The sequence below is a fragment of the Andrographis paniculata genome, unplaced genomic scaffold (assembly GCF_009805555.1).
Source record: "Andrographis paniculata isolate CXL003 unplaced genomic scaffold, ASM980555v1 Contig54END, whole genome shotgun sequence".
In the NCBI taxonomy this organism is placed as follows: Eukaryota; Viridiplantae; Streptophyta; class Magnoliopsida; order Lamiales; family Acanthaceae; genus Andrographis; species Andrographis paniculata.
In genome coordinates this window covers 984,079-1,128,257 of record NW_026137589.1, presented here as the reverse complement: position 1 = coordinate 1,128,257, position 144,179 = coordinate 984,079, and the positions used below count along the sequence as shown (strand labels likewise).

At 32.6% G+C, this 144,179-nt stretch overlaps 6 protein-coding genes and 1 long non-coding RNA gene across 13 annotated transcripts in view; 3 read left to right on the top strand and 4 right to left on the bottom strand.

The window, feature by feature from the left end:
- The first annotated feature begins 5,582 nt into the window (after positions 1 to 5,582).
- On the top strand, positions 5,583 to 12,514 carry LOC127255957 (histone deacetylase 19-like). Its single transcript, XM_051281763.1, has 7 exons — positions 5,583 to 6,482; positions 8,265 to 8,705; positions 9,232 to 9,462; positions 11,187 to 11,251; positions 11,442 to 11,499; positions 12,009 to 12,094; positions 12,180 to 12,514. The coding sequence occupies exons 1-6, from the start codon at positions 5,955 to 5,957 to the stop codon at positions 12,072 to 12,074; spliced, it is 1,389 nt and encodes a 462-aa protein (XP_051137720.1). The 5' UTR covers positions 5,583 to 5,954; the 3' UTR covers positions 12,075 to 12,094; positions 12,180 to 12,514.
- LOC127255955 (histone-lysine N-methyltransferase ATXR7) lies at positions 11,974 to 29,520 on the bottom strand. 7 transcript variants are annotated; one of them, XM_051281757.1, is made up of 18 exons: positions 29,019 to 29,520; positions 28,814 to 28,930; positions 27,402 to 27,668; positions 27,226 to 27,279; positions 26,801 to 27,100; positions 26,415 to 26,723; positions 25,682 to 26,278; positions 25,220 to 25,595; positions 24,483 to 24,913; positions 24,289 to 24,411; positions 23,745 to 23,825; positions 23,424 to 23,477; positions 23,177 to 23,328; positions 22,522 to 22,563; positions 22,396 to 22,452; positions 19,462 to 20,272; positions 18,309 to 18,377; positions 11,974 to 12,120 (listed from the first exon to the last, which is right to left on the bottom strand). In XM_051281757.1, the coding sequence occupies exons 1-14, from the start codon at positions 29,439 to 29,441 to the stop codon at positions 22,542 to 22,544; spliced, it is 3,306 nt and encodes a 1,101-aa protein (XP_051137714.1). In that variant the 5' UTR covers positions 29,442 to 29,520; the 3' UTR covers positions 11,974 to 12,120; positions 18,309 to 18,377; positions 19,462 to 20,272; positions 22,396 to 22,452; positions 22,522 to 22,541. The 7 variants fall into 7 exon arrangements, with proteins under 7 accessions (XP_051137714.1, XP_051137717.1, XP_051137715.1 ...); XM_051281760.1 differs by having other exon boundaries at positions 18,309 to 18,363; XM_051281758.1 differs by lacking the exon at positions 11,974 to 12,120 and adding an exon at positions 17,984 to 18,169.
- Positions 29,521 to 50,907: 21,387 nt separating this feature from the next.
- Positions 50,908 to 76,448, top strand: LOC127256004 (chaperone protein dnaJ 10-like). The gene is made up of 9 exons (XM_051281831.1): positions 50,908 to 50,973; positions 51,102 to 51,261; positions 74,011 to 74,140; positions 74,747 to 74,905; positions 75,274 to 75,452; positions 75,541 to 75,621; positions 75,713 to 75,874; positions 75,976 to 76,078; positions 76,176 to 76,448. The coding sequence occupies exons 2-8, from the start codon at positions 51,136 to 51,138 to the stop codon at positions 76,006 to 76,008; spliced, it is 870 nt and encodes a 289-aa protein (XP_051137788.1). The 5' UTR covers positions 50,908 to 50,973; positions 51,102 to 51,135; the 3' UTR covers positions 76,009 to 76,078; positions 76,176 to 76,448.
- Positions 70,110 to 72,472, bottom strand: LOC127256005 (uncharacterized). The gene is made up of 2 exons (XM_051281833.1): positions 71,421 to 72,472; positions 70,110 to 71,269 (listed from the first exon to the last, which is right to left on the bottom strand). Exons 1-2 carry the CDS (start codon positions 71,449 to 71,451, stop codon positions 70,959 to 70,961), a joined length of 342 nt encoding a protein of 113 aa, XP_051137790.1. The 5' UTR covers positions 71,452 to 72,472; the 3' UTR covers positions 70,110 to 70,958.
- Positions 76,449 to 103,322: 26,874 nt separating the features above from the next.
- On the top strand, positions 103,323 to 105,523 carry LOC127255849 (uncharacterized). Its single transcript, XM_051281601.1, has 4 exons — positions 103,323 to 104,190; positions 104,293 to 104,548; positions 104,600 to 104,833; positions 105,139 to 105,523. The coding sequence occupies exons 1-4, from the start codon at positions 103,323 to 103,325 to the stop codon at positions 105,521 to 105,523; spliced, it is 1,743 nt and encodes a 580-aa protein (XP_051137558.1).
- A 999-nt stretch (positions 105,524 to 106,522) lies between these two features.
- Positions 106,523 to 110,063, bottom strand: LOC127255825 (heavy metal-associated isoprenylated plant protein 30-like). Its single transcript, XM_051281575.1, has 3 exons — positions 109,805 to 110,063; positions 107,131 to 107,206; positions 106,523 to 106,976 (listed from the first exon to the last, which is right to left on the bottom strand). Exons 1-3 carry the CDS (start codon positions 109,970 to 109,972, stop codon positions 106,654 to 106,656), a joined length of 567 nt encoding a protein of 188 aa, XP_051137532.1. The 5' UTR covers positions 109,973 to 110,063; the 3' UTR covers positions 106,523 to 106,653.
- A 30,681-nt stretch (positions 110,064 to 140,744) lies between these two features.
- Positions 140,745 to 144,179, bottom strand: part of LOC127255960 (uncharacterized) — a 4,661-nt gene continuing 1,226 nt past the window's right edge. Inside the window, exons 2-4 of the long non-coding RNA XR_007839748.1 lie at positions 143,980 to 144,037; positions 141,963 to 142,143; positions 140,745 to 141,237 (exon numbers count right to left, since the gene is read on the bottom strand). This is a non-coding gene — a long non-coding RNA (uncharacterized LOC127255960). The remainder of the gene's footprint in view (positions 141,238 to 141,962; positions 142,144 to 143,979; positions 144,038 to 144,179) is intronic.

Genomic DNA, 144,179 nt, shown 5'->3' with positions numbered 1-144,179 from the left:
TTTCTAATGATAATAACTACTTTTTCGGTCCCTCCACAAACTATCAATTTTTTCATTTTGATCCGTCTTATAATAAAGTATGCATTTTATTTTTTTAATAACTATAATATCAACGTAATATTACAAATACCTTTACAATATATTACACAAATGTCATTACTTTTATATTATACAATACTAATAAGGTTATTTTAGTCATTTTTACTTTATTTCTACTAAATATCAATATAATACAAATATACCTTATGCAAAAAGCAAACAAATAGTTACTTAAAGGATGGATGGAGTATTTAATAATTATGTTAATTATTCTTCAAAATATATATTAGCGTATATAATGTAAAATACAAACAAAAATAACTATATAATTTTTTTATTTTTTTAGAAACAACAATAATATTTACAATGTATTCATTTTAATGATACTTTTAGATGAATGTATTTTTATGTTATATATAGATAATCGTGTTAGTAATATAAAAATAATACTTTGTATTACATTATTTACTTTTTTTTCGAGCCGAATAAAATTTATATATTATATATTGTCTTAATATATATATGTATTTTATAATACTTATGAATATGACACTAAAAAATAAATTAGATGAAAAAAAGCCTTAATAACTATATATACTTAATAGGATATATAATATTGTGTAAAATAAATATATAAAAATAAATTTATTATTGCACCTTTACAAATAGTAATGTACATATAAAATATCACAAAAAATAATTTATCATCCATCCGTTCATAGTACGGCTATACACTAGTAAAAAAATAAATAGAAAGGGGCGATGTAACTGAACAAAATCTAGGGTAAATATATATATGGTAGATAGTAGATAACTCGAATGGATGAAGTAATTATTTTGATAGATCGACAAATAATATAAAAAATAAAAAAGTAAATAAAGAAAACAACTTAGAGCATCCACATCGGTAGATTTCTCCTACGAGAGAAACCTATACGTCAAATTAAAAAAAAAAAAAATCAAAAAATCAAAACTCAAACTTTTCCATGTCAGAGTAGAGCGTCGCTACTTCTGCAGTGCTTGTGTAAAACCCTGACATTGGTACTATTTTTGTCATGTTCCAATTAAATTGGAACATATAGCAAAAAAAAATATTTATTTTTAATTATCTTTTATACACTTTATTTTTATTATATATATTTATTAATAATTTTTATATTATTATATTATAAAATTTTATTCTTTACAAAAAGAATACCAATATTGATATATTTTTGTTTAATAAAATTTTGATTAAATATAATAAATTAATAATAATAACAATTTAATTTTGTAATTATCTAATAATTTATTCATTAAATTACACAAATAATTAAAAAATATATAATTACTGAATATGTAATTGAAATTTTTTTTAAAAAATAAATATAATATAAATTACAACATTGGATTTAAAACACATCATAATAATATTAAAATCGACAAATATAACATACATAGTGGCTTAGAAAAGTAAAATATTAAAACCAATAAACATAACATACAAAATAACCAAGAAAATAGAATATTAAAAGTAATCAATATAACAACATAGATAATTAAACAATTCGTTGAATAATTTGGTCTTCAATTTTTTCTCATCTGCATCCAAATTTTCACCTCTTGCCAATAATATATTAAATATTTGAAACTTTTTGATTGGATAGGATCAATCTTCTTCTTTATTTTTTATTCTCTCATATCAGCAATACCACCCAAATGTTATATAGCTTTCATCTCTTCAAAATCCTCATAAAAAATATGTTTTGATCTTGTTTTTGTATTCATTTTTCCTTATTTTTGCAAGTTTTGACACCAGGGGACAAATAAGATGTGATTCATCAAAAGTGTCATTTTATGGTGTTGGAGGATTTAAACCTAATGAATATCCACCAACTTCATTAATTTTGGTTCTCTTCGAACCACCGCTACTATCATGAGAAGTTCCACTAACAATATTAGTAGCACAATAATTTGTATGTCATTTTGGTTCATGTTTCAACACACGTCATGCATGTTCATATGTGAAAGACTTACGACAATCAGCACAATATATTTTGTATGTCTTGTTTAAGAAATCATTATTAGATTGCACATTCTTTTTTGTTTTGTCAGCTTGCTTATAACAACTAACAAAATTTGAAACAGATTTACTAATTTTTTGCCAACGATTTTTACACTGATTTGAACTTTTTTTGTGTATCTGTATCCAACTTGTTTTCCATGTAGTATTCAAATATTCTCTTCAAAAATTCAAAACCTTTTTTTTATCAGTGTTTGTAATGGCATCTTTGTTTATGTTAAGTCATGCACTGAGAAGAAGTAAATCTTCCTCCTGATTCCATTTTTTTTTCATCTATCTAGTTGGAGTAATGATTTGCACATCATTAGTTGTGCGCAAAATTCAAGAATGTCTTCTGTATGTGCATTTCACATTAAACCAAGTGGTGAATGATAGGATCAAACTTCAAATACTTGAAATTTTGGCGGGTAAAAATTTGGTGGAATAGAAGAGTATTGTGAACTATAGAAATTTGGGAGTGTTTTAACATTGAAAGTGGAATTTTGGTTTGACGACGTTTGTGAAGATTCTTGATTTTCAAGCATATTCATAAAACTCGAAAACATAAAAGGATGTTGAAGATTTGAGGAGTTTTGAGAATTTTGATCCATAATTGAAATAAATGTACGAAGAAATAAAAAAGATAGAAAGTTGATATGTTACTATATTAATAGAACACTCCTAGTACAAATAATTATGCCATCAATTGAATTTTCACATCACACCAACTTTTGTCATTGAATTTTTACAATTCAATAATATTTAATTTTTTATTTAATGACACATAAATACAAATTGTACCACAAAATTGAATTTTTACATCACATTAATTTTATTAAATTAATTATTGTACTAGTTTCTTACACAATTCTTATTTTTATCATTGTATTATCAAATCAATACTATTTAATCTTTTATTTAAAGACACAAATACAAAAAATTATACCATAAATTGAATTTTCACATCACATTTATTTTATTGAATTGATTATTATACTAGTTTCTTACACAATTTTTATTTTTATGTATCAAATCAATAATATTTAATTTTTTATATAGACACATAAGTACAGAAAAATTGTACCATAAAATTGAATTTTCACATCATATTAATTTAATTGAATTGATTATTGTACTAGTTCCTTACATATTTTGGACTCTTTTTATTTGTAACATCAAATCACACTTATTACTATAACATGTACTACATTGTTGGAAATTAACTATAAATAATCCATTTTTTATTATTTTTACAACATCATTCATTCTAAAAACCACTTATGAAAAGCTATATTCTATCTCTTTCAAAAAATCATCATTGTTAGAAAAATGTCTAATCCATCTCAATCAAATACTAGTATTGATTTGGATGATGAGGTCGAAACTATTTCTCATTGGTGGACAATACACCAAAATATTCAAATAGTTGTGGGAGATTTTTCACCAATGAGGCGGGAAGTTCTTCTCAAAATTAGAGAAGAATTTACATTGAGAGAAATCGTGAAGAAGGTCACAATCATTTATTTAACGATTACTTTCGAAAAATCCTGTATATACAGATGATCAATTCCGTCGTAGATTTGAGTGAGAAAGCATATGTTTCTTCGTATTATCAATTATCTTACAAATGAAGTGAAATATTTTCAACAACGTCCGGATGCTACGGGAAGGCTTGGTCTATCACCAATACAAAAATGTACATCGCTTTACGGATGTTGGCTTACGGAGTTGCTGCTGACAATGTAGATGATTATGTTCGTATTGGAGAAAACACTACGAGAAAGTGTGTAATTAAGTTTGTTGAATAAGTTATTTAATTGTTTGGTAAATAATATTTAAGAAAGCCAAACACTACCAATTTACAACGACTTCTCTTTGTTGCAGAAGAATGTGGTTTCCCATGGATGATCGGTAGTATTGATTGCATGCAGTGAGAATGGAAAAATTGTCCGACTGCTTGAAAATGTCAATTTTCACGTAGAGATCATGACAAACCAACAATTGTATTAGAGGCGATGACATCGTATGATCTCTGGATTTGACATTCATTTTTTGGTACACTTGGTACACCAGGTACATGCAATGATATTAATTTGCTTGATCGATCCCCAATATTTAATGATGTTTTGAATGGCAGGGATCCGAAAATAAATTTTTGTTGTCAATGTTTTGAATGACAGAATATTTAGAAAATCGAATCAAACTTCGAGATTGTGAAACACATCAAATTTGGTTCTCCAAATAATTAAGTTGTTTGATATTATTTTAATTTAAATAATTGTATTACTATATTTGCAATTATTTTTTTCTTCTTTTATATATAGATTATTATATTAAATATGTTTTTTATATTGAATTTTTATTAAATATAAACAATTATAATTAAATAATAATATAATCATAATTATAAATATTTGTTATTATTTATAAATTAAATTATTAAATAAATAAATATGTATATTAGATAAAAAAAAATTTTTATTATTTAAATTATTTTTAAAATAAATAATTTAATAATACGAAGGAAAAAGAAATTAAAACTTGCATAAATGAGTTTTTTTTATGGAGGTATACAATGAAATGAGTTTTTCCGATAAAGTGGTTGAGAGAGAATATGATGTAAAAGAAAGAAGAAAGAGGAAAGAAACCACGTTGAATTTCATTGATGCTGATGACCTTAAGCATTCTAGAAGTGAAACATTCTAGTTCTTTTTAACTATTCATATGGTGACAAAATATTTATAACTAGCAGTGAAATAATATTTATTTTTTATTTGACAATTTATTATTTTAAAAATATAATTAAATATTGTAGACTTGTTTTTCCTTTAAATTTTTTATTATTTATATATATATATTTCTTTTTAAAAAATATAAAAATTCAAAATTTTTTTACTAAATAATTTAAACTCAAATTTTTTAATTCACAAACAAAACACACTTATCCCTTATAGTATCAAATAATTTTATTATTAATAATATTTAATTTATCACTATTTACTTTAAGCAAAATGACAAACAATAATGAAAGGAGTATGCCGCAAGTTCTAATAAATTTTGATTTAATTCAATAACTAATAAATTAGTTTGACAGTCAGCAATTATGTAGTATAAATTAATTATAATATTTTATAAATAAAAATAATACTATCTCCGTTTTATTTTAAAATTTTATTTATTTATTTTTTATATTTAAATATTAATTATTATATTCGGTATAAATTAAAAAAATTATAAAAATAATTTTATTAATATTTTATAATATTAATAGAATATTAATAAAAATTATACAAAAATGATATCAAACAAAATATAAATATAATTCTTATAAATGAACGAAAAAATACCGTATTTTTATTAAAAACATACAAAATTAATTTGGTTTAAAATCTAAATACAACAAATCATGTATATACTTAAAATAGATTTTGTAATTATATGAGGGACTAATTTGAAAGTTTGCACCCTATGTTTTTTAGATTTATGTCCCAAATTGGCGTATAATTCAAAGTACTAACCCTCCCTAGTCTCCACAGTTTCAAACCTAAGCAGCAGCAGCAGCAGCAGCAGCAGCGCTTCATTCACCACCGCGAACCGCCGTCTCCCGCCTCCTCCACCGCCTCAGCGTCCGCCACTTTCCGTGATCTCCTTCTTCCTTTCTTCGTCTCCGCTCGAGAAGCTCTCCAGCACTTGGACCTAAAGCCTCCATCAACCACTTGCTCAGCTTCCGAGTTTCTCTGTGAAGTTCTACAAAAATTGGGGTTAAATCGCGTTGCTCAAATTTCCTTCCAGCTACGCGGAGGAATCGCAGATCTGCTCCCGATCCATTTGTCGTGGACCGTGGTAATTGACAAATTTTGAACTCCGTTCGAAGATGGATATTGGGGGAAACTCTCTGCCGTCGGGACCGGATGGAGTGAAGCGGAAAGTGAGCTATTTCTATGACCCGGAGGTCGGTAATTACTATTATGGGCAAGGGCACCCGATGAAGCCGCACAGAATTCGGATGACTCATGCTCTGCTCGCGCACTATGGTTTGCTGCAACATATGCATGTTCTCAAGCCAAATCCTGCCAGGGAGAAAGACCTCTGCAGATTTCACGCCGATGATTATGTTACTTTTTTGAGGAGCATCACCCCAGAAACACAGCAGGAGCAACTCAGGCAGCTGAAGAGATTTAATGTAGGAGAAGACTGTCCTGTGTTTGATGGTCTATATTCGTTTTGTCAAACTTACGCCGGCGGTTCTGTCGGTGGGGCGGTTAAGCTAAATCATGGGCATTGTGATATAGCGGTGAATTGGGCTGGTGGCTTACATCACGCCAAGAAATGCGAGGCTTCTGGTTTTTGCTATGTGAATGATATAGTATTGGCCATCTTGGAGCTTCTGAAAGTACATGAGGTTGATTTTAGTTCTGCATCTTCACCTTCCCTTTCTCCTCATTATTATTATTCTTTTTTTAGGGTTTGTTTTATTTTATATAGCTGATCTATGGATTACCAATACCTTGAGTGGCATACTAAGAATTAGTTGTGTTTGTGGTTTCTATGCTCATGCCTTTTGAAGATGGGGACTGCTATGGATTAAGTATCACAACTTTAGGTCTATCGATATGAACATATTTTTTAGGAAAATCCATTGTGTATCTTTGACAGAACCAACGCAATCTCTTTCACATCCACCATCCTAATGGTTTGAATCCTAGAACAGTACAAGACAACAGTCTTAAGTCCAGTGCCATTAAATTTAGGAATAAGTAGAGCCAGGTTAGTTGTTTAGTCCTACTTTTGTGTCTATCTTGACTCTTGAGGTTAAAGAACATCTATCATCTCTTCTTAAGTAGCAGTAACCATATTTTAGCCCCAAGGCCTGCGTATAATCGTTGCTCCTAATTAACTGGTTTATTAGTGTTGTATTATGGGTGAATTTCTATGGTATCACTTGCATTGCTGTGGGTTGTTTGTGGAAGCGGACAATGTTGTGGAACCCCTGGTGTTGCTATAGGTTATTTGTGGAAGTTGTGATTATGAATCCTGGGATGGTTGCTCATTAAAGGTTTTGAAGTCATAGATTGTGTTAAGTGCAACCATTGCTTTTGGAATAAAGCTGTGATTCTGGTGCCTGGTGCGGTTTAACTGAAAATGTTTTGGAAGAGTGCTCAATTATTCCCTGTAGTTGAGGATGCTCTTAGTAGCTCTGGTGGCTGTTTCGGTGCAGTGAAATTGTGGATTTTGATGCTCAAGTTGAATAAATCTTTGGAAATGTTGATCATAATAGTGACAACTGTCCGCCTCCATCATTAAGTTGTGGATTGTTCATTCAAATTGCTCTAACAAATTAGTTCAGTTTGAGAGGGATGCCAGATATATAGCTTAGTATTCATAAAAATATTTTACTTGTTGCCTAGTGTATGGAACAGGTTTTTATTATTATGTGGAACTGTGTATAGTTAATAAGGACTATATCTTATTTTCATATTAATCGATCTAATTGTGATACCAAAGTTTTGAAGTTGTATGTGATGTTTTCTTTGCCATCAGTTGACATTGAATATCTACAGCATTATAAGTAATGCTATCACAAGATCGTATGGCTGGCTGGAATATTTTTTTTATGCAAAATAGTATGTATTTGTTATAACAGATGGTGACAATTTGAATTATATGTATAGTTTGTATTGTGTTTGTAAATTGATTTTTCTAGAAAATAAAAATAAAGATATTCATTAGGTGATTTCTTAAAGAAGTAATGGTTGGGTTTAAGTGTTTACAGTTTAGTTGAATGTTATTATGATTTTAAATATGAACTTGAATTTACATAGGAAGTAGTTATAGTTAAATATTTGATTTTGAAATTTATGCTGTGAAAATGAGATAAATTAGTTTGATGTAACTGTATAGTGTATACTTTACTGCGGTGGTAACAAATTTGTGGAAAGAAATAATCAATAATAGTTTCTGCCACAGAGAAGCCTAGGGCACTTTAATTGCAAACTTTTGGTAGAAACATCACACGTTCCAGCAAGCTCTCTGCTAAATATCTACATTCTTCCATTGAATGCATTATTGGAAGGATACCTATCTTCAACTTATTTGTGTTCTCATAGTTTCTGAATTGGTCAGGTATTTGTAGTTCAATCTTTATTTTAGATTCTAATCTTGTTTCTTCCCCTCATTTTGGCAGCGTGTTTTGTATGTAGACATTGACATACATCACGGCGATGGTGTTGAGGAAGCATTTTACACAACAGACAGGGTCATGACTGTTTCGTTTCATAAATTTGGGGATTATTTTCCTGGTACAGGTGATGTGCGTGACATTGGATATGGAAAAGGGAAATATTACTCTCTTAATGTTCCCTTGGATGATGGAATTGATGATGAAAGCTACCAATCCCTGTTTAAGCCAATAATGGGGAAAGTGATGGAAGTTTTCAGACCTGGTGCTGTTGTATTGCAATGTGGTGCGGACTCTCTTTCTGGAGATCGATTGGGCTGCTTTAATCTATCAATTAAAGGTCATGCAGAATGTGTTAAATTTATGAGATCTTTCAATGTGCCACTATTGTTGTTGGGAGGTGGTGGTTATACAATACGTAATGTTGCTCGTTGCTGGTGCTATGAGGTCAGATAATATTCTTTCCCTAACATCAATTTAAATTCTGTCAGTCACTATTATGATGACTTGCTGAAACATTGGTCTACCAAAAGTAAATCTACTCTCAATAATGCAAATTGCTTGATGCATCTAGTTTGTAGAATTGTGTTACGGTCCTTAAATTCACACAGTGTAAAGTGTGTATCTCCATATGGCCTTCATGAAACTTTGATAGTGTAACACACACCATGACCGATGTTTTGTTTTGCTCAGGTGAATCAGATAATGGAAATGAAATTTTAAGCGAATTGATTTTTAATCATAACATTGCCTATACTGCTTCAGTTTCTGTATATTGTGGGATGGACAAGGCCAAAAGTTTATAAATTAATTTTCTAAGAAGCCTTATGATGATCAGTGTCGTAGTTTGGGCTCATGCGTTAGCATTCTTAGCTGTTTTGGTAATTGAAGTCTGACTTTGAAATTATTATTGCAAGAAAAATATTTCTGGCAAATCATGTGTATTGTTATATGATATGAATGCTATTAACAGACTGGCGTAGCACTTGGGATTGAACTTGATGACAAGATGCCGCAGCATGAATACTATGAATACTTTGGCCCAGATTATACACTACATGTGGCTCCGAGTAACATGGAAAATAAAAATTCCCGTCATCTATTAGAAGAAATCAGATCAAAGCTTCTTGAGAATCTTTCCAAGCTTCAACATGCACCAAGCGTCCAGTTCCAGGAGCGTCCACCTGATACAGAAGTCCCTGAGGTGTGTTTTGCATCTTTTCTATCTATAGTCTATTTCTCTGAGAGTTAAAAATCTATCTTGGATGTGGGTTTGACCAAGGTTAATTAATCACTTGTCATTGTTATACGTAACCTTAAAATGACAGGTTTTATGTTGCTCAGTAACATGGGGTTACATTCTTACTTGGAATAGCAATGGCTGATGATCCTGCATGGCTTTTTAATTTTACCATTATTCAATGTTTTCTATTAACTTGATAGCACCTTCTCTTTTTTAGATCAGATCCATACACACAATACACCGTTTTGTTATTAGTACACTATGTTTTCATTATGAGTTCCTGGAATTCTTTCTCTTGTAATCAGATAATTTACTGCGGTTTTTTTTCTCACTGAGCTTGAAACAAGCAAAATATTTTTTAGTAAGAATTGGTGTTCTTTTTATTGTTTGATTTTAGTCCAGATACTTAAATCACCCTGTAGTTCGAGATGTTTTCACTTAAAATTTATATAGATGGTTCACAATATGGATATTTCTTTTGAACGGCGAGCTTTCTTCCACAAAATGTATTTGTGAGATCATGATCACATCTCCTTTAGTTCAGTGGGAATGCATTTCTTACATCCATACTGTTTTAGAGTTCTATTTGATGTAGGAGTTAGAGATTGACTTGCTCAGATAGCTTGACATAATAGTGTCAAATTAACTTATGCTCAGTAAGTACTCCGTGAACTGCTGTCATCTTTGGCATTCTCGTCTTCAGTGCAGACCTTAAGTCATCCTGCTCTACTACACATGATGACGATGACCAACAGTGAATAATTCATCATTATTAACATGTCAGTGTACCTGTGTCAGTTAAATCAGATTTATTTTGAAATCTCACATGGTGCTGCTGCTGGCTTTTTGAATCATTAATCATCTTGTAATTGACCAACTACTTTGGATGAAAACACAGATAGCTTGAAGTGACTTATCCAAACTTTGTACTTTGACCCATCTAATTACCTGACAGTTCATCTGAATTGAAATTTTAAATCTATGGAATGGATCTGTGACAGTTTGTTTATATTTATATTGTGAAAAGGGCAAGTAATTTTGAGTATTATACTGCATGTGTACATTCATACAAACTGCACACATATTTTCCTTCTATGCATCCTACACATAAACTCATCTGTAAGTTTGTGAGCGCCAAGTAACGTGTGTAAAGCACTGGAATGTGCAGTTTTTAGATCCAAATATTGAGTTGCTTTGAGGCTTGTTAGCAGTTCCAAATTATTCTGTATTGTGGGGGAGATCTGGGTCGGACTCACTTCCAGTCTGGTCATAGTAATTCTATCATGTTTAACTACTTTGCATTTGAATGTTTGATTTTTATGATTTATCCTATATACTACTTATGTTTTGACTTCCAATGATATTTTCATGTTATCCTTGTAATTGCCCTATGAATGGGTGCTCGGTTTGACTTGATCATATAGATATATGTTAGCTTTTGATATGGTATTGGAGCTTATGTTGTCCCAGTTTTTTTCCCCATATCATACCACTGTCTGTTATTCAAATTGAATCGACTGCCAGCACTATTGTCATTATTATTGTGGTTTGAACTTCGAACATGTTTTTAGTACCTTTGATGTTATCTTCTGCAAAATTATGGACGTTTTACTGTTTAATTTACCAAGTCTTAATTGAACATTATTAATTCAAACGCCTCTTACTATTACTTTTTTTATATGCAGATGGAAGATCGTGATGGTGCGGATGAAAGATATAATCCTGACTCTGACATGGATATTGATGGAAGGTATTCCTGTCATTTTTTTTCTTTTTAACCCCACACGTGCCCACCCAAGATCAAAACCGGGTTGTAGCCCCCAAGAGGGGATGCTTCGCCACTTGATCTACAAGAGTTTGGCTGGTATTCCTATCATCTTCATACATCCTAGTCAATTTATAATCTATGAGAGCCATCTGATTTTTCTACACTCATGCAGAAAGCCTTTGCCTGGAAGAGTGAAGACTGAGATTGTTGAACCTGAAGCTAAAAATACAGTAATTGCCTTTCCACTTAACTTCATCTTATGCAATTTGAAGTTGCTTAAATTTTCTAGTGTTTTCTTTGACATTTCTCATTGCTTTTGTTAATGAATTGACATTTTCGATCAAAAGTAATAAATAATAGAGTGGCCTATTTACAAGTCATTTTAACAATGGTAAATTAGGTAACAAAATGAAAAGAAAAATTTATAAACATGTAAATCTATGATCTACAGCAAGTAACAAATTAATTCATTGTCTAATCTCAAAATAGCACTACAGTTTTGGTGCATCTGATCTTAGCACCCGGGTGTAATCTTAATGTGGTTATCTGCATGAATTCATAAAAAATCATCTCAAAGGATATTCAATTGTTTGCTTGAGCTTGTTTACTTTATAGAAAACATGATTATTAAATTACCTAAATCAAAGCATCCCCAAGAGGAATAAGAAGTTATACATGGTTGATGCATGCAAGAAGTCTTGGCAGTCGCTTGATACCATTGTTTCTCTTGTTTATACAGGATGATATCAAGGAAGATGAACGAAATATGGACGTGGACTTGAAGTGCTCTGAAAACGTTCCCTGATGCTTCTTTGCGATCCATAAGTAAGTCAATACCACAACATAAGCATCTACAATTGAAGAAATTATATAATAATAGCAGGCCAAATTTATAGTTTTATTATTGCAGGAAAAATGAATAGCGACGGGAACATGAATGGCCTCTGGAATTGGATGTTAATTGGAATCTTCAACATGTGTATACTTTTGGAGATGCATTCTGTTTATCACTTGTTTCTTCTCATTATTATAATATTTGACTACACACTCATGCTCTCGCCATAACATCCGAACCATTGCTCTATAGTTACTCTGCAAGCATTAATCTTCTGGTAGATATAAACTTTAGGAGGAGCTTAAAATGTCTCCCTCTCCCAAATATTGCTGCTAATTGACTGTTGAAAAACTAGTTGGAGAAATCACTTTTGGTGAAGCATTTGTGAAGATGTCTATCTATACATTTCATGCTTTCCCTTGTTTTTGTTTATATGATGTTTTGTTTCATAGAGACAATGGTGAAGAAATTGTTGGTGCTGAGAATCAAGTTCTGCAGCGAATAGTCAACACCCGACTCCTAAAGGTGCGTGATTATACTTGTTCCGTATCCGTGTCTATAAGGAGAAGGGAGTAGGGTAGGGTAGGGTAGGGTAGGATATTTCCTGATATCTTGTAGTGTATAAAATAGTTGGCAAGTATATTTACTTAGGCAGGCGTATTACAATGAAAATGTGTTGGTAGATGCTATTTTATTTTATAGATTTGCAGATTTTGGAAGAACAGCTAAACACATAGAGGATTTTGGAGTTTAAGTTTTGAAAATAGAAAAATATTGAGTATAATATCGTGTGATGTTAATAGCTTCTAAATGCCAACATGACTTCTAATTTTTTTAGGCCCAAAAAGTAAGTAAAAATAGATGTAAGCAGATAGTTCATTGGCCATGGTGGTGCTGTGCTAGTCATGTTTCATTCTCAAGGTGTTTTTATTTGTCATTTACAGTTTGATTTTTATTATTTTTAAACGAAATAGTTGTTAATATAAACTTTTTATGATTTTTTTTGTTTTCAAACTGAGAATGATGAATTTATGATTGAAAAGAAAAAATAATCCAATACAACATTACTTTTTCTATCCATTAAAATTATGTCAGCAATTACATTTTTTTTTTCTGTTAAATTTATGCACATTCTATTGTAAAATACTTTATATCTATTTATAATTTTATTTTTCTTGTTTTTTGTCAAATAATAATAATTGTCATTATTTTTTTAGTTACCGGACTATTTTTTTATTAACTTATTAATACATTTTATATAATATATTTATTTTATTTTTTACCTACTTTATATTAATATTATTATTTTTGAATCTCCGTAGTTAATTAAAACTATATTTTGGTGTAAGGTATATATATATTTTTGGCACAATGTTTAAAAAATAGTAGTATTTTATTATATCTAATGTAAAAATTATTGTCTTTTACTTTTTAATATAAAAATACTTAATGGTAAAATATGAGTTTCTTAAAAAAAAAATAAATAAATAAATAAGTGATATTCATAGTTATTATTATTCCAAAAGAATCTTTATCTAAAAAAAAAATAAAATAAAACTATTAGTTTTAATTTTCTATTACAATACCCTTAGAATTTCATCATTAACTATTAGCCCAAAATAAAGATTATTTATTTGTTAACTCATCATCGCGTACTCATTATGTATTATAGATCCAAAAGATAATAATCAAACTATAAAAAGACAAGATATGAAATTTTTTATCCAATGAATAAAAACATCTACATACCCTGTCTAAAGAGAAAAAAAGAAAAAAAAAATTCTTTCTGAAAGTTGGTGTTTTAATAAAATAATATTAATAATAATAATAATAATAATTATTATTATTATTATTATCATTGATGTAATATTTATGAGATGAAATAAATATTTTAATATAATAATATGCCAAAAGTAATTTTGAGATGTATACTAACAAAGGCTTGCATCTTCGTATTTGATTCTCATGCAAGTAAGTCATGAGTAAAATCAATAGTTTACACTTGCAAATGAACAAAGCCAAGGCCTTGTAGATGCTCCCTCCCTTTTTTGATCTGTTTACTTTTCTTTGTTACTCTTTATAAATATATTTATAAACTCGCTCACTTTCTTTGATTGTCTTTAGCAAAAAAAATAAAACAATTTACTTTTTTGGCAAAAAAATTATAGTACAAACTTTTACTCTTTTTTTTTATTATTCTTTTTTTTTTACAATGAAATGCAGATTATACACATCAAAATTTTATCTAAATCCGTTAAATTTGTTTTTACATTACGAGGAGAATTTTTTTTTTTTAACCCCACATTCACATGCACACGCATCCACCCAAATAGCATAATTTTAATAAAAAAATTTTGACTTTTTTGCCTTTATTTTTTTATTAAATATGTTTTTATAAATTAGATTCAAGACAATAAAAGACAAAAATGTAAATAATAATAAAAAAAAAGTTTGCAAATATTATAGAACATTCCAAATTAAAATTAATAACAACTAAAATTGAAATAAATCAAAAAATTTAAGTTTAAAAAGATAGTTACTATTTTTTATTAGGGGATCAATCAACAGGATATTTAACTTGAACAACTATCAACTATATCCATCACTTATCATCCAAATCCATATTAGTCTTCCTTTTATTTTCTTTTTGAACATATTTTAGGTTAAACTAATACTATGTTAAACTATATGTTGCACGGTGTTTGAAACGGAGGAAATATTTTATATGGAAACAATGTGTCGATGCAATATTTAGAAAAAACAATAAACTAAATAGTAAAAAAATTATGAAAAGAAGAAGATGATGAGGGGAAGTGAAAAACACACACGCACATACATGTATAAGTAATTTGTTATAAATAAATATTAGAGTATAAATTTAATATGAACTTGTATTATTATTATTATTAATTATTATTATTATTTGGTCTTTCAATTTTCAAACATTTATGTGTATTTTAAATAATATAACTTGATATATAAAACATGTTTTATTCTTAACAAAAGTCTTTTAATAAATTAGAAAGTTCAAGTGTGTATGTGCTTGTGGAATTGGTAAGTCACTATTGAACATCTTTTGTATATATTTGTAACATATGATTTGATCAAATTAGTACACTAATTTGAAACAATTAATATTTATTATATTGTGTTATATAAAAATGTATTGTATAAATTATACATCGTGCTATACTGTATAGTCTACTTATTATACTAAAATCACAAGATATTGTATTATATAAAATTATACAAAGTATTATATTATATAGTACATTAACATTTGCTAAATTGCTATATGAATTATATATTATATTGTGCTACATAATCTACTTATTGTACTGAAATTAAAATATATTGAGCTACATATGATTATACAATATACTATCAAAATTTATATTATATATTATATTAAAATATGTTATCGAATTCGTACTACTTTCTTTATAAACGTATATTAATTGTGTTAATTTGATCCAATCGAAGTAAAACCCTTACCACATTTTAAGCACAAAAATTTAGGTATACCAAATATTGTATAGCATGTTAATGAACCAAACACACCCCGCCATCTCTATAAAACATTGAGCAAATAAATGAATTCTTTACGCAGCTCACAAGAAAATTTCACCAAAAACACTTAATAGTTATTATAGAAAATCATGTTTAGGTTCACTCTTTTTTTTTTTCAATTCAATCTATTTTTCCTAAATTACTATCAGGTCCAACTCTTAATTTACAAATCAAATTAAACAGTTGTTTTCATCTAAAAAAATATGAAAGCAAATAAACATCAACAGCCATGTTTCCTCTCCATAAAATTCAAATTGTCATTCTGGTTTTGAAACAAATTTGACAATTATTCATGCTTCTCAAAATTTCAAATTTCTCAAGATACCAAGCAAAACAAAAATAATATTCATTCCGTCCCAATTCAGTCCCAATTGAGAGTACCATTTTTATCATTTTCGTCTATCTCACTTTGAAGTATCTCTTCATTTCCTATTTTATGAAAAAAAATCATACACTGATACCAAAATATCTTTAATGTTTACTTAAATTACAAACATACATTTTATGTTTTATACATAAAAATCAAATGACAAAAATGTCAAAAATTCTTACACACTTCCACTAACTAATAAGAAGAGTATAATTGTAAATAATTAAGAATATATTAGTAAAATAATTATCGTATAATAATAATAATAAAATATTAAATTGAGATTGAGATAACTAATTAGTGTAATTAAAATTTAAAAAATTATAAATAAAAAAAATTAAAATGAGATTAAAGTGTAAAATCCTTTTCCAAAAAAAGGAAAATAACAGAATAAGTGCAATATACGAAAATAGAAAAGTGGACACAGTAAGTGTAACGGAAAGAGTATTATTTTTTAATATTCTACAAAACCCCCAAAGGACCACTTTGATTTGGGATGAAGAAAATACTATTTGTCTGTACCACTAAAAAATACCACTTTCTATTTTTAATAAAAATAATTATATATTAATACAAAAATACTCTTTAACTTTTATTTAAATTATAAATATATTAAACATACAATAACTTTATACATAAAATCAAAGGACAAAAATATCAAAACCTCTTATACACTTTCACTAACCAATAAAATATTATTATTTCTTAAATTACTACAAAACTCCAAAGGACATCTTTAAAAAGAAACGGAGGGAGTATTAGTTTGTCGATGGGTCTATTCTTCCAATAAATTTTTCTGAAATATTTATCAATTAATATTATAAAAAAATATAATACATACATCCTCAAACAATATATTTTTTTCTGAGCAATCCCAAAGTTAATATATTATTCTTTATTTATTCCAAAAAAAAAAAAAAAACATTAACAATATATACATATTTTATTGAGATGCTTCTCAATATCTCACATACAAAAAAAAAAAAGACACACAGTTAAAAATCATACATCTATTATACAAAGGATCTTGTATTGGATAAATATAAACGATGTGAAAATCTTAAAATAACCTTCTATTACTAGAAAAATAAAATAGATGATGCATAAAAAGCTTATTTTATGCAAACCACACCCACCCCTAGCACGCAAATTACCTTGAATTGCATAGAAATAAATATGATAAAATTTTAAATATAATAAAATGAAATTAATGATGTCAGCAACTTGTCTCTCTAATAGTATTATCTAAAACATTAGCATGTACTATATTTTCTTCCAAGGTCATCTACATACATGTAATTTTTAATCATCTTAATTTTTTTACTATAATCGACTCGATGCTACTACTGTGTAGATAGGAAACTCATCACTCCTTAACCCTTTTCCCACTCAATCATTACTAACCACCTATTAATGCCATGTTTAATTAAGACCTAATAGTGTTTACTTTTAATTGATTATAAAATTATTAATTCTACCTAGATACCTTCAATTATATGAGAAATATTAATAATTCTTTGTTATAGTATTACTATACCAAACCTTACATTATAATAATATATAATTAAATTAGATAAAATAATATTATGCACCATAATCATTTAAAATAAATATACCCTTATCATATTAATAATATAGTTTTTAAGGGCAAAATAATAAATAAATAAAAAGTATATCAATATTATGTCACTAATTGTTACAAAACTAAAAGTAGCACAAGTAATAAGACAGCAAGAGTATATTATTATCATTATTATTATTATTATCCTATAAGATTATTTTATTTAAATTTTTGATATTTTACAGTAGCATGCTCCCCTGCTGGGAGAAGAGTTACATATGCCTTAATGAAAAGAATATGTCCATCATATTTTAAAGCAACAATTTATCTAATTGGACAGACTGATATATGTGCATGCAACACATTCATTAAGAATTCTTTATTTTTTATTTTTAAAGTAGATATATATTATACAAATTGGGCTACTCGTCTTTATTTTCATAGGCTATGTCTTATTTTATAAATAAAAATTATATTCATTGAAAGAAACATAGCCTATAAAAATTAGAGAAGGCGACCAATCTAGCTCACAATTAAATATAATTAAATAATAGTGCTCACAAGCTGCATAACATGAATGAAGTTAGTAATTTAATAAATAAATATTTTTATAAATTATAATTTGCACAAATTGGATTATATAAATTTCATGCTACTAATAATAAATTGTTGATAATATATTTAATTTTGAGACGAGGGCTACCTGAGAAATGAAAATGATGCCGTGGAACTGGTTGGCATTAGAACATCTTGGCAGCCTATTTTGTCACCACTAAATAAATATCACAGCAAATATTAGAGACCAAATGGAAACATGAAATGGCATTGGACAACAAACATAATATTTAACGTGGTATATAATTAAGTGCCAAGAAAATAATGCAGAAATAAATACTAAGACAATAGTGTTCGTTGATATCTTTGTGAATTACATGCTAATATATTAGCAATTATCGTTATATAATCGATTTCATGTTTTCGTTTTTAAAAATACTGGTGTCAACACAACATATTTAATCAACTAAGGAATGAATTGGGGGATGAACTCATGAACTCAGGTCATAACAACTACGGATTCCCATATTATCAAAAACAAAAAAATAAGAAATGAATAGTCAACACTACTGAATTTACTATCATTCAATTAATTTATAATAGAATATAAAATTTTAGTTAAAATATCAAAATGTTATAGATGCCTCTAATAGTTATAATAGCTAATTTAAATGGAGTACTTTTAGGAAGAAACGAAGCAACCCTTGGGTGTGCATGTGTGTGTTTCTCTGAGTTTTTATCTATCTTTTATTGTTTGATCTCTACGTCTTTTTGAAAAAAAAAAAAAAAAAAAAAAATTCTTACAAAACATCACATCAAATATTAAAATATAAAGCCTCAAACCTAACCCAAAGTAAAAAGTAACACAAAATGAAGTCTTAAGGTATTACAATTACCAACTCTCACCACCACACAAGTCAACTATAAACCAAGAGAGGCGCCCGAACTTGATTAAAGAGCCGATGTTCACCAATTTTAATTTTGACGACGCACTCTTTGGCATATTGTTATCATTGCTAGTGAACTTAATTTAGAGCTTGTTTAAGAAGTTATAATTACGCGACTATTATTTCTATCCATTAAATAACTATTTAGATCACTAGTTATTATCCTATTCCTATCAAATACTTAGCTAACCACTGGTGGTAGGTAGACCTATTAAGAGTGCAACTTCTTTTTTTTTTTAATCACGGTATAAAACAATGCAAATATTTTGGCAGCATCGAATACTCAGCTAGGGTGACATGAAAAATGATTGTGCATCTCGCAAATGGTACAGAAGTAGAAGAGAGTACACATACCAGAAGCCATGATAAACAATCCACTAGGAATTGGCATGCATACAGACTACGTGCTTCTCCTGCGCAATACGCAAGCGAATAATTGGAATTTGCATTATTAAGGCGAAACAAACTTGCTTAAAAATCATAGTTGCCAGTGGAAATATATCATTCATAACTTGCACGGTTTTGTCATTCCATGTTTGCAAGCAATCTATTACAGTTTTTATTTGTCGTTGCAGCATTTATAATGAGTTTCTTTAACTCGTGACCCAAATCCATATCCCAAAATCAGAAGTTTAGACAAGGCAGTCAAGCTCATGCCATATCAAACACATACAAAAGTACCTAATAAAATTATCTTACACAAAAAAAATCGCATTCTTACAATAAACCGTAGGCTGGAAATCATTCTCACAATGGCATTGGCTAGTAGATACGGGCAAGAAAGAATAGCAATTTCAAACGAGTATAGTAAACAGAATTCATCCATTTTCATATTCTATTGGCTATTGCTAGTATGTTACCATCAAATGCCCTGGAATGTTTTCACACCTAAACACATGTTATTTATGTCTTGTGAAATATTTGAAAATTAATCTGTGTGTTTTGTACATGGCAAATAATTCCAAAATTGTCTCCATAAAGAAAACATGAAATGAAGAGAAGCAACTTTTTTCAGTTCTTAAGTGGAAAAACTCATCTGCAACTGAGATATCTACAAGAATATGCACATGGTTGAGTAAATGTCAGCACCGCCAACTATTGACGTGAATGTAGACTGCCAAATACTATGGTATCAAGTCAACAACATGTTGAAGCAGTCCACAACCTGAAGGTAAACATAAGGGAGGTCAACACCAAATATCAGACGAAGTATAGAGGAAGTTCCAAAATTAAAAAACAATCAATATGATAAAGGTCCATAAAGAAATGAAAAACAGTGCAGAGAAATATCAAATATGTATTCATCAATAACGGAAAAGGAATATACAGGGCATATCCCATCAGAGAAATATCAAATACTCCCTCCGTCATTCAAATCTATGCCCACTTTCCTTTTTGGGTGTCATAAAAAATTATTCTCGTTTCCCTTTTAAGTAAAAAATTATTACATTTTTGTACCATTTTTTACTATAAAAGAAAAAATTAACAATTATTACTCACTTTTACTAATTCCCGTGCCCGGTCAAATGAGCACAGATTTGCATGGCGAAGGGAGTATATAATATGTATTCAACAATAATGGCAAGGAGAATAAGGTATACCCTTCCCTGAATTAGGAAGTGTCATTAAGCCATGGATGTTCGTTGGGCATCTGTGTAATGTGATGTGTAACAAGACAAGTAATGATGTCTCTACATACTACATACATAGGGGATCACTATGCAGAAAGCCTAACAAGCTTGAGGAGAGACTGTAGAGTCTCCCAAACTACATCTTAGAGAAACAATGGTGCTAAATTTGAGAGCTGAGAGCATTTTTATCAAGCTACAATAAATGTAATTTAGGGTATGCAAGGAAAATGTTTGCAGGGTTTAATCTAATGATATGGCTTCCTCTATAACAATATAGTATTCCCACATAAGTCCAAAAAGAAATGCAAATGAAAACAAATGATACAATAGATGCCACGACCACTATATGAAAAGTTAAGAAGATACATAAAATAATTATAGCACATGAAATTTTCAATCAAAATCAAGGTTGTCACGGCGCACTTTTGCAGTGCGCCGCCTGTGGACCGCCATTGCGCCCACCATGGCGGCAGAATGGCGAACACTGCGCATATATATAATGTATATATATACTATGTGTTATTCATATTAGAATAATGTTTGATAGGATATTTTGTAAAAAAAAAAAAAAAAAATTATTGGGAAAACATAGAGTCTAAATAGTAGAATTTTTAAGGGTTTGGTGCAAAAAATACACCCTAAATACCTAGACAAACAAAATAAATGATATATAAAAACTAAATAATTATACAATAAATAATACATAATAATGCAATATACTGTTAATATGATAGTATAAATAAAAAAATAGCACTACTAGAGTTAGTGAAATCCGAGTCTAGAACGCTAAAGCACATTAAGATTAAAATGTTGGACGCGGCAAATGAAATGGTGGGATGGAACAGCGAAATGAAATTCCAGATAGGGAGAGAGCAAGGGGGAGAGAAAGGATGGCGAGTTAGGATTCAATCGTTATGGTTCGATCGGGCTTATGGGTTTAGGGGCTGAGGTAGGTGTAGTTTTGGGGGCTTAGGCTGACCTAGGCTGAAGACTCACAATGTATTGGGCTAACCAGGATAGCGCCATGGCGTCGTTGAGGCGTCGCCAAGGCATCTTCAAGCCACCTTGTTCGATATGGCAAGATAATATGTCCCGGCGCTTCCCAAAAAGCGCCAGAACGCCATGGCGATGCCATGAAAACACTGATCAAAATACATGTTAAAAAATCTATAAATTACTGTCATTCCCACTAATAAGTCTGCGAACAAAACAAAATGTCAAAATAATTTATTATAGAAAGTGATAAAAGTATAAATAATCTGGTCAATACTAATTCGATAAACAAAATGATCAAAGTTAATCACATTCAAATCTAATAGATAATTGTCTTTCCTCATTTGCACTCTCCTCACTACTACTCTTAATAAATGATAGTTATATCTCCACTCAACCCTCCTTGCCACAACAAGCCATTGCTACTGCCAGTGCATAAAAATGCCATGATGGAGCGGCGGTGGCAGCAAACAAACTGCTCCGCTCTGTAGCAGTGCAATAGTGGTGCTATTGCATGCCATCGGCTAGTAAAGAAAAAATAAATACTTCCATCTTGATTCAAATTCACAACTGAATATTTTACATTAGAATAATAATAATAAACAAAAAGAAACAGTTAAATGGAAATAAAAATATGAAAGTAAAAACAAAAAATGGGTCCTACCATGACAGAGCCATGATCATAGGCAACTTCAGTTACATCTATGTAGTTAGCAGATGCCTGTAAAAATTTAGTAATGAGGAGAACGACTCAAATAAGAGAGAGAATATTGTAAAAAGTGAATTGTACCGTGCCAGAAGATAATAGCCTCAATTCATTGACCCGCGACACCTAATGGATAAAGTCAGTCAGCATGAAATTCAACATAAATGTAACAGCAAAAATAGAAAAGTAACCAGTTCTACACTGAACAATCATAAAACTACCAATCATTGACACAAACCATTTCCTCTTGAACAAAATAACCAAATAAACCCAAAATAACTTATCATGAAGCAGCGACAGTGCAGTTCTGAATAAAACTGACTATAGCATCAACAAATAGAAAGTAAACAGAAACATGACTATAATAATGTCAACAAAATGCATACAAAATTACAAATAAGTACCAGAAAATTAAAACACAAGCAAAATATTGATAATTCAATAGTGGCCATAAAATAGGGGAAAATATAAGCTAATTTACTTAAGTTGTAAAAATGCTTATCTGAAAGCAAGACTTTTTTTATCTTTCGAGGAAAAAAAAAATTACTTTAGATCATTGAGAAGTTGGATTATCCCTAGTTTTGATAAGTTTGATACTAAACTTGATAAAAAGACTCACTTAGCATAAGATGTAAGTACGAAGAGTTCTGTCTTTAAATCCCTCGGGCAAAATTTCAGGGATGAGTAATCGCTTACCAGATTAAAGATCGCTAACAAAGTAAGCAATGTATTGTCTTACCTTCGAGAACCACAATTGCAAGGTATTTTGTTCTCCTCCAGTGGAAACTTGTAATTATAAGTGAGTTCTTCGCCAGCATAAATATGTCGCTTCGAATATATGAAAATCTTTTTATGCCCATCAACACTTATAACTTTTGTGTAGCAATTAGGCTGCATGCAAGTAACAACATTGAAATCCAACTGTAGAACGATCATGATACAGAAATTAGTATATTAGCTTCACATAAACCCTTTGTAAATGTTACCTCACAGGAATGATTTATAAATCTAGCAATCCCTCCACGCTTTGTGGCATCAACCTACAGAAATTTGGGTTAATGGTAAGGAAATGCTCAAGGACTGAAAGCCCACTTGACTAACATTATACAATAGTGTGAACATGCCAAAGTGGGTTCCATGTATATAATGGGAAAAGAAAGGAACTATAAAAGCAAAATCAAGTGGAGCTTTGTTGCAAGTAGAATGTTACAGTGAAGAAAACCTGACACTTGACATTTTATTTTGTGCTTCCTTCGAGGGGAAAGCATTTTCTATGCTGAGTAATTCATATTTCCAATATTACTTACCACATAACCATCATCCAATCTAAAAAGGTAACTGCTCCCAATTCCCATCTTCTCATACTGACGCTCACGTATGTCGGATATCTGAAGAATCAAGTGAACATATTACATAATTAGTTGAAGGATTTGAATCGAAATTGTATTGACAAAGAATACCAAATGTTCTAAGAAATTCATCTGTTTTATAAATAGCAGCAAACTGATGGGATGCCACATTGGTTTCTACAATTTTGAGCTCCAAAACGTCACTTATTATTCGTTTAACGAATCTGAGGAAAAGTCAAGGTTCCATCTGTCTATAACCAAATACTTCCAAAGTGTGAAACTCCAAATAAATATAACTTAGCTTTAAGAGTCCAGTTCATGAGCACCACATGTTCCAGAAATTTTGTTATTCCCAAATGAAAAGCTATTATATGTAAAATTTTAAAAGGGCAAAATGCAGAGAGTGCGCACAAGGCATAGAAGCTAGACTCAATGACGTCATAAAAAACAAACAATAATAATAATAATAATAATAATAATAATAATGAATGTAGCTGCTTACGCAGGGTCGAATCAACTCTCCAACATATTCTATAACGAAATCCTCTGCTTCAATCGGCTCCAATGCAATGAGACCCCAATCATGTATTTTGCTTCGTTGAAAACAGAGTCGTTTTTTCCTTGCCTGGTCAAAGAAAATTTTAAATAATAAACCAAAAGAGCTGAAATAGGTCAGGAAGTCCCATCACTCATTACCTTCAGCTGAGTGGCTTTCAGAAGATCAGCACCCTCAGCAGCAGCAAGAAGATTACGTAACTTAGCCCTGTTTGTTCTTGCAGAAAGACCCTTCACATTTGATGCATGAGAACTACTGCACTCAGAATTACCATATGTGGAATAAATGTGAGTGCCCCTCGCACGAGCTCTTTCAGAAGGACGAGCATTCATAGCCCACATACGCCATTCCCAACCATTGATAGATGACCTAGCACAGCCATCTGACTGGGGACATGGTCTCACTGCCCTAGACTTCTTTTTTTTAATCTTACATGCATCAACCCGGGGTTTTAGGGTTTGTGTTTCAGTGCCATTTGCTTGTTTCCGGACTTTCCCAGACCGAGAGTGTTCTCCATTATCAATTAGCTGTTTCCTTTTAGTTTTTGAGACCTTACCGACTGAACTAGAGACTGTAAAAGAGCCAAATAATAACAATTGACATCAATATTGGAAAATCACATCACAAATAATCTCAATCTATCACAGAGAGAAAACAAAATCAGTTGATGAGACGGAGATAAAATATGAAACAACATTTTGTCACATGGCACTACCAGTCAAGAATATGGTAATCTGGGTAGAAAAGGATTCGGCGTATTAATCTTTGATTAACCCTCTTATTTGAATATTATTACAATAAGCATCAAACTACTACTATTTGCAATTGACCAGAAGAGATAATAGTAGAAAAACATTAAATTAATTAAATTAAATACCTAGATTGGCAGGATCATCAACTTCCAATATTTGACTACAAGAGTGTAGGGATGACACCTTTTCTCCAAGTATACGAGCATCAGCACATTTGTCTCCGTTGTGCCTTGAAACCCGTTTCTCTGAATTAGAAGAAAGTGCCTTCTGGCCTCGAGTAGCCTGTGCTACACTCTTAATGGTGCAATCCCTCCTTGACTTTTTGGACCCTTGTTTGAGATTATCAGTATCACCCCTACTTAGAGACTGAAACAATGAACGTGGCCTTTTACCAGTCAATTTCCTCCTTCGAGAATATACATGTCTTCCTATTAATAAAGATGCTTCTGAATTTCTTTCTTCATTGTCATCTCTTTCTTTATTCAGCAAATCTACAGTTACCTGGTAAAGTAAGGTCAAAAGATGAAGCAAGAAGATCTATTTTATGTACTAGCTACTGAAAATCAACAATCTGACCTTGAAATTACCTTACTAGTTGATCTATATCTCTTTGGAAAGCACGTTGACTTCAAAGCTTTCTCTATGGCATCATCAAAATATAAAGATTTCAATTTCTGAACAATACATTCGTGTATCCTACTGCGGCTCATCATCAATGCAACTTGATAAGTAGTCTTCAAAGTAGGACAATCTAATTGAAGGGATGAAACTTCCCGAGTTGGTGGTAAAACACATTGTTTTGTAACTTCCGCAGATTTTGGTGGTCGTAACTCATCAACAACCTCAATATCAACAGAGTCACTTACATTATCCAGGTGCATAGGCAAATTTTGAAACTCTCTCCTGCAGTGCAACAAAAGGTTTTGCTTCCTATTTTCTTCCAACAGATCTGGGAACAACTCATCTACTTCGACACTAGGTGAATCGTCTAAATGAACAGGCAATTTCTGAAATGCAGCCCTCGATAAATTTGTCGCAGAAATTTGGCAACTGTGGTCTGTCTTCTTGTGTGATGGATGTTTAACCAATTTAGATTGGCATTGAGGATCATTTGATAAGATTTGTGCTGAAACATGTATGTCTTCTTCAGTATCATGGTTGTGAAGATGGGATTGATAATTGACCTGCCAAGATCCACTACTCTTACATGAGATGAATATACTACAAAGTCTACAAAAACACGAATATTTGCAAGAAAACTCCTTCTCTTATGGGAAGAAGATCATAACATAAAATAATATAGACAGCTCACACCATTACCTCCTTTGCACAACTGCTTCGAGAAAAATCAATTGTTTTCTTCACTTCCTCATCTATAAGCTCTTTATAGTAATGTACCAGCGAAAACTTCGAAGATGAATGAAGGTCATTCAGTATATTTTCTAGAATGAAATCCATGTCATGACAGGAAAGACCAGAGCCAAGCAGATTATCTTCAGAAGTTTTAACTCTCTCACAAAGTGAAGATACTGGTGAAGACCGCAATAGTTGGTCCTTGGTGCTCCTTGCCAGTTCAAAACCCGGTGGGCAATCCATCTCTAAACAAAAAGAATCTTCTGCACTCTTATCCTGCAAGCACATGGACATTAAAACAATATGAACATCAAAATAGCAAACCAAAAAATACCAAAACTATCAATACTTACATTGGCAGGAAATTTCTCAACAGCACATGGAGAAGACCAGCGATTCATCCTTCTCCAGTCAGATGAAAAGTTAGCTACAGGATCATGAAAGATGGAATTCCACATGACTTGCAAACAAGAATTGAAGAGCATCCTACTAACAGACATATATGCAGCACAAAAGTTCTCAAAGGTTCCTATTGATTTCAGAGAAGGCTGGGATATAGTTGTTTCACCAATAGGATGCCCATCAGCAGTTTCACCTACTTCTTCTCCAGCTCCAGCAGCAACAAGTTCCTTGATCTCATGACATCTTTCAGGCTGTCATATGAAACATAAAAACAGATACAGAATATAAGTAATGCAACATTTTCATGAACATAAGAATAATTAATCAATATGCCATATCAAGAAACTGATTAGCCGACTAAATCAGTTTCACCTACTTCTTCTCCAGCTCCAGTAGCAACAAGTTCCTTGATCTCATGGCATCTTTCAGACTGTCACATAAAAACATAACAGATACAGGACATAAGTAATGCAACATTTTCATGAACATGAGGGTAACTAATCAATCTGCCATATCAAGAAACTGATTAGCAGACTGAATGAGCAGCTTAACCTTATGACTCCTGTGAGTTTTCCTTGTGGCTAGAGAATCAGAAATTATGCAACTAACAATTTCATCAAGTAAAACTTTACGAGCAGTTTTCATGATTCCAAAGTGAAGCTGAGAGCAAACTTCTTCAGATATCTCAAATATTAAGTTCAAGGGTAAGCCAGTCCCTTGGGTTTTGGGACCATGCACAATGACAGCTCCAAGTCTTCTCCACGTGTTCAGTAGTGATTCCAACCTCATAGGCTTGCACTTATTTTCAGCATGATATATCTAAATAAATGCACCACGATAGCAACAATGAGGAATGGCTAGATGGATAAAAGAAGCATAAAATAGTTCTAACACTGCATAGCAGGAAGGGCAGAAAATGTTATACCAGGACAAAACATAAGGTTAATTTAAGATTAAACAATGAAACTTCTGCTAAAGGCAACAGCAGTAATCGAAATTTTACATACCTCAGGATGGGCACTCACGCACATTAAAAAAAAAAAAAAAGGATTTACACATAACATACAAAGACTTTGTAATATTGAAAGTTCAAAATGTACAAATATTAGAAATGTTAAAACCCAACATCCTTTCATATGACACATACTAGATCGTATGGCAAATGATTTGAGAGCTATGGAGAATGAAAAGCCATCCCCTTTAAAGCCAGGGATGAACCTAACCAAAAACAGTAAGTTTTTTGCCTCATAGCATAAAATTTGCACATGGCCTATGCACAACACAAAAAGATATATTAAAACGAACAGGTACAAGTCTAAAAAAAAATAGAAATCCTACTTAATCTCTGATGATACATTCATACACGAGTCTTTGTTTACCAACCACTCATGGTCCTACCAAATCAAATTATATATATCTTTAATATAATAAGGTAGCATATATTTCCCAATTTAAAAGAATTCCTTTTTATTAGCAAAAGTAAGCTAGTTGAGATGATTTAAATTTTAGACAGCACTTTTTACCAAGCATCTTCAACACAAATATAGATATGAAATGGAATTTATACCTCTTGAGGTTTTGCGGATAGTTAGAACGCAAATAGATCAGATAAGTTAATCCAATCACAAGTGTAAACAAAAGTTTGAGAATCTTAAATATCACTACTTTCAGTACCAAGAGCACATGACCATGCACAGATCTTCATTCTCAATAGAGAGCTGTTGCCTATTAACAATAGCATAGTTGATATCTTTTATCTCAACCAAAAAATACTACAAATCACAATCTCAATAGTTTGACATAAAGAAAAAAAAGCCGCCAAAACCTTGTCCAAGATAATGTCAGGTGAAAATTAAATTCCTTTATAATTTTATGCATACAGTGAGTGGTTGGCGGAGAAAATAGTAAGAGATCAATTGCATAAAATGATACAATTGAAGACTCAAAATGTTTTGGTCAATCACCATTACTGAATTGCGAATGTACCCATAGTGGCACCATGCATAAAGCTCATTCAGAGAGTGAGGCCCATGCTTTCTCTCCGCCTCATCCTCGAACAACCAACAGAACTCATCTCCTGACTTTTATTTCAAAAGGCATGGAAAAATTCATTAGAAGCGGAAAATCATAGGAGTATGCTAGTGGAATCACTGTTCTAAATCCCCGTACCAGTGAGCAGCTTGCATCTATATTCATGTTTTCCGAAATTAATGTCTGGTTATCAACCCCACCCCCATCATTCGTCGACTCTTTTACGCCCGAGACAGCCACGTTTAAGTACACAAAGCCGGTCGTAACATGGTCTGGAAATCGTTTAAAGAAGTTGAGAGGCACAGGATTGAGCAGATTCCCATTCAAAATCGGATAAACCGGGATTTCCTCCGGCAAAAATCCAGTGGATAAGCCTTCATACAATTGTTGTTGAATGTAAGGGCCACACATCTGGCCGCTTTGATTGACGTACATCCACCCGGTCACATACGCACGCGAACTATGTCCTGGAGTCGACGGCGGACCGATATCGGATAGTTGAGAAACTTCACGGTCATTCCCGTTCGATTCTCCATCCATCGCTCCCAAAGTTCCGATCATCAGCGCCGCCGGGCGACGAAGACCTGAGATTTGGATTCGGATCGTCCAACCAAGCCCTAGCTGCAATTGGGGATTTTGGGAATGAAGAAGAATATGGTCTATCCCACAGACTTTTAAATGCAACAATACTTAGTCGGGCGGATCTGCCCCGCCCTACCCGGCTCCGGTGTCAATGGGAGGATTTGGGTTTAATCTCGGCCGGGTCCGAACGGTTATAGATTTGATAATAAAAATCGGATTAGAAGCTGGTAATTTCTATTTCGGTAAAATTAAGGGTCAATGTAAAATTGGCATGATTTGTCCAAACTTCACATTTGATATATAAATTCAATAATGCAAAGTTTTATATTTTTTATGTGTCAAAAATATGGTCTTATTTTTCTATTTTTGTTCTTCTTATTTTTTTTTAATTTAGTACCCGTATCTTTACAATAAAATTATTTTTATTTATCCATAATTACTCATAATTATTACATTAACCTACATTTAAAATCTTTCAAAAAATAAAGTAATGGAATAATCTTTCATTTTATAATTTTGTAGATAAATTGTTATAGTTTCTTTACAAAAATTATAAAAATAAATTACTGATAAATTATTTATTTATTTTATTAAAAAAATTATTTACAATATTTTACGAATTTGTATAAAACTTACGTAATCAAATCAGTTTTTGATAAAGATAGTGTTCGGTGCAAATTTTATATTAATACGAGGAAATTTCATGGAATAAATAAAACAAAATTAAATTTTTTGTATAGTTACTAAAAGCATAAAAAAATATTATATAATTTATCTTAAATTAATAAATTAAATTAATAAGAGTATTATATTTTTATAATTATTTATATTGTCTGAATTTATAAATTTATATTGTTTTTTGTTCATTGTTTTTATATTTTTTGATTTTTTACAATATTAACCTATTTATTTTAACTTATTATTCTTTCATTGCTCCATCATTACACCAATATTTGCCTTTGATATATAATATGAATATTGTGATTAGGATGTGTTTCTTCAACATTATTTTTTTAAAATTTTACTGTTTTAAGAATATAAATATATATATATATTAACAAAATATGTTATTAAAATATTATTTAAATAAAAAAATTAAATCTTGTCAAATCAAATCCAAATAAATAGAATTTGATATTTGAATTTATTTTTTTGAGTTATAATTAAATACCTTATATATATATAACCAATTTTTCGAATTGTCTTCAAACCCAATGAATTTTCAAGGGCGGAACGGATTCTAAAATTTAAAATATGAGGCAAGGTCTAAGCCTGCAAATTAATTTCGGTATATCTTTTCTTTGTACACATGGGCAATATATGTAAAATATATGAATATGTTAATACACATCATTCGTTCCACATATGGTATCTTGTACATTGTAAATACAAAATTTTAAAATTGATATAATTAGTAAATAAATAAAAAATATATTAATAAAAATAATTATAATACAATATAAATAATTATAAATTAAGATAGTTAATTAGTTCAATTAAAATTATTAAAAATATGAATTAAATTTTTTAAATATATTAAAGTATGTAATTTTTTAAAATAATAATAATACGAAAAAAATAAAACAAACTGAAACGATACGTGAAAACAAAATATGAGACAAATAGAGTAATATACAATAACAAATACTCAAATACATTTTCTAACACCCAAATCCAAACTTCTACTATTTGGAGTCTGTATTTTAATTTTTTTTTTCTCACAAGATATTGCATCGTATATTATTTTAATATCAAACAAAAACAAAATAAATTCAAAACCTATCAAAAGAAACACACCTTAAATATATATGTATATATGATAATAGATATATTGTATGTGTATGTATATATGTATATATGATAATAGATATATTGTATGTGTATGTATATGTATATATATATATATAAGAATATATAAAGGTGTGTATTTGTGAGTTCCAGAAAAGGTTTTTATATCATATATGTCCAAACTTAGGTAATGTTTCATCCTCTAAGGGGTGTATTCAATCCGTATTCTGTAGGATTTTGTTGGACATTTAAAATTTAGGTGTATTTAATTAAAATTTTTAGGAATCTTTTAAAATCCGGAGTATTCAATTCAAACTTTTAAAAGTCTTCTTAAAATCTGGAGGTATTCAATACAGATTTTTAAAAATCTTTTAAAATTTCGAGGTATTTAACAATCAAAGTCTATGGATTTTAATGGATAATTGTGAAAATTTTGCATAGTATAAAATCTCTCCTCGTAAGTAGAGATTTTGATGAATTCTTAAAATTATTATTATTATTATTATTATTATTATTATTATTATTGTTGTTGTTGTTGTTGTATAAGTGATAAATAAATAATATGATAATATTTATTAATATTATTATAATTTTTAATAAAAATAATAATTAAAAACTAAAATATATTAGCAAATTATTATCAATTTTTTAAATATATAGTTTATATTATAAATATAATTTAAAAAAAAATATTATTATCATAATAAATATGTATTGCCGTAGTCTTTTCTTTTCAATTATCGAATAAAATATATTATCATTACGGTGTTATTCTTCTTTTTCAATTATCGAATATAATATATTGTTATTCCGGTGACATTCTCCTTTTTCAATTATCGAATATAATATATTGTCATTCCGGTGTCATTCTCGTTTTTCAATTATCGAATATACTATATTGTCATTCCGATGACAGTGGAATAAATATTTCAATATATATTTTTTGTTGAACCGTTAATTTATATTTATTTACTTTTTTATTTTAATATTTTTTCAAAAAATCCTAAATTATGTTTTTTATTTTATTTATATACGTATTTATTTTTTATGTAAAAAATTTATATAAATAATAATAATAATAATAACTAATAAAAAAATATAAAACTAATTTGATATATTGAATTATATTATAATACTAAAATTATAAATTTTAAAATATTAATATACAATATAGTAGTATTACATATGTTACAATGCTTCTACGTTATCCCAATGCTTTACTTTTGTCCTAATTGATCCTGATTCGACAATAGAAGCATATTGATTTTTCTCCAATAACCGAATACTTTTGTTTGTAAATACTGTGTATTTGATTCCATTCATAAATCGATTTTCTTCCCTGTGAATTCTAGTCTCAATAAGAATACTAGTTCTTATTGGTCATATATTATAATATAAATATACCACACCAATTTGTTATGTATGGATAAATAATTAATATTAAATTTTATTTTATAAAAATATAATAATATATAATAACTTTAATTATAAATATATTACATTTATAAAACTCATGTGTTAATAATATATAAGTAACTTTTTTAATTATAAATATAGTATATTTATAAAATTTGTATTTGGTTTAAATTTATATAATTATATATATTCATAAAAAGATTTTTTTATAATCCCACGAAATCCAAATAAATCCATAAGGAATTCAATTAAATCTGTAAAAATCCAGGTAAATCAATTACTAAATTCATCAAACTCAGCGTAGATTCCGTGGATTTTTTAAATATATAGAAATTCATAGACTTAAAAAAAAAAAAAAAAAAAAAAAAAAAAAAAATCTCCATTAAAATCCTCAATTGAATACACCCCTAAATCTTCAATTCAATCTCAAAGGAAAAGAAAAAAAAAAGCACCTAGAGAGGCTTCTTCTGCAGCAGACTTGTTCTCTGAACGTTTGCTTTTCAACCTAAAAATAGTATTACTGTATGATTTTGTTTAAGACATGTAAAAAAAAAACTTATGTTGTTCATCTCAAGCCATCAATAATAGTATTAGTGTATATCCTCTTAGGGGTCCAATTTTATCAAAGTAGTTATTTATATACAGAGGTAATAAATATGCTTGTTTAAAAAAATATGATTGTATTTATATTTTAATTTGATATATTTTGATTTTATAAATCAATAAAAATAATTTTTTAATTGTGATAGAACTAAAAAATTCAAAAAATATTTAAAATATTTTTATTTTATTTATATATAAAATAATTATGTAAGGGCCTCATTTGTTATTTTGCCCAAAGTTTTAAACGGTATTGCATGAGGTGATTAGTCACCAAAATTGGATTGCATGGCGACTTGAAATTTTAACATCTATATAATAAACAAACATGGCACAATGCATGTCATTACTTTCATGCAAGATGACACATAAATCATACATGTGTCGAAATATTTTCCATTAGATATCATTAACGGCAATGAATATATCTTGCTAAAATTTGACTAGAATAAACTCAATGGTACAACTTCTGGTAATGAAAAAAACAATATGTCATTCATGCTTTCAGAATTGTTCTCCTGCTTTGTACTTCATTTGAAATCTCATAGCCCGACACATTTCGATGTTCTTTACTAATTTCTCAAATATTGCAATTGGTAAAGTTTTGGTCAAGAAATCTGGTAAGTTCTCATTTGATCGAATCTATTCCACATCTATTCACCATTTTTCTAAAAATGATGAGTAAAAAAATTTCGGTAAAATATGTTTCGTTTTATCTCCTTTAATGTACCATCATTTTAATTGAGCTATACAAGCTAAAAAAATGTATTATTCTGTTATGACAAAAATTAACTAAAAATGAACTACATAACCCATTATTTATAGATTCCATACTCAAGTCGAGAAACATAGAAATAATATAATTTTCTGATAATAAACACTCAACTCTACCTAAACTTTGGGAGCAATAAATATATTATTTAAAAACACAATCAAAGATAAACCTAGTCCTGTGTGGCATGATTATTTCCATCAGCAATCGCCTGCAAATTTTTCGCATCCATGAAGATTTAACCTTACTTCACCTTGTGTCCTAATAGCATTACTTCTCTATACGCAAATAAGCACTTCTCTAACTTTATGTAGAGTAGAGCCCGTTTTCCTTTCAGGTTTGCAACAATGATTTTAATCAAAATATCATATAGGGGAACGGTTAGGGTGTTGAATTGGAAAAAATCAGCACCCGTAATATATGCAAATAATATATGGTGTGTTGAAATCAATTAGTAATTATGTTGTATAAAACTATAGCATGTGTTGTTCATGTGTTGTATTTGTGTTGTTGGTTCATAATTACAAGTATGTGGTATAACAGTATGTGGTGTGTTGAAATCAAGTATTGATTGTGTTGTATAAAACTATAGTATGTGATATTAGTTCATGTGTTGTATTTGTATTATATGAATGCAAACGGTGTGTTGCCGATAGTAACACCGATAGCACACCGTGAGCTGCGGTGTGTTGTTAGCACAGTGCTGAATTTTATTCAGCACTGTAGCCGCCGCCATTATCTAGATATACCAGTATAAATCATAACAACCTGTCCAAGAATAAATGAAAGATTTTATTTGTAAATGCGAAAAAAAAATATAATTGGTACATTTGTAAGGCCAAAGGGCTTTACCATGAATTGAAGTAAGTCGTATTTTGTTATGCAAGTAGTTTTTGGTTTGTCATCCTTCATAGTATAGACTTACCAATATCCAACTACAAGTTTAACTTTGAGAACCACTTGCTAATTGCTATTCCCCAAATAGTTGAACAAGTCTACCACCAAACATATTTTTTACTAGTTCTTTAGCGTTAGCAACCAAGTATTCAATGCACATTCTGGTGTTGACGTGTGATATTTTAATATTTTTATTTAGAGTATTACATCTATTGGTATCAGAGCATTGTTTTAAGTGAAATACAATATTCGATTTTGAAAATTGAGCATAACATGCATCATGAAAGTTGTTTTTAAGGCCGGAGATGCATTGCATTGCATTGCTAACATAAAAAATTGTATCGACAATATAAAAATAATTTTATGTTAAATTATTAACTTTTTCTGAGTAAATTGGGTATATATATTATGAGATGTGCATATTTATTGAATTTTTTTTCTAAATTTTATCAAAAATTATATCAACGGAAAAATATTTGATGAACAATATCATTCTATAAGAGCTTTTAATCTATTTTTACTCCAATCCCTCAAAATTAGGAAGGAAATAACATAAGAATAATTTTCACTGTTTGTTTAAATTAAGTCCAATTTAATGAAGATTGCGGATGTGTTTCCTTTTTTTTACAGTTGTTTGAATATATTTAAAATAATACTTAATTGATATTTTGCAAGAGAAATTTTTTTTATTATTTTATTTTCGTGAAAAATGAAGTTTAAATAGTAAAAATTTGAATAAAAATTAAAAAGAAGCATATCTTGCATTCTTTTATAGAGTGTTTGTTTAGTATGTATAGTTTTAAGTTTTTTATTTTTTATTTTTATTATTTTTTTATGATGTGAGAATCTGCAATCGTTGTTCTTCGAATGTGCACTGAGTAAAGTTTCGACCGAACCTAATAGTCTACTCTTCGAATGTGAACTGAGTAAATTTTCGACTGAACCTAATAACATGCATAATTTTAAGTATTTTTTGTATTATACATATATGGTGAAGTGTAATAACAGAAATATTGTTATGTATTATTATTGACTTTTATGTGAGCACAGATTATACTATATTATACTCCGTCTGTCCTGTTGAAAATGACTCATTTAGTTAGAGACATGATTATTTAGTTAGTGTAGATGAGTGAATTATTAATAATAAGATATAATATTATTTTATTATTATTTTTTTATTGGAGTAGTATAGTTGGTATTTTAAAATATGAATAAAAGAAATTAAAAATATATATTTAAATACTTTTGGCATTATATCTCAGATAAAATATATACATTATGTATATCATTTTGTAAATAATAAAATTTTATACAAATACTAATAAAAAATATATTATTTTATTTTTTTACAATTAACTTAAATTAGTTTATAAAAAATTAGGAGTTTTACATATATTTGTTTATTGCTGAGAGATATTAATAAGTTTTGAATGACTGTACGAGGGTGTTTGAAAAATAGTTTTTAAGAGCTAGTTTTTAGGTGTTTGACCATTCAAAAAGCTAATTTAGGTGTTTGGTAAATTAACTTTTGAAAGAGCTTTTTGGACCCAAAAAGCTAATTTCTGAAGCGTTTTAAAAGAGTTTTTTTATTTTAATTTTGATTATTCCTTATTTACCCTTAACACTTAATTATTTATTTTATACATATAAATATATTTTTATAGTAGTATTTTTTAATTATTTTTAATATATTTAATTTATTAAATTATATTTTTATTTTTGTAAATTTAAAATAATTACTATTATTAATTATTACATATAAATTATTTTATTTGTAAAATATATATATTTTTAAAACTAAAAATCAAATAGAAAAAACAAAAATGATTAATTTATTTATATATATTAAAATAATAATTAATATAATAAAAATGTATATACGAAAGATTTTTATTATTTTATATTTTATATAATTTTAATAAAAAAATTATTTTTTAGTATTAATAATTTTCTCAAATCTAAATAATAAAAATAAAAATAAATATTTTATAATATTTTTATAATTTTCAATAATTAATAACAAAAATTCTCATAAATTTAACACAAAAATGAACAAAATTAAATATTTTAAAAAAATAACATGTCAATGTTCTTAATAGTCATTTTATGTATAAACAGCTAATGTCAATCAATTGTTTTACCGAACACTTTAATAAAAACCGCTAATTGAATCAGCTAGTCAAACCAGCTAATTGAATCAGCTAACAGTTAATTGCCAAACACACCATAGGTTAAGAGGTTATGAATTTAATTAAATTAATTTATATTTATGGATTATATTTAAAATGAATAAATTACTAAAAAATAATAAAATAAAAATATTTTTTTCATGGATTAAAATTTACTATAATTTTTTATATAAAAATTTCAATATTCCTTCGAATACAAAGATTCAAAACTCGAATATAATCTAAAAAATTTAAAAAATAAATTAAAATATAATATTTGAAATCAAATCAATTAGAAAAAATAAATACACAATAAAAATAAACATATTGAATAGTAAAAAAAAAAAACACAATATATACTTAAAAAATACATATAGAATAGGAATACAAATGCTAAAATAAAAATAAATTTTTTTATATATTAAAATTTACTATATATTTTGTATGATTTTCTTAAATATTTTTTAAAATTATAAAACGCAAAATTTAAATATAAATCTAAAAAATTAAAAAATATGTATATTAAAATATAATTATCAAAATCTATTAATTAGAAAAGAAATACATATATAATAAACCAAAATTTATTATTTGAATTAAAAAGAACACAATACATAATAAAGAAAACTATATACAATATGGATAAAAGTAATAAATTAAAACTAAATTATATATATACATATATGTATATATTAAAATTTACTATAATACCAAAATATTTAAAATTTAAACATAATTTTAAAAAAAAGTATAATATTATAATATTAGAAACCAAATAAATAAGTAAATAAAAATATTCATAAAAAGCTGTTAACCAGTTTTTTAGACGAATTGATTTTTTATGTATGGTACAAAAATTGTGTTAAAAATATAAAATATATTATTTTTAATTGAATATTTAATTTTTTATTTTTTTTAAATTTTTGTAATAAATGTTTAATTTTTTGTATATAATATAGAGAAATGTATAAAAAATATAAAATGTTATTTTTGAAAATCTCAATTCAAAAAAAAGTGCAACAAACCCTATATAATATTACTATTATACATAATAAAGTTAATACATAATATTTACTATAATTAAATAAATAACACATACTTAATCGATCTCAGTTCATTAGTTTCTTTTCTTCTTCTTTTTTTTATTTCTATTTTTTTTCTTTTTATAATTTCTACTTCTCTTCTTTATTATTCTTTCTTTGCTTTCTTCTAGTTCCTCGGTTTCTTTTTATTTTCTTCTGAATTTATTCATACATCATAAAAATTAGTATAAGTTTTAAAATTAAAATATTTTTTATATCAAGATTTATCCTTATTTTTCTGATATGATTTTCTTTTGAAATTCTTTCAAATCAAAATATTTGAATTTTAAAATCTACAAATTAAAAAATATCATAATATAATACTCAAAATTATATTAATTTAAAAAAACACATAAAAATAAGAATAAGACAATCTGACTTGTAGAAAAGAATACATAACAATAATAATAAAAGAATCAATATAAAAAATACGATAATTAATTCTTGCATAATCAACTTTATAAATTTTTAAAAAATAAACAAAGAATTTTACTATATATGGATGAAAAATGCAATCCTTTCTAAAAAAAAAAAAAATAGAGTAATGTATGGACAAATAAAATATGAAAAAGATAAGACAACTTTTCACATGAAAGATCTTTCGAGATAATGGAAAAAAACTACAAGTCATCTAAATCAAAAAAATTCACCATGATCAAAATTTTCATATGGAAAAATCTTTTGAGATAAAGGAAAAAAACTACGGATCGTATAGATCAAAGAAGAAATTTACTATGTTGGGTATAAGAGTTTTGAAGAATTTATATAAACATGCTTATATTAACACTCAATCATCCAATAGAAATTACAAATTTAAGAAAAACCACGATAGAAAAAATAAACCAAAAAAATCAGTCACATTCTATAAGCTTTCGGTCGAATTGAAGATACCCGATCAAAAATTCCACCGTTGGATTGATAAAATAATGAATCATGAATATTTTCTAATTTCAGCTTGATGCGACCGTTAACGAAGCAAAATTGACATTTTTTCAAACTTGCGTAGTATTGGGCGAAAAATCTCACTTTATATTTTGTTATGGACAATTTTGGCTTGATTATTTTGTTCAATCCTTCTAATTGTGAAAACAAAAATCATAATATTTGATTATATAGACTTTCTATAATTTTGTGGCTTTTTTTTTTTTTAAATGACATGGAACTCGCAGCCGCTACCCGAAAGTGCGCTCACGGTCACAAGTCCAACCCCTATCCCACCATTGTAACAAACTTTAATATATCCATTTTTAACAATCATTATAGCAAGCTCTAATATATTCATTTTCTTAAAATGTATATATAAATATATATTTGATATACTACCTTAGTTCGACTGTCTCATTTATTTTTTTGCATATTGATACTTAATATTAATTATTAAATAAAAAATTAATACAAATTAATAGAAAATAGTAAAAATAATTCTATTAATCTCTTGCAATAATATTACAATAAAATTTTTGCAAAATATATATATATACAAATAAATATAAAGATATTTTTAATATTAAGCAAACTTCATATTTACCAAGACAGTATAATATTAAAAATATTTTATACTTAAATAATTATTTTAATTTAAAATTTTATTATTCCAACCAAATCACAAACAAACAACCATAAGAAATCCATTGCAATGGTCCCAAACACAGCCATTGCCATTATCAACGGATGATCGCCATTCCCTGCTTCCGATTGAAAAATTCCCTTCCTACACCTGTACATACGTACTCATTTCCATATCAAATCAATCATTCTTCACATTTGCTCCAGTTTTTCATCCTTTGTATTGCCGTTTCTGATTTCGTCCCATTTTCCTGATCGATCGGCTTCCCACGTTGCATTGCATTGCATTGCCTTGTGTTGTTTGCTTCATCGTGCCACGATTTTTATTATTTGCGATCAAGGTGATTTCATCTTGACATGCAGTTTGTTTAATTTTCAAGCTTGATCTTCTCACATTGGAAACTGATCCAATTTTGATGGTTCTTCAATTCGAATAACTTATTAGGTTAAGAGCTCTGATAAGATCGATGGTTAAGGAGACGGAATACTACGACGTGCTGGGCGTAAGCCCCACCGCCTCAGAGGCAGAGATTAAAAAAGCTTATTATGTGAAGGTAGAGTTTCTTCGGATGCTATTTATTTATTTGGTTTTCTTTTATGGATTTGTGGAACCGTTATCGAAACAGACTTCTCCGTTAATTTTCCTGCAATTTGTTGTTGCAATGAAGTGCCTTTTGCTGAGATGATGTAATTTCGGTAACTTAGTACGGCTTGAACAGTAGTACCACGAGATTAAGCTAAACCTTGTTTTTGTGTTACGGTGTTTTTCCTGAATATTTCAAAATTAGAGGCAGTGATTGCCAAAGTATAGCACCTGGTGATCTTTAGCTTCTGTGCAGACAGATGTTGAACTACAATGTCTTGCATTATCTGATCATAGTTTGCAGCTTGAGATGACCAAGCACACATCTGCTTCGGTTGTTTTCTTAATCCTGATCTACTGTGCCTTAAAACTCGTTTGCTTGTATTCATATTTTGCTTGATCCAGACTTTATCCAAATGCTTGTTCGGTACTGTTCTAATGTTCTATCACAGCCGATTGTAAGAAGAATTCTGAGAATATTTACACCTCTTTCTTCTGATTTTACCCATGAATGCTGTGCCCAAGCAACAATCAGCTTATATATTTTTATAGCTTGCCGTCTCAAGTATCAACACTTTGCCCACAACACATTAGTGCTGGAGCTGAAAGGGACGTTGATGTTTAGATATTTGAAGTTTTCAGTTTCAATAGTACTGATATTCCCTTTCATTGTAGATAATTTTCTTTTTGTTTTTTCCCTTTGCAATGCTGCTGTCACCAAGGTCATCTTTGTTTCTCTTTTTTTTCAGTTTTTTCTTTGTTATTTTTCATTTAACTTGGTGAGGAGAGAAGGGGATTTGGGTGAGAAGTGGCTGTGGTGAAAATGAAAGTGAAGTGCATGGGAAAAAAGGTTGACAGAACGTAATGTGCATGCCCATGGTCCAAGAACATTTGATGTGACTAAGTAAATATGGATTTCAATTTCCATACATTTCGGCTGGGAGAGTAATATACTAATTGCAAGTTAGAGATTGCAAATTTGATGTTCAGGAGCTGGTAAATCATTTTTTTCCTGACATCGCTTTCAAGGTTGTTTTTAGGCTATATCCCTATTTTTAGATTGATCGATGGGGATGGCTTAATTAGTGAGTTTACTACCTGTGAACTATTATGTTGTGGATCCTTCACTGGAAACAACTGAGGTAAGGAAACTGAGGAGCTATTCAAGGATTACAGTAAGCAAGGAATCAGTCATTTGGAATGCAGGAAACCCGATCTCTTGGCAACAGTTTAGGAACAGATTCTCTATCTTTATCTCTTGAATGTAACTTCTCTCTTTACTCTTAGATATCCATATTTTTGTAATTGGACGCCAAGCTGGATATAAATGAAAGATGAGGAAAAGAAAAGAGGTGAGACAAATATGAAACCATGTATTGAATAGAGCTATATAAAGATATGCTGCTGAAATTTTTGATTATGTGTTATGTACTTCAGTATATCTCTGCGTTCTATATATATGTATATATTTAATAAACACTTCATTGTTTCAGACCTCAAATTTGAATATTAACGGTATTGCATATATCCTAGTTTCTGCACTCAAATGTTGTTGGGGTTGTTTTCCCTTTTGAATTCAGTTGGTTGGATTTTGCAGGCAAGGCAAGTTCATCCGGACAAAAACCCAAATGATCCTCAGGCTGCACAAAAGTTTCAGGTTAGATAACAAACTTATTTATCCCATTCAACATGTTGTTTCTGGTGTCTTATTCAATGATTATATGTATCTTTGCAGCCTTCTGTTAATTATGAAATAATAAATAACAAATGGAGTTCATTTGGAAATCAGAAAGTGAGATCTAGGCTTACGAGGTAGCAATTTTTCCTTTTATGTAAATAATAACAACTATATATTTAAATAATACTACCTCCGTCCCACATACCGTGTCTGCTACACTGTAGATACTATTTTTGTAGACACTGTCTTTTAGGAGGAGTGTAATTAGTAGATAATTAAGAATGTATTAGTGAAAATAATTATCCTGTAATATAAATAATTATAAATTAAGATTAAGAAAACTAATTAGTTTAATTAAAATTTAAAAAAAAATAAAATTAAAAAGTTTAAAATGAGATTAAAGTGTATAATCATTTTCCAAAAAAGGAAAGTGACATGGTATGTGGGACAGACAGAAACGGCAACGTGGACATGGTATGTGGGACGGAGGGAGTAATAATCTAATCTAATAGATATGATTAAATAATAACTAATAAATCTAGATCATATCAACCAAAATATTTATCTAAAATATTTTTCAACACCCCGCCTCAAATTCAAGTTTGTGATGTAGAAGCCAACTCGAGTTTGGCAAAAAAATAGGTGGACTTTGAATATGGACGGACTTCATAACTGGACATCAATATTCAAATCGATCTCTGTCGTGGTGGAGTGCTAAACCCTAAAAAATTAGGATTTTGACTAAATTAAGGTTTATAGTGGTATCAATCCTCTGTCGCAACGGCAGTAACTTTAATAAATTAAAGTTTTGGCAAAAACAGAATTTTTAATAGTCACGATCCTCTGTCACAACGGCGGTGGCAATGATTCTCTGTTGCGATCTTCTGTCGTAACGGCGGCAACTTTAATAAATTAAAGTTTTGGCCAAATTAGGATTTCTAATAGCCATGATCCTCTATTGCGGTGGCATCGGCGATTCTCTGTCGTTGCGGTGGTGCTAAATCCTAAGAAATTAAATCTTAATAGGCAAGAACTTTGGATAGGTAATTGAATAATCAAACCAAAAGCCTTCATAAAAATGAAAACTTGATAGATAGGTCACAAAATATTCCGGTATGTTGTTGCCGCAAAATTCTAGCAATCTGATACCTGGTCGCCTTCACGAGTGGCTAAAGTCGCCGCCACCAAAATTATTCTCCGAGTTGCCCGGAGTTGATTGGCATTGACCACGTTGGTTAACTTATACGTGTAGTTTCTAACGATGATATTTGGTGGCAAGTGCGAAGTGATAGTGGATCTCAAATTCGAAAGCCAATTCTCCTGGTACATTTCAACTTATGGGGATATACCGGAGAAAACGTGGATCTAATACCATTTATAGTCTAAGAGAAATTGTTTAGATGTTCATTGAGAATGAGATTAATGTCTATTTATAGACCTTATACAAAAGGATAACGTCAAATAATAAAAACCTAATCTAATAGATATGCTTAATCTAAATATATATCCAAATAATAATAACTTAATCTAATAGATATGCTTAAATAATAACTAGCAAATCTAAATATATCAACCAAAATATTTATCTAAAACATATTTCAACACTTTTCATTAAAGAGATGAAAGCTAATTTATGCCAAAGTTTAGATTCCGTGAAGGCGTAGAGCCAAGGATCTAATCAACAACATTCATCGAGTTGCATTTAGCTATATTTGCTATGGCAAACTACCTCAGGAGTTTTCGCAATTGTAAGAAATTTTTTACGCATTCGATCTTAATGCCAAAATATTTGAAAAGGATGTGACAATGGCAATCCTTGATTCTAGTGGGGCCTAGTTACCATAAGTTTTGTCATATGTGTTAATCTTCCACTGAAAAATCCGGAGATTTCCCTAGAATCACAGGCATTGTCTTTGAACTTTTATAATGCTTATAGACAATGTCATGAAGATTGTTTACTAAGAAAGACAAGGAAGATCCATGTTGTGGAAATGAGCCTTGTACCATTCACCAATTGAGAGATATGCTTGCATAATGACTCAATCAGCCGAGTATCTCATTTTGAAACAATTTCATTTCTAAATTTCCAGATCTCCCATGAAATGGCTCTGCATTGCCTCCCCCATATTTGAAGATTGGTTTGAAAGTAGCCAGGAGGACTATTTGAAGATAAGATCAAGAGTTATAGCCAAACCCTAGAGATTCTCTACCATATAAGAAAATGGATCCAAATATTAGAATCTGATGGGAAAAGAAGAAAAGGTGGCCAACAATCTCTCAATGAAGGCAAAAAAGAGGGCAAAGAACTATTGAGACTAGGCTTGTTGTAAAAATAAAAGCCAAATGCAGAAAAGAAAAAAAGAAAAACATAAGATTTACGAGGTTCAACAAAAATTGCCTATGTCCTCGGAGGTGCCTATTCTTGTTCCTTTTGATTAACCAAGCTTTAAAGAGAGGAGATGCAACCCTTACTAAATACATGCATCCGTATAGTATATAGCCAATAATATCATAACTCTCTTAACTAATTTCTGATTACTACACTTAAATTTCTTAGTTGTAACCCCCCAAAAAGAACCCAACCATCCCTTTTATGAGCCACATTTACTAATAATTTCCACCTTGGCGAATAAATCAACCCTGTAGAGTTGTAACCTAAGCTCAAATTAACCGAGTAGGATGGAAACTAAAAAATGAGAACTTCCTATTCAGCACGGATCAAGTTCAAGCAATGCTCAAACTTGGCCGTAGGAACCCACTTTGTCAACATATCAGCTGCATTTTCTGTTATGTCTTTTCTCCTACATGATCTCTCCAGAAACAATTAATTCTCCAAGTTTATGGAACCAAACATCAATGTGCTTTGTTCTGACACTTTGTCTGTCACAGAACATCTTCACACCAAGTTGGTCCATTCCCAAATCAAGAAATAAACCATTTAACCACAAAGCTTCCTTGGCAACTTCAACAACAACCATTTAACCACAAAGCTTCCTTGGCAACTTCAACAACAACCATATATTCAGCCTCCATCATCGATAATGCTACCATAGGTTAAGCAGCAGATCTCCAACATACCGCAGCACCACCCAAAGTGAACACATAACCTGTAGTGGAATTTCTGCTATCAAGATCCGTAGCATAGTTTGAATCAACATAGAAAACAACACCTAGCTGTTTATTCGTGTCACCAAAGCATAAGCTATAACTTGGAGTGCCCTTGAGACCTCAAAATTCATTTAACTGCTTTCCAATGCTGTTTTTCTGGATTAGCCATGTACTTGCTAACTTGACCAACGACATAAGAGATATCTAGTCTAGTGCAAACCATGGCATACATTAAACACCCAACAACACTTGCATATAGAATCTTAGACATATGTTGTAGTTCTTCATTAGTTTTAGGGCATGAATCACGAGAAAATTTAAAATGATCTGCCCAAGGAGTACTAACCGGTTTGGAGTGATTCATTCCAAAACATTCTAGTAAGTTCTCAACATATGATTGTTGTGTTAACACCAAGCTGTCACCAAAATTTTCTCGATGAATTTCCATCCTCAAAATCTTCTTTGCAGCCTAATCCTTCATTTCAAACTCCTTGCCAAAAAGCCTCTTTACCTCCATTATATCAGACATGTTTTTCCCGGCAATCAACATGTTGACATAAAATAATAAATAGATAAACGAATCATCTTTTAAATGGCACGCACATGAACACAACAATCATACTCACAACGAGAAAATCCAATTTTCATCATATAAGAATCAAAACGCTTTTACCATTGCCATGGTGATTACTTCAATCCACAAAGTGACTTTTGAAGCTTGCACACAAAGTGCTCTTTTCCGGGCTTAACAAAACCATCGGGCTATTTCATAAAAATTTCCTCATCCAGCTCTCCATACAAAAGGGCTGTCTTCACATCCGTTTGCTACAAAAACAGGTTTTTATGTGCAACAATGGATAAGACAGTTCGAATAGACAATTGACGAACAACAGGAGAAAATACCTCATTGTAGTCTATCCCATTCTTCTGTGCAAAGCCCTTTGCCACCAATCGCACTTCGAACTTATTTCTTATTTCTTCCGAAAGACCCATTTGCACCCAATTACTGTTTTCTTCCTTCTTTGAAACACCATTCTATTGAGGAGTTTTCTGAATAGTAAAATGACGCTGAATTCAACGCTCCTCACAAAACCGTGTAAAAGCATTTTCAACTTTAGCCTTCCACATCTTAAAATTTTCAAATACTTCAGATTTATTTCAGAAAATAAATTCATACCTTTAGTGAATAGTCGTCGATGAATGTAACAAAGTAGAGAGCTCCACCTATTGATGGCTCATTTGCAGGACCTCACACATTTGAATGGACATAGTCCAAAATACCATGTGTAGAGTGCTTCGCTGTTTTGAATTGCACCCCGAATTGTTTTCCAAGTGGATAGTACTTGGAAAAATCCACCTTGCAAATCCGTGCAACAGATTCATTTTCACTAAGGTCTGCATCCTATTTTGCCCCATATGACGAAGCCGAGCATGCCATAGTGTAGCATTATTAACAACAAATTCAACAATAGAAACTCCACCTACAACCGTAGTTCCCTCAAGTTTGTAGATATTTTTCTCTGTCAAACTTGTTTTCATCACGGTTAGTGCTCCATGGGCCACTTGTAAGCTTTTTCATCATACTTAAAAGTGAATCTATTCTTTTGCATTGAACCCAAAGATACCAAAATTTCTTTAATGCCTGTACATGTCTGACTTCATTTAAAATCCTTATGAACCCATCAAACATTCGAATCCTCACCCTCCCAATACCAACAACTTCACATGGCTCATCATCACCAAGTAAAACTGTCCCATGGTTACTTATCATTCACGACATTGGCATTATTTGAGGAACCTTCGGAGACATTTTCACCAATTTTATTTTCATTTCCTCCATTTGTGCCTAGAGCTGTAAAACAAACGAACAGTTCGTGAGTTCAGCTCAATTCGACTCGTTTGAACTCGCAAAAAGTTCGTTCTTTAAGCTGAACAACCCAAACACGAACATAAATATTGGCTCGTTATGTTCACGAAAGCACGTTTGATAGTATTTATTAGAAAAATCAAATTAATAATTTTATATTTAATAAGTATATATATCTTTATAAATATTATATTTCATTCTATTTTTTATTTAAATTTATTAATAAAAATTATAGTTATTATTAACTAAACTTAGAATTTTTTAAAAAATTAAATAAATAAAAAAAATTTCTCTTAACAAGCTGAGACGAGCCGAATACAAGCAAAAAAATTGCTAAAAGAGCCTATCTTAAACTAAGATTTCAGCTCGTATTCCTTAACGAACGAACACGAGCCGAACTCAAATCCTTAACGAGCCGAGCTCAAACATGACAAATTTGGCTCTATTCAGCTCGTTTACTGCTCTATTTGTGCCTCTACCTCCTTTTTTGTTTGGACAATCTCTTTAAAAGTGTCCAAGTTGTTGACACTTATAACGCTGCACTTGTTTCCTTGATCTTGACCTTCCTCCCCTTCTTACAGAATTTGTCCTAGTCAGATGACACCCCTTCTCAGCATATTATTTCCCCTCTTGAACATACAATCCATCGTCTTGCATATTTGCCCTATCTTCTAACCGAAGCTGGTTATGAGATACAAGTATAGATACTGTATCCTTAAGGACAATTGTATATTTCCTGCAAGTCAATGTTGTCACCAAATGCTTATAGGATGAAGGTAATGAATAGATGAGAATCATAACTTTGTCTTCGTCTTTAAGTTTCAGATCCAGTTTTCCATAATCATTAAATGTAAGTGTGAGATCACCACCTTCCTGCATTCAAGTCCATACAAATTTCGTTTAAGATGCAGCTTATTTGTCAACAATTTTGCCATATACCGGTTTTCCAATTTTTGCCACACTTCTGCGGCTGATTCCACCTCTATCACATGAAAAACTATTTAATCAAACAGACATAATAGGATGGTGGCTACTGCTCTTGCCTGAAGAGCATCCCATTCTGATTGGTCAGTCTTCTCCGGCTTCTTTTCTAATACCTTTGGCATCCCCCGTTGAACCAACAGATCCTTCACCCACTGTTACTAGAGTTTGAAATTCCCAGTTCCATCAAACTTGGTAACTTCGAATTTCATAGAAGATGTCATGGTTCTCTCCTGGCACTCTGATACCCATTGTTGTAAAAATAAAAGCGAAATGCAGAAAAGAAGAAAATAAAAACACAAGATTTACGAGGTTCGGAAAAAATTGCCTACATCCTCGGAGGTGCCTGTTTTTGTTCCTTTTGATTAACCAAGCTCTCAAAGAGAGGATCTACAACCTTGACTAAATACATACATCCGTATAGTATATCGCCAATAAAATCATAACTCCCTTAACTAAATTATGAATAATACACTTAAATTTCTTAGTTGTAACCCCCCAAAAAACCCTACAGGCACTGTAACTGTCCATCCTTTTTATGAGCCACATTTGCTAACAAGGCCCCTTGAAAGCTAGAACTCCCTGAACTTGTAGGTCATCCTGTAGATGTTTCCAAATAGAAGTGTAGACTCTAGGGGAGAGGGGGTGGGGGTGCGTTTAAAGACCAAATAACCATGGTGGCATGATTGATTTTGAGTCAAGTACCCAAAGGAATAGCAAGAAAAGGCTATTTTATTCTTTGGCTTCTAAATAAGTCTATCAGAACTGCAACTTGAGAGAGTGGTTTAGTTGTTGACCTTGCTAAAAGACTTTTGATTTCCTATTCACAAACTCCAACTCAATTACTAAATCTTGGTTTTCCTATTTTGAGTATACTGCAATGAAGTTGCGACCAAACGTCAACTTTAGAGGGTGAGAAGATGATGCTTAAGAATCATCCCACAAGTTTCATATCCATCTTTGACCCAAACGCCAATTTGTTTTTTTTTTTTTCCTTGCAATTTGTCCAAAGACTTGCAGATGGGAGCCAAGGTGCCCAAACATCACAATCAGATCCCTGGAATGTCTAAATAGTTTTGGGAAGAATATCACATTCCCTCAAATAACCTTCCTCAAAGGGCTGAGTCATCTTTGAAATGCGAAGCACATTATGTAAATAAAGCTTTGTTTAGTAATGAATAGAGTTGGAAGCTTCCATGATACAACTTGTTGATGTTGTAATTAGGAGGTGTATTCATTTGAAATTTTATTGAATTATAAAAAGTTTATGGCTTTATGTGGATTTAAAAAAAATCACAGAGTCTATGCAAAGTTTGGTGAATTTTACTAATGGATTTAGATAGATTTAATTAGATTAATGTACGGATTTTTATGAATTTTATAGGATTGTAGAATATTTTTTTATTGATTTATATAATTTTATAAACTTATATTAAATACACATGTAGATAAAAAAACTATTTAAAATATTAAATAAAAATACCAAAAATATAATATTTATCATTATTATTATTATTTTCATCTTTATTCTTGTCATCTTTATTTCCATCAAGGTTATACATCGACCTCATTTTTCATATAGTATTAGCAATATAGTATATTCGACGATAGTAATGCATATTTATTATGATAAAATAATAGTATTTTTTAAATATTATATATATAATATAAAAATACATATTTTTGAAAAATTTAATAATAGTTTACTAGTATATTTTAGTTTTAAATTATTAGTTTTTATTAAAAGATTATAATAATATCAATAAATATTAGCATTTATCACTTATACATCAATAAAAATAACAACAACAACAACAACAATAATAATAATAATAATAATAATAATAATAATAATAATACTAATCATAATGATAATATTTTTAAGAATCCAAATCTCTGTTTATCGGGAAAGATTTCATTCCATGTATTTTTTCATAACTTTCTACTAAAATCAAATAAAATCCAAAAACTTTTAAAATTTATGGATTGTTGAATACCGTAGAATTTTAAAAGACTTTTAAAATTCTTGATTGAATATCTTCAGATTTTAAAAGTTTGGAATGAATATCTCAAGACTTTGGAAGACTTTTTAAAATTTGGATTGAATACACCCAAATTTTAAAAGTCTATCAAAATCTTATGAAATCTTGATTGAATATTGAAGGCTTGCTCATTTTTTTTTTTCCATATTTTTATACTATTAAGTAGAGCTGAAAAAAATAGATACGGTTCAAAAATTCGATCCAAACCCAACACAAAAATATCATGCTTGGACCTCTAAAAATAGGCTTGGATTTTTTTTTAGGCCGTGCCTGGCCCTGCACACCAATGAACCAGGCCCGTGCCTGTGCCCATGAAAGTCGGGCCTTGCCTGGCCCAACCCGGTTTATTAAGATTATACATTTTAAATTGAATATTTTTATACATATTAACTAATGAAGTAATGACAAAAATGAAGAAATGGCTTAGTGGCAAGTTTTTGTTGTATCTATGTTGGGTTGTGGGTTCGTTCGTACTTGTACCCCATGAATTAAAATTTTATTAAATTATTTAAAATTGAAGCTTGAGTCCAGTTGGGCCGGCCCTATTTGCCCCCTCTACTATTAAATCTCTCAATTCCCTTAAAAAAATATTATATCCAACATCCATTTTCATATAATTTGGATGATGGCCATTTTATCGTATGAGTCACCAACACCAATAGATTTAAATTGGATAATGAGAACATGCCCACAGCTGGCCCAGGCTTTCCAAAATCCATTCCATCTATTACGAAACTAGCAATTATTATTTATTTGAAGGTTCAATAAAAACTTGCTAATCAAAATCAATGTGTATCTGCTAACTGTTATGATATATTTGGGCTTGAATTCTACCTACCTTTTCTTTTTCAGTAAAGCAACTTCTCTTTTGTATCAGATGTTGGGTGAGGCCTACCAAGTGCTGAGTGATCCATCACAAAGACAAGCTTATGATGCTTATGGAAAGTCAGGAATTAAAACGTTAGTTCATTTTGCTGTATACAAATGTTTTAACCTCTACCTTGTCATGAAATTATATAATTGTCTTTTAGATATGTATGTATGTTTCTTGATGTTGCTGAATTTACTTATTTTACTTATTATTTCAGAGAGGCAATTATAGATCCTGCTGCAATTTTTGCCATGCTTTTTGGAAGTGAACTTTTTGAGGAATATATTGGCCAACTTGCCATGGCATCTATGGCGTCTTTGGATATTTCTCCCGAGGGTGAAGGGTTTGATTCTAAAAAGTTGCAAGAAAAACTGCGGGTAAATATATCTGATGTTTTCTTTTTTTTTTTTTGAAGAGTAAAGTAATTTTATTGATAACAAAGAAAACAGAGAAATAATATGAGAGAATTGTAGAGTAAGGAATACACTATAGCCAAATAGCTAAATCTGATGTTTTCTAGTCTATTATACTTAAGTGGTTACCGCATTACCTCTTAAGTTTGTGATAATTTATATGCGATGTCAATAAGAGGGAGAAAATCATACTAGTTCCACTAACATCATGCATTAACACTTTTAGTCCCATGATAAAATTTGTAACACATGGTTCTATTGACATTTTCCTTTAACACTTTTAGTCCTATATGCCCAAAAAATGATAGCAAATGTTGATGTTTTCGGAGAATTTTCTCTTTGGCATCTGGTTGTCCAACGCATTGCTTAATCTCAGTGAACATGTCAGTAAAAAAGATGGCATGTTGACATGGTATGTCATTGAATACGCCCATTTAGTTTAAATTGTACTTTGACCAAGTTGTTAAACAAGCCAATGTTCTCTCATGGATAGAGGTTAAAATGAGTTATGCTCCATGTTAGGGCTTATCTGATTCATTTTCTCCGCACCACTTCCTTTATGCTCACGTCCCCATGACACATATGTCCAATGGTTGTGTAAATTATTTGTTATGTAGGGTTATATAATCTTTTATGATAATCTAAATGTATATTGATTAATTATCTTAACCATATAACCTTCTTCATCCCATTTCTATTGCTTATTTTACTTTCTTGCATGATTTTTTTGGATGGTATAATTTTGATATTATTTCGACAAATTTGTCTTTATTTTTTGTTTGGAATGATTTTAGAAATTGTATTTAAAAGAGGAAAATATGTGTAAATAAAAATAATTTGTAAAATTTTTGGAACATCCCAAATTAAAAATAATAGTAAAAAATTTAGGATAACATTTGAATTTTCAGCGCACGGAATTTTACAATAAAACTGAAAGGAAAAATTATAAAATAAACCTACAAATATAAAAATAGGCATGTTCAATGATACATTCATATTTTAATGTCATGGTGTGCGTATTCATTTCAATATGCCTATGTTTCGCACTGATCAAGTGTCATTTCGTACAACTGGATGCGATGAAGCTTTGCAGATTTGTTTGTAGTTCTATCAGCCATTAGATGTATGATTAAAGATGTTACTAGTGATATCGATGGGACCCCATATTGTTACAAATTTTATAGTGAAACTAAAAATTTTAATTGAGCAGTGTTAATTGGATTATATGTTCTTTTTTTTACCTTACTAAAGCAAATAACTTTAGAGAAAAAGTGGGAAAATAGAAGGTGGAGTCAGAAAGTAGAGGTCCATACTACATCTCTTCTATTTAAAAGTTTGTTGTGTATAGATGAGCTTATATCCCACTTAAGTTTTGGAGAAATTTTTACAGGTTCTATCTTCATTTTTGTTTGTTCCTTGGTGACTCCATTATTTGGTTAAAGCAATATTATTTTGTGCAGTAGTGTATTTTTGTTTATTTTGGATTCTAATTAGTGTTAGGTAGGCTTGTGATTTACTAGAGCTGTGAGTTACTAGGTATCTAAGTTACTAGACAGTAGGTAAAAGTTATTGTGGAAAAATATGTGGATTAATTTATTTTAGGAAACAAATATCTTGTTTCCTTTGTACATCTAGTGATCCCATGATTCATGGGATAAGATAGAGGATGATCCGGTGATTCATGGAATAAGATATAGGATAGTTTCCTTCTTTTTTTATTAGGATTTTTTGTATATGTCTTTCTATCCTTGTATGTAAGAAGACGTATTTTGATAGAATTAAACTTCTTCTTCATTTGATTTTTCTATTCAAAATCTTAGATGGTATTGTTAAAATATTTTGCGGAAACTCTAAAGCTTACTTTTTTGATAATCAAAATAAGGGGCCTATATATAGGCAACCTAAAAACAAATTCGATAGACTCAAATCTAAATAATGTAATCTAATGGATATGACCAAATCTAAATCTAAATCTAACAAATCTAAAATTAAATATCTAAAATATTTCAACAACATTATAACTCAGCTATTCTTTGACACTCCCCCTCAAGCTGAGGAATAGATGTCTTCCATTCCCAGCTTGGATACAAGATCATGGAAACTCGAACTGTTCAGTCCCATTGTTAGAACATCGGCTAATTGTCTCTCTGATGGAACATAGGACATACATACTAACCCTTCCTCCAGTTTTTCTTTGATGAAATGTCTATAAATTTCAATATGCTTTGCCCTATCATGTTGTATAGAATTATGAGCTATATTAATAGCTGACTTATTGTCACAGTAAAGCTTCATAGGACCCTCCCATTTGACTCTCAAATCATCCAAAATGATCCTCAGCCAAAGTAATTCGCATAATCCTTGAGCAATTGCTCTAAATTCTGATTCTGCTGATGACCTTGCCACTACATTCTGCTTCTTGCTCCTCCATGTCACTAGGTTACCTCCAAGAAAAGTACAATACCCTGTAGTTGATCTTCTATCCACTAGGGAGCCAGCATAGTCAGCATCAGTGTAGGCTTCCAGAGTAAGAGTGTCATTCCTTTTGAACAAGATTCCTTTCCCTGGATTGCCTTTCAAGTAGTGCAGTACCCTGTAAGCAGCTTGAAGATGAGGTTCTCTTGGATCATGCATGAATTGGCTGATCAAACTTACAGAATATGCTATGTCTGGTCGAGTGTGAGCAAGGTATATAAGTCTACCAACCAACCTCTGGTACATTCTTTTATCCACAGTTGGTTCTTCTTTAGCTTCTCCCAATTCATAGTTTGGATCTATTGGAGTAGAAATCGGCTTACACCCAATCTTCCTTGTTTTTGCCAATAAATCAAGTACGTACTTTTGTTGAGATATGAAGATCCCTTGTCTAGAATATGCCACCTCAATACCGAGGAAATACTTTAATTTCCCTAGTTCTTTTATTTCAAATTCTTTCATTAGTCTCAACTTTAATTCATGCTTCTCTTTTTCATCATTTCCAGTCATTATGGTGTCGTCCACATAGACTAAAAGAGCAGTCACTCCCCTTACAGCTGAATGCTTAATGAAAAGCGTGTGGTCACCTTGGCTTTGTTTGTACCCAAATTCCTTCATGACTTTTGCAAATCTGTCAAACCATGCTCTGGGAGATTGTTTTAACCCATAAAGGGCTTTTTTCAGTTTGCACACTGTTCATGTAGATTTCCTCATTTAAGTCACCATGGAGGAATGCGTTCTTAACATCATATTGTAGCAGTTGCCAATTAAAGTGAGCAGCCAATGATAACAAAATTCTTACTGTGTTCATTTTTGCAACTGGAGCAAATGTTTCTTGATAATCCACTCCATAAGTTTGAGTGTATCCTTTGGCTACTAACCTTGCTTTATATCTTTCAAGGGATCCATCAGCCTTGTACTTCAATGTAAAAATCCATTTGCAATCAACAATGTTTTTTCCCTTTGGTTTATCAACAATCTCCCATGTTTTATTCTTTTCTAATGCATTCATCTCTTCTCTCGTAGCATCCCTCCATTCTCTTTTTGACAATGCCTCAGACACATTGTGAGGGATGACAATGGTGTTCAAACTCATAATGAATCCCTTTTGGGCTGGCGATAGGCGCTTAAAAGAGACATAGTGAGATAGAGGATAGAGTGGTTGTTTAGTGCATTCTCTGGTTTCTTTTCTAACAGCAATGGGAAGATCCAGAACAATAGTTGAATCAGTGGACTTATCAACAGATTGTGTGTGTAAATGTAAATGTGGATCTGATCTTACCGTAATTTCTTTTTCAGAATTTGGATTGGATTCTTGGACTTGTGTCAGTTCAGGAACGGTCTTTCTCCTTGAATACACCTGAGGAAACTTTGGAAAATTGTGAGTGATGCTGGTTGGAGAAGGAGATGATATGGGTTCAGTGACAGGATTGGGTGACTCAGATGTGACTGGTTCAGAGGACTTAGGTTCAACCGGAACATGAGGAGGGTTTTGTTCTGAGTGACTGCGGGGTGGCACATGCGGAAGGTCAAGGGTTTTAAGTGGTTCGAAAGACTCACAAGTACTATCTTCCATCATTGAAATCTCTCCCTGAAGAGAGGACTTGAAAAAAGGTCTATTTTCTGTGAAAGTGACATCCGCAGAGATGTAAAATTTTTTGGTCAAGAGGTTGTAACATTTGTATCCCTTTTGAGTGGATGAGTAACCGAGGAAAACACATTTGATGGCTCTAGGGTCTAGTTTTCCTATGTTGTTTGTGGACATGAACAAAGTCGGTACACCCAAATACCCTAGGAGTGAGGCCATTTGAGGTTCTGAAGTGAGGGTAAAAACTATGAAGGGCCTCTATGGGGCTTTTGTTTTCTAACACATGGGAGGGAAGTCTATTTATCATATATGTGGCAGTAAGAACGGCTTCTCCCCAATAGGACTTAGGAACATTCCCTTGAAACAGTAAGGCTCGGGTGGTGTTGAGTAAATGCCTATTCTTTCTTTCAGCTACCCCATTTTGTTGGGGTGTCTCCACACATGATGAATCATGGATAATCCCCTGTGATTGAAAGTAAGGTGACAGAATCTGATTGAAATAATCTCTAGCATTGTCTGTCCTAAAGCTTTTTATTTTGACACCAAATTGATTTTGAACCATTAAATGAAAATTAGGTATAACAGTGCTAACATCAGATTTTTGTTTAAGAAGAAAAAGCCATGTGACCCGAGTGCAATCATCAATTAAGGACATAAACCAACGAGCCCCAGAAACATTAGGTATAGTGGAAGGACCCCATATGTCACTATGAATCAACTGAAAAGGATGAGAACTTCTCTTATTGCTAATAGGAAAAAATGCACGGATATGTTTTGCCAATTCACAGATGTCACAATGAAATTCAAAAATATCTAATCCTTGGAACAAATGAGGAAACATTATTTTTAAAATCCTAAAAGAAGGATGACCAAGACGTAGGTGATATAGCCAAATGGCATCTTTATTCGAGGAACTAAGGAAAGAAGAAGGCAAGTTACTCTTAGGTTTTTTAGATGGTTCAAGATGGTAAAGACCGTTCCTTTCCTTAGCAAGTCCAATCCTCCTCCCCGAGTCCTGGTCTTGAAAAACACAATAAGAAGAGCAAAAAACAGCATAGCATTTAAGATCATGAGTCAACTTTTGAATGGAAACAAGGCTTGTTGACAGTTTGGGCACATGGAGGACATTTTTAAGGATAAGGCTAGGTGTGATATGTATATCTCCAATCCCTGCAACAGTGGCTAAGGAACCATTGGCCACAACAATTTTTCTATTACTTGGACATGGGGTATATGTGTGGAAGAATTGAGATGTGGGGGTCATATGGTCTGTGGCACCGGAGTCCATGATCCAAGAGTTGGTACATAATTTGTCTAAGACATTCGTGCATACAGATTTACCTGAAAGAGCCATTGAACATGTTCCAGAAGGCTTCTTAAGAGACCCCAACAAACTTCTCAATCTTTCAATTTCTTCACTATTGAACCCCCCTATTGCTGGATTTTCCTCAATATTGGGCTGTTCTGCCATATGCGCGTGAGGCCTTTACTGCTGCCCCCCACGGTAGCCCCACTCTCGGCTTGGAGGTTTACCGTTCAGCTTCCAACACTTCTCCCTTGTATGCCTGGGTTTCTTGCAATAAGTACACCAAAGATTGTCTTTATTTTCTTTCCCTTGGTTATCTCTACCAAAGTGTTTAGACATATCATTCTTCGTCTTCTCCTGATTTGTTTTTGCTGCTAAGGCTGACCCATCCATAGTATGTGGTTCTAGCATGACACTCCTCCGACTTTCTTCTGCTCGGATTAATGAGATTGTCTCTTCTAGAGATGGTGTATCCTCCTTGCCGAGGATTTGGATCCTAACTTGATCATATTCAGAATTCAATCCTGCCAAAAAATCATATATCCGATCATTCTCAATGAACTTCTTCAAAGTGGCAGCATCATCAGGGCATTTCATCTTAATTACCCGGTAGTGATCCAATTCCTGCCAAAGATTTTGCAATAGAGTTGCATAATCTGTGACATATTTGTCTCCTTGCTTGGTGGCTCCGGTTTTTTCTTTGATTTCATACACAAGGGCAGCATCACGGGCCTTTGAGTATGTACGGTTGATATAGTCCCAGATTTCCTTTGCAGTATTTAAGAACATACAAGTGTCACTGATTGTTGGGTCCATTGAATCCCATAGCCAGGACATAATCATAGAATCCTCCTCATCCCATGCTTCAAATGTTGGATCCCTTTTTTCTGGTCCGGTTCCAAGGAGGTGACTAAGCCTCCCTTTGCCCTTGAGGTATGTACGGACAATTTGGGACCATTTGAGATAGTTTTTCCCATTGAACCTATTGGATGCCCGGATGTTCTACAGTTCTCCAATTTTCTGAATACAGTTAAATTCTTCGAAAGGGTTGGAGATGGTTTCAGACATGACTTAGTGAAGAAGAAAAATTCACAGCAATTAAGGCCAGAACAAAACACAGCGATGAAGGCTGCTTGAAGAAGACTACAAAACCCAAGAAAAAATTCCTAGAGCTCTGATACCATGTTAAAATATTTTGCGGAAACTCTAAAATTTACTTTTTTGATAATCAAAATAAGGGGCCTATATATAGGCAACCTAAAAACAAACTCGATAGACTCAAATCTAAATAATGTAATCTAATGGATATGACCAAATCTAAATCTAAATCTAACAAATCTAAAATTAAATATCTAAAATATCTCAACAACATTATAACTCAGCTATTCCTTGACAGGTATCAGAGCATTTCTTTCTTGATTCCACTAAGTCTTCTTTCCTCCGTTCGACCGGCCTTAATTTATGAGTTTTCTGGACTATTTCTCAAAGCTTATTAGTCATAATCACCGGAGACTGAAAGTTATAATATGTCAGACCTAAGCCGTGTTGGACAAGTACACATCGCTGCTGCACCACAAAGTGAAGAGCTGAGTGGCCTTAATTGGGAGGAAATTGAGAGATTAAGGTCTTTAATCAACCGTCTTGAGAAGCCTTCAGGTACTTGTTCATTGGTATATTCTGGTACGTTTTCTTTTTCCATTAAATTAAATGCTTCAAACACACTATTTACCAATTCTCGGATCATGGATTCTGGAGCCACCGATCATCTGACCCACTCATCTAAATTCTTTTCAACCTATGCCCCATATCCTAGTAGCCGAAAAATAGCCACAACTTGTGGATCTCTAACAACTATTGCAGGAGTAGGAGATGTTCTAATAAACCCTACGATGACCCTTAAAAATGTCCTTCATGTTCCCAAATTATCCACCAATCTTGTTTGTATACAAAAGCTTACCCAAGATCTATCATGCAATGTGGTTTTTTATAGTGGCTGTTGTGTATTTCAGGACAAGGTTAGGGGAGGACGATTGGACGTGCTAAAGTACGGGACAACCTTTATTACCTTGAGATGCCAAGACAGTTGAGCCTGGTAAATAGTAAGGGTCTAATGTCAGAAAGCCGTTTATCCAATAAAGAGAAAATTATCTTTACTATTGTCGTTTAGGACATCCATCATTTAAGGTTGTTAAGGTCTTGTTTCCCACTTTGTTTTCGGATTTAAGTGTTTAAAGGATTTCATTGTGATGTGTGTGAACTTGCCAAACATAAGCGAGTGCCTTTCCCCATTAGTAATAAAAGAAATTTTGTTCATTTTCACCTCATTCATACTGATATATAGGGTCCTTCTACTATTCCTAGAGTCTCTGGAGATCGATGGTTTTTTTCTTTCATTGATGATTGTAGCCGTGTAACTTGGTTATTCCTCTTGAAGTCCAAGTTTGATGTTAGTACTGTTCTACCAAATTTTCGCTCAATGGTCAAAAATCAGATTGGGGTCCATTTCAAGAGATTTAGGTCTGACAATGCTAAGGATTATTTCAACCAAGTCCTCACTCATTACTTTCAAAATAATGGGGATTATTCATGAGTCATCTCGTGTGTATACTCCATAACAAAATGGAGTATCATAGAGAAAATATGGTGACCTCATTGAGAAGACTCGAGAAATGTTGTTTCAAAATGGTGTACCTAAAACCTTTTGGGGAGAAGCAGTTCTTATAGCCACACATCTCATAAATCATTTGCCTTCTCGTGTCTTGCACCACAAAAGTCTAATGGAACTTCTCTCATCCTTTTATCCCAACTTAAGAACCACAAATAATCTTGTTCCTAGAGTCTTTAGGTGTGTGTCTTTTGTTCATATACATGGTCCAAACAGGGGGAAATTAGATCCTAGAGCCCAAAAATGTATCTTTGTGGGGTAGTCTTCCACTCAAAAAATTCTTTGTGTCAATAGATGTCACATTCAATGAGAATGAATCTTACTTTACTAGATCTTATCTACAGGGGGAGAACCCATCTCAGGAAGATAAAGACCAAAAGGGTTTCTTTCTATATCCTCTTAATCTGTCCACTAGTCCCGATAGTAGTCCTTTTTTGCCTGAACCTGAACCTGCTCCTACTACTCCTCCTCATGTTCCTTTGCCTCAATGTGCTCCTACTGCTAATCCTTTGTCTGCTCCTGCTGATGCTGCTCCTTTGTCTGCTCCTATTGCTCCTGATATTGCTAAAAAACTTGACGAAGAGGTGTGCAAAGAAATACAAAAGGAAGGGAATAAAGGCTGTCCCAAAACTAGCAGGTTCCAAAAGTCTAACCCGGAGCCAGTAACTGAGGTAATAAATTCTGATCCGAACTCACATGTTGAAGTTAATAATATTTCTCAATCCATTACCATGACTGAATCACAAGGTGAACCAGCTGTTGATGATGAATTGAATTTACCCATTGCTGTTAGAAAGAAACCTAGAGAGTGTAGAAACAGGCCTTTGTATCCTCTAGCACAATAAGTATCTTTCAAGAAATTTTCACCACCTCACAGAACCTTTCTTTCTAACATAAACACCATCACTATCCCTACTAATGTTTCTCAAGCTATGTCTAATGCGAAATGGAAACAAGCTATGGATATAGAAATGGAAGCATTGAAAAAGAACAAAACCTGGGAGTTGGTAAGACTACTTAGTGGAAAAAAAGTTGTGGGTTGTAAATGGGTGTATACGGTCAAATACATGGTGGATGAGACAATTGAACGATATAAGACGCGATTGGTGGCGAAAGGATACACACAGACTTATGGGATTGATTATCTAGAGACTTTTGCTCATGTTGCAAAATTGAATACAATAAGAGTCTTGTTTCCACTTGCTGCCAACTATGAATGGGACCTGCAACAATTTAATGTTAAAAATGCATTCTTACATGGGGATCTAGAGGAAGATATTTATACGGAGGTTCCACCGGGTTATGATAAGAACTTGGATGCTTACACCATGTGTAAATTGAAGAAGGCTCTATATGGTGGGAATGGAAAATATCTATTCACCAGCTTGAGAGGGGGTGTGGAAAAATATGTGAATCAATTTATTTTAGGAAACAAATATCTTATTTCCTTTGTACATCTAGTGATCCTACGATTCATGGAATAAGATAGAAGATGATCCCATGATTCATGGAATAAGATATAAGATAGTTTCTTTATTTTTATATTAAGATTTTTTGTATATAAGTCTTCCTATCCTTGTATGTAAGAAGATGACATATTTTAATAAAATTAAGCTTATTCTTCATTTGATTTTTCTATTCAAAATCTTAGAGTTATGTCCTATAAATACGTGTTATTGATACTGATGAGTCATGGAGATGTAATAAGGAACGACCATTGTCGTATACTCATGGCAGGTTTGAGAGGAAGCAACCGATTTTTTGTTGATAGCAACACTTTAGTTATTTAAGTCTACTAGGTTTCATATTTCATTATATTATTGGGTCTAATTATTTAAATAAGATTATTGGCGTGCTAGGGATTGATAAGGGAAGTCTTTAGATATACTAAGTGAGAAGTCCAAGAGATCATTTAGAGTTTTGGGAATCAATCTTACGGTTGGATGAAAGATATTTTGTTGTTTGTCATTTTTTTTGTTCAATAAATATTTATATTTCCTTTTTGTATTAGTTATTATAAATCATTAAGATAATTAATATAATAATCTATTCTCCTTCTTCTTTAGTCTTTGCAACATGGTATTAGAGCGAACGGAATTTGTTCTTAAACTCACTATACAATAGAGTTTACGCTTGAACGGAAGAAATTCTATTGTTGTTCATTTTCTTTATTCAATAAGATTCATATTTCCACTTCGTATCATTTACGTATTATAAATCATTAAGATAATGATAGATTGCAAGATCGAAAAGAATATGAAATTAAGATTAAATAAACAATGGAGCCTCAACCGTTGTTTGTATATCAACGACGGGGATGGGCTTAGGCTTACTCTTTGTGGGTTTAGATTTTATTTATTTGCTTTTCTAATAGATATTATATTTTGAGTTGAGCTTGCTCCATAGTTCTTAGGTTGTTTTATTTTGTTTTTATCAAGCATGGTTTAGTATAAGTATTTAAAAAGTCTAGGTTTGGAGGACATTATTATTGATATTGGAAATAAATGAGTCTAGTGGCTTTTGAGCAAATAGTTGATTCCATTTTATTGTTCTTTGGAAAAATGATTGGTATCGTTTGATTATTTTATTGCTTTTATCTTGTATTAGCAATTGGTTCAACTTTCCGGATCCCAATCCCGTCGTTAATGTATGCCTTAAGTATCAAACCTAGATTTCTTTTGAATAAAATGCATTTTCTTGGTGTCCCTTAAGGTGCTGAAGTATTCTATGGGCTGCTTGCAAATGAACCTTTTTCAGGTTATGCATAAGTTGATTGATCCTACTTACCACAAATGCTATATTCGGTCGTGTGTAGGAAAGATATACGAGTCCCTATTAGTTGCTGGTACATCTCCCAGTCTACTGCCACATAATCTTCTGTTGTCCCAAACTTGAAATTTGGATTCGTAGGGATGGCCATTGGTTTGCATGTTGTCTTGCCTGTCCATTAAGAAGGTTTGTAATATAATTCTGCTAAGAGATAAAAATCCCTTGTTTCGAATAAGCAACCTCAATCCGAGAGAAATACTTAAACCTTTCTAATATTTTGATCTTAAATTCTTTCGCCACAGTGACTCAATGCTTCGTTCTTTTCATCATCATTTCCTGTTATCACTGGTCATCAACATAACAAGTAGGTTTGTGACTCCTCTGAAGGAGAATGCTGAAATGAACATTGTATGATCACTGTTAACTGTATTGGAATATGTACCATAATAATGATAGGTGTATAACGTATTTATTGTCCTAGAAACTTGTAGAGTATTGAATAGAGACTCTAGAAATTCCTGTTATGATGTATATAATATATATATTTGTGATCTGCACAGATGGAAAATAAGAGAGAGAATACCGGTTCACATGGTATAAGAGCTTCATGAACAGATTTGCTAAGGATAATAGAATCAAGTGATGTGACAAAAATAGAGGCAGAAGGAGAAACTGATCATAGAAAATAAAATTAGAGATGGGGTTGGTGCAAGAGCAAGTATCTTTACGAAAAGCAATCGGTAGGTCATCTAGTGTTGTAAATTTGGCGACGAAGATGATGTTGACACCAGGGAAGAGTTAGAGGCTGGAGCTGGATTTGTGTGGAGCTCAGGAGGGTGACTTTTGTTGTGTTGAGAGTAGACATGGTGAATTGGTAGCCGTGTGGCTGGTGGAGGATTGGGTGTGGTTGTCTTGACGGTGTACATAAGGATGTCGGGAGACTGCCCCTATTCTCGAAGGTCAAGGGATGGTGTGAAAGGGGTGTCCTCATGGAACGGGACATCTACAAACACAATATATTTCCCAAGGCTCGGACAAAAGCACATGTATCCTTTTTGAATGCAAGGTAACCCAGAAAGATACATTTAAATGATTTTGGGTCAAGTTTAGTAACATATGGACGTGTATCTCAACAAAGCATGTACAACTACATATTTTTTTAAGGAAATGGATAAAAAAGTTCGTCAGGAAAGAGAATATGAGAGGGTGATTGACCATTAAGAACAGCGGATGGCATCCGATTAATGAGGAAGCAAGCGGTGGAGACAACATCAGCCCAAAAAAGTCTAGGGGACACTCATGTGAAATAGAAGAGCTCTGGTTGTTTCAAATGAATGACTATTTTTTCTTTCGGAAACACCATTCTGGGTTTGAGTGTCAACACACGAAGTCTGGTGTATAATACTCCCTCCGTCCTGCTCTAAGGGTCCTATTTACCTTTTGCGTCATCGTACTTAACATTAAAAATATCTTTATATTTGTATAATTTTTTGCACAAATGTCATTATAATAGTTTTAAAATATATTAATAGAAGTATTTTTGTCATTTTTTCTTAATTTGTACTATGTTTTTATATAATAATTAATATTCAAAGATCAATACTAAAAAAGTAAAAATGAGACCTTTAGAGCCGAACGGAGGTAGTACCATTTTGTTTCATAAAGGACTTGAATGAATCAGACATATATTATTTAGCATTGTCACTTTGTAGGATTTTAACTTGAAGACCAAACTGGGTGTGAATTTCAGCACAAAATCCTTTTAAATGTGAAAACAACACTGATAGATGACGCATGAAGAAAATCGTAGTCATTCGAGAGTAATCATCAACAAATGTAACAAAATATTTAAACCTTTGTTTAGAAGATATGGGACGTGGACCTCAAACATCCAAATGAACTGAATCAAAGGGCCTTGGACACGATTGTTCTCCCTAGGAGTTAAACTGACACGATGATGTTTAGCAAATTGACATGATTCACAATTGAATGAAGATAAATTGAAAACTGGGACACATTAATTTCATTTTCTGAAGGGAAGGCTGACCTAACCGACAATGAACTTCGAAGAAGGTTCCAGTACAATGGGTATTGCATCACTAAAAGATTATTTGCAGAGTCAGGTTCAAACGAAAGACTTGGGAAAATTGAAGAATTTCTTGGGAGTAGAGGTCTTTAGAAGCAATAAAGAAATTTATCTTTCAACGAAAATATGTATTAGATCTGCTGGTTGAGACACGAATGTTAGGCGCAAAACCCTGCAATACTCCCATGGTTCCAAACACTCACTTGATAAAGGAGGAAAAACCATTGAAAGACCCTGAACGGTACATGAGGGTAGTTGGGAAATTAAACTACCTTACAGTCACTTGGCCGGATATTGCATACCCTATAAGTGTCATTAGTCAGTTCATGTCTTCTCATACTAACGATCTTTGGGCGGTTGTGGGACACATTCTATGCTATTTAAAAGGGGCTCCAAGTCGGGAGATCTTGCACCAAAATCATGGACATATGAGGATAGAGTGGTCAACAGATGCTGACTGGGCAGGTTCTAAAGAATATCGAAGGTCCACATGTGGTTACTGCGTATTCGTTGGTGGGAATCTGATTTCCTGGAAAAGCAAAAAGCAAAGTGTGGTTTCCCGCTCGAGTGCAAAATCAGAATATCGAGCTATGGCCCAAGGTATATGCGAAATAACGTGGATTATCCAACTCTTAAAAGAAAATAAAAATGGAGGCTACAATTCCCGCTAAGCTCTATTGTGATAACCAAGCCGCCATGCACATCGCCTCTAATCCAGTTTTCCATAAGCGCACTAAACACATTGAAGTCGACTGTCACTTTGTGCGAGAAAAGATACAACAATACATAATTACTACAGAATTCGTTCAGACAGAGGATCAACTAGCAGACCTCTTCACCAAACCACTACACTGGACTCAAATTAATCACTTGTGTATCAAGTTGGGCATGACTAATATCTATGCACCAACTTGAGGGGGAGTGTTAACTGTATTGGAATATGTAGCATAATAATGATGGTAGGTGTATAGCGTACTTATTGTCCTAGAAAATATAGAATGTCCTAGAAACTTCTAGAGTATTGAATAGAGGCTCTAGACATTCCTATTATGATGTGTATATAATATATATATATATATGTGATCTGCACAAATGAAAAATAAGAAAGAAAATACGAGTTCACAATCACCTTGGTTATTTATACCATATTGCCAACATAATCCTTGCAAATCTTTCCAACCTTGCCCAAGGAAATTTCTCAAGTCTATATAGGTCCTTATTCAATTTACACACAATGTGAGCATCCAAATTCTTATCATAACCCGGTGGAACCTCCATATAAATCTCTTTCTCTAGATCCCCATGTAAAAAAAATTTTTAACATCAAATTGTTGCAAGTCTCATCCACAGTTGGCACCATGTGCAAGCAATACTATTACTGTATTCATTTTTGCAACTCGAGCAAAATTCTCTAGATTGTCAATCCCATAAGTCTATGAATATCCTTTTGCTACCAATAGAGCCTTATATCATTCAATCGTCCTATCCGTCTTGTATTTGACTACCAACTCCCAGGTTTTGTTCTTTCTCAATGCCCCTTTTTATATACATTGTTTCCATTTTTCATTAGACATAGCTTCAGACATACTAGTAAGGATAGTGATTGGTATTTAGGTTAACAAGAAAGGTTTTGTGAGATGGTGAAATTTTTTTAAGGATAGGTAGTGATCAAGAGGATATAGGGGCCTTTTTCTATACTCTCTAGGTTTCTTTTTAACATTAAAGGGTAAATCCAATTCATCATCAACAACCGGTTCACCTTGTGTTCATGGTAATAGATTAAGAAATATTATCAACTTCTACCTGTGAGTTTGAATAAGAAATTATGACATCTGGCTTTGGTTAGACTTTTGGATTCCTATTGTTTAGGGACAATCTGTATTCCCTTTATTTTGTATTTCTTTGCATATCTTATCCTTATCAAGAATTCTAACAATAACAGGAGCAGACTCAATAGTTTCAGGCAAATGAGGTTAGGCAAAGGAGGACTACCGAGACTAGCGGACAAATTAAGAGAATCTAGAAAGAAACCTCCTTGATCTTTATCTCTAAGTGAGGTTCTCCCTCTGAAGATAGGAAAGTAAGATTCCTTCTTATTGAATATGATATCTATTCAGACAGAATTTCTTGGATGGAGGATAGTAACTTTTGTATCTTTTTTAGTGGAAGAGTACCATACAAAGATACATTTTGGGTACTAGGATCCAATTTTCCCGGACCATGAATATGAAGAAATGAGAAACACCCAAAGACTCGAACAAGATCATATGTGCCTCTTAAGTCACTATAAGAGAATTAGAGAACTTCCATTGAACTTTTATGGCGCGAGACACGAGAAGGGAAACAATATATGAGATACGTGGCTGTAAGAACTACTTCTCAAAAAGTTTTAGGTACAATGTTCTGAAACAACATTGCTTGAGTCTTCTTGAGGAGGTCACCATCTTTTCTATTTCTACTTCATTTTGTTGTGGAGTATTTACACAAGATGACTCATGAATAATCCCATTATTTTGAAAGTAAGAAGTGAGTATTTGGTTGAAATAATGCCAAACATTGTCACACCTAAATCTCTTGACATAGACCCCAAATTGATTTCTCACCATTGTTACTTAGACTTCAATAGGAACAACCAAGTGATACGGGTACAATCATCAATGCAAGAAATAAACCATTGTGCTACAAAGGAACTATAAATGGTAGGACCCTAGATATCAATATGAATGAGGTGAAAATGAATAGAACTTTGTTTATTACTAATGAGGAAAGGCATTCGCTTATGTTTGACAAGTTCACACACATCAGAATGAAATTCCTCAATGTTTAAATCCAAAAACAATATGGGAAACAAGGGCTCAAAAACCCTAGATGATGGATGTCCTAAACGACAATAAAGATGAATTTTCTCCATATTGGATTGATGGGTTCCTGACATTAGACCTTTACTTTGGACTAGGTTCATTTGGCTTGGCATCTCAAGGTAATAAAGGTTATCCCTTACTTTAGCACGTCCAATCATCCTCCTGAAAACTTGTCCCGAAACACATAACACCACTATAAATAATTGTATTTGGTGGCTTATTTAATTATTCCAAGAGTAGAGAATAATATGGCAGTTTGTGCTTTTGCTTGTCTTAACTCCGTTTCTTCTCTTTTTAATTAATGTAGTGTACTTTCTCCTAAAGAATTGTTTGTTTAGCAAGATAAACCTTATACGGTGTTTAAGAGGATTAGTGGGGGAAATTAATGAAAAAGGAGACATGATTAGAAAATAATATAAAATAAGATGTAAGCATGTGTGGGAGAAACATTTAATATGAGAGAGAAATAAGTTGTAGTATGTTTTATCTGTTAACTTAAGTTTATTTCACTAAATTAAAAAATACAATAAAATTACATCTATATATATGTACAGTCCTAATTTGTTTTGGGTCAAAACCCACAATATAATTAAATACTAACTAATATATATAAATATGTCTAACACTATATATAAATATATATATACTCCCCTTCAAGTTGGAGTATAGATATTGATCTTGCCAAACTTGTCGCAAAGATATTTAAGACAAGGACTAGGTAAAGTTTGGTTAGTAGATCTCCAACTTGATCTCACGTTTATTACATGACATGTGACCACCACTCTTTGAATCTTCTCCTGAATAAAATAACACTCAACTTCAATATGTTTGGTCTGCTCATGGAATACAAGATTTAGAGCTGCTTGATTGTCATTACCATAATTGTGTTGACTGAGATGTGAAAACTCAACCATATAATCTCACGTACGGAATGCGCCATCGCTCGATACTTTGATTTTGTATTTGATCTCGATATAACATTCTGTTTTTAATTTTCCACGAAATCAAGTTACCATCTATAAACACACAGTCTCCAGAGGTTGACCTACGATCAACTTTAGAGCCTGCCCAATCAGCATAGAAAAAACATTTAATGTGGTTGTGCCTATAGTTCTTGTACAATAACCCTTGCCTTGGAGCACCTTTCAAATACCCCAAAATTTGTTCCAAAGCCTCTCAATGTTGGATTGTAGAAGCACTTATGAACTGACTTACCATACTAAACGGGTAAGCTATATCTGGTCAGGCTCCTCAACTGTTTTTCCTTTATTTGTAAATATTTGATTCGGTGTCATAGGTGCACTTGATGGTTTAGCTCAAATCTTTCCCATTTTAGTCTACAAATAAAGATTATATTTCCGCTGAGAGAGAAATATACCATTCTTTTTCTGGAATACTTTGATTCCTAGAAAATATCGTAGCTCACCAAAGTCTTTAGGCAAAAATTTATCATTTGATTCGGAATCGGTATGACGATAAAACACAAAATGATCTGATTTGCACTTTATCATCTCAAATTCCTCTATCGCGTGGCTAAACTTGCCAAACCATGCCCGAGGACTCTGCTTTAGGCTATATAATGACTTCTGCAAACAACACACTTTTTCCGACTCCCCCTGAGCAACAAAGCCCGGAGGTTGCTCCATATAAAATCCTCGACCAGATTGTCATTAAGGAAAACATTTTTTACATCCAATTGCCACAATGGCCAATCATGACGTACAACTAAAGAGATCAAGATACGAACATAAGTCAACTTATCTACCGGAGAAAAAGTCTCAGAATAGTCCACACCGTAAGTTTGAGCATAATCTTTAGCCACAAATCGCGCTTTAAGGCGAGCAATAGAACCATGAGAGTTAAACTTAACAGCATAGACAAACCTGTAACCAATCAATTGTTTCCCTTCTGGTAAAGGGACCACACCCCATGTGCCGTAAGCGTCCAGTGCATTTATCTCATCAATCATAGTAGCACGCCAACCAACATGAGATAAGGCCTCGGAAAAAGACTTAGGAATAGATATAAAGTCAAGAGTGGAAACAAACAAACATGATCGATGTGATAAATGGTCACTAGAAATAACTGAGGCAATGGGATGGACAAACTGGCGTTTAGCTTTTCGAAGAGCAATAGGCAGGTACTCTGGAGCTACGGGAGGTGTGGGCGGAGAATCATCAGACTCTAAAAGAGGATCAGGAACTGCAAACGAAGAAAAAATTGGTGCAGAATGTTAGAAATCGATAGGCCGATCGAATAAGAAGTCTAACTCCTCCGAGTTACTTGCATAGCGGAACTGAGAAATGTTTTGACGTAAACACAGCTTTACAGCGTAGTTGCGTGGTTGAAACTGCAGTGTATTCGTGCGCAAATCCATGGCTGAATAAGTGCAACAAAGAAAACAACATACAAGGTTTGTTTATCCAGTTCGATTTTCTAACCTACGTTTAGGGGATTCCAATCTAAGAGTCCTAACTAAACCAGACCCTTGGTTTACACCATACAAAATTACCCAACCTATCTTCTATCCAAGCTTCATTTAGTTTTACAAACTCTCATGAACTGGTTTATACTACTTTATAACGACTCCAATAGACTAGCGGCCAAGCTAAGAATAAGATTGCATATCGGATGGTTATCTCGTCCAGCTTCGACTCCAAGAATCTTTTTTCCTGTTACTTTTAACCTCCATGGATGAACCTCTCAACACTCTATCAGGTGGAGTGAAAAATACACTGTAAGTTCTTGTGTATCATCCACAGAAACACATCCATACATACAAAACACTAAACTTGCACACAAGAAGACAAGGTTGACTGTGTGTAATCTTGGGACAATGAGTACAAGGCAATAAATGCCTAGCACGATGAATGCAGCATGCCAATGTCTTCTCTTGCACGTCCTCTACATGGGACAAGTCGATTTGTCCCAATACATTAAATGATCAGCAGGTTTGACCTGCCCAAAAGTGGTATGTGGTCACGCTACCTGTTTGTGGTATAATTACCCAATTTGTGTTACACAACAGCTGCGACAACCTGACTGATGTCTGCTTATGGCCAAAAACAGCAAAAAGGGGTTTATGGCTTTTTGCATACTATAACAATCTCCTATTTTTTGGCAATGAAACAAGGCATACAAAGCATCAAGATAGAGTACCACTCACACGCACCTCGAACATACAGGTACGAGACAAAGAAATTCAGTGCAGTTATTAGAGGCCAACAATAAAACAAGCCACAGACAACTTGGACAAATTAGGTGGGTGTTTTGACAACAGACACCACCAGCAGTTCAGTAAAAATGTCAACATAAACCAGGAAAAGCGAAACGTAAACCAGCAAACATTAGCATAAACTAGCAACAACAGGCACTCCCCCTTAACCAGCGCTCCTCCTGCTGCATCTCTCCCCTTGCATTGCAGCAATGGCCAAAAAGGGATGTCCGCCTCCTCATCAACATCATCATCATCCTCCATATCCTCTTCAGGGGCACTAGAATGGGGCAACAGTCTGAAGGCCTGAGCAACTCTTCTCTTTTGCTCAATCAAGGTGGCAGACAAGGCAATATGCTCCTTCATCACATTTTGGGGCAATTATTTGCAACGAGCAAGTCTGCCTTCAGCACCCAATGGGGCACCATTTAAGAAATCATTGTGGAGCTGTTTCAGGTTAGATTGATCCAGGAACAATCGGATGGCAGACATATCTTCTTCTGGCTCAGGGTGAATTCCATAGGAAGTGATATACAAGCTTATCACGCCCAGGTAGGGCAATCAAGTCCACTTCACTCTCGAATCCGAACAGAAATCTATCATCTTCTTAATCACCAAAAAACCAAAGTTAATCAACTCAAAATTCTTATCAATAGCATAAATTAAAGTACCCATATTTGAACTAACGGCACTGTGTTCACCGTCGGTACACGTTGCATTCACAAAATCGAAACAAACATTGACACTTCATGGTAAGCATCACGACAGTTACTCCAGAACGGCCAAATGTAACTGCATTCCCAGCTGAAATTGTCTGTGCAATCTCTCTAGTTGACTCCTTAAGTAATTCGGATGCCAGCTTATTGACGTCGTTGGCAGGTAGCAGCAACAGTGCATTGAGCACCACGGGGCTAAGTTCTATAATCTTTCCACGCATGTACGCTTTGTGATACCCAAGAGTTGTAGGATCCAACACTTTGCCACTCAAATTAGCGTAGAAATCCTTCACTGATCTCGGACAGTAACGGTCAAGACCAGTAGCCCAAAACAACAAATAATGTTTCTTAAAAAATGCTCAAAAGACAATTTCGGAATAAGCTTTGTGAGTAAACTAAAGCTTCAGCAATAAAGTTCTACCACAAGGATTTCGAGTGCATACCTTCGGCCTGAGCCATAATAATACGTCTCATTAAGGGCTTTATTCTCGCGAACACCAACGGGAGACTTCGACTTTTGAAGTCTCCGTTTCGATGGACAAGACGGCTCCGGTAGGGGATTGGCTCTCGATGATCCACCGAACTTTATTTTTCGAACACGGTCTAGAGCAGACGACAAACGAATAGAATTAAGGTCTTCCTCTTCCTCATTAGCTTCATTCACTTAAACTTCAGTTTCCTCTTGATGCTCAGCATGAACAGCATAACCGGTCTCATTTGGATCACCTTCCGCACCGGCGGGTTGGGACTCTTCTGGGTCATCATTTTTAGGTACATCGTCAGCCATATTTTCAGGAATCTGTTCACCTTGAATTTCAGCAGAAACAGGGACATCCTCTGCAGCTGCATCAATATCTGCACCACCATCGGCACCAGTGCCAATCTCCAATGCATTTCCTTGTTGCTCACCAACAACTTCCCCAACAACTTCATCAATGATCCTATCAACTTAATCAATGATCCTATCAACTTCATCTTGAGCACCCTTATTTACGGTTTCCATTGTTGCTTATTGGTTAAGATCAATCTGGGCAACAATAGCACTTTCTTGAACTTGCCCTTCAAATCCCTCAGATACAGGGCAATCTCCTGAGGTTACGAAAATAGTTTCTTCAGCATGAACATCAGCAGCTGTTCGATCCTCGACACCACGAACTTGTTCCTCCATATTCCCACGTTCATCAACGGTTTCAAGGACTAAAACAGAATGGGTTCGTTTGCTTTCTTCGTTTTCTTAGAAGCTTCAACCTTCTTCTTCGATGAAATCTTTGGCTTAACATCTTTAGATGTACCTCCCGAATGAGTTTTCACCATTTTTGAATTTTGAGACAAAACTTCTCACGATTTTGAAAATTAGGGTTTGAGAGAAATAGGGATAGAGAACACTCTCTGATTCTGAATATAGAAATACAAAAATGAACAAACCCTTAACACGCCATTATTATTGCACTCCATCAGAATAGGAGCGTGAGATGTGAGAGGGCAGTGTCAATAACAATTCCTTTACCCAAGGTGTGTAGACTGCACAGTCTATAAAAGCCTATATATTTCTATTCTAATAAAATCAAGCCACAATTTTCTCATTTCTTTTAAATATCCAATATTCCAATATATAACCAAATAAAATCCCATAAATATTGGACCTAATTCCTTCAATAAATCGAATTAGTTAAGGTATAAATACATACCTAATTCCCTTCTCAATTTTTCAAATCGTTCGGAATTCAAGGCTTTGGTGAAGATATCAGCGCTCTGAAAATCAGTTCCAATATGCAGCGATTTGCACACTTCAGCTTCCACTAGCTCTTGAATAAAATGGTATCGAATCTCTATGTGCTTCGTTCACTATGCTGGGCTGGATTTTTTGAAATGTTAATTGCACAGTTGTTGTCATACTGCAGTATAAACGAATCCTTTTCAATTCCATAATGGGTTAACATTTGTTCGAGAGCCCTACTAAAAGAATTCTAGAGTTAAGCGTGCTTGCCCTGGAATAATTTGAGGATGGGCGACTCTTTGCGATCATCCAAAGGGAAATCTAAAGCTAGGTTGTCAACTGTGGATTTGTTGTGGCTGAATTGAGGTTCTTGCTTGAGCTCCTTCGTCTCCATTTCTGACTATAGGAGTGTAGGCTTTGCTTCTTCCATGCAAGTGAAGTTGGCCTCTTCTTTATGCGGTTTGCTCTAACACTCAGATATGTAATGTCTTATTTTCTCACACTTGAAGCATTTGATATATATATAGAAAGGCTGCTTGATTCTCCAAAGAAATTCCTTAATGTACTAGACATTTTATATATATGAAAAAGTGGGCCAGGGTGTCTATTTCTGAATAGGACTATGGGTTTAAAGCAAGCTGAAGATGTTGACCTGCTATTGTGCTAATGATACGTACTACCTTTATAGAGCATAATTTGTGTACTGTAGTGAGGATGAGAGTACATGAGTTTGTGGCTAGAATTCACATGCTCTCTCACTTTGCCGTTTTGTCTCCTTTTGAGTTGTTGAGGGGGAGAATGCTTTCAGTAAAGTGAGAGAGGTCTTCACACCCAACTCCCTTGGTTTTCTGTGTAGCATTCCTTCATGGAGAAATCATTTTGAAAAAGAAGATTCATACGTGGCATAACAAGTAATATGATTAACTTCCTGGTTAGACTAGATTAGTTTGCCGTGATTGTTACTGAGTTTAAACAACGAAATTTCCTGTGCACTAGTGTAGTTGCAAGGAGGATGAAGACCATTTTTCTTATCTTGTTGATAGCATTTGGTAGGGATATTCATGTATTGTTTGTGAGTAACATATCTAGTGAATAGGCCAAGACTAGTCCCTCATACATGGGTCGATGATGACATTGGGTAAACAAACCAGGTGTGCTGTAATTTTTTGTTTTCATGCTGATACACACAGTTATGGCAACCACGGTGCTACTACGTGTTTAATATGTTTGTTAACTCGTGGTTAACATTCTGCGTGCATACAAGACTCATTATTTTTACTATTCTTTGCTAAAGAGTGTTTCTATTGCAACTTTAGGCTATCCAGAAGGAGAGGGAAGAGAAGTTGGCTGGTATACTGAAAGGTCGTCTTAATCTGTATGTTCAAGGACATAAAGAAGAATATGTTCGCCAAGCTGAGGCTGAAGTGGCAAAACTTTCAGGCGCTGGTAAGATATTTGGTTTTCATCTGATTCTTTTGAGCTACTGATAGCAAATTTTACTGTTTAATCAAGGCTATTTCTGGAAAATGGCTATTGTCTGTCTTCTTCTATTGCTTGTTCTTGTTAAATTATGAAAAGGTTGGGCTTCCAATCATTTTAAGAAATGATTTGTTTGTTAGTTTTGCCAAGGAAATAGGTGAAATATTTGACTTGAAATTGCTAATAAAACTGTGGTACAAAGCTGATGGTCCTGATAAAGCCCGATGGTTTATCCGACTAACTTCTCCTGAAAGAGTTAACACCAAGTTATTTCTCTAGAATATTTGCAGTTACTGAAAACTGTTATACAAACAAAGAGTAGTTTAGCCTTGTGGCTTGTTGGAGGTGTACTAGATCTTATTTGGTGTGGTGAGTCTGTGACTAAAGGATAAAAATATCTATCAACAAATTGTTCAGTTAACTATGTTTCTTGGCAGTCTATACTTGTACAGTGATTGCCCTTGCCTCTTTTGTTCAGAAAATTGTTACGTCCATCTCCTCATTAGTGTCGTTTATCTACCATGCTACTTCTAGAATTTCTCTTCTCTTATAAACTAAAATATTCTATCTCAGCTTATGGGGCGGATATGCTAAGTACCATTGGCTATATATATTCAAGGCAGGCTGCAAAAGAGCTCGGAAAGAAGGTGATGTACTTGGGTGTGCCATTTGTTGCAGAATGGTTCAGGAATAAAGGACACTTCATTAAATCCCAAGTAACTGCTGCAACAGGTTAGAATTATGTTTGGTGTGTCACCCAATTTTCTGATTTTTTTTTTTTTGTCTCAATGTGTGTGGTATGGACTATGGATCAATGTCACATCAAACCTAGCACACCTTAGATTTAATAGTACTGAAGTACTTACAAATTGATTATTGGATTCTAATCAACTGCATTTAGGATAGTTTTGTTTCCTTTGTTCAAGAGAACGAGCAAGAAAATAGTACCTATAGAATCTTATAATTTTCATGTTCTCGACGATGTCAATTAGGCTTCTTGCACGAAGGCTTATCATAATGCACAATTTTTATCGAAACTAAGGTAAATTTCTCTTGATAGGCAATTATTTCTGACGATTACAATCCTACTGTTATTATAGGTGCAATTGCGTTAATTCAGCTGCAAGAAGATATGAAGCGACAGCTGACCGCAGAAGGAAATTACACAGAGGCGGAGCTTGAAGAATACATCCAATCCCACAAGAAGTTAATGATAGACTCTCTATGGAAGCTGAACGTGGCTGATATAGAAACAACCCTCTCTCACGTTTGCCACATGGTTCGTCAGGAGACTTTATCTTCTTCGCATAACGAACTTTCCTTTTCCTTATATTACTTTTTTGATGGTGGTGCATCTATGCTTTAAGGTTCTGGTAGACCCCAGTGCAAAGAAAGAAGAGCTTCGAATGCGTGCCAAGGGGTTGAAGACCCTCGGCAAAATTTTCCAGGTAACGTGGGAGATCCTCGACTATTATATGCACAGCACTGCTATTAATCTTTTCACTACTGTAGACTTTCTTGTACATACTTTTGATACAGAAGGTGAAGCCTATGGCTGAAGGCGAGTCTGACAATCTTAAAAAAGATCCACTCCTTAAATTGACTGGAGCTGAAGGTGGTGGCGCCAATGCTTCTCCTTCTAAGAACTCCTCTGCCAAATCTTCGAATAGTGAAGATATTTCTTCTAAATCTGCATCTCATGTACAAATTCTCCGACTAAAAAACACATGCGTTATTAATACTTCATTTATTTCCTTACCTTTGCTGCTGCATTCATTCCTAATAGTACTGTAAATTTCCAGAGCACGTCCGCAGAGGCTCCTGCAGGAACTTAATCCAGCAATTCTTCTGTATACACCTTCCAAACACACATAATAAGCACATCTGTTCGGCATTTTAGATGTGGTACGCTACGTTTCTTTCTTGCCAAAGCAATGGAAGTCCATGCCCCTTGTACTATTAATCTTACACAACAGATTGTCGGGATTTTGTCTTTGTGCAGGTGTTGTCTAGTTGTAGCAGCCGCATATACATACATACTTGGGCAAGCTCTCTCGTGTCGATTTGAGCTAGAACCGCTAGAACCGGTGCTCTCCGTATGCTCTCTGTCTCTTATTCTTCCACATAATTAAGTTGTTGTGTTGCTTAATTCTTATATTATCATTATTACATTTCTTCATTCATTATTCAAATGTGTATAGTATAGTATAGGCCTCAGAATCATATGATGGCGAGGATACAAATATGTTATTACCATGTAATGTAATAAGTTGTCTGTGAGCATTTCCTTCAATCTGGAAAAAAAAAAAATACTTTATCAACTATAATATATTTAAGAAATTGAAATACAATTTGGATCTGGTAAAAAAAATACTTTATCAACTACAATATTATATTTAAGAAATTGAAATACAATTTGGATCTGGTAAACATGCTCATTCAATAAAAAAGATTTAATACTGTACTATGCCTCCCTTAATTATGAAGTTTGAAATTTGGATTTCTATTACAAGTCAAGTCAGGACTTCGGCGGAAGAATATTTGGTTCATATTCATGTGTTTGGCAAGCATTATGATCTCTGTCCTTTATGTTTGGCTTCTCACTATATCTCATTCCCCTTACTCCCCTCCATCCCATCCTTTTTTTTTTTCGAAAAAAATAAAAATAAAAATAAAAATAATTAAATCAAATACTTTATTTTTTTAGTTGTAAGCCTTACATTAAATATTTTTTTAATTCATTTTTTTTTATAATTATTTTTAAACTTTGATTTAGTTTGATTTCAAATCAAAATCTTTTTAAAAAAATGAGAAAAATGAAGACAAATTACATCATAATACTTATTTCTAGACATGCATTTGGATTTATGCTTCATATTTTGACAGCGTGAAAACTTAACATATAACGAATATATTATAAATTTTTAGCACAATAAATATATGTATACATTACAATATAATATATAAAATTATACATATAACACTATTTTCGTTGAAATTCATCGATGATGGCCCAACAAATTTAGGCCAATCGAAATCGATCAGAATTGGATTCTCCGGCCTACTAAAGAAAGTATCAAGATTAGTCTCGCAATAAAGATCGTTGCGCAAACAGATGCGGATGAATCGCTTACAGTAAATGAATCTTGCCGATTTAATATTATGGAAAAATAAAAGAAATTGAATTAAATGGACGAAGAAGACGGCTGAATGAAACAAAATTGGAATTGGAATTCAAATGAGCAAAACAATTAAATGTAATCAAACATAAACGAAATTGTAAAGGAAAGTAAGATGGATGAAGGAAAATAATTTGGCAAAAAAACAAGAATAAAAAAATATATATACATAGAAATGAAATGTGGAATGTGATGGTGCTGGCCGTGTTCCTCTTTTTCTCAATAATTTGCCCCTTTTAAATACTTTGAATTTATTTTGTTCTCCAATTCTCTCATCTCCTTCGTATTTTAGAAACCAACTTTCCATTTCTCTCCCTACTCAATCCCACTTATTTTTCAACTTTCCAACTCCCTTTAATATTTCTGTATCGAAATTAGATTTATTTTCATCCGGAGTGGGCTTTTAGACTAATCTAACTCTCATTTGTGGTGGGCCTCCCGGCTGGACTGAGCTTCTTTGTAGGCTGGGCGCTGCTCTTCATCGGACATGAAAATTAGGCAGTAACAAATGCCCACCATAAAAATATTTGGGTAAAAAATTTGTTGAACTCTGAAGCCTAATATTTTTGTATGAAATTTCGATGGTACCTTGGTCCGAACTTCATATGGCCTCATCCAGTAGCGGCAAGGGGCTGGTCCGAGTCATCTCAGAGTCAGATTTGTTGGGAAGTGCGGCGGCTGGATTAAAGCTTCTTGATTTTCTCGGTAAAAATCCAACCGTTTCGACTTTGAAGTCGTCTTCGTATTGTAGGGCTCGCCGAAAGTCTCGATTGTTGGCTATGATGTCGAGACTGGCCTCTAAAATTCCATCATCTTCGAGAGCCCTAATAATAGGTTTGTCCTCCGTACCTAGAGCTTTTGGATCCTCCGAAGTGGTTGTTTATCCGGGACAACTTTGTTGTCCAAAATAACTTGTTTTGGCCTTCACTCTTGTCGGATTCGGCGTGGACATTGCAAACCACTCTTGTCCAACATATTTTTATTCTGATATGTCCCTGCATGGTCTGCTGCTCGAACTCAACTCCTTGTTGCCCCATTTTCTTTTGACCGAAACTAGCTGTCCGGCGCCGATGTTGCTTCATCCGTCTTTGCGCTCCCGTCTTCTTCTTCCTCCGGTCGCATGCCCGACGCTCATCCGTTGGGGGCTGCTTGTAACGCCGTGTCGGATGAAAGATTATCACCACTCGGTCCACTGAGGCCACCCTCCATGTCTTTCCATTCTTTTGAAAATGGATTTCCAAAAATATGTCGCTATGGTTCCTCCGGTTTTCGTCGGCCCTTGGTATTGATGCGCGAGGTTTCATTGGGTGTACTCCGACAGTATTGATCAACACATGAGACGGCTGAATGGTCACAAGGGCTCGATCAGATCCTTCATCGACATCAAAATTGCCTTCCTTCATATGCGATGAATGATCTTTGCCACAAACTTCCCACAGAAGCTGGTCCGCCTTGGCCGCATTTGCGAAAAGCTGTTGGAAATCGTTATACTTTTGAAAGGCCAATTTGTCACGAAGTTGACACATCATATTGTCAACCGGCATGTCAACAACTTGGTTTTCGGGTATCCGCACCTGACATTGACCTTCTGCCTTGTGAAACCTTTCCAAAAAACTTTCTACCGGCTCATCATGTTTTTACCATAGGTTAGTTTAGTTAGATACGGTCACTTCCGGAAGCGGACTGTAAAACTGCTCGTGGAATGCCCTTACTAGGTCCTCCCATATATGAAATGAATTAGGAGGGAGAGATCTATACCATGCGAAGGCCGGTCCGGTGAGGGATAACGGAAATAGTTGGAGCTCGTACCACTCATTTTCCCAGAAGTCCCCTCTGCATTGCGCCGTGAACCGATCGACATGCTCAATTGTTGAGCGCGAGTCCTCTCCCAGACAAAAAACATGAACTCCGGGGTCTGAACATTCCGGTGGAGAGGATGGTTGATAGTAATCTGATCCGGGAATGACCGTTATAGTACAGCCTTGTGGGTAACTGGACGGGGTCGGCGTATACTCTTCGTCTTACCTCTGCAATCGCCTGCAGATCAATAACCGGCTGTGGTGGTGAGAGTATTTCTGCATGTCTTCCGGGCTGCATGGGAGTTGTTGCTGGTCTGCCCGAATATGAGGCCATTATGTCCAGATTTGACAGAGTAGACCCTCTTGGAGCCAGTGAGTCTTTCCATGTCCCTCCCAGCGCTGATGTGCTTCAAGAGGTGGCGGATCTACATACCTTGCCACCCTCGGAGGTGGTGGCCTCACCGAGGCTGCCTTTTTGGTAATTTTTTGAGTTGGATACGCTTTTGAAGGTAGCAAAGCTGTCCTTCGGGTAATATCCGAAGCTGAAAGTGCTTCTGGAGGTGGAGGGGCTATTCTCCGGACAGCGTTTGGAGCTGGAATTGCTGCCGAAGGTGGCGGGGCTGTCCTCCGGGTAGTGTCTAGAGTTGGAAGTGCCACCGGATGCACCTCCCATATCGTCTGTGGTGCTGTTGCCGCTGAATGTGCTGCCAGAGATACCTCTTGAGTTATCCGTGGAGCTGGTGGTGGTCTCAGAGGAGTCGGAGCTGCCCACTAAGTCATTTGTGGCGCCGCCAGAGCCGGAAAGTTTCAAAATGGTACCAAAACCCCCTAATATGGACATCCATAATCTTGGAGCTGCCCGGACGCCTAAAAAAATATTACCTCATAGTATGCTCCTTGCCCCCCATGCGGAGGCGACGCCGATGGAGTTGGTACATTTGATCCCCATGTCACTGCAACGGCCGAAGGGGCTGATCCGCAGGGTCCCGGAGGAGGTTGGGCTATCCCCCAAGATATACTCAGTGGTGATGCAGATGCCCCTAAGTGATCCAAGAGTTGATGGGGTGACCGGAGGTGTTGAAGCCGTGGTCGGCCATGCCCTACAAGGATCAATAGATCATCCTCCGACATGAATGTTTCCTTGACCGTTCACCTCTGCGGGTGATATCAGCACGCTTACACCACCGAACAAATGATTGTTGTGCCATTGGAACGCTGGTGGTACATACCCACTGCCCTTGGATGAGATAGTAGTTGTGGAAGTCCGTACCCCTGCTGTGTGGTTGTTTCGGTTGGGGAAATTTCTTGGTATGCTGCCTGCCCTCCCAGGTGGAGGCGGCACGGCCGGAACTGGTGTACCTCAAGCCACTGTTATAGCCGAAAGAGCTGATCCCCATGGATCCGGATGAGCATAAGTTGCCGCCCAAGGCAGGTTCGGAGGTGGGGCGGGTGCCCCCAAGTCATCCCCGGAGCCGGAGGAGCAGCCGAAGGTTTTGAGGCTGTGGTGGGCCAGGCCCTCCAAGGGTCAGTAGTTCCTCCTCTGGCAGGGGCATTTCCTTGACCGTTCGCCCCGTGGGTGATGTGGGCGCGCTCATGCCACCGAACAAAGGATTGTTTTACAATTCAGATGCCAATGGTGCGTACCCGCTGCTCCCCGGATGTTCCTGATGTGGCGGTGGCCTTATGGTGGCCTGCCCCGAGGACTGCCAAGGTCCTTCAGCCACTTTCTCATCCGGGGGTTATTGTTTTTGTTTCTTTTGCTCAGTATGATTATGTTACCATACTGGAGCGTCGTTGGGGGATGTTTGAACGTGTCCCCCTGTGCTGCCTTCGCTGGAGGTAGACTTGCCAGAATGGTTCAAACCGCCTGTTATGGTTACAAACCGCCGGTTACGATTTGTCAGAATTTCAAACCGAAACCGAACCTTCCGAATGACAGTTTTGATTATGGTTTGACGGTTTTCATTGCGGTTTATAAACCGCCGGTTTTGGTTTAAAAATCGTCGGTTACGGTTTGAACCGCCGGTTTATATTACATCTTTTTCCGGTTTTTTTAATATTAATTTTTACAATTAATTTTGATATCGATTTTAATTTACTAAATCTTTGTATTTTTGTGAAAAATTATATAAATAATACTCCGTTTTTATAAAATAATTATTTATCAATTTATTAATTAAAAATTAAGAATACAATTATAATTTACACAATTATTTAATAAGTTAATATTTAAATTAAATCACACTATTAGAAATTAAAATTTATTTTTTTTAAGACTAAGATTATTTTTTATTTGATTTACCTTAGAATTTAAACTTATAGATTATTTAATTAGATAATCCAAAATTCAAAGATTACCGACTTTTTAAATATTTATTTGAATTTATTATTTATTTTTACAATTGTAAAACAATCTTTTTGTTTTGTTTTTTTTTTTAATTTTCAAATTTAAAGTAAACAAAAAATTATTTAAGTAATTATTTTATAAAAAAATATGTAATTATAAATATATAAATAATAATTATTCAAAATTGTTTAAGTTTATTATTTTAAAAGTATTTCTAAGATTTAAAAAATAATTCAATTCTATTAATTGTTATCGCCTTATGCTATTAATAATATTATAAAATTTAGAAGAATTATTTGTGTAAAGTGTAAACAATTAAATTACCTAAGTGATTATTTCGATTTTCGATTACAAAATTTTATGTTTTTTTTTTCTTCTTTTTTTCTTCTTTTTAAATAACTTATGATTTTATGTATAAATTATATTATTATAATTTATGATTATGATTTTATATATGCTCCTATAATACTATGTTAGTAAATATTTTATTTAAGAAGTTAAGTTATATTTAATTAAGGGGCTTGGACATAATTTTAAATTTTAAAGATTTATCTAAGTTTAACAAATTTATAAAAATTTAAACTTAGGAAATCTAATTTAGAAGTTTAAATTTATGTTGCCTACGTATCCAATTGGAATCAAAGTCCACATAGTTCTTTTAAATATTATATACTAATATAAATATACCTAAAATTAATAAATTTTAATCATCAGTTTCGGTTATATTTTGAAGATCATCACTTGAATCCGTATTATTATGTTCACAAGTAAACATTGATTTTTTAAGTGTTCAACAATTAATTTAGAATGTCTAGCACTTAATGTATGATCACCCATACTAAAAGCTTGTTCGACGGCTACAATTGACACGGGACAAACAAGTATTTATTTTGCAATTAATGTCATTATATGATAAGTAGATGCTATTTTAGACCACCATTTTAAAATATCAAATTCTTTTAATTCATTTTCACGGGACAAACAAGTATTTATTTTGCAATTAATGCCATTATATGATAAGTAGATGCTATTTTAGACCACCATTTTAAAATATCAAATTCTTTTAATTCATTTTCACCATATTCAAAAGTTGTTCTTAAATAAGTTTCTAATTCTAAATATGAGTTTGAAGTTTCTTTAGAACGCTTACGTTCTCTTATATTATAAAAATCATAAAAGAGTGAAAGTTGTGAACGTTGAGATAAACTAACAAAAAACATTAGAACTAGTATCTATATTTTGGTTAGGATCAATTCTACAAGCATCAAATTGTTGTTTATATTCTCTATAAATATTCATTAAAAGTTGTTTATGCAATTGAAGTAGGGTTAGGGGTTTCATTATTTTTTTAGTAAATAATGAGTCGTAATAAGATGTTAACAATTGTTCTAATCCATCTAATCTTACTCTAGGATCAAGTATTTTAGCAACTAACAATATATCATGTAAATATAAAAAATATTTAAACCATTTAAGTGTCATAGAAGCAATAGCATTTTGAAGCAAACTATTTGAAGATCCCTTTAATATTAAAGTAATTTTAACACAATGATCTATAGCCTAATTAGTAAAGTAGGATAATAAATACCAGATAATTCAGTAGTAGTATCATTAAAAACTTGTAATATTTTACACAAATTTGAACATGAATCCCATTGTTGTGGAAATAAAGTAAAACCACATTCACATGTTTTTCGCGAGAAAAAATCACATAGTGCAATTCTATATTTATATGAACCACGTAGCATTTTATAAGTAGAATTCCTAGATAAGAAATTGCTTGTTTAATAGGATGTACATGCTCTTTCAAACAAGATAAACCATCTTGAAAACATAAATTTAAAATATGACAAAAACATCTAATATGAAAAAATTTACAACCAATTGATGGTTGGCAATCAATAAGAGAATTTAAACTAGCCGTATTAACACTTGCATTATCAAATGAAATTGAAAAAAGTTTTGTAAATAAATTATATTATTGCAAAATAGATCGTATCTTGTGAGAAATATTTGTTGCGGTGTGTTCTACATCAATTTCTCTATATGCAATTAAACATTTTTGTATCCAACGACATGTAATGTCCATACAATGATGTTCTTGCCAATGATCACTTCAAATATCCGAACACATAGAAACTTTATTTTGTAAATTATTAAACATATTAATTAATTCTAATTTCCATTCACCAACCATTATATCAATATCACGGGTGAGTGTTGAGCGTGGAATTCTTCTAGCCGAAGGATTGTAAGCATTAGTAACCCATTTATCAAAACGTAAATCATTTGCGAATCTAAAAGGAAGATGTTTATGATAAACTAACTTAGCTAATTCTCTTCTAGCAGTAATATCATTATATTTAAATAAAGTAGGGGTACTTACCTCATCTCCAATTTTGGAAATGGAAAACAGCATTAGTCATAGAATTTGTGTTTGTAATGTAGTTATTCCAATTTTATAATGGTGTTTTTTCTCGATATGGAGTGTAAATGTTCCATATCCTCTTCATTTCTTGTAATTATAAACTTTAGAACAATAATTACAAATAACTTGAAAGCAATTACTTACCTTAGTTGTTTTATTGGTAAAATGAACGGAGAAAATATCGGATCTTAAGGCTTGAATTTGAGGAGCTTTTCGTTTTCCACTTACATCTTCTACATTGTCGGGAGCCTCGGGGCATTGATTTTGATTTAACGACTCAAGCTCATCCAAATCTTCTATATTTCATTGCTCATAAAAAATTATGAAATTGGGAAGGAGGAGGAGAATGTAAATCAACAATAGCTTTACTTTTGTCCTTTCCGGTGACATTTTTCTATTTTAAATATTAATTTTTAATGGATATTAAATATATAAATAATGTAATGAAATAAATAATACAAATAAATAAAAATTCAACTAATAGCTATTAGCTACTTTAAAAGTATACTTTTATCTAAATAAAATACTATATAATATAGTAGATTAGTAGAATATTAAGATTAAATAATTATAAGTGAGTGGGAGAGTGAGATTTAGAGAGAGAGAGAGATAACAATGTAGAAGTTGGAGTGAAGAAAATTCATCCAATTCATCCACCTATTTATACACCCGGTCATTAAAGCTCATCCGTTCATTTACTATAACGTACATTAAATCTCCACCGTTCATTTTAAAATTTCAAACTTTTTTTTTATAAAAAAAAAAACTGCCCAAACTGGCGGTTTCGGTTCGAACTGCCGGTTTGTTCCATCAAATCTCGGCCGTCAGATTCGCGTGAATTAATCTTGACCGTTCATTTAAAAAAATAAACCCGCCCAAACCGCCTGTTCAAACCGAAACCGGCAGTTTCAGTTGAAATTTGGCCCCGCGGTTTCGGTTTGAAATTTAGCCCGCCCAAACCAGCCGGTTTGGGCGGGCATATTTTTTTATAAAAAAGAAATATATATACATATATATAATATTGTCCAAACCGCCAGTTCAAACCGTAAACCGGCGGTTTGAACCAACGGTTTACGGTTTGTCTCAAACACAAACCGAAATTGAACCGTTAGATTGACGGTTTCGGTTCGGTTTGAGCCCGATTTCGGTTCAAACCGAACCGCTGGTTCGAACCGATGGTTCCGAATTGAATGAGCAAGTCTAGTTAGAGGAGCATTTTCATCATCTCCGGGGCTAGTCATTGGTGCTTTGCCCTTGCGCAGCTTCTCCTCTCTCGACTATGTAATTTTGTTTCGGATGGTGGGCTTGAAAATGTCGGAAAAATAATGAGAGAACGTCAAGGATGAGTCGTGGAGGGCAGATCGGATTTCCCCACGAATTTGATCTTGCAGAATGCTCGTAGGGATCGTAATCATCCTGTCCACGCCTCCCGGAGTTGCCGACGATTCATCACGTGCGAACTCTTCGGAGATGCGTGAGACTGAAGTTTCACCAACAATTTTCTTTTCTTTTGATATTAGAACTTTCTCCGGCGATGATAATTTGCGACTCCTCAGTTGCATAAAAAGTGCAAAACTCGTCGGGAGTCCCACCACGCATGCTAATCTGTTGTCGGTGAAATTCGTCGATAACGACCCGACAAATTTAGGTTAGTCGAAATCAACAAGAATTGAATTCTCCGGCCTACTAAAAAAGTATATAAGCTAGTCTCGTAATAAAAAGCGCAAACGAGTGCGGATGGAATCGCTTACACTAAATGAATCTTGCCAATTTGATATTATGAAAAAAAAAAAAAAAAATTAAATGCACGAAGATGACGGCTGAACGAAGCAAAATTGGAATTGGAATTCAAATGACCAAAATAATTAAATGTAATCAAACAGAAACGAAATTGTAAAGGAAAGTAATATACGGAAAGGAAAATAATTTGGCAAAAAAACAAGAATAAAGAAAAAATAGAGATGGAATGTGGAATGTGGAATATGATGGTGCTGGCCGTGTCCCCCTTTTTATCAATCATTTGCCCCTTTAAATACTTTAATTTATTTTGTTTTCCAATTCTCTCAACTCCTTCGTGATTTTAGAACAAACTTTTTATTTCTTCCTCTATTCAATTCCACTTATTTCTCAACTTCTTGACTCCCTCCAATGTTTTTTTTATTCAAATTAGATTTGACTTCATCCGGAGTGAGCTTTTGAACTAATTCAATTCTCATTTGTGGTGGACCTCCGGGCTGGACTGGGCTTCTTTGTGGGCTGGGCCGAGCATGAAAATCAGGGAGTAACAAACACAAACTTGTCAAATAAGCATGCAGACTTAGGGGAGTATTCATTTGAAATTTCATTGGATTTTTTTTTTTTTTTAATTTTAAAATGTCTATAGATTCATTTCGACGTAGGGTTTAGATTGATTTAGATTGATTCTTATAGATTTGATTGGATTTTTTTTTTTTTTTATAAATTTATATTAATTTTGTAGAATTGTAAAATAATTCTATTTATTGATTTATATAATTATATAAAATTATGTAAACACAAATTATACAAATATAATATATTTATTATTAATTTTATTATATATTTTTATAAAATATAGGTAATATTAATATATATATATATATATAGAAATATTGTAACAACTACTATTTTGTAGTATATTAATATTTTTAATTATAATTGTTATTGTATTATCATGTAATATATCAATTTATTTTTATATTTTTTATTAATTATTATTATTCTTATGTATATAAATTGTCCATAAAAAATATATATAAATTTTAAAAATAAATATATTACACACATTTATTATTTTTATATTATCTGCACAACTTCTTATACTTTAAAAAAATATTTCTTCAAAATATTTTATAAAACAAACACTCTGAGAATAAAAAGCTGCATTTATATTTATTCCATAAGAAATTAAATAAAAGATTAAAAATTAAATAAATATAACTATCGGTTCAACAAAATATATATATATTTAATTAACTTTACCGATAATATAGTGTATTCCATAATAAAAAAAAATACATATTTATTATGATAACAGTGATTTTCAAATATTATATTTATAATATAATTTTTAAAAAAAGTTGATAATAATTTTTTAATATATTCTAGTTTTAACTTATTACTTTTATTAAATATTTAAAATAATATTTGTAGGCATTAAAAATTAAATGTCTAAATTAAATTAAATATCATGTATTTTGGAAGAAAATAAAATTCCAATAATATAAATATATGGTATTTAATTATGCACATATGTTAATTTTTGTACAATAAATATCAACTATTAATGCAAAAATTTGCTTGAAATGGAAGATATCGTACAAATATTACGTGTATAAATAGAGCCATAATAAATTTGGCAGCAAAATAAATTAATATTGTCAATAAAGGAAGTATAAATTAATATCTTCCAAAAAAAGACAATGATATAAAGATCTTGAAGAGAAAAGAAGATGCACAATCAAATCTGTCAAAAATGGAAAACGACATCTGATGGAAAAGAAAAGATTATAAAATCTTTTTATTGGCCAATCAAGATGCGCCACGTGGCACCGTCCGAAAAGGAAGCCAATGCCACCCTCCCTTATAGATAGGAGCCTTGGCCAATTCATTAGACACCGAAGTTCATTTGAAGACTCGCGCAAGGGTTAGTCTCTCTAGACTCTCTGCAATGTTCTTCATTGTTCTTCGTGTCCTTCGAAGCGTTCTTTATCGAAAAGTCACCGATTTGGACAAATGATCCAATATTGGTTGACGAATCGATGAAGTTAACGTTCTTCGTCGTATGCCCGAGTCGGAGGAAGGATCAAAGCTCCCAAAGCCATCGAGGAATCCATCAAAGCCAAGGAAGAGCCTCCAAAGTCGCTACCAAAGCTTCAAGATGTTTGTTGCGTTATTCATAAAAGACCCAAATTCGGCCCTCTTCGATCCAAAAGTCAAAGGGACATGCCGCCAAAAGTGTTATGGAGTACCAAATCTACCTCCTCAAAGATCAAATTCCCTCGGATCATCCAAATGAGACATCAATCCAAAGTCGACGATCTAAATCGCCAACACAGATACCAAAGTCCTCCAAAAGGCGGCAAAGCCAAACCGAAGTCCAAATCCCTTCGGATCAAAGGAGCCATCCAAATCCAAGTTGGAAAAATGAATCGACCCGGGAAGAGAATCAAATGATCCGAATAGAGAATAAGACCCGCATATATTTAAATTAAATGTGATTTGTATGATTTTGTGTTTGTAACAATATAACATAATTTTTTTTGTCTACAGATTTTTGGCACGCCCAGTGGGACAACTCTACCTTTCATCTCTCTTCCTGTCGAATTCTCAACGACCAACGGCTTCCTACAAGATCAAGACTTCCAACGCTGTGTCGAAAGCTACTGCTCTAGCCGCCGCCAAAGGAGTCGCTGCTACTACATCAAGAACCTCAACTGCTTCAACAAATGCTGGAGTGATGACACGAAGCATGGCTAAAAGAGCACTGTCATTTTCTGAGGATGCACATCCGAAATTCACAGAGCAAAACCCACTCTATGAGGGGACGAAAGCTTCAAGAGTACCTCCGCACCGGTCACCCCTCAAGATTGCAAGTTGTTCGACTGCATCAAGTTATGCCCCGGTGATGACCACGAACACTTCAAACATAGAAGACCAACTCACTGCATTGACCAAAGTCGTTGAAGGGATGTCTCAACACATGCAGCAACAAGACAATGTCATCGCAAAGCTGCTTGCAAAACTAGACAAGGTAGAACCAACCAGCCATAATGCTCCAGAGGCCCAAGACGAAGCGGAAGCATCCACGGATCAACGCCATGGTAAAGAAAAAATGGCGGGACCAATGCCGTTTCAAACATTATCCGACTCCTTCATCCATCTATCCCAACTTGACGAGTATATCAAAGGAGCTCTCAAAAGTGAGTTTGAAGGAAGTTCAAGGCCAACAAATATTTATGCCAAGCCTTACACTTCAAGGATCGACACCCTCAAGATGCCGTTGGGATATCAACCGCCGAAGTTCCAACAATTTGATGGCAAAGGCAACCCAAAGCAGCATGTGGCACACTTCATGGAAACATGCAACAACGCTGGGACATACGACGATCTTTTGGTGAAGCAGTTCGTACGGTCATTAAAAGGCAACGCCTTTGACTGGTACATCGACTTAGAGGCTGGTTCCATCGACAGTTGGGAGCCGTTGGAGTACGAATTCTTGAACCGGGTCTACAGCATGAAAAGAACCGTCAGTATGACAGAACTCACCAATACTCGTCAATGGAAAAATGAACCAGCAATCGACTACATCAACCGCTAGAAGAGTCTGAGCTTGAACTGCAAAGACCGGTTGTCCGAGGCCTCCAGTATAGAGATGTGCGTCCAAGGAATGCACTGGGGGTTAAAATACATCCTGCAAGGGATCCGACCCTGCACTTTCGAAGAACTTGCTACCCGCGCTCATGACATGGAGTTAAGTATGGCTTCAAGCGGGATGCACTGACCACCAGTTCAAGAATCTTCAAAAGCAAAAAGATACAAAAGATATGATGCCGCAAAGAAGGGGAACAACGCCCTTATCAAGTCTTTCGGAAAAGAAGCATTGGCCATAAAAGCGACGACCAAAGCACTAGTGAAGATCCAAAGTAAAGAAAAGGAATTTGCAAGAAAGAGACAGTCAACTCAGACAGACAGACCTCCAAGGCCAACCCTTAAAGAGTTGCAATCCAAAACTTATCCTTTCCTGGATTCTGAACGTCTCGGGCATCTTTGACGATTTACTTAGAGAAAACCTCATTGAACTTCTGAATTCAAAAAGACCGGAGAAAGCTGGAAAGGTTGATGACCCAAGATACTGAAAATACCATCGTGTCGTAGGACATCCCATCCATAACTATTTCGTCTTTAAAGACAAAGTCATGAAGTTGGTTCATGAAGGAAAGATCACCCTTGAAGACGATTCTGCTGCTGTTAATGTCACTTCAATCATATTCGGGTCTTTCGAAGTTGACATAAAAGACAAAGAATCATATTGCCTTGCTACCAAGAAAGATAGCAAGGATCAGAGACGAATCGAGTGAAGAATGTGCCACAATAACTTTTACTGATGAAGATTTGATGTTAGGATCCAAACCCCATAATTGTCCATTACTGGTCGTGGGTTATATCCATGAGCAAAGGATTAGCCGGATATTCTTAGACGGAGGAGCCGCAGTTAACGTCCTTCCTCTATACACATTGCAACAATTGGGAATATCAGTAGATCGATTGTTCGAGAGTCGTATGACAATACATGGATACAATCAAGAGGGACAAAGAGCACTTGGCACCATAAGATTGAGACTGCTAATCGATGAAATGGAAACTAACCTTTTGTTCTACGTCATAGATGCAAAGACATCTTTCAACGTTCTTTTGGGAAGACCATAGATATAGGAGAATGGTGTAGTTCCATCAACGTGGCACCAATGCTTCAAATACACTCAAAATGGAGTGACAAAGAAAGTTCTCGGAGACACAAAGCCATATACAGAAGCCAAGTCACACTTTGCGGACGCCAAATATTTCTCTACAGAAGCAAAAGAATCCAAAGTACATGAGGATGTCAAAGCACCACAACCAAACTTGGGGGCAAGGTCAAGAGATAAAGAAAAAACACCCGCCTCAAGTTCTGTAGACTCATTAATTGAGTCTCTGAAAGACCTGACTCTTCCAATGACCCCACTCAATCCAATCTCTCCCTCACAGACAATAATGGAAAAGAAGATAAAATAGAGGCTATGCGATTGCAAAAGGATAAAAGCTTTGGCCCAAAAGCCTGCAAACTTATCACAAAAGCTGAATATAATCCAAATGAGGAGTCACGGCTGGGAAAATTACCACCACAGACAACCCGAGGTTCGAGGGCTGGTCTTGGATACATGCCACAAGCTTCCGTATGCATCGCCTATCGAAAGGGCCGCAAACCATCATATTACCGAAAGGGAGAGCTTGTCTTCCAATTCACCTCAAAAGGGTAAGAATACAAGAGTATTAGTCTTCAAGAGGCTAAGACCTTCTGTCTTCACAAGGTTAAGACCAAAGATCAATAAAGAGAAAAACAAGACGAATTCCACATAAAAAAAATATGTGGAGGTGGATGGAGAAATCAAAAGCCATTTTCCATCCCGCATGACGCGTCAAACAAAAATGACAATACATTGCGGTAAAGTTTTAAAGGTTAAATGGCAAACCATTGTCTTCACCAAACCTAAAGAAGATAATGAAGAAAGTGTTGCATCATCCTGCTACATCACTGAAGGGGGTGAAAAGACAGTGATTGAAGAAGATGCAGAAAATGCACCCGCAGCGCTTGAGAAAGGGGTCAAAGCTGCAGTAGACGAGTTAGAAGAAATCAACTTGGGAATTGAAGATCACCTAAGACCCGTCTATGTCAGCAAAGAGCTGGGTGAAGATGATATGAATGCCTACACCCAACTTCTCAACGAGTTCCAAGATGTCTTCGCTTGGTTGTATAATGAAATGCCCGGCTTAGACCCGAAAGTTGCGGTCGACCATCTAGGTGTGAGGAAGGGAGCTTGCTTTGTAAAGCAAGCGCAACGAAGATTCCGTCATGAACTCATCCCTCAAATTGAAAATGAAGTCAACAAGCTCATTGAAGTGGGATTCATCCGTGAAGTCAAATACCCCCAATGGATTTCCAGCATCGTGCCTGTAAAGAAGAAAAATGAACAAATCCGAGTTTGTGTGGATTTCCGGGACTTAAACGAAGTATGCCCAAAAGATGATTTTCCTTTACCCATAACTGAATTGATGATTGATGCAACGAAAGGACATGAAACGCTTTCTTTTATGGATGGATCATCTGGATATAACCAAATTCGTATGGCATCTGAAGACGAAGAGTTAATCACCTTTCATACACCGAAAGGTATCTACTGTTACAAAGTTATGCCTTTCGGATTGAAAAATGCGGGGGCAACCTACCAAAGAGCAATGCAAAAGATCTTTGATGACATGCTACACAAAAATTGTAGAGTGCTATGTTGATGACTTGGTTGTCAAATCCAAGAGAAAAGATGATCACCTGCAAGACTTAAGAAAGGTTTTTGAAAAGTTGAGGCGCTACTAATTAAGAATGAATCCTCTCAAGTGCGCTTTTGGAGTCACCTCCGGAAAATTCCTCGGATTCATTGTCCATAGTTGTGGAATTGAGATTGAATAGGCAAAGATAGACGCCATCACAAAAATGCCTGAGCCTCGCAACATCCACAAACTAAAAAGCTTACAAGGGAAATTAACATATATAAGAAGATTCATCTCTAACCTCGCTGGACGATGTCAACCTTTCAGCCAAATCATGAAGAAATGAGTGTCTTTCAATTGGGATGAAGAATGCAAGAAGGCATTCCAAAGTATCAAAGACTACTTGACGAAGCCACCAGTGCTGACAGCGCCAATTCCTGGACATCCGTTGACACTTTACATCGCTGCACAAGAACGTTCAGTTGGAGCCTTGTTAGCACAAGAAGCCAATAAAGGGAAAGAAAATGCCCTCTACTACCTCAGTAGAATGATGACACCAAATGAACTAAATTATTCACTGGTGGAAAAGATATGCTTGGTGCTCATCTTTGCCATAAAAAAGTTGAAGCATTACTTCCAAGCGCACACTATCCGGTTGGTGTTCAAAGCAAATCCCTTAAAATATGTCATGTCAAAGCCTGTCCTTTCTTATCGACTCGCAAGGTGGTACCTGCAGCTGCAACAATTTAAAATCATTTATGTACTACAGAACGCTGTAAAAGGACAAATATTGGCTGACTTCCTCGCTGATCATCCTATCCCCGGTGAGTGGGAGTTGTGTAACGACTTTCCTGATGAAGACGCGCTTTTTGTCAAAATCACCCCACCGTGGAAAATGTATTTTGACGGCTCATCACACAAAAATGGAGCTGGAGCCGGAGTAATATTTGTCACATCACAAGGAAAAGTCCTTCCATACTTATTTGCCTTAAAAGAGAAATGTTCAAATAATGTGGTTGAGTATCAAGCACTCATCCTCGGCCTAAAAATAGCGGTCGATATCAAGCAACACCAACTTCAAGTATATGGGGACTCCAAGCTAGTTGTAAGTCAAATCACTAGAGAGTTTGAAGTGAAAAAACCAGAACTGATGCCTAACTTAAAGTATGCTAAGACACTCATTGAGTTGCTCGAGGATGTCTCTATTGAATATGTCCCGAGGAAAGAGAACGGACAAGCTGACACTTTGGCTAAACTTGCATCGGCTCTATCCATCCTGGATAACAGGTGTATATTCCGATATGCAAAGTTTGGGTGGATTCCTGCAAGTATGAAGAAGAAGAATGTGTTGATAAAGAAGTAAATCACCTTATCGAGGTGTTTGAAATTGAAGAAGAAAAAGAAGATTTGCGGCAACCAATAATAGATTTCTTAAAATATAACAAGCTCCCGAATGACCCACGCAGGCGAGCAGATATCCGAAGAAGAGCTAACGCTATGCCTGCTTCAACGGCATACTCTATCGTCGGTCGTTCGAAAATATGTTCCTTCGATGCCTTAGCAATCATCAAGCCAAACAAGCTATGGAGGAAACTCACGCCGGAATTTGTGGAGCTCATCAAGCTGGCCCAAAGCTACATTTCCGAATAAAAAAGATGGGGTATTATTGGCCAACCATGGTTAAAGACTGTATAGAGTTTGCACAGAGATGCCAACCATGTCAATTTCATGCTAACTTTATCAATCAACCACCGGAACCATTGCACCCAAATATTGCTTCATGGTCATTCGAAACCTGGGGCATGGACGTCGTAGGACCACTCACAAAGTCGTCCACTGGACATCTCTATATCTTGGCCGCAACAGAATACTTCTCCAAATGGGCAGAAGTAGTTCCTTGGAAAGAAGTAAAAAAGGAGATGGTAGCTGACTTCATACGAGTCAACATTAGTTACCGTTATGGGGCTCCTCGGTGTATCATCACTGATAATGGAAGATCTTTCGCCAATACTCACATCGACAAGCTTTGTGAAAAGTTTGGCTTCCAACAAAAGAAGTCCTCGATGTACTATGCACCGGAAAATGGACTCGTAGAGGCATTCAATAAAACACTTTGTAACTTGCTGAAAAAAGGTTGTCTCCAAATTAAAAAAGAGATTGGCATGACCGCATTGGTGAAAATTTGTGGGCCTATCGTACTACATTCCGCACTCTAACACAAGCGACACCATACTCACGTGTATATGGGGTCGAAGCTGTCCTCCGATTGGAAAGAAAAATTCTTTCACTAAGGATTGCTCTTCCTGAAGAATTGACGACCGAAGAAAATGCCCGATTAAGACTCGAAGAGCTAGAGGATCTCGACGAGGAAAGACTACAAGCTCAACAAAGACTGGAGTGTTATCAAGCACGATTGTCTCGAGCTTACAATAAAAAAGTCAAATCACGATCCTTTCAAATCGGGGACTTGGTTCTTGCTGTGAGAAGGCCCATTGTGATCAACTTTCGTTCGGGAAATAAATTTTTATCCAAGTGGGATGGACCCTATGTTGTCACTCAGGTCTACACAAATGGTGCATACAAGTTGACATTTCAAGACGGACTCCGGATAGGGCCAATCAACGGGAGGTTCCTCAAAAGATATTATGCGTGAGACCTTCAAATCAAATCAAGACTCCTTAGCATGAGAATAAACTGCAAAATAATAATAAAAGCAAATTCAAGTTGCTTTGAAGTAAGTTATGACTTGATCCCTTTACCGGGTACGTAGGCAGCTTGAGATATACCTTCAAGTTCAGTCAAATAAAAAAAATAATAAAAGATTTAGGTAAAAAAAAATGCCCAAAAAAAAAAATTAAAAAAAAAGAAGAAGAGAGAATTTAAATTTATTGATTGGCAATCAAAATGAAGAGTACAAATTGATCTTAAACATTAAGATTATACAACTCTTCTTTGCTAATATTCAACAACTTTTCTAAGCTTTTTAAGTATTCTTCGTCTTGCGAGGGGACATTCTCTATTGCGGCGAGTTCATCCTTGACTTCAGCAATTTGAATAATGATATTCTCAGTAACTCCTTGACGTCGCTTAATAAGGGAAATATTTTCTTATTTTTCCTCTTGCAAAGAGCGAAGTTTCACGTCAATATTCTCCACACACCCCTCTAACTCCTTGATAGGTTCGCACTCCTCAATATGCCTCGTCTCAAGGTGCGACAAGCGATCTTTGATCTCAGAAATTGGTTGGTTACGGGCTGCCAAGGATACGACGTCGATCGAGTCAGAACATGCCTCGTCAAAAGATACAGCGGCATAAAGAAAAGCTTTGACTCGGTCTTTAATATGAGAAATGTCGGAGTACTTAAAGCTTTTCATTGATTGGAGCACTATGTCACCCTCGTCCTTAATCGAGGAAAGCAAACGAGCTGGTGTCCTCAAAAGCTTACCCCGAAGATCCGACCATACTTTTCCTGTATATTCGCGCTGGATCACCTTCACAAAATCCGCGCCACAAAATTCTGAAACCGCGGGCACAACAGACTGAACAACTATGGGCTTGGTTGGAGCATCCTTTACTTGCTCATTGCAAACACCTCTGTTTTCTCCAATCACCTCAACAATGGAATCTCAGCTCTCCATCTTTTCATCCTCGGGATTCTTTGCTCCAACTGAAAAAGGGATAAAAAAATTCGTGTCAAAAAAAAAGAAGAAAAAATATAGAAGTTACTTCTCTTGCGAAATCGCTCGAAGAATGGTGTCGGCTCGAACGAGGACTTGACGGGTTGATGATATGGGGATCTCGACGAGCTCGCTTCCAATGAACATCATGCTCACTACTGCTTCATTCGGAGACAGAAGGTACCGCCCGCTTTGAAGAACCGACATTGGGAGTACTTGAATTTCCATTGTTCCTCTCAGGAACACCTGAAATAAGTAGCGGTATCTCCATTGTTCCTCTCAGGAAAACCCGGAATAAGTAGCGTCATCTTTCGAGCTTTATCCGATGGCTTGGTCTGATCGGCGGTCTTTTGTGCCGGCGGGATATACTCATCCAAGAAAGACCCGCAAACTTCAGTCCACCATTTTTTGTAGACGTCGGAAGAAAATACCCTCGGAATCGCAGGAATGCGTGGAAGAATAACTTCGAATGAAGATTTCAAGTAAGTTCTTTGGTGCCAACGTTGATAGTCTTTCTCAAAAGCGCAGCAACGGACGCCTTTCCAAAGAACTCCGGGAATTTCTTGGAAAAACCGAATTGACGGCAAAAATGGTGGGGACTATACGGCTGCAAGAAGTATCGAAATCCATCCCGCAAAGTCAGAAAACAAGAGTGAATAGAGATGAAGTATTCTTGCTCGTAGTCTTCACGCTTCCCGTCATCAACGAAACATACGTCGAAGTCTTTCGTGATCATAGTGCAAGCCCAACGAAAGTAGTCACCGCGCAAGATTTTTCGACATGCAACATCTGCTCTATACGCACGAGTACTAACAGCCCCGGAGTGCTTCACCATCCCCGGACCATGGATTCCCTTCCATACGTCGTAGTGGGTCTAAAAATACTCAGCGATCCATCTGGTTAAAAAGTGGAGAGGAATTTTCGTCCGAACTTTCCCAGGACAGGATGAATCCGCGATTTGGTTCAGCCTTCTATAAATACTGGTCAAGACTGGAATGGCCAAGCTTACTGGAAATCCTAACGCTAGGACACTTGCCATCTTGAAAGTTGAAGAACGTATCGAACCAACATTGTCGAGCGGAAGCACAAAGATGCAAAGCCAACAAGAACGGAACGCTGTGAGAAAAGTCTCCTTAAGGTGCTCCCGTCCAAACTTTGAGTTTGGGAAAAGATGACTCTTGCTCCTTCGACCATGGCTTGTGGGCACCAATCTCTCCGGAAGGATTGTAAGTCGCATCAGGCCGAGAAGAACGAGTAGACTCCTTGCCGCGACGGATTTGAGGACGCTCGTATTTGACGGTCTTCTTGCACCAAAAAGAAATCTAGTCGGTTGCGCTGACGCCACTTCGACCTTTGTTACAACTCCAGAGAAGGTGGTAGGCCTACAACAGGTACTGGCACGAATGGGGAACTAGCTTCCTATCATCTTTACTGCCATATAACTCCTTTGCGGTTGGTACCACCTCGTCGTAAAATGAGCCAAGTATGGGGAGGCCCGCTAAGGACGCCAAGTCACGGAGAGAGATCGCCACTTCACCGGCGGTAGTCAAAAGGTTGTTGGTTCTGGGACACCACGCCTTGCAAACGGCCTTGACGATCTCCGAAGAATAGTCGTAGGAGAACAATGAAGCATAGACTGCATCGTAAATGCATCCTCTCTTTAGTGGAATCTCGCATCGATCCAGCACATCCTCCGCCCACTCCTAATAGCCGGCCACGTACGAAAAGTTGCCATCAAAAGAAGGAAGACCATTCCAAGCGCACGGCTTCTCCATGATCCGCCGCCCCAAGGTTGGAAGTTGAAGAGTATCGTTTGGCATGTGTTGATGGAGTGAGGATTGCAAGGTATGCTTTCCGTCAGCAATATTCCGAGACCACGTCTTTTGTACATTTGGGACCTCCAAGCGAGGTGAGTAGCTCCGTGTCCTACGAGTGGTGGATGCACCAATAGACGAGTCGCCTTGTCCATTGGTTGACCTTCAAACTCGCAAATCACCAACTTGGCGTTTCTAGAGGGGGAGGAGACATCCTTGAAGTAAGTCATATCGCTTACAAAAACAAAAACACAAACAAAGATCAAAAGATGAAAAAAAAAAAAGAAAAAGAAAAAGAAAAAAAAGAGAACAATACAAGAGAAAGAAGCCTACGCAAGAATAAGAAAAATCAAAACTGTGAGAAGTTGAGAATGACAAAGTTCTGTCATGGTGAAGGGTTCATATAGTGTTTAAAAATTAAGATATGGAAAAACATGCATAAGGAACGAAGAAAACAAGGAAATAAAGAAAAAAGAAAATAAAAAATAAGGAAATAAAATATTATCACATATATATATTTATCACTTATATATCATCGTAAGTAGTAATAATAATAATAATAATAATTTTAAGAATCCATTCCAATATTTTTTTACAAGGAGATATTTTTTTCTGTACAAAATTTTTATAATTGTCTATTAAAATCTAATGAAGTCCATAAATTTTAAAAGTTTATAATTTGTTGAATACTTTAAAATTTTAAAAGATTTTTAAGGATGAAATACCTCAGCACTTTAAAGAATTTTTAAAAGTTTTGAATTAAATATTTCCGAATTTTAAAAATTTTTGAATTGAATACAAAAAGTTCAACAAAATCTGTGATTGAATACCCACCTAAATTCTAGCAACCCCTTTGGATATACAACTCAAATTGGATTATTTATTTTAAAGTAATATTTTATGAAAAAAAAAAATATATTTTTATTAAAAATAATGAAAATTAGACAATAATTATAGTTTTAAACTCATTTGAAATAAAATATTAATTTAAAAATTTGTATTTAAATAATATTTTAATTGACATTTTATAAAAGTAAATGATATATTTATATAAAAAATCATACCTAATAAATAATATTAATTTTAATTTGAAATATTAATATACACATCGAAAAATAATGAAAAAAAAAAAAGAGAACGTAACAACACTTCCGCCTCCTTGTACCAAATATGACTGCCTATACCTGATCGAAGTGGGCCTCCTTATATATTCTAATTCTAACCAATCATGCAGAAATTAATTTGAATAGCTAATGTGATTTTTATAATCCAAAATCAAATAAAAATGTTTCCATCTTGTGCGAAAAACAACCATTATTTAATAATATTCAACCTAATTTTACTTTGTTGCCCACATTTCAAATAATAACCCATAAAAATTATAGTAAATAAAAAAGGTGTAATATAAAGTGATGTAAGTTGGAATGTGAGGAGCCGATTTACCCTACCTTTTATTATTATTATTATTTATTTATTATTTTCTCTGATTGAGTGTATTCATACGCCGTAATTTTGTCTGTAAACTCCTTGTTCAACAATACATAGACTTCTTGAGCCACCTAATTAAGAATTTGGAGTCTTGTAGCCTTGAAGTCGGAACTAATATCTAAATTTTGGAGGACAAAATATTTATAAATAAAAATAATAAAATAATTACATGTCACACAATTTTGGGAGGACAAATATATATAAATAATTAAAAAAAAGTTTTTTTAATACTGTAATTTGACTCATTTATCATTTTAGCGTGGAGTCTGTAATAAACTAATTTTATAAGTGAATTTTTTTTTGTTATTTTAGTCCTCCGGTGGCGGAGACGCCCGCGTGGCTCGCCGGAGGCTACGCGGACACGTGAATTTTATTTTATTTATTTATTTTTTCTAAAAAATATATTTTAAATTTTATTTGTCTTTTTAAATTTTTTTATTTGATCCGATTAAAAAAAATAAAAAAAATAAAAATCCACGTGTCCGCCAGGTGTCGCTGATCTGGCGGGACACCTGGCGGACACGTGGCTTCCGGTGAGCCATGCGGGCGTCTCCGGCGCCGGAAGACTAAAACAACAAAAATTATCCACTTATGGAACTGATTTGCGACAGACTTTACTTACGAAACTAAAATGATAAGGTCCAGTTTCTGAACTAAAAAAACAGTTTACTCTTTAAAAAAATATAATATTTTAATATTTAAAAATAATCGAAAAATTGGGTTGAGGGGCAATTGCCCCAAAGCCCACGTTTAGTTCGTCCGTGCTTGAAGTATACCCATATATAATTTTTCATAAAGGGTGTGTTTGTTTGGGGGTTTGGATTTTGAGTTGAGATTTGAATAGTAAAAATTTTGAATTTGAATAGTTGTATGATGTGATATAAATAGGTGATGATGTGATGTTTTGAATGTAAAATTGATTTTTAGTATAATATAAAAAATAAAAAATAGGTATTTGATTTGATGTTTTTGGGGGGAAAATTTTGGATGAATAGTGAGATTTTGTCCAAATCTCTCAACCGAACACACCCAAAGTGTTGCATGCAACATTTACATCAGTTGTTGTATTTACCAATCTTTTGATGAAAAATGACAAAGAAAATATGCACTATAACACTTTTAGCAACAAGAGCAAATAATTCTCTATAGCCCACCCTTCCATTTCAAAATAGAGTTGGCAATATTCTTTAGCCACTAGTCTTGGTTTGCAATGATGTATAGGACCATCTCGATTGCTTTTTACCTTTGATATTCATTTTTACAATAAATAGTTTTCAGGTAGATGAGCGAGCTCCTATGTTTCATTTCTTTTCAATACCTAGCCATTGCTTTGCCCTATTATGCTCTCTTAGTTGCTTCAACATAAGTAGTAGGTTCATGTATTATATCATCATAGTTAGTCATAATATGTGTTATACTAATCTAGTATCCAAGTAGATTGATACGTGTTTCTAAAAAGATTGTTTATACGGAAAAAATAGGTGTTGGATAGATGGAAGATAGTTTGAATGCTACCTGATGGATGTTCAATGGAATGATAAAAAACTAGAGAGGAAACTGAAGAGAGATCCTGATAGCGAACAGGATGAGGGGGACCAGCCCGTGGTCGAGGCTGCTACTGAGCCACGACCCTTGTTGGTCTGTCGTCGGCGGAGTCGGGCTTGAGTCCACCTTCGTGGGCCGGTTGATTTAATCGTTATGTTTAATTAAGTGGGCTATAGTGTTTTGTTAATTTCTATTTTTGGTAGTTAGTCTAGCATTTATATTGTTAGGATTAGGGTTATTTTTTTCATCACATCATTGAGTAAATTAGGAGCCTGGTGGCTTGGCAGACGTCCACTGCGTTTGATTGTTGTTGTTCATTATAATTGTTTCTAACAATTGATCCGACCTGCCGGATCCCGACCCGTCGTAATGTCGACTACTCGTTCTGCCGCTGAGAGATTGGAGAAACTAGAATCTGATCAGGCTAATATGCTGCGCAGGATCACTGAAAATTACGAACAGATGTCGGAGTTTACATCAGGGTTGGTGGAGAATACCATCAAATTGCAGGGGATGTCGACCACCCTGGTCGCGCTGTCCCACGCAATTTTGGGCCCTGGGGGTGCGCTGGATTAGGCCACTGACTCGCAGGAGGAGTCCGCATCACACGCTGCCCCGCCCTCAGCTTTTTCTGAGCTGCCGGCTGCCCGGGCAGAACCTGCTCTACCCGCTGTTGTGGTGCCGCACGTTCCCCTTGCACAGTACAGTTACCCATGTTCGACGGCGTGGACCCGATCGCCTGGTTGGCCCGCGCCAATCAGCAGTTTGAGTTGCACGGGACGTTTGAGGAGTCTAAGGTCTCGGCCGCTGTGGTGGCTATGGATGGTGCTGCGCTGCATTGGGTCACCTGGCTGCGCGCCCGGAAGCCCAACGTGACTTGGAACGATTTCTCGCAAGTCCTAGTAGCGAGGTTCGACTCCCGATTCAAGGGAAGCTCGTTCGAAAGGTTAGTGAGAGTCCGTCAGACAAGAACAGTTGAAGATTATGTGAATGTGTTCATACAGCTCACCGGATAGGTTCTAGGGCTGTCGGATGCCCATTATCTCGGCTATTTTATGTCCGGGTTGAAAACTGCTATCAACAACTCTCTACGTCTGCTCCGACCAGCAGACTTGGAGACCGCGATGGAATTGTCACGAGATATTGAGGAAAATCTGAATTGGCCAGGGGGTGATAGGAAATTCAGAGGTTCGAATAATTCCGGGCAGCAACCCTTTAATTCCTCGCATCTGCTCAGCGCCGGATAGACCAGCACAGTACCCGGACCGTTTGGGGGTAATTCTGCTAGTCGTCTGTCTCGATCATCGGAAAAATCGGTAGCAGCCACCCCGGCAGCCTCTGAACGATCGACTGTGCGTTCGTGATTTACCCACGTAACATCAAACGAGATGGCAGACTTAAGAGCAAAGGGTTTGTGTTTCAAGTGCCGCAAGACGTACACGCCGGTCATGCGAGAGTTTGTCCACTCAGGGAGTTGGGGGTTTTATTTGTGGAGCCGGATGAGGAAGTGGATTTGCAGAATCATGAATATTATGAACCTACCGGTCAAGAGGAGCTCGCGGAGAAGATAGGATAAGGCGCGGAGGAGGAGAGTGCCTTACCTATCTTTTCCATGGCTGGATTTTTTAGTCCAGGCACTATGCGCATGCACAGGATACTCCACGGATGTACGGTAACAGTGTTAATTGATAGTGGTGCTAGTCATAATTTCATATTTTCGTTGCTGGTTCTATTATTGTAGCTTAAGCCGGATGAATCAGTCAAATTTGTGGTGCAGTTGGGTGACGGACACCGGAAAAAGTCGGCAGGTTTATGTCATGGGGTGTCGATGACTTTGGCAGGGTGCGAGCTAACTACGGATTACTTTGTGTTCACATTGGGTGGTGTCGATGTTATACTGGGAGTGGCGTGGTTGGGGACTCCTGGAGATGGGAGTGTTAATTGAGAACGAATGTCTATGTCGTTCCTCCAAGGGGATCAATGAGTCGTTTTACGGGGTGACCCCACCCTTAGTCGTTGTTCAGTTGGGCTGCGCACTTTGGTTCGCACCAGCAATGTGGAGCTTTGGGCAGTAGTAGTTGATGTCCACGCGGTGAGGTTTTCGGAGGCGGAGCAGGGGCAAGTGAAAGAGGTGTTAGAAGATTATTTCCGAGGCTTTTGTGGAACCATCCGGTTTACCGCCACAGCGCTCCACTGACCACAGAATTGAGTTTATCCCAGGCTCAAAACCGGTATATGTGCGGCCGTACCATTACGGCCATCTCCAGAAAGATGAAATAGAGAAACTGGTCAACGATATGCTTACAGCTGGGGTCATTCGATCGAGTTCCAGTCTCTTATCTAGCCCGGTACTGTTGGTGAAAAAGAAGGACGGCAGTTGGCGATTTTGCGTTGATTATCGGGAGTTGAACAAAGTGACGGTACCCGATAAGTACTCGATCCCTGTGATTGAGGAATTCCTAGATGAGTTGTCCGGTGTAGTAGTCTTCTCAAAGTTTGGTGGCAGGACTGGATATTCACAAAACTGCCTTCCGGACCCATAGTTGTCATTACGAGTTCTTGGTGATGCCGTTCGGCCTCACCAACGCCCCAGCTACCTTTCAGTCCGCGATGAATGAGTTATTTCCCCCATTCCTGCGCCGGTTTATCTTGGTTTTCTTTGATGACATCCTGGTGTACAACAGAACTTGGGAGGATCGTCGGACACATTTATCACAAACCTTGCAGTTACTGTAAAGTCACCAGTTCAAGGCCAATTTCAAGAAGTGTAGCTTTGGGTGTCTGAAAGTGGAATATTTGGGACACATTATCTCGGCAGCAGGGATAGTAATGGATCATAGCAAGGTGAGTTCAGTAGTTGAATGGCTGCGATCCAAATCGGTCCGGGACATCAGGGGTTTTTTGGGTCTCACGGGGTATTACCGGAGGTTTGTGCGGGGGTATGGATTGATAGTGATACCGTTGGCGGCACTACTGAAGAAGGCAGCCCCCGTAGTGTTTGAATGGCCCCCGGAAGCCGAAGCTGCTTTTGTTCGCCTAAAAAAGGCATTGACCGAGGCTCCAGTTCTTGCCATGCCTCGATTTGACCAACCCTTCGTGGTGGAATGCGACGTGTCCGGGACGGGTGTGGGAGCTGTTCTGATGCAGGAGCGTTGTCCCGTGGCATATTTCAGCAAGACCATGGCTGATCAGACTCTCACTAAGTTTGCCTATGAGCGAGAGATGATGGGATTGGCCATCGCAGTCCAGCATTGGAGACCATATTTAATTGACCGGAAATTCGTGGTGAGGACGGACCATCGGAGCCTGAAACACCTACTGACTCAAAATATTGTCACACCTTCACAGCAGTTGTGGGTGGCAAAGCTTCTCGGGTATGACTTTACTATAGAATATAAGACGGGAGCTTCAAATGCAGCTGCAGATGCTTTGTCTCGCAGGGGGGAGGAGCTAGAGTTGGCAGCGGTGAGTGTACCGGGATGGTTGGGGTTGGACGAGGTGCGGTCCGAGCAGTGGCAGGATGCCTCTCTTCGCCGCATCATCACCGCGATTGAAGCAGGTCCGGACAGTAGTCGAGGTTATGAGGTCATCGGAGGGTGTTTATATTACAAAGGATGGTTGGCGTTGTCGGTGCGGTCGAGATGGATTCCACAACTGCTGAGGGAGTTTCATGATACTCCAGTGGGCGGCCATGCAGGTGCTTTTCGCACTTACCGGCATTTGGCGGAAAATGTTTATTGAATGGGGATGTTTCGAGAAGTGCAGAGTTATGTTGCTTAATGCTTGGTTTGCCAAAAAGCTAACTATCAGACACTCACGCCAGCAAGATGGTTGCACCCCCTGCCGATTCCTATGTTTGTTTGGGAGGATATATCTATGGATTTCATTACTTGCCTGCCAAAGTCGAGGGGATATTCTAATATTCTGGTGGTGGTGGATCGGCTCTCGAAGTATGGGCATTTCATTGCCCTGAAGCCGCCTAATACAGCTCGTTCGATGGCGGAGGCGTTTATGAGAGATAGTTCGATTGCACAGGATACCTCGGTCGATTGTGAGTGATCGAGACTCCATTTTTATGAGCTCATTTTGGAGGGAGTTGTTTCCAGATCGGGAACATCTCTGAAGTTCAGTTCGGCTTATCACGCAGAGACCGATGGCCAAACGGAGGTGCTAAATAGGGCGGTGGAGACCTATCTGCGCTGTTTTCCTTGTGAACAACCTAAAAAGTGGATGCGGTGGTTAGCTTTGGCGGAGTATTGGTATAATACATCCTTCCAGACCGCCGCCAAGATGACACCCTTTGAAGTGGTTTATAGGAGAGAGCCGTCTTCAATCAAAAGGTTCTTGCCGGGAGAGTGTAAAGTAGCGGCAGTAGGTGAATTGTTGGGAAGCCGGGATAATTTGTTACGGCGCCTGCGCCAAAATCTGGAGTAGCTCAGCAGAAAATGGTGACGCAGGCGAATAAACATCAGTGGGAGTTGGAATTTCAGGTGGGGGATAAAGTGTTCTTGAAGGTGCGTCTGTTTCGATAGTCTACTTTGCAGAAACAACCGCATCATAAGCTCGCTGCAAAGTTTTATGAGCCGTTTTTTATGGAGAGTTGAGTTGGTCCTACTGCTTATCACCTTGTGCTTCCCATTGGCAGCCGCATATATCTAGTCTTTCATGTGTCGCAACTGCAACGTGTGGTGGGGGACCATCCGGTGGAGCAGGAATTGCCGGTTACCTTGGAGATTCCGGTAGGGCCGTTCTTTGAGCCTGAGGAGGTGTTGGCAGCACGTAATGTGGCAGAGGATGGGAGTGAGGAGGATCAAGTGTTGGTGAGATGGGTTGGTCAGACAGAGGATGATGCGACATGGGTTGATTTGAGCGAGTTTCGGCGTCAGTTTCCAGATTTCAACCTTGGGAACAAGGTTTTTTTGAAGAGGGATGGAGTTGATAGCGAACAGGATGAGGGGGACCAGCCCGTTGTCAAGGCTGCTACTGAGCCACGACCCCTGTTGGTCTATCGTCGGCGGAGTCGGGATTGAATCCACCTTCGTGGGCCGGTTGATTTAATTGTTATGTTTAATTAAGTGGGCTATAGTATTTAGTTAATTTCTATTTTTGATAGTTAGTCTAGCATTTATATTGTTAGGATTAGGGTTATTTTTTTCATCACATCATTGAGTTAATTATGAGCATGGTGGCTTGGCAGACGTTCGCTGTGTTTGATTGTTGCTGTTCATTATAATTGTTTCTAACAAATCCAAACATCCTTCCCTTTGAAAATCTATTTAAAAGAGTTTTGAGAAACTAAGTGACCTGCCTAAAAAAAAAAAAAAAAGTTGCCAAGTGAAAGTGATATATATATATATATATATATTGGAAAAGAAGAACAATCAAGACACTTTTATCATTAGTATCATCTAAAGAGAGTAGTGGCAAAGATAGATATGAGGAAAAAAAGTGATTTTTTTGGATTGATATGAAAATATATTTTTATACAAGATCAATCTCTTGAGATAAAATGAGTCTTATTGCAAAAGTTCATAAGTTATAACCTTTAGTTCAAAATAGGTATCTGGAAAAGAAACATTTATAGAGTTTAGTGTCTAGTTTTTCCAACCTAGGATAGGTGTTCGGAGAATAATTATTAGGTGTGTGTTTGTGTATCTAGCTTCTCCCCAAAAGAATTAATTGGTAGGTTAGCTTGGATGAGACGGGTTTTTGAAAGTTGAAGCAAGTGTTTGTGTTTTCTTTTTAGTCTCCCATTTTGTTGAGTAGCGTAAGAGTAAGAATTTTGATGGCTAATTCTAAGTTTATTGAGAATTTTTTGAAAAATCAAACTTGTAAACTCAACCCCACTTGTCTGTTTACAAGCTTGAAGAAGGTTGCAAGAAGGTGATAAGTTTAAGATTATGTTTCTTCAAGATGTCTAGGTTGTCCTATTATAGTATCGGATAAGGTAAGTTATTAATTTGACATTTTTTTTTTTTTTTTAATGATCAAATAGTAAACGATGAATCAACACAATGCTGATTGCCACTCTCCTGGTGTTAATATATATATATATATATATGTATGGATTTACATACAAAGCATGAACACAAACTCATAATTAACTTACTTACAAACAAAATACCTTAGGCAATAATTAATTAAGTACGAGGGATCATCATCACATGAGACGACAAGCATTGACATTATCATCATTGAAAAAGTTGCTGATCCTGTCATCCCCCCGTTGTGTGACGTGGAGGGCGCCGTGCCGGTCAGCCTCGTTGTAGCCGTGGCGCCAGTAGTTGTAGCTCTTCTTGTATTCGCTCGTCGTGTCCTTGAAGTAATGTCCCGATGATGTGAAGTAGAGAGGTGGGTTTGGGTATGGCCAAAATTCCGCCCTCTTCCCAGCCCGCCTCACAGCTTTCAGCACCTTGCTTCGCTCCACGTATCCTATCACCGTCACCTTCTCCATCTCCAACTCCACGGCGATTGAGTCGATCCCTGAAATCACCACCGTCCATCTATCAAATCATGATCATGGATTTACCCAAAATGTACTCAAAGAATAGTAACCGGAGATTCCCATGTTAAAAAAAAAAAAAAACTTATGAAAAATGTTACCAAGGGTGAATAATTGAAAAATATTTTAACTAACCCTTGAGTTTGTGAATCGCATCTCTGACTACGCGCTCACAGCCGGTGCAGCACATCCGTACTTTGAGCTCCACAGTCTGAAGTTAAAACGAAAGTAAAAATCGAATGTTTAGTCATCTACTAATGTATCACTATTTTTCTCGATATTTTATGGACTTTGTTTTGATCTTGTACATGTGGGTTCTTAATTTTCGATTGACCTTGAGCTAAGTGAAAATAAGGACCCTCTTTTATTTATATATATATATATATATTTACTTATTATGTCTACCCAAAATGTATCTATTTTGGTATTTTATATGGTACACATAAAAAATCCATTGTAAATTTCTAACCTTAAACGTATATTTATTTATGTAAACACTATTACATCAAAAAAATATAGGAGAAAATATTTTATACCTACAAATTTGTGCCAACTATCATTAATATACATGCTTTATCAAATTTTCTCATAAAAGTTACATATACTTGTTGAGGCAGACAGGGAAATATTATTGTTTCTACTTTACCTAAACAAACATGTATAGCTCTATCTTTTTTTGGTCGTTCAAATGAGACTTTTTTTTCTTAAAAAAAAAATAATAAATTTTCTTGTCCGCTGGAACAATATATATATATATATATATACATATATATTATTGTTTTCTAAAAAAAATCAATTAAAAGACAACTGAAGAAATATCCGAAACAAATAACAATAATTAACTATAAATACAATTCAAGGCGTTTAATTTCAAAGATGCTGATGCTTTCCACTAAGGCAAATATATATATATATATATATATATTTATAAATGTGTGGGTGTATAAAAAAATGACTTTCTTATTATTCCATTCGCATTTGTTCCTTTTGTCTTTAATCTTTATGTGTTTAATAATTCTGTGATGAGTACTTATAATGGATTTTGAACTGCCTTTTTATCATTACACTACCCTGCTCCCCTCTCACTTAATTAACCTATATATATATATATCTGTGATATCTGTATCTATAGGTAGGGACTACAACTCTACAAGATAATAAATTCATGCCCATGTTTTCAGGCATATACAAAGATGCTGTTTCGCAGAAAAACACACACATATATATATATATATATGTGCAGGGACGGAACTACACTAAGGCTTGGGGTCAATTGGCCCCCTAATTCAAAATATTAATTTTTATATATTTATATACAATTTGCCTCTCTCCTAAATTTTCTAAATTCATGTATAATTCTGTCATTATTATTTATTTAAATTTATTAGCTAAATATTAAATAAATTATAACATTTTGTCCCTCAAGATTTAGATGCTTATGTGGGTATATATAATAATAAACCACTATCGATCGTTTTGGTTATAATTAATCTCAAATTAGGGAAAAGACAATATATAATTTGATGATTAATTAGCAATTAAGCAACAAATGTTCTGTGGGATATACGAACCATACTTTTGATCTGCACAACACTCGAAAATCTACTAATTGTTCAAATCAACGTATAAAAATAACATATAGAAATACATAATATATAACATGATGATATATAAAATATTAGTATGTATTATGAATTCTATTTTATACATATGTGATGTAGATTTATTTTTAATGTGACGGCCCTATTAGGTTTATTTAAAGGTTTGGATATGATTTTGTATCATTTATTATAGTATTATATATTTTATAAAATTATCGAATTAAAAAAATATATATATTTTTTAATTAATTTACTCTTTATTTAAAATATTATATTAAACACCTTTTATATTATAATACTATTTTTAAATTCAAATATAACAAGACTGGTTTGTGGTTCATCCTCTAATTATAGAATCTTTATTTTTTTTTTTTGTCCCATGAAGTTGGAACACAGAGTAGAGGATTTTGTTTTACTATCAAAAGAATGGCATGACAAATTAGATCGATTCTCTTTTCTCGGGTTTTCAATTTTGTTTTTGTACTATTTATTATTTTTTAAAAGATATCATATCCAAAATTTATTTTATATTTAAAATATTACATAAAAATTTATACTTTATTCAAAATACACACTTATTTATAACATAAATTTTTTATTTTCAAAATAATTGAAAATTCTTGATATTTTATGATATACTCTTATCATTATTTCTTACTAAACTAGCTGAAAATCCAATAAATTCAAACATGAAATAAATAAAATCCATCCAGTCTAACCCTAAACTAAGGCTTATTTATTTATTTTTAAGTACAGTATTTTCAATAAAAAAAAATATTTAATATAAAATATTATATCTAAATACTATTTTGCTTATAAAATAAGGAAAAAAATAATAAAAAGTAATAAAATTAGAACCAAACACTATATTCCATTAGTATTAGTGTTTGTGGTTTTAACTAATTGATATCTTTGAGAACCTCCAAGAAATCCACTACACACACATATGATATATACATGCATATATATATATATATATATATAAACACATATACGAATGAGTTAAGGTAAAACTTAAATAGCACATGTGAAGAAGATGATCAAGTCAGCCAATAAAATTAAACTAATTATACGAGGAAGAAGACAACAGTAAACTTTTCCAGATGAGAATTTCTCAAGCGGAAACTATAATATATTTAGAATAATTATTATATATTATGATGGAGGCTATATATATATATATATATATATATATATAGAAATTTAACCTGCAAAGAAAGTGGTCGACGCGACTTCTTGGAGATGGTGTGGCGGCGGTGGTGGTGGGGGTGGTGGTGGTGGTGGTACTGGTGGTTGTGATGATGAGTAGTGTATTTAGGGTCTTGGAAACAATAAGCAATCGCTGATACAAAAGATCCAAATAGCCTTTTAACCATACTAATAACACTAATTAATAAACTAAATCACTTCACCTCACCTCACCTCAAGATAATAAACCCTCTTTCTCTCTCTCTCTCTCTCTCTTGATGTGTGTATTGAAGATAAATATTCCTCAAAGGCATCTCATGCTTCTTATATATATATATATATATATACATGTTCCTAATAATTCCCTTCTACATATACGCTCCGTTTACAAAAATATATATATTTTTTTGGGTAAATTATATAACACCTCCTAGTATTTTAGTAAAAATGTATAATACATATTGTGTTTTATTTATTATGTGAAATCCCTTGTGTTAATTTAAATTTTGCACAAAACACCCTCTTTGTGCAAAGCTTATGTTTATTCTAAATAAAATTTAAAATTACGCAAGTTTAATACGAATAAAAAAAGTAAAATATCTTAAATAATTTGATTTCATGCAATAAAATAAAATATAAGGTGTTTTGTGCATTTTTACTGAAACAAAAGAGAGTGTTATATAATTTACTTTATTTTAAAAAAATTTCGCCAACAATAATTTTTTTTATAAAAATATTATATCAAATATTCATTTTCTTTCATAGTTAATGTAAACACTCGATTTTTTATTAATTCTAAAATTTTAAAAAGTTTTGTCTAAACCGAGCCATGTATTGTGAAGAAATTAAAGGTACTTAAATTCTCTTATTTAATACTACTGCTGTGTGCACTACCTAATTAGTTCCCTTCTATTATTAGCCTGAGATTGTGGCTTTTCTGAGTTGTCAATTAGTTTATATCCTTATTTTAGGGGAAAAAAATGGACAAGATTCTGTACTGAAAATTCTATGCTTAGCCGGCTAGCCATCGGATGCAATTTTGATCAAATGGTGAATATGGAAACAAGAACAAAAAAATTATCTCATGCAACCAGTGGCGAAACTAACGTCTAAATTTCGGGAGAAAATCTATATTTTAATAGTTAATTAATAATTTATAAATAAAAATTATAAAATAATAGTAGGGTCATATATGAATTTAGATAATTTTGGTGAATAATTATATATAAATAATTAAAAAAATTTAATAATATTACACTAAAAAATAATAAAAATTTGGTTTTGTCCATGTGTTCGATCCATATCTTAAATTCACCTATTTCTCTAGTATCTTCATTAATGTTGTGACCGCAAAATCATCTCTTTTTTTACTATCTTTACAACTTCTTTCGCCTTTGTTTTTCTCTACTTTCTCCACTAATTATAGAGAGAAATTACAAATGATTGTTCAACATTTTATTACTTTTCTTTCAACATTTCAAGATTAATGAAACAACATATAGTACAGTAGGATTCGTGAGAACATATGTTGGAATTAAACGTATTTTTTGTATGACTTATGATGTGTTTTGTGTGTTTTTAAATATAATTTATTGTATAAGTCTAATATGAAATGGTAATGAGACATGATGTATATGGGGGAGGACTTAAGTGTTTCGTTGCCAATAGAACAATTTGAGTATTTGGAATTACAGTTTAATAGAGTTTTAAAATTTAAATTCAAATTGGAAAAAGAAATAATTTTGAAATTTGAGATTGAAAGAAGACAAGATAATATAAGAGAATATACTCTTTCCATAATTCTCCTACACAACACATCAAAGCTCATCTATGCAAATTTACAGTTTTTTTACTTTATTTTTCCTGTTCATCTATTTTTTATTTTTTATTTTATTACCTGTGTATTATATTAATATACATTTCATGTAATATGAAGCAAGTAATGATTGAAATATTGTATTCGAAAAGTAAATTTATACGGTATAAAGATTTATCCGACCATTTTTAAGAATCTGTTTCTCATATCCAGTATCAACAATATATATATTTTTACAAAAAATCTGCTCCATTATTACTTAAAACCTATTTTGTTGTTGATTGGTCAACATCACAACATTTAAGAAGAAATATATTGTATTATACTCCCTAAACCCTACATTTATCTTATGTCAATATTGTCGTTTTGTCTCACATATTCTGACTTATTGCTTTTTTAGAAAATAATTAACTACTTTAATTATATTTTAAATTTTTTAATATATAATTTTTTTAAATCTTAATTAGACTAATTAGTTATTTTAATTTTAATTTATAATTACTACCGGGTATTGTACTGTAATTATCTTTAATAATATATTTTTCAATATATTATTAAAGATTTTAGACTAATATTAATTAGAAACTATCTAATATTTTATTGTTCATTATTCATATTGTGTATATATATAGACACTAAAAATATATCTAAATTCAATTAAATATTTGATATTTAATTATGCATATATGTTAATTTTTGTACAATAAATATAAACCATTAATGCAAAAATCTGCTTAAAATGTAAGGTATCGTACAAATATTACGTGCATAAATACAGAGCCATAATAATTTTGGCAGCAAAATAAATTAATCTTGTCAATAAATGAAGTATATAGATTAATATCTTCCGAAAGAGGCAATGATATAAAGATCTTGGCGAGAAATGAAGGTCCACAATCAAATCCGTCAAGAATGAAAAACGGCATCGGACAAAAAATAAAAGATTATATAATCTTCGTATTGGCCAATCAGGACGTGCCACGTGGCACCATTCAAAAAGGAAGTCGAGGCCACTCCTCCCCTATAAATAGGAGCCATGGCCATTTCATTTGAGACACCGAAGTTACATTGAAGATTCAAGCAAATGGGTAAGTCTCTAGATTCTCTCTGTATTGTTCTTCATGTTCTTCGTGTCATTCGAAGCGTTCTTCGTCAAAAGTCACTGATTTGGATAAATGATCCAATATTGGTTGACGAATCGATGAAGTTAATGTTCTTCGTCGTATGTCCGAGCCGAAGGAAGGATCAAAGCTTCCAAAGCCGTTGAGGAATTCATCAAAGCCAAGGGAAAGTCTCCAAAGTTCTTCCCAAAGCTTCAAGATGTTCATTGCGTTCTTCGATCAAAGCCGCGGATCGTCCAAAGAAGACATCAAATCCAAAACTGACTATCGAATCGCCCACACGGAGTTCGAAGCTCTTCAAAAGGCGGAAAAGGCAAACCAAAGATCAAAGCCGCGGATCGTCCAAAGAAGATATTAAATCCAAAGCTCAAATCGCCCGCACAGAGACCGAACCTCTCTAAAAGGCGGAAAAAACAAACCAAAGACTAAAGCCGCGGATCGTTCAAAGAAGATATCAAATCCAAAGCTGAGGATCAAATCGTCCGCACAGAGAGCAAAACCCTCTAAAAGCGACAAAGACAAAGCAAAGATCAAAGCCGCGGATCGTCCAAAGAAGACATCAAATCCAAAGCGGAGGATCAAATCGCTCGCACGGAGACCAAAGCTCTCCAAAAGGCTTCAAAGTCAAACCAATGATCAAAGTCGTCGATCGTCTAAAAAAGACATCAAATCCAAAACCGAGGATCAATCGCCCACACGGAGACTAAAATCCTCAAAAAGGCGACAAAGCCAAATCAAAGATCAAAGCTGTGGATCGTCTAGAGAAGGCATTAAATCCAAAATCGATGATCAAATCGCCCATACGGAGACCAAAACTCTCCAAAAGGCGGCAAAGCCAAATCAAAGATCAAAGCCTCGGATCATCCAAAGAGGACATCAAATCCAAAGCCGATGATAAAATTGCCTGCACGAAGACCAAAGCCCTCCAAAGTCTGGCAAAGTCAAACCGAAAACCAAATCCTTTCGGATCAAAGAAGCCATCGAAAATCTAATTGAAAAACAAATTGACCCAGAAGGAGAATCAAATGACCCAGAATATGACCCACGTTAAATTCAAAGACAATTTAGTGGTATAACTTTTCCAAGTACATATATATATATATATATATAAATTTTAAATTAATCATAAGTAATAATTGATTGAATAAGTGTACTTAGAAAAAAAAAAAAGAAAAAAGAAAAACCTTAAGTTTAAGAAGGGAATAAAGCAACATTGGTTTTGTTATAACATAATTAATTAGTTTTAGTTTCATTATAATTTTTTAGTAGGGCTTAGAATAATACAGTCCTATTTTCAATAAAAAATTTTTAAAATTTATTCTTTCGTTAAATGCCCAATATATTTTAATGGCGTGCCATCTTATAACAGAGACGAAATACATTGTGCTGAGTTCAAACACAAAATATACTTTCATCATGTAGATAAAAATTTATCAAATTTAAATAAACTTGCTGTTTTCACTAACAATATGGCTGTATTAAGAAACTATCCTTATTTCTTTTAAGTTGGTAACATGGTTTTTATCTCAGGTGTCTTGATGAAAACTCAACGATGGTATTTTTTGTAATCATATGTATTCGCTAAATGACTCAAATTATATAGATTTAAGAATTTTAGAATAAACTAAAGTGAAGTAATTGTGATTATAATATGACCAATATCGATATTTTTACCTAAACAAATATAGGATTTGCATGTTTGTTTCTTGCATTTTTGGAGGTTCAGACAATTTTACAAATTTTAAGATATGAACAGAAATAAATTTGGAGGTTAATTTTTTAATAGATAACGGTTATTCAATATATTTTAGGATAAACCGTGTTTTTTTAGTCCCGTAACTGGACTCATTTATCATTTTAGTCTTGTAACTGGAGGTTGTCTTAAACTAGGCCCGTAAGTGGAAAATTTTCTCAATTTAGTCCTCAATACCTATGTGGCATCTGCGTGGCCGACTGGCGGACACGTGTCGGCCAGATCAGCGACACGTGTCTACCACGTTGTTGTTGTTGTTGTTTTTTTTTTAACATTTTTTTTAATAAAAATTAAATTAAATATATAAAATATATAAAAATTAAAATTTAAAAATATAAGAAAATAAAATATAAAAATAAAAATTATCCACATGTTCGTCAAATCAACGCCACGTGATTGCTAGTGGAGGATAATTTATATTTTTTATATTAAAAATAAAAATAAAAAATAAAAAATATAATTAAAAAATATACTAATATATAAATTATTAAAAGTCGCATAGTGCTGACTTGACGTATATATGGATAATTTTATTATTTATTTAATTTTAATTTTAATTTTATTTTTATAATTGTAATTTTTTTTATATTTAAAAAAATAAAAATAAAAATAATGTACGTGGTGGACACGTGTTAGCCATGTGGCGCTGATCTGGCCGACATGTGTCCGCCAGCCTTCCACGCAAATGCCACCTAGGCATTGATGACTAAATTGAAAAAATTTTCTACTTACAAGACTAGTTTAAGACAATCTGTAGTTACAGGACTAAAATGATAAATGCGACCAGTTACGGAACTAAAAAAAAAATAATTTACCTTATATTTTTAATATAATAAGGTAGACTTATATATGTATGTATAATATTTTAAATAAAAACAATAATTTGATTTTTTTAAGGATAAAAATATGTTATTACCTCTTGCAATTTGTATGTGTCGATCTTTGTTACCTAAATAAAAAATACTATTTTCGTCCGGCTTTAAAGGTTTCATTTACTTTTTGTGTGTTAATATTTGAATATTAATTATTATATCAAAACGTAGTATAAATTAAGAAAAAAATGCAAAAATACATCCTTTAGTGTCTTATAGTATTAATAAAAAGATATTTGTACACAAAATTATATAAATATAATGATAATTTTAATGTTAAATACAATGATACAAAATGTAAATGTCACAATTAAATACGCAAGGATAAAGTATTAGTATTTTATGTATAATAACTATGAATATACTGTAAAATAAGATAACAATATATCAACAATTTTATTTGAAATGTAAGATATATTGTTATTGTATATAGGGACTAGTGGACTAAAAAAACTAAATTATATATATATATATATATATATCTTTAACACACATATATATATGACTAGTGGTATGGATGACTACCTGTTATTACGTAAGTGTCCTTAATAGTGTAATATTTGTTATTTTGAGCAGTTGTACAAAGTGGTAATATTGTAGGCAAATATGACTAATTTTGTCAATTAACCTCCGTGTTGTTAGTTATACTGAAGATATTGGGTGTTGTTGAGGTTTGTGTTTTTTTCAATTCCATTTGCTATTTTGTAGTGATTTACTTGTAAAAAATATATTGATATGTATATCATTTCGTAGATCGTAACATTTACTTTAATACAATAACTTAGTTACAATATTTTAATGTTATGATATATTAAGAAATGTATTTGAAACTAATGCAAGGGTTTTCGTATTTGTTGAACACGCAAAATAAAAAATATTTAAGTTCGACTGGACAGTTGATCAATATATATATATCATTTTGTACAGGAACTAAATATTTAATTTAGCTAAAATTAAATATTTAAATAACACATAAATTTTTGAGATATTTTAGATATTCACTTTTAAATTTAATAGATTTATATTTAGATTTGATATTATTCATAGATTAGATTACTTATATTTGAGTTTATCGACTCTGTTTTGTATTGCCTATATATAGGCTCCTTATTTTGATGATCAATAGCACAAATTCATTATTTTCCCCCAAAATTTTTAACATGGTATCAGAGCTTATTTTTCTTCTGCCATAGATATAACCTACCAACCCGCGTTTCTCCGGGTATATTCAACCTAGGATGTACCCGGAGGTCTCTCAATTTTGAATTTTTTTCTATAGTTTCTAGCTCTTTTTTTTTCTGATTTTGATTTTGTCTTAAGTCTTGATTTTGTCTATGATTGAAGTCATGCTTGCACATTTGTCTGTGATTCTACAATCCGTCTGCTGCGTTTCTCCAGAGTCATGTTTCTGATTGCAATGAGAGTCCCGTTATTTTCGACTTTGTGGAGAGTATTCCTGTCGTTTTCAGCTCCAATAGAGAGTCATGTCGTTTTCGGCTCCAGTAGAGAGCCATGTCATTTTCGACTCTAATTCAATTGAGAGCATTGTTTCTGGGTTTGACACGGTAGAACGGTAGCGGAAATGGAAGACAAGCAACTGTTATTTTTATTTGCATCTTTTGCGTCTGTATTCAACTTTCTTATCAAACTCAAGTTGGTTTTTGTTATACCACTTGAGTTTGAGGGGAGTGTTGAGATATTTTAGATATTCATATTTAAATTTAGTAGATTTATATTTAGATTCGATCTTATTTATATATTAGATTACTTAGATTTGAGTCTATCGAATCTGTTTTGTATTGCCTATATATAGGTTTCTTATTTTGATGATCAATAAGACAATTTCATTATTTTCCACCAAAATTTATAACATAAATAATGCCTAAAAATATAATTCAAGAAATACATCAATTAATATAATTTATACACCAAAATAATTATAAAATATACCTAAAAATTTAATAACTTAATAGTGCATGAATTAATGAGAGCAACTGAGAGAAAGCATGAGTAAATGCAAGCTAAATGAAGTAAATACAGGAGTTAGGAGAGTCTGGCGGATTTAATGCAGCTAACTAACCGTCGCTTGAATTCTTCACAGTAGTCGACTTCGCCTACCTCTATACATAAGTTTTTGCGCTGAGTAAATGCAACCGACCAACCATAAATGCTTCTGCTGGTTTCTGTACATAACTAATACAAGTCTCGTTCAATTAATAATCATTATACACATATTTTTACATTAATTAATACAAAATTGACATTTATTAAAAATTACAAAATAAATATTTAATAAAATAAAATCGCTAATTCTGGATGGACATATTCTACCTAGCCAGAAACATTAAAAATAATAATCAATAAATTATTAGTATTAGGGAAAGACTCTTATACCCTTGATTAGAAATTTTTATTTATACTATTTATTATAAATGATTGGACAATCATTTATATATTTTATCAATAATAATTAGTTATAAATACGAGATATAATTATTAATATGGAGTATATTAATTGTATAATTTATTAATATCATAGTATTATAGTTTATTAATATCTATATATTTATCATTTAATATTATTTTTTTTTACATATAACAAATTGTTTTAGGTTTATATTTGTTAGATTTTTTTTGTCAATTTGAATTCTCATAAATTCAATTTAATAATTGTTATAAAAATAATTTATTCAATTTATTTTCTGATTCAAAATTTCTTAACTTTTGCATTTTAACATAAAATAAATAATGATAATTATATTGCGATCTATTTTAAAGACAAAATCACAAAATAAAAATAAAATAAATATAAATATTTACTGATGATTTTTCTTTTTGTGTTTGTTTGGGGGTTTGGATTTTGAGTTGAGATTTGAATAGTAAAAATTTTGTATTTGAATAATTGTATGATGTGATATAAATAGGTATTGATGTAATGTTTTGAATGTAAAATTGATTTTTAGTATAATATAAAAAATGAAAAATAGGTGTTTGATTTGATGTTTTTGGGGGGAAAAAAAATTGGATGAATAGTGTAAATCCAATCCAATCCCCCAAACAAACACAATTTTCATAATTATATCCAAAATAAAATTTTACTTGATTTCTTGAAAGTACAAGTGAACAATATTATTTGTTTTGGAAAGATAAATAATAACGTTAATAAATATTCAATTTTTTTTTTTTTTATTTTAAATGTGTCAAATGAAATAAGCCATTAGAAACTTTAAAACTTTTCAAAACTTTCTTGTTATTTATCCTAAGATAGACCTGTTCAAAAGTTTGAACCGTTGGTTTCAGTTTTTCGAAAAGTCAAATATAAAGCTTTCGAATTATAGTTTTGGTTTCGGTTATGGTTTTGAAGCCGACGGTTTCGATTTGAACTGCCGATTTATATTTATTCATTTTTAATAATTTTCTTTTATATTTTCTAATTTTTCTAAAATTTAATTTTAGTAAAAAACAATTAATTCAATTTTAATTTTATTTAAATATATATTATTTATTTATTGTATAAAAATTATATAAATAACATAAATTGATTAGATTTATGGTATAAAAAATAATTAAAATAATAAATCTAATAAATAGTTAAAGTAAATATCAATTAAAAAATAATATTATATTAAATAATATATAGTTTAAATTAAATATAATTATATAATAAAATTTATAATATGCATTACTATAAATATTTATTCTTACTAATATTAATATTATTTTAATTTTATAAAAAATTAATATTATAATGAATATTTTTATTCTAATTCTATACACATCCAAGCGGCAGCCGCCCACACCCAGGTTCCTCCTCTATCTTCTCTTCTTTCTCTAATTTCTCGTTTTTCTTTTGCTCCATATCCCTTTCTTCTTTCTTCCTCCTCATCTTCACCCACCGTCTTAACTACGTATCAGGTTAATATATATATATAAATGAATTTCTTCACAAAGAAATCATTTCGAAGTATCCTTTCCATCACAATAAAATTCTCAATACCAACTTCAACAACATCATCTTCAGGACCCGAAATAATATTGCAATAAACCATTCGGTCAATTTCTTCTTGAGCTTTTCCAAATATGACATTTGTGTAAACTTTTTGGAATTGAGCTTCCCATGGAAATTTAGTCTTACATGTCTTAATCTTTTTCTTTAAATCAAAGTCTGCCATAAATTCTTTGAATTTTTTTGCCAATTGCCACTTCATATTGTTCCATGAATTCCATTAGCATGCATCTTGAATGGATATAATCATCAAAATATGTGTGCATCCCTTCACTTCTTTATGTCGAAATCAAACAGCCCAGAACATGTGATTCAAATAAACTTGAACCCACTTTTCATTTTCAGCATATAAATCTTGAAGCCAAACTTTGTTTTCCAATCCAAATTTGACTAAAAAATCAGCCCAATTTCTTTCAAAATTAGGAACCGTAATGCTGTCATATACGATTCATTTGAATTCGACAATCGCCTTATTATACTCCTGAATACCCTTAAACTTCAAAAGAAATTTCAACATTATATGCCACAAACAATATTGATGTATAGTGTCCGGAAACACCTCTCTTATTCTTATTTTAATGCTTTCACATTGATCGGTCAATATGGCTTTAGGTTGCACCCCATCCATTGCTTGAACCCATTTTTCGAAAAGCCATTTAAATGAAGTCAAGTCGTCGCGTGTCACCAAAGCACACCCTAGCAATATAGATTGACCATGATGATTAATCCCAACAAAAGCTCCAAACGGCATTTCATACTTATTGACAAGATATGTCGTATCAAAGCTCACTACGTCATTGAAGTCTTCATACGCAACTCGACTTCTCGGATGAATCAACAATTCATTTTTTTAACTTTCCCTCGTCATCAATGTTTATCACATAAAAAAATTTCTATCTTGATGTTGCAATCTCGCAAAAAGCTTTCGAATAGCTTCTGCATCTCCATCACCCAATCTCAATATTCTCCTATTCTCTATAAAATTCCTACAATATTTTGGAAGACATCCAATGTTTTCAGGACCACCAGCTTGAACTTCACACAATCGAATGTTCTTACTTGGCCTTATACCCGCAATGTTCGTTAGCCTCCAATTGTCTCTTTATGTGTACATCAATTTTTCTATTAGCCGGCATTAAAATCAACATATTTGGATCAAGATCATAATTGTGTGTTGTAATTGTTTTTGAAATAATCCATGATCCATCTTCTTTCTTTATGGCATTGAGATGAGCTAGACATCCTACTCTTTTAGAAATCTTTTGTGTAGGTGGTACTCGTGATTTATTACATGCCATATACTTATATTTTTCTTTTGTTAATACTATCTTTAAAACGCTAAATCCAGAATTTCTCGCATACTCTTGATAGTGTTGAAATATACTTTCATAACTATCATATACCATTCTTGTACATGGAAATAAAATGATTATAATCGTATAACTGAAGGGACTAAATTATAATAATAAAAATAAAAAAAAAAATAAAGAAAGAAAGAAAAGGTTTTTATTCTCTTCTCTAGCTAGGAAAACTATGTTCCATTAAATTAATTTCATAGCCTAATTTTGCCGTTATTGGTCAGGTTGTTAAGTATTTCAAAAGATGTGAAATCTAATATTTTCGAAATTAGTTTGTTTTTGTAGGTCTCGTTTTTTTTTTTTTTTTTGTTTTTTTGGGCTAATATATTTTTCAAAACTATTATATATTGATTTTTATTTTACTGAAAAATTCAGTTTCATAAATTTAATTTTTTTTTTCATCTCAATGGAAAGTAAAACGTGTGTTTAGTTATTTTGTGAGAAAATTTTTATGATGTTTTTTATTTTATGTTCTTATTTATTTTAATATAATATATATATGTATTTAGAAAAATAAAATGAGAAGAGAAAATATCTAACTATCAATAATATTTTTCACATATTTCTAATCTTATTCATATTTCTTTTTCTACGTCTTTTCACTAACAATCTTCCAAAAAAATTTCTAACTATTTTTTTTCTAATATCTAATAATCTAAATATTATAAACATTAAATAATTAATTTTCATATTTATTTAAAAGAACAATATCTTTATTTTTAATAAATAATATATTCTAAGATGTTATAAATTCATTAGATAATACATAGATAACTATACTATAAACAATAAATTCAAATAAACATATATAAAATTAGCATAAAATTTAAAAAGACGTACTGCATAAAAAATAAAATAAGAAGAAAAAAATTATTTATCTTAAAAAAATATATCAATAAATTTACTAACCGACTCAACATCAAGTTCGGAATTTAGGTCAACCAGAGCTTGCGTTTGAATATCTTTATTCACGATGTCATCCGCTTGAAAATCTTCATATTGATCATTTTCTTCTAAATCACAACCAAATAAATCGTATACAACATTTGCTATATTGATATCCATATTGATATGTTAAAAATGGAGAATGAAGTGTTAGTTTAAATAGAACAAATAAAACTACATAATTAATTATTAATTGCTATTAAAAAGTATTAAATACGTTATTTAAGAAAAATATAATGAAAAATAAAATTTATCAGCATGAAAAGTAAAAATGTAATCGTTAAATTTAATTAGAGGTAAATAAATTAATAGGGATATAATAGTCTTTTACTATATTAATACATGATAAATAAATATTCTTCCCTGGGCAGAATCTGCCCATTTAGCAGCGCCCAAATAAAATATATTATTTATTTAAAAATATTTATTATGCATATATTTATATTTTGTTATAATATTTAATTTAGCCAAAATTAAATATTTAAATAATACATAAATAATGCCTAAAAATATAATTTAAGAAAAACATCAATTAATTTAATTTATACACCAAAATAACTATAAAATATACTTAAACATTGATAACTTAATAGTACAGGAATTAATGGGAACAATTGGTAAAAAAACACAAGTAAATGCAGGCTGACTGAAGTAAATGCAGGAGTTGGGGGAGTCTGGCAAATTTAATGCAACCGACCAACCGTCACTTAAATTCCGCACAACAGCTAACCAACCGTCGCTTGAATTTCGCACAGCAGCCGACTAGCTGACCCTTGAATTCCGCCCAGCAACCGACTTTGCTTACCTCTATGCAGAAGTTTCCGTGCTGAGTAAATGCAACCGACCAACTATAAATGCTTCCGCTGATTTATGTGCAGAATTAATATAGTTGTCATTCACTTAATAATCATTGTACACGAATTTTTGCACTAATTAATACAAAATTGACATTTATTAAAAATTATATAATAAATATTTAATAAAATAAAATATATTATTTATTTAAAAATATTTAGTACGCCAACATTAAATATTTAAATTATATTTTCTTATAATATTTAATTTACCTAAAATTTAAATATTTAAATAAAATATAAATAATGCCTAAAAATATAATTTAAGAAACACACAAATTAATTTAATTATACACCAAAATAATTATAAAATATACTTAAAATTAATAAATTAATATTTTACACACAAAATACAATAATTGAATTAAATTAATATAAATTATACCAAAACTCTATATAAACAAATAATTAATTAAATAAAAATAAGTTATTAAAAATGTCAAAATAAAAAGTTATCACTAACCGACTTCTCGCTGGACGGCTTTCTTCAATGCTTCCCATGTGAGGCCAACCGACTTCCAACAGCGTTGGCTCTCTGAAATATATTTACATAATTCATTTCTCTTTCTTTATCTCATTATTTCATCCGACCAATTTGGTCAAACACTTCCTTGTTTTTTTTGTTTTTATTTTCATTTTCACTCTTCTCTCGTTCTCTCTCTCATTCGGCCAACACTTTTTTTTTCTCAGTTTTTCCCTAAAATATATTTATACTAGTGTGCTCACCCGTGCGTTGCACGGTTTGTGTAAATTAATAAATTTTATTAAATGACAATTTTTTTAATCCTACCTATGAAAGAAATATTGATAGTATAAATTTACAAATATATTTAGTGAAAATTTGAATGTATTTATGTGCAAGTAATACATAAATTTTATATTATTATATAATAAAAACAACAATATTAACTAGATGACAATATATATTGGACCCCACATCGATCTCTTTTATATGTATATAGATAATTCATTCTCTTTATTTCTCTCTTCCTCAGGTCAATTCGATTTGCCATTTTTTTATTTTTTTATTTATCTCATCCTTCCATGTAACCAATTCAGTCTGCCACTTCTTTTTTTATTTTCTTTCTTCCTCTCATCCTTTCGTCCGACCAATTCGATCTGCCACTTCTGGTAGAGAATTATTTTTTTAATATTACAAAAAAAAACTAAAAAAAAAAGCGTATGATATAAAAAAGTAATTTGAAAAAAGAAAATTAGATTTTTATAATTGGTTGGTTGCACAGTTATAAAAAAAAAAAATTATTTATATAATTAATTCACTTTATTTATCTCTTCTTTCCATCCGTCCAATTTGGTCAATCACTGTTTCAAAATATCTTTATTCATATTATTTATTTATTTAAATTTATATATTTATATTCATATAGGGTGTGTTTGTTTGAAGGATTTGTGTGAATTTTTACTATTCACACAAATTTTTCCCCACAAAAACATTAAATCAAACGCCTATTTTTCATTTTTTATATTATACTAAAAATAAATTTTACATTCAAAACATCACATCAATACATATTTATATCACATCATATAACTATTTAAATTCAAATTTTTTACTATTTAAATCCCAATCCAAAATCCAAACCCCCAAACAAATACACCCATAATGTAATTTTTAAAATTTAATTAAAAATTTAAAACATATTAATATATATATATATATATAAATATCATTTTGTAGAGAATAATTTAATTTATACAATAGATTAATATAAAAAAAGTAAATCACAAAAAATATTCTACTAGAACAAAAAGGTGCGCCGCATAGCGCGCACATAGGAGCACTAGTGTATATATATATTGATGAACCCAAAATGATAAAATTGATATCTTGATTATGGAAGTAATAGTATAGTTTCTAAAGTGCAAAAAATGGATTAAAACAACCACCCACTATATCATGTATGCATGTTTCACATTTAGAACATATCCTCGAAGCATATATATATATATATATATATTCCATGAGTGATTGAGAGAATCCTGCAGACAAAATTAAAAATTGAGGACTATTTTCACGTGGGCATATATCAGTTGTCAGCTCGATCGAATCAACTCGATCAGATAAGATCTATGAATTGAAGAAACAATTAAGCAAAACAGATGGTATGTTTCATTATATTCTTTCTTTAGTTTAATTATATATCAGTTAAGCAAACCCACACACAAATTTAAAACATCATGTGCAATTTATTTTATTTTTTAAAGGGAAAGCCCGAATAGTATCTGTATTGTAAAACTTGGCATCCCAAATTTGTCCAAAATCAATCCATTTAGAATATTGCAAACTTGCTTAAAAATTCCACTTGAATTAATTCACACATACATCACGTATTCTACCACTTTATTAACAACGGTTTGCTTTATTACCTTCCGTGGATATTTGGTTCGAAATTTTTTATTGCATCACAAAGTTCACTCAACATATGCTCAAATAATTTGTTTTTCGGCGCCCTATAACTTTTCGATTACTCACCGTGTCTTATTCAGAAAGAAATAAGCTTAAATTTGTAGATACACATACAATAATCATGCAAATTTTCTCTTTCAAATGAACTTTAACAATCATGTTTTGTAATAAAAGAAAAACATATATATTCAAATTATCAATGTCTCTAAAGTATTATAATATTGTTGGCAAAGTAACCCATGATTGGGTTCGTAGAGTTGCTCCTAAGTGATAGTTTGCCCCGGTGGATATAAAATTTCACTTCTAAAAGCTGGTTTCAGAAGGATGAAGAAAAGTCGATGTAGGTTTGTGGATGAGTTTCTGTTAGAGACCACTCACAGCAAGCACTCCCACATAACCTTTTTTTAAAACGAAATAGTCTTGACACAAGAAATTACAATCACCTGCAAATGTGTGTTTCTTTTACATTATTTATATGGGCCTAATTAAATTATTGTTATTGTTTTTATGATTATTATTATTATTTTAATTTAATAAATATCAAATTTTGTATTTATAATATATAATGTATTAATATCTATACAATTTTTTTTTACTAAAAGATTATATTCAAATTTTATTTAATATTTATAATATTTATAAAAATAATAATTTTACTAATTATAATTTTTAATATATTAGTTTTATATTTTTAATATTTTTAATGAATACTTTTGTAAAATATTTAATTTGACACATATTAATTTGATTATAAATTTTGAATAAAGTAAACCTAATTTTATTAATTGTACACATCACTTAATTACAATTACACACAATACTAATAATAACTAAAAGTACGTATAAACATTCATAAATTTAAATGCAAACTTATGAAAAACATTTAAGTGTCAACCTTTGTTTCCCTCTTCATCCTATTCACTTTGGTTATCATATTTGACCATAACATCATGTTACATTTCTATGTTTGAAGTAAGTTCTATTTATCTAACTTTCCTATTGATCGATAAATTTTTGGAGATTTTAAAATATCTTTGAGGGGAAAGGTTACGGTGCTTATTTGGTAAATAACACATGACTTTATTACACACAATACATGTTGTGTATAATAAAAACATGTATTGCTTGATTATAATTATAGCGTGTGCTGTATAAAAGTATGTCATATGCTAAAATTAACCATCGCATGTGTTGTATGAGACTTTATTATTTTTAATTACTTTATGTGTTGTATTTGTATTATCATAAATACAAATAAGGGTTGCCAATAGTAATATCATATATTGTTTGTTAGCACACCGTACTATCTTTGATATATATAAAAAAGTGATATATGTATTAAAAAAATAATTAATAAATTCTCTTTAACTTGTAAGTATTAAGTCGAAATCAGAAAATATATTACTTATTTATATATAGTATATAGCAAATATTTTGTTTTAACAATATAATATATAATAAAAATAAAACTTTATAGAAGTAATAAATAAATATGAGTGTGTAATTTGATTATACCATTTCTTTATATATCATTTAATAACTAATTTTTGGTTAATATTAATATTGTGGTAAATCATAATTATCATATCTTATAATTATAAATATACTATATATATATAATTCAATATTTACCTAAATAAACGGCATGCCCTAAATTATGGTAATAATATTACCATAATTACTCGTAATAATAATAATAATAATAATAATAATAATAATATACACTTAATTATAAATATGTAAACATAATTTTATAATTTTTTCCCAAAACTAACCTCCAAGTTACTTATACTCCTTTTTTATTTTTTTTTATATTCCTTTTATTTTTAAAAATTCGTTTATTTTCTTCGTTCACTGTCCTTAATGTATTAGGTCTATTTATATTTTAAAAAATATTAGCAAAGTGATATTTTCATAATACTTTATATATAGATAATCAACCGTCACTATTTTCAATATCTCATAGTAAATGGAGATCAAAGAAACACCAATTTTGATGACTAAATAAGGAAAAGACGAAATAAGAGCATGCTATTCAAGATGTTGCAGCATATGTCGGGAAGGCTTCCTTTGATTATGTACGAACAAAACATGAGTCCAAAGGCAGGGTAAGAAAGGGGTTAGCTAATAGAAATATTAAGTCTTCCGGGAACCAATAACGCATAAACCATGTCAAACCCCTAGCCAATCCACGGTGCTTGCTTGACGAACGTTAGTATGGCATCAACTGTACAAGTTCGTTCAGAGGGCTGGTCGAGTGGACATGGAAATACAAGTAAGAATTTGGACGATAATCAAAATATGTTGATAATCAAACATGGATCACTTCAAATATTTTTGAGTGAGTTATTAAATTTAGCATATATAGTATTCACTATTTATTATTATTAAATATTATATTTTCACCCATAGTTTTTAAAGATAATTTCTAACAAGAGATATAAATACATTTCAACCGTTTAATTCCATGTTTGGTTAGAAATGTCGGCAATATGGAATAGTCTATTCGATCCTTGTTGAATGCGTGGAAATAGAAGTGGGAGTCAAAGTGTTGATACCAACGGAAGTGTGAGATAGTACTAAAATGAGAAGGAAGATGATAATGAGTACGAGGACGATATGAAAATAATTCAACCGGCTCAATATTATTAATATTTTTTTATTATTTCAACTTTCTATTTAATTTTTTTGGTTTGACATTAACATTAATTTGATTATATTATTGCTCATTTTATTTCTCTTAAATATTTTATATTTTTGTTACTTAAATTCGCAAAACATATTTTAAAATAATTGAAAAAAGTCATGACAATCAATACGATTAATAGTTACATGCTATAGAAGGATGCAACAACTATTATTTATATTGTTCCGCAACAAAGATTGCGACAATAAATATTTATATTATTGCAGAAGGTTGCGACAATTAATGTTTATATTACTGTGGAAGGTTGCGACAACAACTTTTCGTAACAATTTATTGCAGTCTTCTGTGACAATCTTAATTAGCACGAATAATTTGGTATGAAACTACTTTCACAATAATTCCGTGACAATTTATTAAAATTTCCGCAAAAGAAGGTATGTTCTCTCAACTATGGCAAATAACAGTTTTGTGGTAGTGGAATATCATTCGTTTAATTAGAAAAAAATGTAATGATTTAATGTAATTGAAGAGGCTAAAAAGATAAATGGCTAATTAAAAAGCAATAAATATATGAATAGTGAGGATGATGGAACGAGGTCCTTGTGTCTGAACTGTTCGTTCCTTGCTAGATCACCTTGGAGAAAATGAGCGGGATGACGATAGTGTGTTAGCGAATAATATATGTATAATTGCGAGGCGCTTTGCAGGAATGAGTGTGGTCACACTTGTTTGCTTAAGCCCGATTCTTGACTCGATTGGTAGTTGACCTTAGGAGAGCTACAACGAGGCTTCAACGATTTTCAACTAAGAATATTATTTTTTTTAAAAAAAAGCCGTTGTCACCAGATATTTATGTGACTCGATACGCAAGCATCTATTCTAATGAATTATTACTTACAATGTTCCGCTAGTGGCTCAATTCCTTTGATGTTAAATTTAGCTTACAATTAAGGAGGTCAACAAGGCTCTCACGTACTTAATTGCTACGAACTACCTAATCTCTGTTAGTAACGCAATCTTAGGCTTAGATAGTTAACCCTTCTCTCGCCCTTCCACAATTATCAAAAATTTAACTTAAAGAACTCAAGTGTGGACATAGAAATTTTGGGTAATAGTGAGGTGAATAAGTATGATATTAGACTAGGAAATTCTATAAGCTAGCGAATGCAGAAAATAAAAAAAAAAAAAAGGGAGTGAATCAGCTTGTTTGCAAAAATAAAACTAAAAAACTCGTATTATTAAATTAGATAAAATATGGAAGATAAGAAATGAAAAAAATAAAATATTTTGGGTGTATGAAATGATGTGTTGGGTGTTGTTAATTGGGTGGTTAAAAATGAGTTTTTATAAGGGGAGAGAGAACTTCTAGAAACTTTGCCGATTACAATCACTCATAAATAACTCTATATAATTTACTAATAATTGCTTAAAATTTACTAATAACTATTTATCTTTTATAAGGTTCTAGAATAAAAAAGAGATAAAATAGACAAAACTTGGCTAACTATAGAAACTAGAATAATGAATGTAAGCAGCGAGAGTTTTTTGCGGATTTAATGTTACAATTGAGAGGAATCTCTGTGAAATTCATGCATATAGATTTAATGCAAATGTTGAATTCGGTGAAGAGTAAATGCAGGGGGAGTTAATGCAATAAAGTTTCGTTGAGAGTTAACGTTGTCGCTGAGTTCTATGCAGAGTTAATGTTGTCGTTGCAACTATAAATGCTCACTTTAGCCATAAGTGCCTGCTCACTCTAAGGTTGAATATAATGCCGCTTCGCTCAGCACAATGCATGATTAATTTTTGTTCAAGTTAAGTTTTTTGTTGATGTTGACTTTCACATATTGATCGTTGACTTTTTTTTTACATTTTCGTTGCAATGAAATGTCACTTGGATGCGAATATTTCATTTCTAATGTTAGATTTTTCACTTCAACAACTATTTTTTTGAAATAATGGCTTCTTCTTGGGGCAACAAATAATTGATTTTGAATGAGCAACTTGACCTTAATAAAAATAAGCACCCGATAAATAATTGTTTAAAAAAATGCATACTTATAAATATCACTTTAACTAAAATTAAATAATATTTAATTTAACATAAAATGCTCAAATAAGAATGAGCAAAAAACAAGAGTGATCACCTATCAACTTTTGGCTATTTTGTCCAATCTTTTAGCTTTAAAAAGTGTTTGTATCTCTTTAAGTTGTTCTTCAAACTCTTCTCTTTGACTATTTTCATATGTTCCATTCTTGAGCTATATTTACTACTTGTAAAATTTCTCACAGTTGTTTGACTATTTTCATATGCTCCATACTTGAGCTATATTTACTACTTTTCTTGTAAAATCTCTCACAGTTGTTAGTAGAACTTGAATTGAATGCTTCATTTTGTATTTTTTTTTCCTCTTCTTACTTGCTATTATACTAGGACTTGCTAGAAGTGGATTCCAATATAGAAATCATTGGAGGTTTTTTCAAAAAACACGGTAAAAGAGATTTTTAGGTATCCTAAAGAACCTTAAATAATAGAGGTGCCTAAAGATAGACCGAAGATAGGAACTCTATACGATATTGATGATGAATTAAAGGCTACCCTTGACAGTATTGCAAATGATTAGGATCTGGAACAAATTGGAAATCATTGGAGGTTTTTTATTCAAATAACACGGTAAAAGAGACTTTTAGGTATCCTAAAGAACCTTAAATAATAGAGGTGCCTAAAGATAGACCGAAGATAGGAACTCTATACGATATTGATGATGAATTAAAGGCTACCCTTGACATTATTGCAAATGATTAGGATCTGGAACAAATTTTGCGGCACTACAGTGATTTTGCAGTTAATTATATAAGGATTATACCTTTAGAGTTAATTTGCCCGATAAATACAATTTTAATTTCTATAATAAGACATAATATATAAGGATTCTGACCCAATATTATATGTTTATGAGATAAGGAACCTTAAAAAGTAAGATAAAAGAGATAATAATTATGATGACAACCCTAATGATGTTCTTCCAAGGCACCAACACTTTAATGGAGGTTTTGCAAAGATCTTGATCATTGCATAGCTTTCCCATCATAACCCAATGAGGTCCTACTATAATCTTGCACTAGCACCTCAATGAAGGTCCTTGATGGGTTCTACTTTAAGAGAGGTCCTAGAGACAGTGACAAAATCAACTTAAGATGTTCATGGGTGGGGGATACTTATTAAAATTTTTAATATTTAATAAATAATTAATTAAAAATTAAAATAAAATAATAATAAAATAAGTTTATCTTCAACAAAACTCTACATCATAAATAAAAAATATTAAGAAGATGACAATTTATGTCTTCAATGTCCTATACTTTGAATCAACTCATAATGACTTTATTTTTAATTTTTACAAAAATTTCTTTCTCAATGTAATGTACCAAAAAAATGTCGAAAATTCATTTCTTATCTTGTTGTGCAAGTTATTCTTAATAAATTTCATCATGGAAAATGATCTTTCAACTGTAGCTATCGTAACGGGTAAAATCAATGTCAATTCAATGAGTCGATACATTAACCTTTAAGTTGTATGTCATTCCGTAGCCACCTTTTTCTTTTCCCGAATCTTCAATATTTTTCAATTCTGAGAGCAGTGGAGTGGAGATGATTTAAAAATTATAATGAACATTTTGAGTTGTTCTTCCAATTCACATTTTTCCTTTAAACTGAAATAATCTAGATATAATTTAATGAAACAGAGTTATAGATTTTGATCAAAATTTGAGAATGAGTCTTTAGATAAGTATGTTATGCACATAAGCAATTCTGAACTTGACTTCGTAAATAAATTATTCATCTATTGAATGAGACGATCAACCACATATCACGATAAAAATTAAATCAATGATTTAATAGAAAATGAATACACACATATATGTTAATATCAAATAAAGGGAAAAAAATATACATCTAAAAATATATCAACATAAAAAATAGTGATGATAGTTCTTTGAATTGCCATCAACTATCTTTCCTCTTTTAATTCGACCTGACTGGACATCTTCCATAGTAGACACAAAAATTATGTTTCGAACAAAATATAGTGACATTTTCAAGCACCCCACTCCAACCAAATTATCCATATAATTTTTTAAATCATTCTTCACACTTTCAATAAGAACAAAAACATTCCTTATGTTCTATTTTGTTTTTTTTTTTAAATTATTTGATAATATATATATATATATATTTACAACAATTGCATCATTAAATAAACAATAAATATAAAATTAAATGTTACCATTTTTTCGACCAAACTCAAAATGGCATATTTATTTGTAAGATAAACTCCATCATCATATATAACTTCAAGCACCTCAATCACTACATCTCACATATCTAAAACTCTTGAAATTATTTTCGAATGAAATCCCCAACGAGTATCGCTTGGTCAAGCTAAACTTTTTCTTATTTTTTGCCCTTTCTGGTGTTAACCTCACCTCATTTTATACAACCAACAAGCTTTTCATAATTTCTTTGTAAAAGATCATTTTTTTTACATAATGCCCTGAATACGTTAAAAATCATAACAAGATAATCGAAAAAACTACTGCTTTCGTTTTTCTTTAAAGATGTTTTGATCACTAATTGAAATCGGTGAGCCAAAAATTATATCTAGTGTGCTTGTTTATTTTCATTCAAAATTTTTTTCTTTAAACCATTAACCCCACCACTTATATTAAAAGATCAATCATAACCTTGACCTCAAACCTTAGACAACGAGGGTGCATGTTCTACAAAAAAAAAAAAAAAAACCATCAATTACATTTTTCAACAACTATATAGAAGTATCAATGACATGCTCACCCCAAGAAACCAATCTATCACCTCCCCACAATCACTAACAAATCTCATTACTATAGAGATTTTCTCTATTATTGAACTATCTCGAGCTTCATCAATAAAAAAATTAAATATATATATATATTTTCTACCAATCTCATTAACAATAAATTGTCTTACCTTTGATGCACAAGCATTAATAACTTCTTTTTTGATTTTGGAATAGGTGATACGATTTCGTTATTTAAAATAGTGGCTGGGAAATTTATTATGAGTTTCTTGAGTGAAATGTGCATTATTGGACATGTTCAGATATAGATAATAAAAATGAAGTTGTAGACCCTGAATCACATTATCAAAATTATTTATACTTTTTTACTAGTGAGTTTCCAGGTCGAACACAAGGATTTTAAGTCGTGAAATTTAATCAAGAATTTCATACGAGTTGGATACAGCGGGAAAAACAGTAAGGTTGGCTCGCTCGCGAGTGAGCTAGAGAGTTAAAAACTAATATAAAATTTAAAATAAAGCGAGTAATGATGAGCGGGTGGTGTAAGATTCAGCAGAGGCAATATGCGAGCGATGAGTGCAGTGAAAAAGGTGGTGAGCGAGGGCGAGGGGGTGTAGGGAGCGGTATATATATATGTATGATTGTTATTATATGAGCGATAATAAGGACCAGATAATGTTGTGTTTGACCTGTATGTTATTAGATCACTAGGTTCTCATGAATGTAATGAGCCGATGATGATAACGAGTAAGCGAAACATATATTTATAACACGTAATGACAGAAGAAGTGAGTGTAATTGCACAAAATGATTAACATAAAAACTGATTCGCTGGTACTTGACCTTAAGGGATTTACAACAAGACTTCAAAGACGCCCATAATCAAAATATTTTAAACAAGAAATTCTACTATCACTAGACATTTGTGTGACCCAATAGACCAACGCTTATGCCCAATTAATTTTCCTAATCTTTGTCTCATTAGTGGTTTTACCCTTCTGTTACCTCTCTTTTTAATTAGAATCAAATTCAAAACAACAGCTAAGAAGGTCGAAAAGGCTCCCGCGTACTTAATTACATTGGACTACCTAGAATTTGTTAATAAATACAACCCAAAACTAGATTTAAATAGTCAATTCTGTTTTGTTCTTCCACAGTGAAATAGAATTCTAATCCTAACATTTTGACGCAAATATGAAGCATGGACGAAAGTGAGTATGAACAAATCTTGATACTTCATTAACTACTAAGAAAGCGGTAAAGATCTACATTACAAAAACAGTAATAAAAGTTGTAAACTATTCTAAAAAGCAATAAGGTGAGCAGCCAGAGGAGGAAAAGATCTCAACTCCTCTGGCCATTCCTATCTAAAGAACTATCTTACAGGGTTGGAGCTCTCAGAAAGCACTAAAATCTGCAGAAGGTAATGTATGTGTGTATGTTGCTAGTTCTTGTTACAAATGACATTTGTCCCTATTTATAGGCCTATGGCAATGGCAGTTGTAAAACAGTTGAGCGGAAGTTGAAACTGTTGGGCAGTTAGACGGTTGATGGCAGTTAATCTATTGAAGTAGTTGCACCAGCCATAACTCCCTTGGTGCCGCTTCGTTCGCTTCGGAATGTAAGGGTGCAGATCTTCCTCGCTTGCCTAGATGGCTGGAAGGCAACAACACAGCTTAAGCGATGCCGTCGTCACTAGCTGGTAGTGGAATGGTTGGACCGCTGAGAGGTGAGCACTTAGTATATTTTTGGAGTACTCCACTCTCGCTTCTGCAGAAGCGGATGTCTGATCGCTGCTTCTGGTGCAAGCGGTAAGGATGTCGCTTGCCAAGCCTGAGCGTCGTCGCTTGACTTTCAGCACTTAGCTTTTTTGGGCAAAAAACATCGCTTAAACAGGCCAAAAACATTAATAATCTCAACATATAGGCTCTGAATCATGCCAAACGAAATAAATCAATAAAGTATGCCATAAATCATATATTGTGATGGTTTTCACATAAAAAAAATTAAGTAATACACAGTTTTGTTAAGCGAAAAATATGTTGTTATTTGGAGTTATCAATATGTCATTTGACTATTCCCTGAAGCATTGAAGTTCATCAATGTGTTTATTTGTGGATGTTGACGACACTCATATTTCAAGAGTTCAATAAAATTAATTATAAATAAACTATGCATTAGAAATTTACCGTATGATAAAATAATGTACAAAATCATATAATAATTAATTACCTAAATGTATTGAACTAGTTGATTCATCAGATCCTCGAAAAGCCAAGCCCGCTCCAAAAAGAACTGAACCACACCCATTATCGTTCATAATCTAGTTCGGTAATCAATATTATCTTGTTTACTTTGTTGTAAAAATATATAATCAATATTTTGCCCTTAAATTTTAAACCCAAGATATAAACATTTTGCATAACGATGTATGCTACCTTGATCTCTTTCATATCCACAAAATTTAACCTCAGAGTATTTTTTTTTTTTTCTAATTTCTAAAACCAATTTTTGTAAACGCATCGTCTCCAAATTTACCACCTATCACAAACAAGTAACATACTTGACAAAATGTTGCATCTTTAGCAACAATATACTCCAACCAATTAAAATTTTTAAACCATTGATTTCGAAAGAATCTCGTATCCCAATTAAGTTAGTTTGTGGAGAAATAAATTCATGTGGTTGGCAAGAACCTATTGTCAAATAACGTCTTCTAAATTCATCTTTCATATTAACTGAAAAACTTTCAATCGGATTTTGAAACCCAGAATTTCTAACAATATCATAATCTAACACCTCAACTCCTATTGGAAGTTGCAATGTCTTCAACATTAGCAATTACATTATCACTAGGAGCACTTATATTAATTGGAATACTTGTCAAATATGAAATAGAAAGAGATAGTTCTATATGACTTAAAAAGTAGTAGACTTAATATCAAGTGACAAAGTGATGGAAAAAACTAGCAAGAAGTATCCGATGGAAGAGATACTCTCTTCATCTTTTCAGAATCTAGTTTAAAAAGTCGTTACATAATAGCTTTTTTGATCAAATAACTTACCATTAAAATAAAATAACTACAAATATTAAAATACAAGAAATATAAATATATAAAATACAATAAAAAAAATCACTTTCCGTTTCACTCTCAAGACATACAATAAAAATAATTAAAAATATAAAAATCTAACCAACTAATTTATTTCACCGATCCAATTATTTGACAATGGCTTCTTCGATTCAGTTTAAAATACTAGAAAGCATAGGCTTGAGTGAAGAAATGAATGAAAGAGCAATTGATTTGATTTAGTATAAAAATAAGGAAAATAAGAAGAAGAAAAAAAAATGTAAAAAATTCGGGGAAACAAATGTACTCCACGGAGGTGGGGGAGGGGCTTTAGTTTAGGTTGAAATTTTTTTTTTTTATTTTTCTTTTTAGATATACTAAATCTTAATTTCTATAAATTAAAATTAAAAAAATTAATAGTGGACAAAAAATATTTTATCCTGAATCAGATGTTGACTTAAAGTGAGGAGTCATTAATATAATTATAAATATATAGTATTTTTTATATTAAAAATAAAATAATAAAGAGTTTGGGGCAACTTCACACGCCTCCTATTTGTTTCCATCCCTACCATATGTTTTAGAGGATCTTTCAATAATTTTTAAGTTTGAAAGATGAAAACCAAAACGTAAGTCTATACAAAAGTAGTTTTGAAGTTATCTATTTTTTCTTTTCAATATTTTTCTGTTGTTAATAATTTTGTTGTAATCATAAACATGGAAAGAATGCAATTTTAAATTCTAGAGGATTTGAGGTATGACTCATGACTTGATTACACAAATTACTACAAAGACTAAAGTTCTTTAAATGATTTTGAAATACAAAGACCAAATGAGACCATTTATAATACAAACTGAGCCGGTTCTAGAATATACTTTGTGAGGGAAGTGGAAATTAATTGACTTCATTTCACCAAAAGACAATCAATAAAAGGAGAAACCCATTTTCTTCAATTTAAAGATCAATACTAGAATTTGAAACAGAATACTCTTTGGAAAATATTAATTTATGAGATGAAGTTGATTCGAGGGTAACTTGGATCAACACCGTTTTAGGTCAAGAAGTTCGGTTTGGCCTAAAGTTGTGTTATGCATCTTACCGTCATCATTAATAGTTGCTATCAAATATCAACTTCGTTTTGCTACCAAAGATTAAAAAATGGTGAAGAAATTCCAAGGAAAGTTCTTGTGGACCCTCTAGTAGTTTTGGACCCTAAATCATAATACCTCGCAGAGAGGAAGAAATTATTTGAGTCGTATGCTATACATTTGAAAATATCAAGTAGTTTTAATTTAAAATTTTATTTTTGATAATTCAATCAATCCACATTTTTAAGAGAACATCTATTATTTTCGGCCCAAAGTTCAAGCACAACAAATTAAGTTCTAAGGCCTAACTTGAATCACGTCCAAAGTCCCACCTAATTCGAACCAAAGAAAAATTAAAATTTGCAAAGGTCTATAGCCCCAATTCGACGATCCAAAACTCAAAAGGCCCAAATGAAGCAACTTTTGGGACAAAATAAGATAAAAGAAAGAGAGTTAATAAGATTGAGCTTGGATTAGGGCTTTACCCACCGAGATTGAGGCCTGATTCAATGGGCCAAGAAATTTAATGGAAGTTGAAGGAAATAGTCTTCCATATTTAATGATTTTGGAGAAATTTAATTATCTTTGAAGAAACTATCAATGAATTAATAAAAAATAAATATTTTTGAAAAAAATTAAATATAAATTTATGGATGATTGAGAGAGTAGTTACAAAGGAATTTGATAAAGTGTGAGAATGAAAGAATAAATAAATAGATGTGATCCACATAAGGATACATATCAAACAATAAAATAATTTTTATTTTCATTGATTTTCTTTATTATTTACTATTTATTTCTTTTTCTTTTTTTTTTTGTTTATTTTTATTTCTAATTTTTTTATTATTATTATTTGAAGTATCTTAATTTATGCATCTTATTTAAGTTGTCTTTTTTAACCTTTTAATTTATCTCCCAATTGTATTGTTTTTACTATTTATCCTTATTTTTATATAACTGATTATATATCTGCATTATAAATTTGATTTTTTGAATCAATTAAAAAATCCTATTTTTTAGTCTCCTAACCAGCCAAATTTAGAAAGTGTTTAGAGAAAGAATTCCTTTACAACAAAAGTATGCTGGTTGTGGGAGTGTGAATGTATAAATATTTAAAACCGAACTTTTGTTGAGCCTCCGACTAATGACTCAATTCGAGAGTAATGATCTATCTTTAAATGATAAAAATAATAGTAATTATGTTATATATAAAACTATTTTTGTTAAGAATGATTAAACCAAATAATAATATTTTTTTTTCAAAAAAATCATATATATATATATATATATACACGTAAACTCAAAGAAAAAATCATCAATTTTTACTAAATTATTGAGATCAAGAGGTGGCGTACCCATTCGGAAATGTATGAGATTTTTTTAAAAATTTATAAACTACGAGGTTCCTCAACATTTGTTTTAAAAATTTTTTAGAATTTTTAAGGATCTTAAAAAGTTTTTAAAAAATATTTAGATATTCAACAGTTTTAATACTTCATAAATTTTGTTTGATCTTTCATTTGAGAATGTTAACAAATTATATAGTATAAAATCCCATTTTCCAGGGATTTTTTTCCTACTCTAAAAAAAGAAATAAGTATATTATTTTATTTATAGAGGGACTTTGATTTAAATCCATGTCAAGTAAACAACATTTAAGTTCAGTCCCTCCAGACTATTTCAAGGCACTACACTCCCTACTATTGTAAAATATTTACAGATAGCTCCCTACTACCCATTTTGCCCCTGAAATGATGTTTATATATAACTAATATATTATGTACTTACATTGCGTTTATGTAAACCTACGTTCTTTATTTACATACTTTAAAATTGACGTGCTATACAAATTTAATTTCAAAGTGATGTACCTTGGTTTATTATTTATATACTATAATTGGTTGCAAAAATAACACAAAAATAACCAAGTTTAAAAATACACACGATCTCAATCATTTTTTTTTCAGAAAATTTTCACCTTCCACTTTTAGGTTGTCGTCTCCACTGCATTGAAAATTTTTTGGATTAAAGACCAACCGAGATGATAAAACAAAGGTGCACAATCTTCTCAAAATGTAGAAAAGAGTTTCTCTTCAAACGAAGTTTAAGAATTAAGTTAATTTTTTTGTATTTGGTAAAATCTATATTTTAGTTATGTACTTTCGAATTTGTGGCATACTTTAATATTTGTTTTGTGTCTCTATCTGGTTTGTACAAGCCTAAGTGTCAGCCGAGCTTACTTCGACATTGTAACTCATCATCGTTTCAAATATATGTTATTTTTATGTGTTTTAAATTGAAAATAACCTTATTGTATATAGAAGTGTCTTCATTATCATATTGTTAGGTTTAGTTTTATAATAAAACAGTTGCAGTATGAGGTGGGTGGAGTTCAATTCTTTTCAAATATAGTTGGTGTCGATTTCTCATGTGACGTTTTTACGTATTGAACGTGTTTGTTGATATCTTTATTACATTGTTGGTTGTTTATGTATTTATTTTGTTGATTTATGAAAATTCTGATTGTTTTTACTATTGTGCATTAATGCCTCAAAATGCTTTTAGTTACAACAAATAATATATAATGTGTATCCTAATTTTCAATTGGTGTTCCTCTATAAGAAAGTTATATACCTATATAGTTTTATCGTAAACTTGAATCGGTGTTGTATATACTCATGCAGACTTATGTATGTGTTTTAAATATTGTCAGACCCAAGGTGAGAGCCATGATTGCGGGTTATTAGTATGTTTGTTCTCTGAGAGTTACGCTTTATGCAACACGAAATTTATCCACCTAGCAGATGAACTACCGAATTTAACGATGTCAAAATATATCGAACAAAATTTATTATGAAGATTTACCAAGAGATCGTTGAGGTGTTGTATAGTATCATTTTTCAGATTTATATGTTAATTTTTATGCATAAATTGAGAATAATTAAAGTTTGAAGCATGTGGATTCTAATTTGGGGTAGTTAGTCATTGATGTTATATTTTGCCAAGAAAATTTGAGATTCATTATAATTTCTAATTTAACATATGACATATGTGATACGCATTAAATATAAACAGTGGTATTAGAGGTACGTACACACATAATTAAGATATATACTTTGGTGCACAAAATTTCATGGTTGGGTGTAGAGAAACCCTTAAATTTGAATAATATACTTCCAATGAAGACATGCGTTCATCATTTAACTAACTTACATACTCCTGACACGATTACATGTACTTTTATTAAAAAATAGGCTTTACATATTCGACATATAGTAAAAAGATGTGTACTCACCATACTGTTCTGAAAGCACCAATTGATACGTTTAATGTACACCTCAATGACAAATGTTTACTTATAGAGTGGATAGTTTTAATATGTCTCATGTATAATATTTACTCAGCATACCTTCTAATACATTTGTTTGTTGGGATGTTTTTACCTAGTCTACAAAATGATAACATGGATAAAGCCAATAAAGAGTGTGGGGGTGTCGAGAGACCTTTAAGTGGACAAAGCCGACGAAATTGCAATGATCTATTGAACCCACAACTGTCTAAGCTAGCTACAATCATGGTTGGGTGTCGAGAGACCTCCAATGATGATATTTGTTCGTGTATTCATCAAGTTACATACTTCTAAATTTATTGAATGTACTCATATTAAGGAATGAACTTTATAAGTAATTTTATTCATATTTGACATGTATTGAGAATATATGTACTCCTCAAATATTTTGAAAGCATTGCTGACACGTTTCATGTACACATCAATGACTAATACATTCCTTATCAGATGAGATGATTCAATACGCCTCATGCATAACATTTACTTACTATACCTAACATAATTGTTCTTGTTGGGAGTTTATTCACACTCTAAAAAATACTTGCATAGACAATCACAATACAAAGAACATCATGCATCATTAGCTATGTACTAACTCCAAAATGTTTATTACTATGATTCAGTACATGATATGTTATGTCATATATATTCGAAATGACATTTTCATCTATCCTTGAGTATATGAATAGGTGATCTCATAAATTTTATTAGAAATATCCATTGATGCACACTAACTTCCGAGAAAGTGGGTATGATATAATCAACTAATAGCTATTTGATTCAACAGTAATCAATGACAAATTTTGGATAGATTTTTAAATACTCATGTTTACAATAATTATACCTATATACGAATATGAATACTTTCATACACAAAGATGCACCCTCTTACTCGAATATGTTACATCTGATATTAATGAATATGCTCCCTGAACGCCACAACATACTCGTATTTTGATTGTAGCAATTTCTTCAAAACTATTAAATACCCTTATAAATAAATTTGATTTATGTTGCCGGATGGAATAAAACATCCTGAGAAAAGGTAATGACATTGTTGAGTGCACCAAACTATTCAACGACTCGGTTATAATATTATTTATTATTCCCCAATGAGTCTCTTGAAATAGATAATTCGTCTCATACTAGCGTTGCAGTTGAGCAATGAAGTTTCAGGCAATTGGCATGGCCTCCATAACATTCGTTATATGCTGCTCAAAATCCTTCTGTAGAGGGACATAACTGACTTGTTGAAAATGAATGTCCATCGCTTCTTGTTATGCATCGGATATCTCCGCATTACCTATATTGAATGTAATTACTTTGTTGTACATATAATAATAAATGACATATATTTTACATATAGCTAAGTGCAAAAGTTGCCAACTAAGTGCCGAAGACAGTATGCATAGTGGGCGCTAGAAAATATCGCATGAATTGACTATATAAGTTCCGAATGTCTATCTGAAAAAAGTGTACTAACTCCAATTATTGACCATCAACGTAAAGAACAAACTTTAAATTTCAACAAAACCATTTCCAATTTTTATCATTTTTTGTAAACGCTACTGCATAGCTACAAGATTTTAACATTATCTAATACAAGCACATAAGATAAATATCAATGCTCATATATGATTAATTATAGTATATACCAAAAAAAAAAACCAGGGTATTTTCAAACAAACGCATCATACGATATCAGGCAATATGGGTATAAGATTAATGAATATAGGTATACTACACTGGCAAAAAGTACCATTGAAAATACCTATGGATACTAGCAGGGAATCGCAACGGCCCCCAGAAAACTTTTCCCTTATATATATTTTCCCAAACGAAAGGTTTTAATGAAACCCAATTAGCAACTACTGCAATCATAATTTCAAACAAGACAACAATCATCGAAATAATAATAAAATACTTACTAGAATCGACCGCAAGCCCTAACAGAACCATCATAATTAACTAACAAAATAATCGCACCAATAGAACATCACACACTGAAGAATCGAACATTATTCTTACCAGTTTCTCCTTTACGTGAAATAAACCTAAAATTTTGGATTTAGATTTGAAACCCATCACAGTCACCAACGATCACATACTCCTCCTCGCGAACAAAACCGAACGATGTAGACAATTTTTTTTCTTCGCACAAATGAAACCAAATGTTGGACACAATTTTTTCCTTCACGCGAAAGTAAACCTACAAATAGAGAGAGAAAATTGATATTTATAAAATGAATTTTGGATTGAAGGGCAAAACTGGAAATGATAAAATAATGGGGAGTTAATGGTAAAGATTTTTAAAAAGGGGAGAGTGCAGTGTTTATTAAAATGATCTAGGGACTGAATTTAAATGTGAAAATAGGTATAAATATTTTATTCCAATTGTCCGTTATTTATATTACTAATAAGCATTTATTTTTAATATATATATATATTTAATATTTTGATAAAAGAAAATTGGTAAGAGATAAAAAAAAAAAAAAAGATATAGATTTAAAAATTGTAAATATTTTAAATTTTATTCATTAAAAATAATATATATATATATATATATGTATTTTTGTTTATGATTTTTTTTTCTTAAATAATAAGTTAAACTTTGTTAAATTGCCCAAACCATGGGTTATCGTTCATACTAAATGATAAATAAAAATTGAGTTTTGTAAGTTATGATTTTTATTTTTTAATTTTATTTGTTAATTTCTGTTTCAATTTCAAATTTCAAGATTCCAGTTTAAAAGCAGTTGATTTCAGTTTGAACGACTTATATATATATATATTGATAGATACAGATATATTCATATTTTATTTTAATTTTTTTTTTAATTTCAATTTTATTAAAAAACTACTAATTTCACTTTGATTTTATTTAGACATATGTTTTTTTCATATAAAAAAATATAAATAATAAATTATATCTTGAACTAATGTATTTTTATATTAGCTGGTGTAAAAATAAAATTATACTTACTAAAATATAATTATAGAAGATAAATTATTTAATAAAATATAAATTTAAGAAACTAAAATGAATACATGGACATAAATTTTGCTAATCAAAATTAATAGTTTAATTTTTATTGGATACAAAATCAAAGGCAAATATTTTTCCAAGTGTAAAACGATGTACTATAATAAAAACAAAGATAGAAATTTATTTTGAATGCTCAAGACAAACTTAAATTTATGGAAAGATAAATTATTTAATAAAATACTTTCTGCTTCCACTTAATGAGTTTATATTTATCTTATGCGTTATTGTATTTAACATTTGTATAATTTTTTTGTATAAACGTCATTCTATTAGTATTATAAGATACTAGTAGAAGAATTTTTGTCTATTTTTTTTATTTGTACTGCGTTTTGATATAATAATTAATATTCAAATATAAAAAATAAATAAAAAAAACATATGTAAACTTTTAAAGTGGACGAAAAGAAATATAAAATTTAAAAAGTAAAATGAAGGAGATAAAGTTTTGCAATTATTAGTAATTATTAATAGACATGAAATATTCTTAAAAAATTCCTAAGGTGGATGTAAAGAAATAATGGATAATTCTTTATACAATTTTTCTTTTTTAAATGCTGAAGATGAAGATAGACCTAAATTGATTAAAAAAATATATTATTTAATAAAATATAAATTTTAAAAAAGTAAAATGAATGAGATAAACTTTTGCAATCAAATTGGATAATTAATCAATAAAAATTCATTCAAAAACTTAATTTAAGAAAGCAGACTTTTGCTTTTGGTGGCAATCTCTTTCAGTAGAAATATTTTGCTTTTATCATTAAAAAAAATGGTTTAAAAAACTATACAAAAATTTAAAATCTATAATTAATAAAAATGAGTATGAATCAAATAGTAGGAAACAGAAGATGCGGAAAAATTAAACTTTATGTTAAAAGATAAAAAAACGTACAGTAGAAATTAATTCTAGTTTCAGATTTTGCTTCTGGCATAAAAAAAAATACACATTGTAAAAAAAACTATACAAAAATTTCAAAAAAATCTTATTCAAAAACTTACTTCAACAAATCGACTTTTACTCCCGGTGGCAATCTCCTCTGATACAAAGATTTTGCATCTACCATAAAAAAAATACGACTTAACAGGTTATACAAAAATTCAAAAAATATAATTAACAAAAATGAGCACCAAATCATAAGAAAGACGAAGAAATAAAATTTTCTGCTACAAAATAAAATAACTTACAGTAGAAATAGATT

What these genes read in the sequence shown, in the direction of transcription:
- LOC127255957 (XM_051281763.1), top strand. Translation starts at nt 5,955, where the DNA reads ATGGATATTGGGGGAAACTCTCTGCCGTCGGGACCGGATGGAGTGAAG. An exon ending in GACATGGATATTGATGGAAG is followed by an intron (nt 11,252 to 11,441) that starts GTATTCCTGTCA and finishes ACACTCATGCAG; the next exon opens with AAAGCCTTTGCCTGGAAGAG. An exon ending in AACCTGAAGCTAAAAATACA is followed by an intron (nt 11,500 to 12,008) that starts GTAATTGCCTTT and finishes TTGTTTATACAG; the next exon opens with GATGATATCAAGGAAGATGA.
- LOC127255955 (XM_051281757.1), bottom strand. Translation starts at nt 29,441, where the DNA reads ATGATCGGAACTTTGGGAGCGATGGATGGAGAATCGAACGGGAATGAC. An exon ending in TAGATGCAAGCTGCTCACTG is followed by an intron (nt 28,931 to 29,018) that starts GTACGGGGATTT and finishes TTGAAATAAAAG; the next exon opens with TCAGGAGATGAGTTCTGTTG. An exon ending in TGATGATCCTGCCAATCTAG is followed by an intron (nt 24,914 to 25,219) that starts GTATTTAATTTA and finishes GCTCTTTTACAG; the next exon opens with TCTCTAGTTCAGTCGGTAAG.
- LOC127256004 (XM_051281831.1), top strand. Translation starts at nt 51,136, where the DNA reads ATGCTTTTTGGAAGTGAACTTTTTGAGGAATATATTGGCCAACTTGCC. An exon ending in CCAAGTAACTGCTGCAACAG is followed by an intron (nt 74,906 to 75,273) that starts GTTAGAATTATG and finishes CTGTTATTATAG; the next exon opens with GTGCAATTGCGTTAATTCAG. An exon ending in TCTCTCACGTTTGCCACATG is followed by an intron (nt 75,453 to 75,540) that starts GTTCGTCAGGAG and finishes CTATGCTTTAAG; the next exon opens with GTTCTGGTAGACCCCAGTGC.
- LOC127256005 (XM_051281833.1), bottom strand. Translation starts at nt 71,451, where the DNA reads ATGAGACGTATTATTATGGCTCAGGCCGAAG. An exon ending in TATTATGGCTCAGGCCGAAG is followed by an intron (nt 71,270 to 71,420) that starts GTATGCACTCGA and finishes GTCCGAGATCAG; the next exon opens with TGAAGGATTTCTACGCTAAT.
- LOC127255849 (XM_051281601.1), top strand. Translation starts at nt 103,323, where the DNA reads ATGGATCATAGCAAGGTGAGTTCAGTAGTTGAATGGCTGCGATCCAAA. An exon ending in GATACCTCGGTCGATTGTGA is followed by an intron (nt 104,549 to 104,599) that starts GTGATCGAGACT and finishes AGTTGTTTCCAG; the next exon opens with ATCGGGAACATCTCTGAAGT. An exon ending in GAGCCGTCTTCAATCAAAAG is followed by an intron (nt 104,834 to 105,138) that starts GTTCTTGCCGGG and finishes TCCCATTGGCAG; the next exon opens with CCGCATATATCTAGTCTTTC.
- LOC127255825 (XM_051281575.1), bottom strand. Translation starts at nt 109,972, where the DNA reads ATGGTTAAAAGGCTATTTGGATCTTTTGTATCAGCGATTGCTTATTGT. An exon ending in GTCGACCACTTTCTTTGCAG is followed by an intron (nt 107,207 to 109,804) that starts GTTAAATTTCTA and finishes TTTTAACTTCAG; the next exon opens with ACTGTGGAGCTCAAAGTACG. An exon ending in TGCGATTCACAAACTCAAGG is followed by an intron (nt 106,977 to 107,130) that starts GTTAGTTAAAAT and finishes TGGTGATTTCAG; the next exon opens with GGATCGACTCAATCGCCGTG.